Below are 144,179 nucleotides of genomic sequence, written 5' to 3'. Positions count from 1 at the left end.
TATTTCTTGCTATACTTTGTTCCAAAGGAAGTGGGTTCTGGAAACATTCACCATTGTAAATCATGGCTTAAATTTGATACTTGGTCATCTGTTTAACTGCTGCTCTGTTTTCAGACTTGCACCCAGTGCTGCATTGTTGGGAAAACAGAGGGTGCTGTATTGTCACTTGAAAATATATGAAAATCATAATGGATAGTAGTAATCTACAGTAAAATTACAGTAGTAAATTGTCAGGAAAATACTGATATAAAAGAGTTCTTTATGTTTCAAAATTAAAAGTGGCTACACATCTTACTTATTTTGTTCCATTAATCCTTTCCCATTCTTTTATGATTATATCTTACAATAACTGATAAAATCTAAGCCTTTCATCCACCACAGATGCTCCATATCCCAGCAGACCTTTGATCCAATATGATTGTCTTGAATGGCAATATGGGGTCAGAGCATTTTCTCAAGAGCTTTTTGAGCTGCAGCATATTTCATAAGGGGGCCCTTTTATTAAGATTTCTTCTGCCACTGTAATGGAAAAAATAGATTTGTGATCTGTGCCTTACAGGATATTAAACAAAAATTATGCCATCATTATTGGATTAGTTACCTCAGTGCTTTCAGAGATTAACTTGTTATCATTACATTTTCCTAAATGGCCTATTGCTTCTTTAATAGGAATGGGTTTTGAATGGTCCTGAAGTAGCAAATTAATAAAGGTACAAACTGTGCAATCTTTCAGACTAATTAAAAAATATGTGACTCTAAGCTTCAGACAATTAAACTTGATTTGAATTCTCTCCTGTATCTTGATCAGGGTTTAAATTCCCTTGTGCATTTCTGTGGAAGGAAAGTTCCATGCATTACTCAGGAGGAGACACTGAGGAAGGATTTTTCTGTAACTAGTTGAGGTAAGATGAGCTGAAGTGAATGTGGAAATATGATACACAGAATTCATGCTAATGCAAAGAGTTTAGATCATGTAGTCTGGTCAGCTATTTACTTCATGATCTTCATATGTGTATCTTCACATATGAGATATCTTCATATCTCAAAAACATGTTGCTGAAAACAGATGTTCACTGGGTCAGCAGAAACTCAGCCACAATACTGGCCTTATTCACACACCCTCTGATAAAAATTGCATGTCTAGGTACGTGCCCATTTAGGCAGTTTATTGTCTTAGCCCAGGAACAATGATGTATAGCACTCCAGAGCATACAAAATTGCATGTTGTTTGCAAGTGGCTGAAAGAAGACATTGCCTCTATGAAATGTTCAACTTTGTATGCTGCTGTGTAGAAAAAATCATACACATTCAAGAAGTTTATGCAAAATCATCTTTGTTAGGTTCTCTCTAAAGTAATCTTTGCAGTACATGAGATCAAATAAAGAGGAAAACACCAGGAAAAAATAAAAGGACACCTGGAATCCTCTTAAAGAGGATTTCCACATAAAATGCTGACTCCAAGATGTGTATACTGCCTCACTAAATCATCTTTCTAAAGAATAAATTGCTTCCAAATTGCTATTCTGGGCATTGTCATTAGTGGTTCTGGCATAGCAGTAAAACACAGGAACTTTGGGCATTGATTAGTTTAATCCTTTGTGAAATCTAAAAACATTATCATGTGAACATCATCTACTATTTCAATTGGCTTGACTTCAGTCTTGTAAACAGAATTTGGTGGATGTTGCTTACTCGGATGTGTGACCTCTGAATGTTGCTGCAGTGGCTGTATCTCTTTTATTAAAATACAGAAATTTGTGGCTGCTTCTGGTTCCCAGCTTTCTGTTTTGGACCTCCATACTGCTTATATATGTTCACTTATGTTTTTCACTTGGATATTTACTTCCATTTGCCCTAATCTCCCCCTTCTTTTCACATAAGAAAACAGAGATGCTTGAGTTAGGTCTTCTAAACAGGTATCAGGTAAGACAGAAATAATAAATGATAAGGTGCAGTACCACAAGAAATTTTCCTTTTGTTCTGATGCAACCTATTCAGTTCAAGAAAACTACACTTTCTACCCAACTGAGTGACATCTAGCTATCCTCACAAGGAAAGAAGTCTGTTAATATGAAGAAGAGCTAATTCATGGAACAACCCAGTGAAAACAAAAATATTTTCAAAGGTGTGGGTTTTTTTTCTTTTTTTTGTCCAAGTATTTGTCCACAGGAAGATAAGCTGCAGTTTAAAACTTGAGGCATTTAAATCTTTTGCCAGTATACCTCCTGAATATCTGATATGTATTTTGGGACTGAAGCTATCCATTTGGTGAGAAATTTTTGTTCAGGGCAATGTGCAACATGTTGGACAATCAGATACTGCTAAATTCGGGTATATATCTGGGGTGCTGATAACTGTGTTTTGGAATAGTGGTATTATTATTAATTGCCTGGTTGAAAGACTTAAACCATTTGGTGCATGGACACATTGGAATTCTTTAAGTAAATAGTTTAGTCTTGGCATCCTTTCACTGTAACTGCTGCAACTTATCCAGTTAATGTCGAAGGGCGGATGTTTCATCTTGAAGCACATTTAGAAGGACAAAATTTGGTTTTATACACACTGTCTCTTACACTAAAAGCAGAGATTTCCAAACACTTTTTAAAAGTCCATAATTCATGCCCAGCCACAGGCAAGATTTGTGACTATTTTAGCCTAAGCTGGGAAAGCACCTTTTTCTTTGTTGGAGAAACCTGCATTTCTTAGACTGCCTTGAGTTCAGGCTGGGAATCTGACATCATAGACTGCATTCAAATATTGCTATCAGAAACTTGTGACTGACAGAGAAAATTTACATTTGAACAGTTAATACAGTCATGGAATATAGGCATATTCCTGTATGCATATTCCTATATGCATAACAATATATTACAATAAAAATATTTAAGCTTCAATCCTGCAAATGTTTACTAAGTGCTTAACTCTCAAAGGACTCCTCAGTCTGTAAAATTAAGCAAATGTGTAACTATTTGTAGGATTTGTGCCTTAGGACTTTTCTGTATTGTATGAAGCTCCATGAAGGTCAAGATTGGGGTATTTAAAAGCCTTAAGTTGACATATATGCACATTGTTGAGGTGTTGAAACATCTTTGAAACTAGAAGATACTCATATGCTAGTGGAAATAATCTTAAAATAGGATGGAACACCTTCAGGATCTGTATATGTGTATCTGTGTATGGAAAGCAAGGAAATACCTACATGTGCACTGCAGCAGAAGACATACAAGATTTTGTAGTGCAACAGGACATCAACAGGATTCCTGGAATCATCTTTCACTCTACAGCTCTGAGTACATTAAGAAAATAATTATTTTCACTGCTGCAACATAATTTTCCAGTAAAACTTCAGAAATTTCTGCATTTACTTATAGGGACCCAACAGTGGCTGAGAGGGATATGTTGATACTTAGTTTTGTCTTATCAGAAGTGGTGAAGTCAAATCCCAAAGCCCTGCTGGCTCCCTCTAATTGTGATCACCCAGGGAGTTAAACTCTGGTGAAATTAAAGTCTGTCATTTGACAAGATCAGAATTGGTTTTATGTACTGATAAAGCTCAGAAACTTCAGAGAAGTCATCTCAGTTCTAGTCTAAAAGTCAGTACTGAGGTTAAAAACCGCAAATATTAGAGAATTGGCAGCATAAGAGGCTTTATCTCTACCTAGGCTTATTTGTCTTATCCCAGTACAAACACATTAGGCAGTAAAAAGTAATGTTTTTTTATGAAACAGAATTGTAGTATACAGAATGTCTTTTTTTTTTTTTACCCCAGCAGCAATAGCAAATTTTCAGTGACTGTTTTTACTGTGTTTTCATTTTGTTTTTTATAATCTGATTATTACAAAAATATAAACCCATGTGCAGATGACTGTTCTGAAAGCTAGGTGACCTGTTGAGGAGATTGACAGCTGAACTGACAATCTCACAGAGTCAGACCTGAAACCAGTCAGAATTTACCCGTGAGAATATCACAGTGAAATTTTGCAGCTTTAGTAAAACTCACAAAGAAGGCCAAGAAGATAATTAATTAGAGAAGATGTTCTGGACACGAGGGGAGGATGTTCTTGTTATGGGACATTGAGAGTGTACAAGGAAGAACTTGTGGATAATATGTAGCAACTATACTTTTACTTGTATAGCTGTTTACTGCCTGAATGGTCATTGTTTGATAGACAGCCTTGTCATTGTTTGCTAAGCAGCCAACCTTAAATTAGGCCACAGCCACTGTGAAGAGGTATAAGAATGCAGAAGAGAAAATAAAAAATCTTTCTACCTTTCTCACCTATGGATTATGATTAGTGTAGCTTTTATGTCTGCCTTGACAACAGCAACAACCTATCAGACACATAAGTCTCAAGATTTATTCAGTAGTTTGTAGAGTTTAAATCAACCCATCGTTTGTTCCTGACTGTGCCCATCCCCACTTCAGAGCAGGAATAATTCCACTGAATGATCCTTTTCTGTTCCAGCAAATCAATTCCAAATGTATTTTCTTGACTTTGTCTTTTGCTACTACACTGTCTCCCCAGAAGATGTTTTAAATTGAACTATTTATTATTTATAGGCTCTTGTTAAAGACTGTAAAACCCTGCCTGTGTTAAATTTTCATTTTGGCCCGCTGGCCAGCTGTTAGTCTGAATGGTCATGTCTTTCTCCAAACACACTAGATATTTAGGAGAAGAAGATGAAGTACTTACTTCTTAGGGAATAAATGCTCATAGCAGAGGTTTTGTTTCCTTGGTAGGCAAAAAAGATGCTATATTTGCCAGCAGATGCAAAAGGCTAATCAGATAAACTGATAGGAAATTTGCCAGAGCACTACACTTCCATTTTTCATAATAAGGATAATTAAAACTGTATGACTGGAATGCCGAGTGATGACTCAAATAATTGACTGGTTAATGTTAAGAAGGTGTAAATTCTCCAGAAAAGCCCTGTGCATACCAGCTGAAAATGCAACCCATGAAATAAATCCATCTGCCTACATTTGTTTTAACAGTAATACTGACCTTAGAGCAAGGTATTTCCGAAGGATTTTTAACGACCAGCTGGAGTTAATAGCCTCTGACTGTACCTCAGGATTTAAACTCTGCCTAGCAAGCCATTAATTCCTAGGAAATGCTCTGTTCCTTGATCGTTACTGCTTAACAGCATGACAACCTAGACTGTAAATAGCTCTTAGCAGAGAAAATATAATTCTTAAATGCACATAGTACCTTCCTTCAGAAAAGACTCCAAACTATTTACAAGGTGAGGGCTCTGAAAAACAAAGTAAGCAGAGATAATTATGTTGCTGGGAAAATAGTCTTTCATAATGGATAAATCTAAGCAGATGCATATTCTCTGTATGTCTCTGAGAAATTAGACACCCTTAGAGCTGTCTCACTGCCCACTGCTGGTGTTTCTGGCTATAAGCTAGGGAAGCATCAGCACCACCCTCTTCTACTGCTGGCTATTGGACAGTGCAGTCTGAATTTTGTGGACATTTACAAGTCTTCTGGGGAAACATGTCAAAAGTCTACAAATGTCTGTCAACAGAGAACCAAAATGGCAAAAAAAGAAGAAAAAGTAAGTTGTTTGTGATTAAGTCTTTTTGTGTATGTACAATGTCCATCTAAGGCAGTAGACCCTTATCTGCAGTGGTTGCATGCTGCAGGTGAGGAAAACATGTGATTACTGAAAAATGCCTAGCAAAATCCGTCTTGATTTCTGCCATGTCTTCAAGAACATCCGTGATGACATTAGCAACCACAAGTATGAAGAGTCAGATCCAGTGACTGATAAACCAGAGGAAGCACCTGGCTGGAAGCCAGAGTTTCTAGCTTATTCTGTAAAACTAGTGTGGTCAGAGTGGCACATTCAAGCCACCATTTCCCATTCAAGCACAAGCACCCTAGGAATTTAGTCCCAGTGCTGAGAAATGGTGTAAGCTGGTGTTTAACAGCATGTACATCAGTCACACTTGCCACAGTACTCTGCCTCGCCTTAAGCACAGGACCTAAGGCTTTGCCAGGCTATTAGAAAAGGCGGTGCAGAAGGCTTTGCTAGGTGTGCAGCTGCACTACACAGAAACACAGAGCTTCTAGAGCCTGAAATTTATTCATAACAAGCCACTGTTAAACCCGCCTGTTTTAAATTTGTGCATGAGAGGAGACTAATACTACAGATTTGTAACAGTGCTAAATATAATATGATAAATACCCATAGTCACATGTTGGTTGAGGAATTTTATCATGTGGCTATGAATAAAACCCAGTGATGAGTATAAAACTACTAAAGAAATCAACCTCAAAGCCACAGAAAAAACCAGTGGTCTTCTGCTAGACAGTATTTCGCAGCATTGATCTTTTTAATTTTATCATTATTTGTAACTGGCCTACTATGACTTTTGTAGGTCTAGCATGGTTACAAGTTCTCCAAACAAGCACTAATACATTTTATTATAATTTTAAATAGAGTGCTGCTGAAGCTAGCAAAATGACAGCTTAAAACCTGTTTTTTATTTGTTGCAGACTTTCTGAAAATACCTCTTGTGCTTTCTCCCTGCTGTTTCTTAATGAGGCTTTCTTTATTCCATGACAAGGTATCACACCATTATCTAGCTACAGATGAGTCTTCACATGTCTTTTCAGTTCCCATTCATGCACTGGCACAACTCAGAGCAGTACTTAATCATGTTCCATTTTTGATTCCTCTTAGTGGTACAGAGCAGCCATAACTGAATAGAGTGCCTGGCAAAGTATGAATCATCAGGATGTCAGCTGCAGCACAAGAGTGGCTCTGACAAATGATGCACAAGGTCTTGCTGATGGTTTTGCTCCCACCCTTGTTACACCTTGAGAAAAAATCTAGATAGGGTTAAGCTCCCTATCTTCTCATCCTTTTGGCAATCTGTCCCCATTAACAGCTTGGCTCTCACTCTGTGGCATAGAGAAGAATTTTTGAGAGGTAGTAAGTAATGCCACAGCTCCCATATAGGTTTTGAATATTGAGGACAATGGAACCACTGAAAATAGATTATGTCTCCCCAACTAATTTAGTTACTTGTTTTACATGTTGCATTTCACATGAGGTAACGTATAGCTACATATGATCGCATTTAGAACATTTCCCTGCTGTGACACATATCACAGAATCACAGATTCTAGCTAAGAAGGGACCCACAAGGATCATCGAGTCCAGCTCCTGGCCCTGCACAGCACTATCCCCAAGAGTCACACCACGTGCCTGAGAGCATTGTCCAAATGCTTCTTGAACTCTGTCAGGCTGGTGCTGTGACCACTTCTCTGGGGAGCCTGTCCCAGTGCCCAACCCCGCTCTGGGTGAAGAGCCTTTTTCTAGTACCCAACCTAAACCTCCCCTGACACAACTTCAGACCCTTGGGTCCCATCAGTGGTCACCACAGAGAAGAGATCAGTGCCTGCCCATCCTCTTCCCCCCACCAGGAAGTTGCAGACTGCAGTGAGGTCTGTCCTCAGTCTCACCAGGCTGAACAGACCAAGTGACCTCAGCCACTCCTCATACAGCTTCCCCCAAAGGCCGTTCACCATCCTTACAGCCCTCCTTTGGATACTCTCTGACAACTTAATGTCTTTTCTATATTGTGGTGTCCAAAAGCAGTAAATACACTAAGAAACCACTCAGAAGCCTTTTTGCATTCTAGGTACTTGCCTAGTGTCACTTTAAATTTTTTAAATTATGGCCTTATAGTATTTAGTTAGTCCTTGGAAAAGATAAGGGTTAATGTCTTCCTAGAAACCACAAAGCCAATTAATGAAGATTCAGAGGAACCAAGCTTCTTTAGTCCTATCATTTGAGTGTATTTTTTTTTTTATTTATAATAATTACTATACTTGCTTTTTGCATCATGTTCCTTAATCCCCATTTCTAAAGCATTTTCCAATGCCTGTATCACTTTGCTCATTTATTAAATGGGGAAAAACTGCCACTTGGAGGAAGAAAATAAAATGCTTCCAGTCATCTAGAAAACTCATGGTTCATCCAGGGCACTCTCCACAAAATTCATTGCCCACTAGGTGCAGTTTGAGTGTCATTTTACTGTTTGTGATATGCTTGTTCAGAAGGCATTGTGACTTAAGGAGAGAGAGTAACATTTCTAGATTGCATAAAAATGGATGCTCAGGTCCTCAGCTTTTTGGTGAGGCTACACACATCTTACATAGGCACAAGTGGAGCTCACAGGGGAATAGATTTTAACCTCTGTTCTCTTACAGTCAAATATAACCTGCTTCCTGAGTTTTCCCAAATGTCATTGGCCATTTGGTCAGTTTGATCATCTGAAGTAAGAGCTGAGTTGCTGAGAATTTTTTAGGATTCTTGATATTCAGGGAATAGTATTTCTAAAAGTTTAAATTTTAAGATTGGAAATATTAATTATTCTTCAGTTGTACTTTGTATGAACTGTAGTTTAGGATCAAGGAAACTCCCATAGCTGGTCAGGCCACCAGTACAGCAAGCTGGGTTATCTGTGTGCAGCAGAAGTACATAGCTATGCATCTCTGAGTGGTTATTAATGGATATCGAATTCTTACAATAGCTTTATTGCTCACTGCAGATTCTGTGGTTTTATGCCAGTTTAGGTATCAGTACCTGAAACACCCCACGTACAATCCTGCCCTCAGAGTTGGACAGGCTGATACATGAGAACCAAGGGGTGATGCCTTAGGATTTAGCTTTTATATTTTTCAGATCCTGTCCTGCTTTAGTGTGTAACTCTAAAACTCCACAGCATGTTAGCTACTGTTCTCACATCCTGGTTAGACATAAAAAACCCTCTCTGGGCCTGGACTCAACGACACCTTGTTGTCCCAAGCCTTGAAATATGTAAACTGAGCCTCTGATGGGGGGAAGCAAACTTGGGGTAATTATATCATTACCTGAAACTGTAATTGGAGCATTAACCCTGATATGCAAATGGTCCAAACTTATAAAAGCGTGCAAAACCCATGACCCCATGTCCATCTTGGGTGCAGCCCCTCAGAGGCTTTTGACTGCCCAAGGTGTACCTTTGAAGGCCCTTCAATAAATACCCGCTTTTATTCTCTTAATCTTGTCTGGCCTGTGTTTTCAGGTAGCCATTCCAAGGCATCAGGGGCACCTAAAAATAGAAGGAAAAGAAAGAGGAGAAGAAAAGGAAAATAAAGGAAAACAGGAACACACCAAAGTTTAATATATGGGGCTCCCTGCACAATTTATCTGTTGCTTTGTCCAAAACAGTGAGTTTCAGATAAGGGTTTAATAGGCAAGAAGGTTGCTTGCATTTATTTTCAGGTCACAATGCGCTCCACATGGTAGCACTTAGTAGGAAGGGGATCCAGCTTCATATCATGTTTGATATTGCATTATTTCATGACAAAAACTATTTTGTGAGATCAAATATGAAAGAACCTCTAATGGTATTGTAGCAGCTGCCAGAGATTTTTTTTTATGTCCTATGTAATGAAAGAAATATGTAAAGGTAAGGAAATATATAGTTAAATCCCAGGTTTGAGCTAAAGCTCTTAAGCAAATTCCAAGGGACACCTCTAAGAGAAAACATGGAAAACAAGGAGTGTGACATTGTGGGTACAAGAACAGGGGCAGGCAACTGCTTCCAAAATTAACAAAATCTTTTATGGAGCAACAAACTCTATGCCTTAAATGTAGGATTGTTGCATGAACAACTTTATGAGCTTTTGGGCTCCTACTTTGTGATTTTTAATACATCAAGATTTATTTTATAGGTGACAATAACTTGGCATCATGTTGTTCAGATTTGGATTCATTCAACACAATTTTAAAAATTTGTTGTTTACAGATACATAGTCTCATACTTTTCTTTTACATAATTCAATATTTATTTTTGCTATTTCATTTTGCATGATGCATTTGCATGCATACCTTTCATTTATAGAGGTATTCGAAAAAATGTTTTGCAACCGGGCTTTATGTGGTCTGTAGAAAGCTGCATAAAGCTCTTTTGAACAGTATGAATTATATTAATGCAAGTGATTATCAGTTGTGAATAAGATTCACTGTATTATATTATTGATCATTTAAAGGTGACCCAGTGTAAATATTCAGTTAATGACGCAAGAAATTAGGGGAACAAAGGAACACTGTATTAATGAGAGAATGATGGAAAACAAATTGGTATTTTGTCAGAGATGTCACAAGGAAGGGATTAAATCTGAAGATAGACAAGGTTAAAGAAAGGTTAATACCATTAAAGGAAGAATGATTGCTAAAGTAACTGAAAGGAGATTTATGAAAGAGTGCATTCCACTGACTTGCAAATACGAGTATTGCAGGCAAAGGAGTGTGGATGACAAACTGTTTAAAGAAGGAGTGAAGGCAATGGAATACTGGAGTTATACTTCCTTTGGGAGGTCAAAGAAGCATGATATTGCAGTGTACAACTGCAAAATGAAGGAATGAGAAATACAAGGTTTTCAGTTAACGTATAGCGACTGTGGGGGGAAAGTTGGCAATCCACAGACTGCTGTTCTTATTTTCTGTCATAGAGCTGTTTCAGCCACTTTTTGACTAGCACTGGAATGATTCTACAGACTTGCTATATATGATTTTGATAGTAGCTATTTTGATAGCTACTTTAAGAAAGTTACTCAGTAATTGGAGATCTTCACCATTTTGAAGGGATTCCTACTGAGGGATTTTTTTTTTTTTTTTTTTGTGAGGCAGTGGTCTGCAACACTGAAAACATGCAATTTGTAAAGGCATAAACACTACAGTCACAGACTGGCCTATGTTGCTGTGAACATATACAACATTCAGCGGACATAGAAAAATGCAGACCATAAAGATGATTTTTCAAACTGGTTAGCTAACGATGCCTGCATAAGATTGGTTTAAAACCAAAAAGAAGTATCTTCTCCCTGTCTCTCCATCCAGTCCTCTTTTCCTATGTTCTATGGCCTTTTCATTAATAGAGAAGTCATCATTAGGAATACTATGGTGGAAATTCATGCATTGAGTAAATATTGGTAATTCCTTCACTTTCATCTGATGTACAGCATTTTTGTTTACATGTTGGATTTGTTTGGTTTTGATGGAGACATAGGCTTGGCAAAGCCTATGCTTGAAAAAGCAGTCTCATGTTTCAAGCAAAACTATGTTAGCTGGCAACTGTGCTTCCCTCTTTAACAAAACATTCAATCCATATGATAAAAGGCAGTCACAGAGAAATTTATTCACTTAAAGGTTTTTCTTTCTTCCCTTTATTTTTACACTTGTCTTATATTCCACGCACAATGACTATCTTGCTGCATTTTTAGTACAGTTCTACTACATTTAGTAAATTTCTGTATTTAATGGAATTAGAACTTATAAGCTGTTTTAGTTGCAATGTTTTACAGTGTTGTGGGCTTGTTTGAAATTTCAGTTTCAAGTAGTGACCAGCTTTCTCATGCTTTTAAACTGTGAAGAAAAATGAATTTATTGAGATTCAGTCAGTTAATTTGAAAGTCTCACCTGTAATAATAGGTTTGCAAAGGAAAAAGCTGAAAACTTTCAGTGTGTGATATCTGATTTACTTTATGATAGCTACTTAATTTTGTAAGATTTAATGCTTTGTAACTTATCAGGAATTGGAATAATTATGTAATTCATGAAAGAATAGGAAGTTTTGTAGTTGCATACCAATTCTCAACAGGCAGTTTCCCATATCTCCAACCCTCTGAAAATTGGTTCAAGCATGATCTTTATTACATTTTGCTGACTTTTTATTTTGGCTCCTGCTTGCTGCCAGTAAAAACAGCATTTCCCTTTTTATTATGTAAAATTTTGCTAAAACCTCACAGGTTCTAGAATGTGTAAACACTTCTTCTAGTTAAGGAGAGTATTTTATATAAAGCATAAAGGAATATAGTCACACACATGAAACTGAAATGCTCACTGGAGTATCTCATACTGTTAACAGCTGTCAGTAAGATAACAGGTGAAGGCAAAGTCATTAACTTTACATCCTGTAGCAAGTATTTCATGCTTCTTCTGTATATGCTATAGGAACTTTTTAGACTATCAGTAGGGAATACCATAGAAATTAATAAGATCTCTGCTTCAACGTGGTGTGCTTGATTCTGTGGAACAAGCTTTGGAAATGCTCTCCAGTATTGAAGTGTTCAGCCATTACACAACAGCAGTGGGACATCATGAAAGATTTTTATATTTTTATTGTCTCATTGTCTTGGGAATGATTGATGTAACTCATCCTTTCTTTGTATAGCACCTGCTGTGAGTGCAGACAGGTACAGGGAAAGGATTTATTTTTAGGATTATTTTCCACGAGAAAATTTATAAACTATAGATACAAACATAATCACCAACCTAAATACTTCATCTTCTCTAATCACATTTTGGAAAGATACATAATAAGACAAATTATGAAAATCTTGACTGAGCCAAGATTAGCTAAGTGATTGATATATGGCACAATTTCCAAATTTTATCCTTGTGACCATGTTTTATATCAGTCTGAGAAATAAGAGGACAGCCTTAATAGAGGCTAGGTGAACTTCTCAGGTCTTGTTTAAGAAACATTAAACAGCACTAGTCAATTCAGGGCAAATTTTTTTTGAACCCTGCAGAGGCTCCCCAGCTAAAGACTTGATGGTGTTTGCATTAAGAAGAAACCAAACATACTCATCTATCACTTGGGACACAGAACACAGAAAATGTCCCCGTTCTGCTTAGGAGAAAGTAAACATCCCCAGGATGTCAAATCAAAAGGAACAACATTCCAAATCAACAAAAAAAGGAGAGGAAAAACTATTCCAGCGTGAACATAAAGACTGTGTGGCACACAGTGCTCACAGAGTTCATCAAGACTCTGATGCCTCCAAGAAGCAACTCCCCTTCTCCTTACTGAACACAGTCTCTTTAATGGAACAGCATAGAAAGCATAAGCAACCATGAAATTATACTGCAAATCGAATGGGTGATACAGGAGAAAATGAACACCTGGAACTCAAGGAAGTTAACACACCTAATTATTCTGCTAACAGCTGCCCAAAATACAGTATTTTAGTGGGTAAATTTTCAAATACATAATCAGCATCTAGAAATGCTGCATCTGCCTATTCAGAAATTCCCTACTGTGGCTAGCAAACAACAATACATTGAAATCTACTGGTGTCTTGTTATACACCGTGGTCTTCTCTGGAAATCTCTTGAATATGATTTATGCTTTGCTTGCCACTGCAATGCTCAGGCAGTTCCAATCCTATCTGGAAAGGACAACAACATGGATGCAGCATCTACCTTAGCTCTTTGCTACCTTGTACCAACCATTCTGAGCTAGCCACAGATCTACATGAAGGTATATACCATGTTCACTTCAGATAAGGGGTCTGAGGGCATTTTGCTTGGTACTCTTCTGTTGCTTAGAGCAGTATGTGCTCTTTCGCTAACTGCTATGACGTGCATAAATGTATTACATATGTGGTGGTCATGTGCATTGATCATTATATTTACCATGCACCTTTGTGTACCTCACCTGCAGTTCATCCTATCAGTCTACCTCCCCCAGTATTTATTCTAACATTCCAAACTTCTGAAAAGCTTCAAACAGCTGGGACTGTTTCTTTTTTCTTCTTTTCCTTTTTCCTCCCAAACTTATCAAATATATATTTCCTTCTTTTTCCCTAACAGGGGACATTTTTTCCTACCAAATTAATACTGACCAAAAGACCAAATGCTGATATTTTGCCCTGAACCAAAGTATAGTATCCACTGTGTCTCATGAAAGTGCAAAGCTTAATGAGGGGCTTTGGCAACATACCTTGGGGAAGAGGAGATTGCTAGGGTTCTCAGGAAGCAGCCAACAATTCTCTGGTATTTGGAATATCCTTTCCTAAATATTCCAGGTTTGAAGTAATGGAATTCTTATCTATAGCAGTACTATTTCTGGTGGCTTTTAATAGTTTCAAGTATTATTTGTAAGTGTCAAAGATTTACTATTAGTAATTCTCTAAGACAAGGCAGCTGTACTAGTTCTATATGTAGTAGTAGCATGTTATTAAAGATCAAGGCTAAAAAAATAGTCCCCATAACTTTTTTTTAACCTCAAATGTTTTGCATTTATTAAATGTGGGAGTGGCAAACTCCATACAGACTGTCTGAAGTAACATAACGTTCGTATTGGCATTCACTTGGTTTGTAATACCTTTATAATACCTAATGAAATACCAATATTTCATTATTTGTATCATTGCCACTTATTTTGTGACTATTTAAAATGATGGTCATTCGAAGGTAATATTACCAAGTGTTCTTTCTACCTATTGAAGTTTATGCATATTAGTAATTTACTTTCATCTTGGTTTTTTATTTGTTCCTCTTTTTTATATAGCTGTGTATTATATCCTTTCCCATGGCTTTCTTAAATGCCTTGGTTTGTTGTTTGTTTTTTTTAATTCCTGGGTCTATTTTTCACAGCTCCTAGTATATTACAGTGATCTTTAGCCATATGTTCAGGTGTGTATGAGAACTTTTTGTGCAGTTATCTTGTTGTGCAGCAAGAAAACTGGCTAAATTGATGGTGTAAAAATCAAGCTGACTAAAAAAGGCAGGTTTTGCTATTCTGACTATGGGATAGAAATGCACACTGGACAACAGTGGGATATGTTCAGTCAGAAACATGAAAAATTATGTTACCAAACTTCTTCCCCTCAAGCTTCTCCCAGTGTACCATAAACAGAACCATAAACAGTTTCAGGAATGAAATAATAATACTGACATTTAAGAAAGCATTAACACAATCAATAGTAGAAAACAAATACAAATTCTCCCATGTTTTCCCTTGACAAAAAAAAGGAGTAAAATGATTAAAAGAGTTACATGAGTTATGAACTCAACTCACTGTGCGAATATGGGCATTACACCCAAAGCTTGAAGTTGTGTTCTGCAAATGTGTTGGACATTTTGTCTTGACAGGTTGCCTGATAAGCAGTTGCTGTTTCCCAAGAAAGAACTTTGGAACTTTCACAAACAAGCCTTTAGTTCATCAGGGGTTTCTGATTTGAAAGGATGAAATGTAAAAAAGTAATTTAAGTCACACACTCACTATTAAGTCACAGGACTTCACTATATGGGTATGTACTGACAGGGATATCTCATAGAAAATTGAAAGCAATGGCGATCAGAAAAGAGGAAACTTCTAAAAAAAAACCAAGAAAGAATGCAAGAATGGAATAATATGAAAGCTGAATGGGAGTAAGTAGTTCGAACATCAGCTGGTCTTCTTAAATTGTGAAAAGAAAAACAGCAACTTTAACTTCAGCAGCTGTGATAGTCGTATGCTCAAGCAGACTTTAAATCTTGAATGTAAGTCTAATGCAAGGTAGCCTATAATTCAGACTAGTGATGTCATTGCAATTAAATTTAAAATCCATCTGAAAAGCCACAATTCAACCTAGGTTCAAGACAGAGAGTGTTTTGTCTTAGTGACTTTGTTCTTTCAGATAATCCATTTTGCTTTTTCATAGGTCAAAATGCAATGAGTGCCTTGCTATCCAGTTTCTTCAAGTAAGAAATAAGGACAAGGTGGCGTAAGAATACATATTTGGAGGAAGATGCTAGGTAACAGAGAATTCTACATGCTGAGGCCTTCTCAAAAAGATGGGTGGAAATATAGTAGCAACTTCCCACCAGCTCTATTTTGCAAACAGTGAACATGGAGGTAAAACCAGGCAGGAGTGAACCACCAGGGTGAACAGGAGAAGGAGCTGAGTAGATGAGCTGGAGAGGAAGATAATTAAATATGACTGTGTTAGTGGGCTTGTGAGCAAAAATGCACCAAGTAGTTGGGTTGTGTAGTGTTGCTATTTTCAGCAAGATTCCTTTCAGAACCAGTGTCAGAATACGGGTCTTAGTAGTTTTATTACTAAAGATTTATAACAAACCAAGGGACAGTAGGGTTCACCCTGTCAACATTTCTCATTTTGGCACCAACACAAATTTCAGTTAATCCAGTATTTATTTCCAACCCTAAGTTTATTCAACCCAAAATTTCTTATCTACTCTATGTGTGTACTCATACTGATAGCATTTTATTCACAGGGATACAAGGGCCTGTTATGTTCAGAAAACTGAAAAGAAGCAAAAGTTTAACATGTTTTGTACTTAAGTCTTACCAGAAGTGGTAAAACCTAAGGGTTTTATTCATTCATGGTCAGAGCCCAGGAGAGACTGTGGGCAAGCAAGCACCTTGGCCTGGCCACTGCCAGCACTTGGTGCACGGCGGCCAAGAACCCACAACCCATTCTGGGGCCACCGTGTCCCTGTCACTTTGGTCTCCCTTTGGAGCCACCCCCTGAGCCGCACGCGCAGGGCCCGACTGGCTTTGCCCATCTTGCTGGTTCACCATGCGAGCTTTCAGCGCGCAGGCAACACAGGCGCCTCAGTTCCCTGTCGCGAGGGTCCCCTGGGAGTCCACGGGCCCTGAAGACCAACAGGGCTCCTGTCCCAGCTCTGGCTCACGATCCTCTGTATTTGAGTCGGGAAGCTAAGTGTCTGCAGCTGGGGCAGGCTGAATCACAGATTCGGAATCGAAGAATCACAGATTATCCTGAGTTGGAAGGGGCTCGCAAGGACCATGGAAATCCAACTCCTGGCTCTGTGCAGGACATCTCCAAGTCACACCATGTGCCTGAGAGCCTTGTCCAAACGCTTCTGAACCTCAGACAAGCTTGGTACTGGATGGTCTGTCCCAGTGCCAGACACCCTAGGCGTGAAAAACCTTCTCCTAATATCCAGCCTAAGCCTGACACGGGTTCCAGCAGCAGGCCCCGCGCTCTCCCGCCTCAGCACAGGACAGCCAGGCTGCCCGGCCCCGCCGCTCGTGCCCGCCCGGCCCCGCCCCCCCGCGCAGGCGCGGCGCGGGGCAGCGGGGCAGCGCGCGCCAAAGTTCCAATGGTGCGGCGCGCGGCGGGCGCGGGTAAGGCGCGGGAGGGGCGGGACGGCGGCGGGCGCGGGGAGCTCCGGCGGGACCTGCCCGGGACTGGAGGGGAGCGGCAGCTGCTCGCCCGCCCTGTCCCCTAGGGCCGCGCGCCGGTGGTCGCGGGCCGGGGACTGTCGTGGTGGGAAGGGGGTGCGCCAGTGCGGATCATCCGCCTGCCTCCGCGCCCTCGCCCTCCGCTGGAGCTGGCGGCGAGGAACCCGCCGGGGAAGGGGAGACATGGGCACCGAGGCGTCGGGCCGGCCGTCCCCGGCCTCCCCGGGGCTCTGAGGTTGGCAGAGGAAGGTGGCGATGAGGCCGGGCCTGTGCTACATCCTGAGAGCTGCGCTTGGCCCGGGCCCCCGGCTGCTGCCCGAGCTACTGCGTGCCGCATTCCTGTGGTCGTTGTGTTATCCACGCCAGCGTGCCCCGTCCAGCCTGGCCTTGAGCACTTCCTGGGATCAGGCATCCACAGTTTCTCCGGGCAGCCTGTGCTAGTGCCTCACCGCTCTGAGGGTGAAAAGTTTCTATCTAACAATCTAAACTTAATCTGTCTAAGGCCATTCCCCCTTGTCCTGTCACTACATTTCCCCGTAAAAAGTCCGTGTCCAGCCTTCTTGTATTCCCCGTATAGGTACTATCTGGTACTGAAAACATCTGCAAAGAGAGACATCAACATCTGTGCTGTCTGTGTCTTGCTATTTCCCCTCTTTCTAGGGAGGAAACAGTGATAAAAGGTCATTTTGTGATATATGTGCAAGATGGGTGCAACAAGAATGCATGGGTACCTTACTAAATGGTTGATAGAGGGAGGGGGAGTAAAAAGTTAACAGCTTTGTTTCTGATTCAGCAGACTTTGCCAGCGTTTGTACTGTGCAGTCTGACACTTGCAGACATCTGCTGTGGTGGAGGAACTCCAGTAGAGTAGGCTTTTAAAGAATACTGTCAGAAAATGTAGCTGGCCTTTTACTTAAACGAAAGATTAGGGAAGACAGATGTCCCGTAAGTGCTGGGAGAATTTGACGTTTTAAGTTTTGGGGTTTGGTTCACAAATGTAGGTCATCAAACTTCCACTCCTCTCAAAAATTTTCCGAATGGCCATTTTTCATGTGGGAGAATAACTAAAATAACTAAACTGGGATAATCCTCTCTATCAGAGTGAAGAATCCTTTAGGTAAAATTACTGTGATATAACAATCTAGTGATGGGCTTTTGAAAACTAGGAGAATCTTCAGAATCTGGGAATTTTTTCTGATATGTAATTAAAGGATCTGAAGCTTCCCCCGTATCACTCCCAGTGCAAACTCTGAATCTGTTATGTGAAAGGAAAGGTTTCTTGTCTGCGCCCATTAAATTAATTCAGTTTATGTTCCGAGTTACATGGATTACTTGCTGCATTATTTGGGTCTATGTTCTCCCCTTCTTTGCTCAAGATTGAAAAGTTGTGTCATAAGAATTCATCACCAAACGGTATTTGAAGCAGAAATGGAGCCATTGCGGAAGGTGCCGTGTGAGGCGCTGCCAAGCCCATGGAAACACGTTGGAGTTTGCGGTTCCTGGGAATGCCTGGGGCGCGTTTGGCGCGGCGGGGCGGGTGCTCACTGCTGCCACCGGCTGGGCAGCGGCGGCTCTGCCGGGCTGGGCCCCTCAGCAGAGGCTTGGCTCCAGAGATCGTGGCAGTGGGAAAACGTGAGCCGGGAACAGATCCCGAAGGTTATCTTCTCACTTACAAGCATGGATCAGGTTTTGATAGTAACTTCTGTGCTTTTTATCGTAGTTTCCTCAGGAAGTGAGATCTGTGTGATTCTGCCTCTCCATAACTTTAGCTACTAAGAATTGAACCTGATAATTTTAACCAAGTTTGAAAGCAGGATAAAGGTTTTATGGTGAATTGCTCCAAACCGGGCCAAGAGACACTTCAGAGACAGAGAAGCAGGTATTTGCTTTATTCAGCACCAGGTGTGTGGGGGATCATTCCTCCTAACACACACACAGAGCACTCCATACAGTCCAGTATTATGGCTAAAATTCATGAATATTCATCACATTCCTTGGGGAGGAGTGGTCATACAAATTACTTTTGGAAGTCATTAATATCATTAGCATACGTGCCATGCATGTGCTGTGTACCCCGGTGGCTGCACTGAGGAAGGGTCCTCCTCCTAGTGAAGGCTAGTAGCCTTCATCACAGTGCAGTCTTCACCTTTCTTTCTGGAGCATGCGCAGTCCTTTGTGGAATGACTTGGCAGCTTTTGTGCTGGTTTAAAACAAATTCTTGTTCTTATCTTGACAAGATTAAGGCAAATCCTGCTTCTTAGGTTTTGTGATTAACATTTCCTGTCTCTTAATAGTTAACTGTGCTTACATGAGTTAACTATTGATCATCCCTTTCTCAGTGGCAATTCTATTCCTATATATAGCCTAAAATTTGAAGGTGGGGCCAAAGAGAAAGACTGTTATTCACCATGTTGTTGGGCAGCAGTCCTCCAGGACTGGACCACCTCCCTTACAAACACAGGCTGAGAAAGTTGGGACTGTTCAGGTTAAAGAAGAGGAAATTGTGTGGAGAACTCATAGCAACCTTCCAGTATCTGGAGGGGGCTTACAGGGAAGCTGAAGACAGACTCTTCATCAGGAACTGCAGTGCTAAGACAAGGGGGAATGGGTTCAAACTGATAGAGGGGAGCTTTGGGTTTTGTATTAGGAAGAAGTTCTTTCCTGTGAGGGTGGTGAGACACTGGAACAAGCTAGCCTGGTACGTTTTGGATGCCCCATCCCTGGAAGTGTTCAAGGTCAGGTTGCATAAGTCCTTGAGCAACCTCGTCTAGAGGGCAATGTACCTGCCCATGGCAGGGAAGGTTGGGGCTAGATGATCTGTAAGGTCCCTTCCAACTCATTAACATTCTATGGTTCTGTGATTCCATCTGGTCAGCATATGCATAGGGACCAGCTGGGTGGTGTGCACATGAAATTAACCACAGGATACCATGCGTGAAAGTGTCATAATGGTGGGAATTGGGGTGATGTTATGAGGAGTTAAAGCAACAAAGGATACCCCTTTGAAGGCAGTCGACACAGTTCTATCAGTGGAGCAGCCTTGGGCGCTCAGTGTGCTTTTAAATTATAATTTCTTTTCTTCTTCCCTGAGGCATATGTTTCAGTATACTGCCCTACAATTGTGAAGGTGCTGCTTTTGGCAAAGATGTCTTTTAAAATACATCTGGGCGGAGGATCTTGTGAAGGGTGATGGAGATAAGTGAAACAAGTTTTTCCTGAAAGAAGAATGCAGGAAGTGTTAGAATCCTTCGATATACATGGAATAATTTTTGACATTTACAGGAAGATTTATATATTGCATGAGATTGTTCCCAAATAAAAATCTTCAATCTTTGATTTATCAGATGATTTTTTAAAAATTATTTTTAATGAGTACAACATATTTTGTTCCAACCTGATCTAAACAATGCACAAAAGTATGCCAGATTGTAACAGTCTTACTACATGTATAAATGGTAGAACAGCTTTCAAAAATCAATTCTTAAATTAGACAATTCAGCTTTCACCAAGAATGGTATTCCCAGACTATATTTTTCAGTTAATGCTATAATTAATTGCTGTCGTTGTTAATGTTATTAAAATGAAGACAGTGGTAATACACACTAAAAATCTGTCATTTCTTTCATGCAGCTTTGGAATTAGAAAATTCTTTGTGCTTGAGACTTGGTAGTACATACCACCAGCTCCCAAGAACACTTTCGGACCATTGCAGTTAATCTGCTTTCTAAAGTATAAGAATGTACAATATGTTAAATATTCTGTCCTTGGTGAGGGACAGTAACTTTGCAAGTACTACAAAAGTATTTAAAAATTACTAAGTCTTAGTTATGTGTTTTACTATAGAAATAATACTGATTTTAGATGGCTAAGACAAATGGCATCTGATGATTCTGAGTTGCAAAATACTCTTTATTAGTATTATATTAATCATAAACTCATTAAACATAAATAATAAACTAATAAAGAGAAATCTAGATTATTTATATTAACAATTATAATCTACTCTTCTGAATTTGGGAAGTTTTCGTTACAGCTTCTTTAAAATTTGGTCAAGAATGGTTTTACTCTGTGTAATGGTAAAGGGCAGACTCCTGTCAGATGCTGTTCATGAGAGAATTCTTTTTTTAACTGTCTGCATAGTTGTGACATAGTACTTCTCCATGCATTTTTAACTTCCAATAGAAATTATATTTCTAAGCAATGCTGTGAGCTATAGTTTCATAATTTTACTAGTCATGAGATGTACAGGTATTACTGGACACAGTCTAAAGACAGATGACTTGCTCAAGTGTAACCTGCACAGAATAATTTATGGTAATCCTGAAAAATAAAGCCCACAAGGCTACTGCAGCACAAGGAACTTTGTAAATATTTGAGAGGAATAATAAAAAAAAATTTAAGTGGCGTAAATCTGTTGTTACCTGATATTTGGTTTTAGTTTGTTTTTGAAGTAAATGAGTATATAAAAATGTACTATTCTTTAAAATCAGAGCAGAACTAATCAGACTTCTGTGGAGGTGAAGTAGCAAGACCCTCATTTAACTAACTTTAATGATTTCTCTAGTGTCATGTGTGAGATGTGTCATCTGTGAGAATTGGACTTACAGGGTTCTGACTCCTGAAGCCAAATTTCAGTGCTGTCCCTTTTCCCTGTTAGTAGATTCTTTGGACATGTTTTTATTATAAATCTTGATTAACTATGTGTCAGTATTGAAGTATTCCAAACAGGATTGTAATAAGGTATCACAGTGCACAACTAAATTGACACATGTGAGTGTCCAAGGAGAAAAGGCCAAGAGACATACCACTAGCTAGTATTTCTTTTTCTTTGCTGTACATCAGAAGTTCTCATCTGTCATCAACTGACCACATTCATAAGGATCTTCCTTCCCATAAGAGAAAAACACAGCTTTAATTTCATGCCAAGGGCAAAACTGTGAGGTTTGCATGCACATATGTGATAGAGGCGCTATTGGCAAGTCAGAGGATCCACTGTTAACACATTAAAAAGTAAAGGCTCATAAAACATGCAGGAATAATTTACTGAAAATTCCACAAATCACTGTCTCATTGATTTGAATGTCAGTTCCCTGTCTTGAGTCTAAATGCCCACAGAGCTAATTGTTTCTGCAGTATGAGTTTGACTGAGTGAATCACTGAAAGTCTTTGCTCTAGATGTTTCTGAGGAAACTTATCTCTTCTTGTTTGTGAAGAATGAATAGCCTGATTTAATGCCTGTGAATAGCATGAAACCTTGTCAATGGGCTCCAGGGACAAATATCTGTGGGAGTGTGTTAAGATAATGTACAACAAAAAGGTGTAAATGTTGATGTGAGTGTCATGAAGTCATTTTTATTCTTCTGAAAAATACATTTTGCTTTTTCCGTCAGGTGTACTTAGTACCATAAATACATCTTTATTCTATTGATTTTATTCTGTGGCTATTTCTGAGTGTGAGTATTTAGAGAGAGAGGAGGGAAAAGTATGAGGCTCTTTTCTTTTATGCCAGAGAAATGCATTCTTTCATTTGCGAGCTTGCTTTCACTGTGGACTCTGAATACTTTTCACAGATTTTTACTTACGTTTACTAAGCTGTCACTGTTCATATAAAGGTAAGTATGTGTAATGTAAACTGGAAAGAAAATACTTTTCTGTTGTTGAGTGGTCATTTTCTTTTTGGTGGAATATTAACTGCCATTGTAAGAATTGTCATGTCATGCTTGAGGAGCTTGAGTTGAATTACAGATTATCTTTGAGAAAATCCTTGAAAAACAGTGTTTCCTAATAGGCTAGAACTTATGAGATTTGTGTGCTTTGTCTCTTTTTGTCATTTGTTTTCTCAGTGACTTTGAACTAATTGTTTTCTGTTTGTGCCTCTGTTTCTTTATGCTTAAGCAGAAATGCTTTAACTCTGTAGAACTGAGGGATTTCAGTGAAAGGTATGTGATTCATTACTAAATAAATATTAGAGGTTCTTATAAAAATGGGGAGAAAGAATTTACTTAGTATAAGAGTTACAACTGGACTGTATGAGTAGCTCTGGATATCAGTACCATAGTCAGTATTTTACCTTATGTTCAAACACTCGGTATAAAGAGTTTGGAACATATGTCTTCTTCTCCTATTCCTGGATAAGCCAGGGGTGAAGCTTAATTTAGCAGTTGCATGGCTATTAAAGAAGCATTGTTGGAAATATGAAGCCTCTTAGTGTTCATTCATAGTTTAATTGAAGAAAGAAAGGCTAGTAGTCATTCTTCTCTACATCTAAATAGGTTGTGTCCCTGTTGTTTTCCCTCTTGACCCCCACATCTTCTTAGCTGGAGGAAGATTATATTCTGGCAGGAACTTTTTTAGGCTTTCCCACTGCCTCCTTGTAATTTTAGTATGTACAGAAGTGAGTGCTATTCCTTGATACTCTAATACAAAGGAATACACATTTTCTACTATTTTACAGGTCATATGTGACTCCTCTGACAAGAGGATTAATGTTCTAACTTGCTGTGTGGTTTAATGTATGTGCTTCTGCTTGGACGTGAAGGAATTACTGTATAGTATATTTGTTAATTGCAGAACTTAAAATGAAATTTCTAAAAAAGAAAGTGCCAAGGATTGGTGTATATGCAACATCCCTTCACTGATAGCTCAAAGTATGCAACTGACACAAAAGAAATGCTGTTTATTCTATGGTGAAACTTTGAATTAATCTCTACCTAAGTGGGTTTTTTTTCCCAGAGGATTTGAATTTTAAGGAAATAAATTTCTCTGTATTCTACTCAAGTAACATAAAAGTTGACAGAAGAGGAGGATCTGTGTTGAGGGAAACTTGGGTGGTTGGTTTGGTTTATGTTCAGATCAGAATGGAACAGAATAGACTATTTTGTTGGGACAAAAATCATCTAGTCCAACTGCTTGACCAATTCACAGCTGAACAAATGTTAACTTTGGTTAAGTGCATTGTCCAGAGGCCTCTTCTTAAGCTGCTTGACAAGCATGGAGCAAAATCCATATCTGTAGGAAGCCTGTTCCAGTGTTTGACCACTCTCCTGGTAAAGAAAGGTTTCCCAGTGTCCAGTCTGAACCTCACCTGATGAAGCTTTGAACCATTCACACATATCCTGTTACTGGATTCCAGGAAATTCTGGGAAGAGATCAGCACCTCCCTCTGCATGTCCCCTTCTCAGGAAGCTGTACAGAGCAATGAGGTCACCTCTCAGCCTCCTCTCCAAACTAGACAAACCCAGAGCCCTCAGCCGCTCCTCACGGGATGTGCCTTCCAGCCCTTCCACCAGCTCTGCCGTCCTTCTCTGGACCATTCAAGGACCTTCCCGTCCTTCTCAAACTCTGGGCCCTGCACAGCACACAGGACTCAGGGTGAGGCCGCACCATGGCTGCATCCAGCAGGATGATCCCGATCCCAGCTGGTGCTGCCGTGTCTGATGCAGCCGGGATGGGGTTTGCCCTCCTGGCTGCCCGGGCACACACTGCTGACCCACACTGAGCTGCTGCCCACCAGCACCCCCAGATCATTTTTTTTCTGAAGTGTTGTTCTGTAGAGAAGAGGTTGAAGAAAGCCTTGTAGACATCTGAAATGACAGTATAAAATCTCTAATACTGGTTTTAAGCTATGGGAGACGGTGGTAACCACATGTAAAGGTTTAACTGAAAAAGTAAAATTGATATTTGGTACAAAAATTGCTCATTGTCTAGATAACTATAATTCATTCATTTCACTTTGGCTTACATGAAGCTTTGTGAGAGCGTATTTGCTAGAATTGGGTACTGAAAACAGTATAGTCAGATAACCCAGATAACTGTTATGTGTCAAGCAACTGATGAGATAGGGAGTGATGCATTAGCTGGCAGATTTGATACAGGAGAATGGGTACAAACAATAGTGTCTCGGTTTGAGACAAGTTTAGGGGAAAATGTTTTGGAAGGAACGTCTCCTCCCCACAAGACAGGTTTTAGCACTCCCTCCCCCACCAATACGAAAGGAATTTCTTGGATGAAAGTGAAAAAATTATTTATTTAACAAGCAGAGTGCTGGCAAGGCACAGGAAACAAATGAGTAGTGTCAGATAATAAACCTCCTCGATGTGGAGAAAGCCAGTGTGTTTAAAGTTCCCTCTGTAGCTGGCTCAGCCCCTCCTGCGGCCCAAGGCCAGGATGCAGCATCCCCATGGCCTCCCTGCCAGTCCTTGGGGTCCGATGGTCTGGTTCTCATGTCACAGCTCAGCTGAACAGTTCCACAAGAAGAAGTTCAGAGGATTTTGGTATGCCAGTAGGGGAATATTCCTTGCCTCAGCTAACAGGCTGGCTAAAAGCAGGGAGATGCTCCCTCGGCTCTGCAGCAGTGAGAACGCGGGGGAGTGTGTGAGTCCTTGAACACAAACCATGCTGAAGCATTTGCTCAGCTTCTCTCCCTCCTCTCCTGGACCCAGCTTAAAGCTACAGGACCCATTTCTGAGCAATAAGCAGATTATAGGGAAATACAGTATTATCACAAAATCACCCCAAGACAAATAGATTTAATCGAACAAGAATTTACCATTATTGCTAAAAAGTCTAATTTTTCTAATGTGGTTACTTGGTAAGCTCTTGTGTGGATGAGCTTCTCACTGTCATGAAAACTTAATGTGAAATTTGGGTTTCATTGAGACTAGCAAAAATTTTGCCATTGATGTAAACAGAACCAGCACTTAATTCCTTTCCCTGTAACCTGCAAAATAAGATCTAATTTATGTCATGTTTAGACTATTGTTATCAGAGACCGATGCACAATTGATGTGTGATGTTACTGTAACTGTTAGTGAAGGTAAAGTGGTGTTGGCAATGACTGGACTTTTTGCAAAGTGGTGTAAAAATATTTTACTTTTATTTTTATGTTGCCAGGTACCAGAGACAGTTCTGTACAGTTTGTCCAGAGTTGCCTTTGTTTGCATAATTGTTTTAGCTGCAGTGTCCCTTGTGTCATCTTTATTTCTGTTGTTGTCACAGAAGTCTGCTGAAAATGAGCTGGGCTGAAGGAAAAGGCTCTGTCCAGCAAACTAAATCCAGGGATATTTGAACATTAATTTTCATTAGAGCTATCCCCCCAAAACTTTATTCCTCGAGCGCTAGGAGAGATTTCTATGTTATAGTGACCTGAGTGTTACCAAATAGTTTTGTAAGGCTTGCTATTTAGATTGCAAGAAAAGATACATAATCCTTACTGAGGAAATATATTGAAAGGAGATGTACTTCACCCCCTTTCTCCCCCCTACATAGAAGATTATGAAGGTGGCTACTTGTTTGTGCTTCTGTTCACCATGCCCCAGGATATAAATTTTAGCTTCTGCTGTATTTTGTGGTATATTGTTGTTAGCTCTGTGGTGGATCACTGATCAGAGGAAAGCAATTCAGATACGGAAGAGCGAGCAGGGAGTTAAAGGGTGAGCTAGCAGCCCTCTGTTTCTTTCAAGTCTGGCTTTTGTTTTGGAAGGTCGTGTTGATCTGCTTAACATCAGTGTGCAGTGGTCAAATCTGGGATTTACTTTATTGCCTTGAAACAAATTTCCATTTTGCGCATCCATCTGATTCCCTGTACTGGTATGGACAGCTTTATGTGGGTCTTGCTGGATTGTGTTCTGGCTACTGCTGACATTGAAATTCTTTTAAACTAGGCTGTTGTATGTTTTGGTACTTTGCCGAATTGCGTAGTGTCTTCTGCCAGAGATGTAAAGGTACTTTACTTTATTGCCTCTTTTCGCCTCTTAAATTTAACTTTAAAAGTACTAGTGGTGTTGGCGTATTAGTAACTTTGTTGTGTTCCTTGCAGGAGTGGCTTCCAGTGGCTAGTGATCAGACTTTTTTACTCAATTTGTTCCTAAAAATCCATTAAGTGGGATGGTACTTACGTATTTTGTATTTGAAAGTACAGTTGATAACCTTCTTGCCCTGTTAAGATTCATTATGGAAAGGTAACAAATAACATCTGTTAAATTCGGTGATATCACTCCTGCTTTCACTGTTCCTATGGATAGGAGATAAGAGTTAGATGGATGTGCTGAGATATTATTTCTGTTTTTCCCATTAAAGAAGGTTTTATTCTTAATTCTTAAACCTCTTGAAATGGGGTAAGTCAGAGGGAAGATCTGCTGCTGCAAAATAAACTATTGGAACCAGAAAGTTCTAAAATTAATTTTTGTGTGAGGCAAATAAATAATATTTTTGGGGTCATGAAGCCTAATAAATGGAAATCACACAGTAAGCTGAGTTGGAAAGGACCCACAAGGATCAGCAAGTCCAGCTCCTGGTCCTGCACAGGACACCCTAAGAGTCACACCATGTACCTGTGAGCATTGTCCAAACACTTCTTGAATTCTTGTCAGACTGGTGCTGTGACCACTGCCCTGTTCCCAGTGCCCGGCCACCCTCTGGAAGAAGAAAGCTTTATCATGATCATACAGTCCTTTTGTGGGGAGAGGGAGATGTAATGTTTCAGAGTACCCAAGAAATACCTGGTATGAATCCCAGCAAAGCTTGCTTCCTCAGGGCATCAAGTCTTCTCTAGACCTGCAGAGCAACAGAATGCAACTGGAAACATCATTTTGCAGTTTGCAGTGATGCTCAGATTAAACCTGTGCAAGAGGTTTAATATATATGCTGCCCACAAAAGTAGTCCTGCTAGGGGCCACAGTCGCTTAAAGATGAAAACTCTGCTCTTTTTCCAGTTAGACCTGATAAAATGATTCAGAAGGCAACTCTGTTAAATTGCCCATTATCAGAGTAAATACAGGAAACAAATACAGAGCAGCAAGATAGAAGAGTTGGTTACTTTCTCCAGAATTTTTGGTCTAAACATTGAATGATAATGTCAGCCATCTGGTTGACATCTATTTAGTTTGCCAGATTTTACAGGTTGCTTAGCCAATATTGATTCCTTTCCTTTGGCAAAACTGTGTCCTTTGATTTATTTTCCAGGGGAAGGTACAGTGGCATGCAGTTTGTTTTAATTTGGAAAGTGTGCATATAGACAGGCAGTTTTCTATAATAGTTGTATTTTCTTGCTGTCATATCTGTGGATGTAGGCACAAAGAGAAATAGGCAAACTTGTTTTTATCTGAGAAGTTACTAAATAAAAAATGAACATTAATCAACTCTGGTTGTAAGCATACCAGTCTAAAATGAAAATGGAAGTTATTCTCTTGATTATTCCTGACTTCTGGACTGCTAGTGTGTGTAGATTAGACTTAATACCAACCTATAAACCAGCCTCTGAAGCTAATTTCTCAACAAGGGATACTGTGAAAAATAGGATGACAGGAATAAATAATGTATGTTTTTAATTTTCACATACTCTTGGGCCTTTCTGAAGTTTCTTAAAAAAAAAATTGCTTTTTTCCTAATAAACTATTTTTTAAATTTATTTTTGGGGGGCTGGTAACAGATTTTCTTTAAAGTAGGAAATAAATTATGTTTGCTCTTACTGTCTGTCTTAAATGTTAAATTTTCTTGGTAAGCAAAAGGAGACTTGTCAAGGTGAAGATGAAAAATATACTTGAGAACAAGGTGAAAGAACCTAATAGATACTTTATGTAGAGAAATGATAAATAAGAAAACAGTAATGATGATCAGGATAATAGTTGCTTTTTTTCTTGGCATACCTTCAGAATATCCATTAGATAGTAAATTTGCGACATGATTATCATAATCTTTGAAACATCAAAAAAGTTAATACTCTTCTGCTCTATTACTGTATCAACCATGCTGTACCACCATTGCGTTAAGGGTGATTAAGGAGTCAAAGTGATGGTATCTTTTGATTATATAATATACTGAAGTGCTTACCTAATATCTGGTCTCCTAATTGCTAGTATTAGTCTCCTAATATCTAAATATGCACAAAAGGACTGTTCTACTGGTTTTGTAGGTATTAAAACCCCTTAAAAATAGTCTGGAATTTGGAACATACATTTATGTGTTTTGTTAGCTTAATGGTGACCTGTTCTGCTTGTGGCCTTTGGACCCTGATGTCACTAAGAGTATTTTTACCTGTTTCCTTATTTTGTGTTTTTCCTCATAAGCTAAGGTTGCTGGTGCGTAGGATTTAAGAGAGGAGGAGGTAGAGGAGGAGGAGTGGCAAGTAAAATGTTTGTTTGGAGCGTGGAGCTACTTGTCACTGATTAAAGGAAAAGTGAGAGCTCCATACCTTGAATGCAAGTTTTAGTCATATTTATTTGGAATGCTGTCACATAAGGCAATATTGTACCTTAATGGTATCTCAAAGATCCTTCTACTTGAAAAGCTTTATTTTAATTTAGCAGCTGAATTTACAAGATTAAAGAAAAATTAAGTCATATAAGTTCAATAATAATTTTTGTCAACCTACTAAAGTCAGATTTGGGGACTTTGCCTCAAGAGTTAGTGACTGATCTGTGTGTCTGGTATATTTTCTTTTTAATCAGGTTATTTATACATTTGGTAACTTCGCTGTGTGTTTTCCAGTAATGTTGAGATGAAGACAGGAGTAAGCTATATTAAACTAATTGCTCTTTTCAGGACTAGATGCTATAGTTAAAGTAAACAATCAATAAAATAACTATTTCATAGGAAACTTCCAATGAAAACAAACACATACAGCTTAAAAATCATGCTATTGGAAATAGGGTGCTCTTGGAAATAGTGTGGAATAAGTAGCGCTGTGATGCAGAAAACCCTAATGTGTATTAAATCAATCACATTCTTGGTCAAGGATGGTTTGAAGCACGTAGTAAATGCTAAACAAGGGCCAGTGGCCTATATGAATAGTGCAGGAATTCCTAGAAATGCCACTTCGTTGTATTCTTCTGTTGATCTCAGGACAATTTTATAAAAAGTGTGAATTGATGGTATTCCAAAGCAGAAAGCAGCAATGCCTTTATAATTTTTGTGATTATAATTCTTGAAAATCTACATTCAGCCCTGAGATGAGTTGAGTGAGTTGGAGCATGGTGCTAATAACGCCGAGGTCACGGGTTCCATTCCCACAGGGACCACTCCCTTAAAAGTTGGACTCGATGATTCTTATGGGTCCCTTCCAACTCAGAGGATTCTGTGATCATGTAATAGTTGCTGTAAGGGATTCTGCTACCATTGAAACGACGAGAGTAGTTCTTACCCAAAGCTTTACAGAAGCGTACAACCCTTCCTCCTTCCCCCGCCTTCCCCCATGAAAAAGGTGCAAAGATCTTTACATGTCTCTCTAAACGGTTTATTCCAAACATGCACTGCAGATTACCTCTTGTCTTTATCACAGGGGTCATTTGTTCCTTATTGTTGATCTATTAGGATTTTAAGCAGTTTCAGAAAATTAACTGCACAGAAAAACACATATATTTGTTGTTTAATCCACTTTGGAAATGGACATAGAATTGACTCCTCTATTTTTTGCCCATAAATGTATCTGTGAATTGAGCATTAAACTTCAGCTAAAATTTCGTAGCTATGCTTTAGAAACAGAGCAGTGTTTCATTTTCATCAGAAAATTACATGAAAAGATGAAGTCCAGGACTGATCCTTCTGGGGATAGGTTCTGAACTCTAGAATGTATAGTTGGGTTTTTTTCGGTCCAGGTTCTTTGCTTGTGCTTTCATGCAACAAGGTGAGGGTTTTGAATAGCACTGAACATAGAGCTACTTTGTCTTCTGTGTGATTATTGCAAGTCTGTTGATGGGAGAATACTTTGCTCATGCAGATATTCAGGAGAGATATTTTAAGGAATTAGCTATCAGAAACAGTAAAAAAATGCACACTTGCAGTTCTCAGCATAGAGAAGAGATACACTTCTAAGATGTGCTGATGTTCTTATTTTTGACCTTTTTTTTTTTTTTTAATAGTAGTAGTAGTTAAAAAAAATAGAATGTGCAGCTCAGTCTTTGTTTATATGGCAGTGGCTCTGGACCAGTTAAGGAATTGACAAGGAGTTTCTCTGGACCAGCAATCCAGTTTATTTAGCTGTAATAAAGAAGGGAGATAGAACACCTTTCTTACTGGGGAGCTGGGATCTCAGACTTCTGGAAAAAGGTATGTGATGGCTGTGCCATTCTGCATATGGGAGTAGTAGAAACAGGTACTTGGTATATTCAATTAGCCTGCTTGATTTGCTTTACTTGGATCCTCAGTTAATGCTTAATAAACTCATGACTGGGCCCAAAATGCTGGTGTTTTTGTGGTTCCTCTTTTTTTGATTGTTTTGGTTTTCCTTTTTTTCTCATTTCCTAAAAGTTTTAGGAGCCATTTTGTTAGGGGACTGATTTTTCAGTTATTTGGGAGGATTAATCTTATCTGGGAACATCAAGTAGGCTCATTAATTTAATCAAATGTGGTAGTTTACTTCCTGGCTTTAACTTGTTCTGAAAGTCTTTCATATGTTCATCCTGTGGTGATAAAAGTATTTGATGGCTAATTGCCACTGGGACCTGTGTCGCTTCAGCCAGCTACTGTGATGAAGTGTCTCATAGCCTGTTTTGATACTCAGAGGAGATCAGTAAGATCTTGGCACTGCACAGATCCCTTAAGAGCTCTGTTGGCAGCAGCAGTTGCAGACAGAAATGGGAATATAATAAAGAACAAGAGCAGTGGCTTTGATCACTTGTCTTTGAACAAGTTTGGGTCAAATACACACTGTACTCTAGGAATCCAGTAGCTTAATCTCAAGGGGGTTTTTTTAATTTATTTTTTTCTGGACAGGATCCAAACTCAAATAATAGTTGTGATTCACTATAGGCTATTTATTTATTTATTTATTTCTCATAGACATTAAACAAGCTTATTAACAAGCTTCAAATTTTATCTGGCTCAGATTAGCATGCTATACAAATGCTGTGTTTGTAAGGGTTAACTGTAGAAAGCAAGCTTGGTTTGCAGGTGGCTGTAGAGGTTCTGGTTTATTTTTTTGGTTTATAGCTTGCAAAGATACATATTCACTGATTTCTGTGGCATCTCTGAGTGTCTAAATTTGTTTCCAAGTGGGCAACAATTCATTTCTGAAAACATCCTCCACATTCTGTTAATTGACCATTGTCTTTACAGTTTTGACAAAAAGAACAATGATTGAAAGGCTGCAAGAGCTCATTTGCTCATTTGGCCTAAGAGGTGTTTTCTTTCAGAGAGATTTAAAGGTTGTTGTACTGCCTGCTGTACTATTTTCTGTCCTTCTGTCAAAGAAAAATATAATAGAAAAGCAGAAAAAAATGTGTGCTGTTTTTCAGTATCTTTTACTGGGACAGTTTGGTTGGATTTTAATGTTCTGGCTTGGTGATAGTGCTTCTCTCTTGAAGACCGGGGTGGGTTTTAGAGTGAAGTGTGCCATAGGATGTAGGTCATTTATGGTACAGCTTTCATTCAGAACTGAGTTTTATGTAAAGCTATACATGGTTATATTATTTCCCTCTTATTTGTATGGTATATGAAGAGAAACAGAACTGAGATATTAAATTTATTAGTTTCTATTCGGAGAATACTGTTTTTGCACTTAAAGCTAATGATCAATTACAAATACAGAAATTACAATGAGCAAAGGCCTCCTAGTGCCTTTGGTTTTGATTGAGCCTGATTTTCATTTATCTTGGAACAAATATTTTTAGTTTTTCTTCATACATAGCATTCGAAACAAATGCGTGCTCAAATTATTCTAAAATTCTGAGTGAAATATTGGTGATGACAAATTTAGATAACAAGAGCCTGAAACACATCTGGGTGTTACATTCATTCTAAGATAATTTACTGATTACTGTGCCCCCTTTGCTACTTTGTCATAATGGAGTTATTAGTTTACCCTCTTAATATCACGTATAAAATTGCCAGCCTTATGAGATGTAAACACAGACACTCCCTACACCTTCTTTCTTGTGTGTACACGAAAAAGGTAGCAGAAGTCCCTCTTTGTATATTCATTCTTGGTTTGAAGCCAGTGCTTAGTGGTGCCTGATGTGGACTAAAAATATGTTTTTCAGGATTGTGGAATGGATCAGGACACTACAGTGCCCAAACTGAACTTTGGGTATTGGCTGGATAAAGCTATTGAATGGGGTCAAGCCACTACGTTGGAATCCCAGAAAGATGTGTGCCTTCACTTGCCCCAGCTCCAGGAATTTCTACATCAGCTTTATGAAACAATAAAACATTCGGTAAGTGACTTTAGAGGGAAGAGTGACCTATTTTGAAGAGGTCCTCTGAAACAATCTGCACCATGTTTTGGCAAAACCAGAAGCTAAAAGTAGCAAAGAGGTTTGTCTTGTTCACCTAATGTATTGCTGGATCAGAGGGGCAAATTGGGGAAACAGTCACAGGTAATGGAAACAGGAGAATGCTTCCTGCTTCCCTGATTGTCATAGGTTAGCAAGCATAGTCCTGGAAGGGATGTCCTTGCCAAGGGATGCTTACAGTTTCCTCTGGGACGTGACAGAACCTATCAGCTGGCCAGTTTGAGTATGGACAATTCTTTAAGCCACTTAAAGTTGTGACCACCTCTGTGATCCACACTTAAGAATAGAAAACCCTGAGGCAGAGTCTCTCTCTCGTTTCCCGTGCTGGCACAGGTGGCTGCGGGCCCCGTGCGGGGGCCAGCGGGCCCTGCTTGGGCCCTGCTCCGGCCAGGCCGGGCTGGGCCACGGCCATCCTGGAGCTGATGGGCCCTGTTCCAGCCATGGAACCCTCCCCCCCCAGCCCTGCCGTGGGCAGCCGGAGCGGCCTGGCCCCCCCCTCCACTGAGATAAGCAACATTCCAGCTGCAAGGCCGAGGTGAGATTAACCCTTTTAGTGCTGTGAAGAGCTGAAAACCTGAGGGAAGAGAAAGAGGAGATGCTTAAAGCTGAAATTCTGTTGTAAAGCTATGATGCATCAGAGTATCCTGTTGTAATTTCATGAAGGCATGGGGGGTGGAGTGTTCAACTCGTGCTTGTGAGCAAAAGCACCTGCGCTGAGATAGGCAGATGCTGACACAGCTGTAATTTCATGAGAAGTTTGGACAGGGAGAGATGGAAGTGATGAGGACTTTTGCTCCAAATGGAAAAGGAGAAAACCTCAGTTCCTAGAGATGCTCCCAGAGATAGTCCTAAAGATGAAGATGAGAAAGACCCTTTGCTCCCAGGGAAGGAGAAGGGCCTCTGTTCTTAGAGATGAAATGCTCCCAGAGATGGGTGAAGAGAACTTTTGTTTCTGAACAGCTCAACCTTAAAATTGTACCCCAAAAAACTTCAAGAGCAGACCCTCGAAAGCAGTTGTGGGAAAAGCTGCAAGTCGGGGGGAAGGGACTCACATGTGAGCAGAGAGACTCCTCATCCTAAATGGACTGAACAAGGTTGTTATGGAAGTGATAAACAGACTGAACATCTCAAGGGTTGTCTTTTTCACATTGTCAGTGGGAGAAGGGAGGAAGGTGGGGGGAGGAGAAGAGTTCTGAAAGTGTGGTATGATTTTTTTTTCCCCTGTTTTAGGTCTGTTAATAAACTTCTATATGTTCTTTCAAGTTTGGTGCCTACTTTGCATTTCTCCTAATTCTTATCTCACAGAAGATAAACAGTAATGAGTATTTTGGACCAAACCACTACACTAAATTGGTGTTTCCACCCGGTTACAAACCCAACCCGCTACACTGATTTTATTGTGAAAGGAGCTTTTTCTTCTTGATTGGTTGATGTCACGTGAAATTTCCCAGCCAATGCTCTAGCCTCTTAACAAAAGTCATTAAATAAACAAGAATTTGATTGTGGTTGTCAGGTCATAAACTGGATGATTTAAAGGCCTTAACATGCAAAACTGTAACTGATCTTTTAAATCTTAGAGGGTCTGCTGACACGTTAACCCCAGTGTTATGGCACACAGTGCATTCTAGCAGCATGGTCAGATCACTGGCATAAGTTGCTGCCTCTTCTATTTGGTAATTTAATTATTGTCTGCACTCACTTGAGTAAATGTAGTTGTTCATGTTTAGTTGCTAATATGTTTTCCTGAGCATGGCTTTTTCAGTGTACATATCCAGTATAATAGCTTTAGAAGTACTGCATTATGGGCATAAGGCTTGCTTCTTATGGAAGTTCTTATTTTTAAATATTCTTATCTGTAGAGTGTAAAGTGAGGTTTGTTTCTGAACTGAATTTAAATTTTAAATTTTAAGTAAAAGGTTTTGGGGGAGTGGAGTTTCTTCCCATATTTGTATTTCTTTTTCCTTAAGGGGAAAAAAACCATTGCTACCTCATGTAGTTCGAGGCATGGCCTTAAATGGACTTTGTGAATATGGCCCCAGAAACTCTTGGTCTACATGAGACAAATTTAAGGAATTTATTGCAGTAGCAGGAGATGGTTATCATCCCTGCTACTTGCATGTTATCTCAGCACAGCACTATTTTTCAAAGCCTTCATTTATTAGATAGTAAAGCTAAAAAAATGGTGACATACAACTGCTTACACAGGATTGTATATAAACTACGTTGTTCACTACTTTTATCATGAAACTGCTTTCTGTTTGGTTAGAAGTTAAATGTTGGTTTGTTACTGGCTAGTCATTAAGTTAATTTAAAGAAAGCAAGCAGAAGTAACAAGGATAATTTTATGCCATAGCAGGTATTAATTTCTTCAGAAACTGTGAGACAGTGTATTATAGCAATGAGGTTCAGCAAAAATGCGTGTTTATTAGGCATTTAATACAATGAAATCTATCCTTGCTAGTCACTAATACTGATCTGGTTGCTGGGTGTGAGGCAAATGAAAAAAATTTCTAACATAGTTAAGTATTAGGTAAGGAATATGTGCAGTGTATTTACTTTCTTTTTGTTTGTTTTTATGTTTTAGCAGAGTTCAACTGTAGCAATCCAACAGTTCCCTTTAATTGGACAGCTTCTAGGAAGGCTCTGTTGGAATCCTTTTGTTATAGGATATGGTAAGAATGTGTAAAGAGATTTCTGCAACAGTTCTATGAACCTTATTCTGTAGAAATTAGGAAAATATGACTTGTTACATACCATGATTTTTTTTCATAAAAGCACAACATTCTTTTTTACTGAAGTAAAATTATGAGATGAAAAGGCTGTGTTATTTAAAATATATGGCTTTCAGAAATGTTAAGTTCACTTTTGGATCTAATTAATTTCATGGTTTAGTTATGGAATCTTGGCTTGGGACCAGTAGGTTTTAAACCCAGTGAGTGTTTATGTTCATCATGATTTCCATTCTCATCTTTTGTTGTATTGATTACATTTTGCTGGAGTCTCAAAATGTACAAGATCTAGTGCTTCAAATTACTTTCACTAGAAGTTTCCTTCAGTATGTATCAGAATATTATATATGCTAAGATAGAAGAATTAACTTTTCTGATATGTGTGTTTTTGTAATTAGTCTAAGTTATGATTGTGTTTGTTTTTATTGAATTCTGAAGATGTATTTTCCCTATCTCTCCATCCTTAACTAGTGAAAATGTGCATAGAACCAAAATTAAAACAGTAAAGGGGTAACATAGGAAAAAAGCATATGAACAAAGAAAGTGCTCTTACTGGTGGTGAGTATGTGTGTGAGTGAGAGTATAGAAGAGAATATTATTTTGGCACAGGAAAAACTGTTGGGAGGGAGGAGACACTCCTTGTACTATGTCATCAACATTTCTGATACATTTTTCAGGAACTGAGATGTTGATATTTTGATAAATTACTTGGGATCTCATTTAAACAGAAAACTAACTCAGAGCTCCTCTGTGAGCCCCTTAAAACAACTTTTTATCAGTCTTTTGCTCTTATTACAACTACAAATAAAAAAAAAGGGAAAAAAGAAAAAAAAGTAACAACATGTCTTTTCTGCTTTATGCTTCCTTTTGGGGGAAATACAGAAAAGGGCAATTTTGTTTTCACCTCAAGGGTTTACTAACTCAAGCACAGCATACATCTTCTATTTTGGCTTTGTCTTCTAGACAGCTCTAAGCACAGACAATTAACTTGTCTGTAAAACACATAGTAGATGTGTGTAATGTCAGCACTTCGCCTCTGAAAGGAAAATTTGGGAAGGAACCATAGGTTTAAACATAAACCAGTTTTGCAGAGCAAATGTGTGTTTTTTGGATAACTTTTTCATACTTTACAGATGTATTTTTACAGTGGAGAGGTTTCCCTTTCAATCATGGTTTTTGAGTATGTTGGTAACCATTGATGTTTACAATTACACACACGCTTTGCTTCTAAGTTTTTTTTTGGAATATGCAAGTCTTTAGACAATCAGTTTTTCTGAGCTGACAGTGTATTGTGTTATAGAAAGTAGCTTCACCTATATTTCTCATCAGAGTTGAAAGCCATCTGTGTCTGCTTTTGGCTCCTTTTTGCAAAAATCCCAGCAATACATTCTTGGTTTCCTCTACTTCTTTCCTCTTTTTTGTGTTCCTTCAGCATTTTCTGAAGCTGCAAAAACACTTTTTTGCAAGTTGGTCATTACCTCTGAAGTTTGCTTGAGAATGAAGTTTTACTACAGGTTTCTTTTTTTGTCTCAAAGTGGCAAGCAAGCCAGTTCAGAGAACTTTACTTGCTGGAAATGGAATCCTTCACTTTAGTGCTTAAGGATTTTCTGACATCAATAGACCTGAAGATATCTGCTTATACATTCCCACCACTTCCTCTTCTTAGAGCCACCTGAACACTCTTTGGACTGCTGGCATTTTAGATTCAGCAGTTTTTCATTTTGTTTGGCACTGGTTCTGAAGATATCCTTTAAGATAATGCTGGCTGTAGCAGATGCTGACTCTCAAGTGGCTTTCATGTAATTTTTCATTTGGATAAATAGCTCATTCAGGCCTGTGTCTGAGACCAGGCCACCCTCACAGACGAAGGAACTAATTTTGTTCAATTCAGTCTTTCATACTAATAAATGGAAAAGGAAAAACATTATACTTCTGCCTCATGTCCAAACCACAATACCTATCACCTGAGATGAATGTCTGTTGGTGCTGGAAGCTGACATGGCTGACCACTCAGTGTAGGAAGCATGGTCTCCAAGGGAAAATAATCTCCTCATAAACACTCCAGAGCAGGAGGTGACCAAGTTAGCCTTATTTAGAATGCTAATGTGAGGGAAGCACGACTGAAGAAAATCTCATGGCTGTACTTGTGGTCTTAAACCACAAGGGATACAGAAGGAATTCAGTCTTGGTAAGGAATTCCAGTGGTTTTTTGTTTTTTGGTTTTCTTTGTGGGCTGTGGGATTATCTTCTCAGTAGGACCCTCCTGGTTTGAGTTTTGAGCTCAAATGTCTTGAATCCCAAACTAATACTATAAATGCTGGGGGATTTCTTGGTGGCTCTGTATGTCAGTACATGTGTGTGAGCGTGCAAGCTTGGGAATGCATTCATTTCCATAGAAAGCTCAGTTTTAGCTAATGAACATTTTCTGATACATTTCAATAAAATTGTACAACAAGTTCTAAAAATATTATTTCTGTCTGTAAGATTAGGGTTTTCTTCCTTCCATCTGGCCCCATTCATGACAGGTTATTTATAAACTGACTGTGCTCAGGATGATTGAGGCTACACGGTGTTATGAGAAAAACATTCCTTTTTGTTGTTTCTTTTTTAAAAAAAATTTTGTTGTGAGATTGGCAGGAAAGAAGGACAATCTGATTGATCATAAAGGTTTGGACTTTTGACTGGTTGATTGGTTTGAGGTGTTTTAGGGGGTTTTTGTTGTTTTGTTTTTCTTTGTTCCTTTTTGTCAAAAGTCCAGCAGATAGGTGGTAACCTCTTCTGAGCTGTAATTTCCACCTTTTGAGTTTTTAATTTTATTTCTGTGGATGTATTAATTGGTTATTTGGGTATTAGGCATTCTTTCATGCCATAGTAAGATCAAATGCCTTGTTTGTATCCTGATAATGCTTTTCAGTGCATATCATGATGGTATGTTTTCCATGGAGATCACAGTTGCTAAAAAACTGTGAGGAAAAAATCCACCAGTAGGCTTTTTATGGTTCTGTGTTTGGTCTTTTGATATGATTATCTTTTGCAGCTGCAGTAATTATTTTAAGATCGGTCTTAATCTTCCCGTCTTTCATCCCTTGTTCAGGGCAGCTGTGAAAAGAAAACAGTGAACCAAGAGTTGCCCTCAGAGTGTGTCATAGGGTATATCAGCAAGAGGATTGTCTGGGCCTCTTCCCTGTTTTTCACAAATCTGTGGGAGGCTAGCTCAGTTTTGATCAAAAAGTAATTTTTTAAACTAGGAAAATCTGAAGCTGTACCAGTTCCTTGTTTTTTTGGAAACTGTTGGCTTAGCTATGAGATCAGTATAGGTTGGTTTCACTTGGCTTGAGGTTTGAATGTGTCTGTGTTAATCTGTGTAAACTCATTATGCTGGCAAAGTGTGCCATCTTAGTTTATCTAAGCTCTGTTTTCATGATTTTAGCTTTCGTCATACTGATTTACATTTCTGACAGGCAACAATACATGCAGTGTATTTTATAGTATGCAGCAAGTCATGATGTGTAACAAAAAAATCTTCTCATCCAGAGGTCTATTCAAGCATTTGTTGTATGCATTTTTTTCACCTCATCTTAATTTTTTTAAGTCAAAAGAAAACAAAAATTTAATTAAAATGACTTATTGATGTACTGTAGATGTACAGTATGAACTGGGTGAGTCAAAAGAAGGAATACTTGGACTATGTGTATGTTGTTTGAGATAAGAAGTTTGGACTTGATGTCTTTTTTTCTGCCTTTTTCTGTGTAATTTATGTAATTGTAAGTTATGTCAAAAGCCAGACTTCATAATCAGGCAGTATTTTATATTAGTAATTAATAATTTTTAAAATCTTCGTTTTCCAAGAAGCAATTGGCTATGATTTAGTAATTTAAACAAATAAACCATTCTGGTTTTTCCTCCCATGTAAAGTCATAGTAGAGTTTACATGGAAGGCTTTTTTGAAGGAGGTAGTTGTCTATTAGTGCTGACGTCTGAATGCCAGTTGAATATAGTTATAATCAGAGTTTAGGGATACTTTGAATTTCTGCTAAGCAATATGCAGGATGTGTCCTTTAACTTCAGAATTACAAAACCTAGGAAATTATTAGCCTTGTAAAAATCTGTATTAAAACAAGTCCCCAAACACAGAATGGCAGAATACCCCAAATTGTGGTCGGTTAAAAGGGTGTGCTTGGGAAACCATTTCTGTTGCAGAGATGTTAGTCAGTGGGAGGTCAGTAATGGCCTCCAGGCTTGTTGGACATTTATGAGGAATACTGGTTTAACTCAGTGTTAACGTCTCTGGTCACCTGGTGAAAACACAGGCATTACTTAATGGATCTTTTAGTTTTTCCTCAGGCTTTCCCAACAAAACACTTCTAAATAATACTGTTTATTACGTCCTGGATAACAAATACACAGAAAACAAAAGAAATCACTCATTGCACTTGATAATCAAATTATCTCATAATATAATTTCTAAAACTGGTAGTATCGCTTATTTGTATGATTTTTAACAAGAAGGTTGTTGCTTACTGAGTGAATATTATGTCAGGACTACAATACTACATCCAGTTTTCAGAATTTTCATTTCAATCACACAGTTTTGTTTTGGGATTAAATTCACTGTAAAACATATTGTTACATGCCAAAGAACATTAGGAAAAAAACCACCAGGGCCTATTGAAAACAAAGGTGTGTGAAATAATCATGAGTTAAATGGCTCTTCAGCTGCTCCCTTCAGATAATCGTCTCCTCTATAACAATATCTGTGCATCTGAGCAGTGAGAGTCATGCTCATTTTATAATAGATTCTTAAAGAAGAGAATTCATTTCAAACAGTGGATTAGAGTTAAGTAAAACACACTCTGATCCTGAGCAGAAAATCAGAATAGGATTTTTTTCCATCATCATTTACCTTTTCTCCTGTCTGCAGAAATGTCATTTTCCTGAGGCATGGAGACTCTTTCTGTATTTTTACAGAGAACTTGATCTTTTAGGTTCTAGTCATAAATGGTTTCATAGATCACAAACTTTAGTTTTTCTTAAGTGAGCATACTTGATTTTTGCAAGCTTTGGACACAATGTAATAAACTATTTTACTACTGTTGATTATTGTCTATTATTAATGATATTATTTATACTGAGTTGAAAGTTCCTTGAAGATAGCTTCAGGGTTTTTTTATGTAAATTAATTACTAGGTCCTGCAAGTTTCTTAAGATCATCTAATTATTGTATAGATTCTGAACATTTTGGTACCTTTTAAACTGCTGTTGAAGGAAATGATTACACAAGATGGATACAGTGAGTAACGTTAAATGTGTGGTATGAATTTGGTAGAATAGAAGCAGTATGAGTTGAGGCTGATACTAAGGCTTCAATTTTGTGGATGGATAGAGATTTTTGTGTGTAATTCTGTCTGTGTTTTGTTGGGGTTTTCTTTTCCCTCTAAGTGTATCTTTATTTGCTTTTTTTTCCTACAGATGAAAGCCAGAAAACTCTGATGTGGTGCTTGTGTTGTCTGTACAGCAGTGAACCACAGAGCACTGTGGAACTGAAGGCCAACAGCTGGATACGGGTAAGTGAATGAATCCTTCCCAGGACTGCTTTGGATTAAATTGATTATTTAAAGGTGCTGCATCTATAGCATAGACACACTGTCATTTAAGAAACTGCTCCAAAGACAACTTGCATACATCTTGTGTTGAAGTGTATATTATTCTAATTATAACACAGTCACTATTATTCTCATTTTAAATCCTACAAGGAGGAGGCATTTTACATTTGGTGGTTTTGATGGCTTTTAACCAACTAGATTCACCAGGTCTAGTATCCTTGACTAGTGAGCCACAACCACAAATCAGAAGGGAAGCAAGTGTTGCTATTAAAAATAAAGAACCTTTCAATTAGGGTAAAATAAATAACCTGGAGAAATGCCATGGTTTGTTTTGAAAGTGATGTATATTTGTTCTGTAATTTTATTCTTTTTTGTTTTTGTTTAATCTCCTGCCTATAAAGAATTTAATTGTATCCAAACTTTCTTCAAAGAGAGTCAGAGAGTGCTTGTGTGTGGATTTATATTTAGTGACTTAAAGAGTAATGAATCTCTAACTTTAATCCCAAAATTTGGGTTTTGCATGGCACATCTGTTCATATTTTATATATTTCCACACTGAATTAACAAAGCACATGAGCATGTATATAGCTTGCTGCACATTGTTTCTTAATACTTTACATTGCTGAATAACAATTTGAGAGTGCAGTTCTGTTGTGTCCTTGCATTTTTCATGGGTCCATGTAAAAATACGGTAAAAAATATAAATGGAATTGTTAATATATATTTTTTTATCTTTTAGTCCTCACAACTAGTGAGAATGTAGCAGCATCATCATTATTTATGTACAGCTCTGCTAAAGCTGAAGATGCTTCTAGATTTCTCTAGGTAGATAATTTCTTATTTATTAGTTTATTTTGTATGTCAGATTATCTAGGTATGCGTGTAATACTAGGATGTACAAATTACTATAAAATAATGGATGATGATGATGATGGAGATTTTTATGTTAGTAAACAACTGTTGTTGATTTAAAAGCTGTAGTCCTAGAAATATGTTCTCACAGTCTTTTAGATGGCCTTGGATGCCTGTATATACCTGTTTGGTGGGCTGTACCACATACCATGAAAATTTGAACAATTTAATACTGAGTAAAATCACCCTTATTTTCTTCCTTATTTTCAGGAGGCTTATACTGAGGTTACTATACTTGTAATTCAAAGTATGGCAAGGCTTGAATGCCAAAGTAAAATGATATTAAAAAAACCCGCTCTGCCTTTTCTAATGTAGTCTTGCTGCTTTCTTATATTCTTCGTAATGAAATAGGAGAGGCACAGGAGTATGCAGTTAGTTATCAAACAGCAAAATTTGTCATTTTTGGTTTTTAGTAGCATAATATATACCTATGCATTAATGATGCATGTTAATAACATATGCAGTAATGATGTTAAGTGGTGAGGGAGAGATGTACCCAGACAGTCTACTACAGATAGCTTTGGTTTCTGGGAGGGGAAAAAACCAATTGTCTTAACTTAACAACATTTGACTCATCTGATTAATGTAATTGAGTTGATGGTATTGCTGATACAAGAAAAAGTATCAGGTAAGCAGGGGCAAACAGCTGGAGATAGGTGGGGATGGAACTGCTGCTTTTATCTTACACTGAAACTAACATGTCAAGTATTTGATTCAAGCTGCCCTGTAATCTGCGGAAATTTTTCCACCTACTCTGTATGTTTCAATCACCCGTAATAGCCACTGTGACCTGATGGGTCAAGAGTTAACCTAAATCTTAGGAAGGAGGGAGGGCATGGAGGAATTCAAAGCACAAACATATCTTACTAGCTATTTTTATCATTCAGCACTTACCTAGTTGCCTTAAGTGGGTGTAACACAGCATTAAAATACAGCACGTGGGATTAAAAGAAAGGGTATTATTAAATTGTTTTCTATAATTAGTAGAATTTCTCTGCAGTTTCTTACTGCCCAGTGGGTATCATCACAAAGCTTTTTGAAAAAAGTGGTTTTATTTCCCTTTCCTTTTCATCACTGTAATTCTAGTCATCTGCAGTTGTGATACAATAAGGACTATCATGCTTGTTTTTATGGAAAAACCTGAAATAAATGTTTTGCTACTCTTAAAGGTTTTGTTTTGCCATCTGTGATAATGACTTATATTTTAAAAAAGTAACACCCCCCCCCCCCCCCCCCGTAAATCCTCTGACACACCTAGTGCACATTTAACATTGTTTCCTCCTGGACTGCTTTTTCCTTGTTATGTGTGTCTCAAACGATTGTCACAGAAAGGGATCAAGACACGTTTTTTATGAGAACCATAATTTGAGGTTTTCATCAGCTGTTTTAATATTGACTGGATGATCAATCTCTGCAGTGATTTGATCTGACCTCAGTGTTGGTAATATGGCAGGAGCTCTTTACAGCAAGGTTATTCACTTGTGGAGAAGATGCCCCATATGTTGTGGTACACTGGGGGAAAAAAGGCCAAAACTCAAAAATTTACAGTCTTTTGGGCACAGGGAGGAAGGTAGTTCTACGACCACATGATGTAAAGGGAATTGAAGTCCAGAAAGAAATTTTAAATAACACTCCGGAAGTTTGAATGCCACTAAGGTTTTTATAGAGAACTTGCCTGTACTTGGAATGAAATGACAGATAATCTAAGGTATTTAAGCTCTCCATGGAGGGTATGGATAGCCATACATGACCACACAGAATGGGGATCTGTATCAGGTCCATGCACACTGATGCAGGAGCTGTGTGAAAGGGTTTTACCCGGAGGAACTGCTTTTCACCTTCTACAGAAGTGATCTTCTGAGTGGCTTTGTCTTTTGGTCCAGCAGTCGATATCTCATTTTATTTCCTCAGCTTCATACTTCAGCATACACTGAGGAGGAATACTTAGTTTTTAAAAAGGCAGAACAGTTCAGTGTGTAGATCAGCATGTATCAAATAAATTGGGATCTTTGGGTATCCATTTAGTTGATGATAGAACAAACAAAAGATCAAAAAAGCAAAGCAAAGGAACCAACCAAACAAAAAAACCTCACCCAAACAATAAGTAGGAGTCTGTAATGGAGACAGAGAACTTTGCCTGCTTACCATTACTATTACAACAACAACAACAGTTTAAAGTTTCTTCCTAGTTTCATAGGTTTTAAACTGGCTTGCATTAAAATTTTTCTCCCAAAATGCCAAGTTGTATCTGATTGGAAAATTATATTATTCAGTCACGTTAGTGTTGAATCTTGTCCTCCCTTTGCTTTTATAGCTATGTACATTGACTATGAAATTACACCTTGCTTTTTTTGTCATGGCAAGTCTCAGTTCCTGAGGAGTGCTGGGGCCTTTCAGTGCATCTTTGGCTAAGGTCATTGATAGGAAGACTAATCTCAAGTCTTTTGTTTTTAGCTACTAAATTGCATTTTCAAAGTTGCAAAAAATGCATTTAAGGCTAGCTTACTTTTTAACTTTCCTGCCATTGTCATAGAAAAGCTGTGTTGTTTTTAAGGGCAGTAAGGGTAGCTACCTACTTGAAATGCATTATTACTACATTTCTGAAACCAAGATTGTGCAGGTCTGTAAGTCCTTTAAAAGAATAAATTGTGAAAAGAAATTTATTGAAATTTAATTAAAGTGTGCAATGTAGACTGCAGTCTTCTTAGGATTAGATGCTACTTAAAATGGTAGATATTTTTGGTTTTGTTTATGACTCTGAGCCATAGTGTTGGAATCCAGGTTATGTAGGTCTTTTGTAAAGTCAGGCACAGTATAGGAAGCCAAGATACATGGTGCCACAGATTTCACACTAATAAAAACAATAATGACCTGATGAAACCAGTTTAAAAAAGTTACTTAGTTTCTCCAATTGGCCTCTTCTGAGCAGAGATTTTTGGAGCTGTGAAGTAAGTTTGGTTTTAAGATGGACTTCTTTCTGTCTGATGGGGCTAGAACAACTTCCTTTCACTGCACATTACTCTTGCAATCAATCACACTGCACCAATTGAAGCAGGTTTCCTTTTTATTAACTTGGCCACACTTTCTTCTCTGCTCTCGGTTTATAAGATGTGGTTATGAATTGTTTATGGCTTTGGAATTTATTTCAAATACTACTTTTATTGTATTGTGTTGGAAGGCTATATGTACTTAGGAGAGCGTTACAGTCCATCTCTTCAAATTGGGTAAAACAGAAAGTTAATATCCTTTCTTTAAAATTTTGTCTTTTTTTTTCTTTTTTTTTCCTTTTTTTTTCTAAGATTTCTTTTTTCAGCGCTTTACTATGCCTCAAAGAAATACAAAGGAACAAGAATATATACATAACAACATAAACATAGGAGTGGAAGACCTCTAAGGCTTGCCCTATGTTTTTAGAGGTGGTTTTTTTGGCTTGGCCAAGTTTTTCTTTCTGAAAATATGTAGTTCTTTTGCAAATCTGTATCCCGTGCATAGCCATATCTATCCCCATCTTTCTTACAAGCCCCCTTTAAATACTGGTAGGCTACAGTAAGGTCTTCAGACCTTAGAATAAGACAGTTGTATTTTCTTGTCTATTTTATGGGTAGAGGCTTATGTTGTAGGATATATGGCTTCTGTGTATTTGACAAAATATAGTATGCTGAATATGTGAGGCAAAGTTTGAAACTGGACACTGTTGTTTGTAGAACACAGTAATGACAACTTTGTTGCTTATTATGATAGCTGTTTACTAATTTAGAAACAGTGGTGTATATTCTTATATACCAGTAGATGGCAATCTTCATATTACATACAGGTACACATATATTAATTTTATATTGATATGTACACAGTTTTCTGTTTCACAGCATTCTAATAAATACTCTTCCAAGGAAAGATGAACTTTAGAAGCCAGTTTAGAAGCCAGCTTCCCTGCTGCCCTTGCTGTATGGCATTGTTGTCTGGTGTTGGTAGCACTAGTGAGAATTCTATGTTAAGATTCCTGACATTTTTGACAACAGTACAGGATCCTCACTAATAAGAAAATAAGAAAATGCACAGTGCATTCAGTTGAACTGAGTTTTGTATTTTTCTGCCCATAATTTTTCCACAGATGTGGAAGAATTCTATCTGTGTTTTCACCTGTTTTGATAGTGACTGATTGATATTTATGGCGGTTTTTAAGCACTTAGGGGTTTATATCCAAGGATCTGTTACACTGAAGAGTATATCTGAACAGTTTAGAAAACCGTGGTTCTGAAGTGCTTACAATGAAAAACTCATCATGCTAATAGCATGAGAAAAAAGAAGCATAAAGAAACAGCTATTCCTTTTCTCTAGCCTCCTGCTTCTCTCACTGTTACAAAACCACAAGTAGTATTCTGAACAGCACAGGTTTTTTTGTATTTCCCCTTCTTTGTCTTTCCTTATGGTTTCATAATAACTCATTTATCTATGGTCATGCTTTGTATTTTATCTATTCTGAATGTTTTTCATATGTCTCTCATTGTATTACTTGGTTTCCTGCTCCCATGTTTTAATTCATTCTGTCACGTTTTTTTACCGCTGCTGCTTTCACGAGTTTATTTTCCGTAGGCACGAGATTTTCCCCGCGATGTCGGGTTCAACAAATTACACCTTATTTTGTGTCTGTTCTCTTGTCAGCAGCTAGCCTCTCCCAGTGCACGAGCACCAGCGCGGTCAGCTGTGAGAGCCGGCGCCGCTCGGAGCCAGGAGATGGCGATCTCCGCTCTGGGTGCTCGCCGGTGTGTCCCTCACACATCGCTGCCCGCGCAGGGAAGCTGCCACTCACACCCGTGACACAGGGATGTCACTTTTTATCAAAACACACCTGGATGTGTTTTGATAAAAAGGCAGGTGTGGTGTGTTGCCTTTTATTTGTTAAAGTTACTGTAGAATGGCCAGGGCTGGAAAGGTCCCACTATACCAGGTTGCTCAGAGCTCCATCCAGCCTGGCCTTGAAAGCTTGTGGATGGAACATCCACAGCTTCTCTGGTAAACCTGTGCCAGTGCTTTACTACCCTCACAGTAAAGCATTTCTTCCTAATATCAAATGTAAGTCTACTTTGTTTTAGTTTATATCCATTCCCCCTTGTCCTGTCGCTACGTGGTCTCATGAAAAGTCTCTCTCCATCTTTCTTGTTGGCTCCCTTCAGGTACTGGAAGGCTACAATTATGTCACCCCAAAGCCTTCTCTTCCTCAGTCTCATCCCAATTCTCTCAGCCTCATATGAGAGGTGCTCCATCCCTCTAATCATCTTGGTGGCCTCCTCTGTACACACTCCAACAGGTCCATGTCCTTCCCGTGCAGGGGACCCCAGAGCTGGATGCAGTGTTCCAGGTGGGGTCTCACCAGGGCGGGGCAGAATCCCCTCCCTTGCCCTGCTGCCCACACTGCTTTGGATGCAGCCCAGGAAACAACCGGATTTCTGGGCTGTGAGTGCCCATGGCTGGGTCATGTCCAGCCTCTCACCCACCAGCAACCCCAAGTCCTTCTCCCCAGGGCTGCTCTCCATCTGTTCATCCCCCAGCCTGTGCTGGTACTGGGGGCTGCCTCGATCCAGGTGCAGCACCTTGCACTTGGTTCAGTTGCATGAGATTCCCACGGGCCCAGTTCTTGAGCTTGTCCAGGTTCCTCTGGATGGCCTCTCGTCCTTCAGGTGTGATGAGATCTCATGAGAATGACAAATAAAAATGAGTGCACCCTCTAAGGAAGGACCAACTTTAAGCATGACTTCTGCAACAAAATCAATGTGTATAAGAGGATGTTCTTACAGAGTTAGCATGGACAGACCATTCTCTGGAGCTGGTGAAAATAAAAACTGGGAATTAGCTGTTGTACATTATGCTTTATCTTCAGCTATTCTGTGTTACAAAAGTTCTTCCTTCTTAGTTAAAACTAAGAGCAATCATTAAATAAATATGTCTCATAAAAATGGAGACAAGAACAGTCCCATATTTCCTGCTGCTAATGGTTGCCTGTTCTGGAGGCTTTTGTGAGCACACAACAGATTCTGGATAATTACAGAATAGTGATCCCTTTTGTCATACTGCTTTGTTTATGTTTGGAGGTTTTTTAGATTATTCCTGTAATTTATGATTGGTTAAAGCATTGAAGCACTGGAACAATGTATTTTTAGAAATTTTATTGTTATGCTATGCAATTATTAGTGTTCTTAACATTCGTGAAAATTTTAATCCAATTTTTAATCCCACATAGGCTTGTATCTTATGGAGAGGGTGGGAAATGCCAGTTTTAATGTCTGAGTCAACTGTTATTTCAGACATGTATGCAAAAGCTATACGTTCATGTATTGTGTAAAGTAAAACATAAAAATTAGATGTGTCTGAGACTGCATAAGGAAACTGAAAGTAGTAAAATCTGTGAACCAAAAAGGACTGAAAAAACCCCCAGTCTTACAAACTTAAAGGCTGACTCACAGCTGAGAGATTGTGGTGTAATCAGAATTTGGAACAAGTGGTGAGATACATGTTAGGAGGTGTAGACCAAAGTTGTGATTTGTTGTATTCATCAAGCACCAAGTGGAGAACTAGAGCTGAAAGAAAGCAAAAAAAGTTGTGCCGGTCAAATCTAAAGCATGGGGAAATGGAGTACTCATTTTGTCAGGGCCCTTATCAAAGAAAATCTGACAGAGGGGGAGGAAAAAAAAGGTGAGCTGAAAGGGCATGCAGATCTAAAAATACTTGGTGGAACTGAATAACTTTTGCCAAAAGCTGTGGACAAAAAAAAACCAAAACAAAAAATACCTACCAGTTCAGCAGAGTAGTACTCACAGTGCTGAACAAAGCTGAAAAGACCCAAATATTCTGTGATTCTTTCCTGAAGGCCATCTGTTCTAAAGAATAACTGGTGTATTTTTTGGCCATACACAAAGCCAACCCGACACCCATGAAAGATTACTCATTTAAATATATAAAAAGAAAATATGTGATAATAACACAAAAAGAGAGATGTTTCTGGCTGGTGCCAGATATTAAACTTTCCATAACATCAGGCTTGTTTTTAGAAAACAAGTTCAGCCCTCTCCATAGGGAAAGCTGTGTTTGTTGACCTGGTTGTCATTTGGGCTGGGTACAGCAGTTGCTTTTTGTCACCAGATGGCAGGAACATATTTTCTAAAAATCAAGAAGTTCTGTGATTCTGGAAGAAAACAATAATACCCAAATCCAACAATAAGATCATCGGAAGCTCCAAGTCATTTTTGAAAGAAGCAGAATTCCTGAGCTAAGTGAAACAAGAAAAAATGGCTTTGCACAGGTGTAACACACCTGTGGAGAAGAATAAACAAGACAGATTGTACTAAGAATACCATGCACGTGGATGGACTGTATAAAAAGTCTCCTGAATATGCTTCATCAAGTGGCCTGAACCGTCCTTATGTAAAGTGTACTCTTGTGCAAAACTGTTCAAGAAGCAATCTTTCCAGATCTTGAAAGGTTTTCAAAACAGAATGGAATAAATAATTTATGAAAAAGTGGTCTCAGTTTTTGTGACCATGTCTGCAAAAAAAACCTCCAGAGATGGTATCACTGCAGGCATGTCAGTTAAAACAGGAAAATGCTGCTGTTTGTGCCATGGGCCTAACAAAAGCAAGAGTAAGAAATCCTAGTCTTCCACTGACCTCAGTTCATGCAGTAAAATGCTTGTGGGTTTTTTTTTTTTTTTTGGTGACAATCGAGCTTCAGCTTAAATGATAATAAACGAGTTGTGGCCAAAAGGTCTGAGAATAAATTCAGAAATGAGAAACTTCTCACCTCTTAGGTATCATATTTGCAAAGGTAAATTCAGACCCTGAACAGAATGCTGTTGGCTGGAATATTCAGTAAGCATTTGGAAAAAATTCAGTGAGGCAAAATGTAGATCAGCTCTTAATTAATGTAAGATCTATGGGGAATTATAAGGTAGAATTGGGTTGTGAGCTGTAAAACCTGCCTGCAGAGGCAGATGGCAGCACAAAGGAGCACATGGTGGCACACAGAGGTTTGTCTCCTCCGGACCCTGGGGGCAGGAGGTGTCACAGGGCAGAGCCCTACGGAGAGGAGCTGACGGACGGGTGAACAGCGAGTGATCATCCCATAGGAGGACACTGAGAAAGTGGGTTGCTGATGTGGCAACATGGGATAGGTCACACCCTATAAGGAAATACTGTGCCTTGGAAAAGTGTATAAAACCAACTCACTCCTTTGAATAAACGATTCAGATTCCCTGCCGGTCTGGGTCCGTGATTCTGTCTCCGACAAGATCTGAGAGCGTTCAATAGAGAGGCTAATTGAAAAGACTTATTAGTGACACCTGGTGAAATTGAGTATTGAGACCATTATATTTCAGGGGCAGTTGAGAGTAGCTGAGTGACACTGCTACGGTTGGTGTGAGCATAGGCTGCTCCACAGGGGAGGGTGAGCGCCGGGATCTGCAGGTGAGGACAAGGCAGGTGCCAGCTGTGCCTTGACACAGAAATGGCACAGGTGCACAAGGAGAGCAGAGCAAGTCCAGTGACAATCACCAGGGTCAGCCATGAGTCCAGTGACTGCCACACCAGGCCCACAGTGACGAGGCAGGCCCAAAGTTTAGCTGTGATATCATGGCCAGGGGTCAGGCTGCAGGGCAGCAAGGTGCATGACCAGTCACAGGCACGGCTGCAGCGTAGCTCAGGCAAGGACTAAATGCCTTGAAAGCGTCCCTGCCCATGGTGAGTGGGTTGGAATGGGATGATCTTCAAGATCCCCTTCCAATCCAAACCATTCCATGATTCTGTGTAGGTTGTACACAGAATTGGAATTACAATATTCTCAGGTGAAGAATGTTGATTTGATTTTGGGGCCAATATACTTTCCATCTTTCAAACTCATTACCTACTATTTTTATTTGTATGTACACTTTGTCAGATGGTTAGGAAAACATTAGAAAATGTTAGGAAAGGACATATGTTAGAAGTAATTCAAACATAATGTAAAGAGCTTTTCTTAAAACGTATTATTTTGATAATTAATTCTTTCTAGAAGAAAATCTTCACGTTCACAGTTTTCAAGGAAACAGGAATTTAAGGTAACGTGAAGAAAATATGTAGTGCACAAATTATAGTGAACCTCAATGTCTGTTCTTTAGTTTGCTTTTTTAAGTTAGGAAGAGTCTAAATCACTTGTGAATTGTCATTCCACAGGGGAAATGGGCCCCAAGACCATCTTATGCAAGAAGTACTAAAATAATGTTGGATTTATAATAAAGGGTGTCTCTATGAGATAAGAATACTACTTTAATGACATATATGGGTAATGTGTCTATTAAAAGGCTTATGAGTTGCTAGAGGACATACTAAGAAACATATTTTTTCCTTCTTATCTAGACAGCTTTGAAAGAAGATTAAGAGCTGAACAGAGATATCTGAGTTAAAATTATGAACATACTTCACCTGCTATTTATTACTGAGAAAGTTAAAGGAGAAAGAATCAGTGTCATAGAGCATAGTTTTAGCATGGTTTTTATACAAATACAAAAACCTTTTTGGTGTCATTTTCCCTCTCTAGAGGGAAAACAATTTTAGTAGTATTTGTACAAAGAAAAATAACTAGTTGGTTTGGACTATTTCTTACCTTTGTGATAGTATCACTGATAAAACAAAAAATAATCAGAAGGGAATGTCAGGAGGGATGGGGAGGCATGGAGCAGGGTATCTAGTTTTCCCTAGCAGTTGTGGGAAGAGGAATGTCTGTGTTCCAGGAGGCATGCATCCAAGAGACAAATGGAAAATGTTAAGTCTCCTGGAGGCCAAAGTAGTTCATAGTTACTTAATCACTTTCTGCGACTCACTCTTGTGGCTTTACAGATCTTATGGCTTTTTTGGTATGTTTGGAAAAGCATTGTCATTCCTTCTCTAACCTGTGCAAATAATCCTCAGGACCTTTGATCACTGCAAAGATCGTAGTGTGTTCCTTCAGATGAAAGACATCTGATGGTGATTAACATACGTATCTTGTTTATACTTTTCCTATTAATTTTTTTCTGTGTTTTTCCCTGCTCCTTCAGGAGTCTTTGTGGCAGCTTTCCCCAGTCACTATATATGTAATTCACCCTTGCCTTCCATCCACGGCTTATATCTAAAAGGGTCTAAAGATACTTCCTCAAAGTGGTCTGGAGTGGCTGGAGATGAATGGGCATTTACTCAGTCCTTGATTGTTTTCATTCTGCCTTGCTTGTGATATATCCTTCTTCCCTCTTTTACTAGGTGGTGGCACACTGGTTAGTGTAATACCTCATAGTTACAGCCAGTAGACAATCTGTGCTTTTCACAGGAGCATCTGCAGCCAGCTCCTGGCAAAATTGTTGAAATGGCACAGGCTGCCTCATAAATTTGTTAGAGAAGAGTGCAATAACACTTGTGTGTTGTGCTTCCAACAATGGTGTTGTACTGCTTAATTTAATGTGATGAAGCACCGAACAAAATCAAGAGAATGCATGTAGTATAAGTTTTGAACTCCTTTACGACTTATTGCAGAGATCAGAATTCAAAATAAAATTTCTGCTAAGAGAACTGGTACTTGCTTTGGTGTTTAGGGCTTATTTTATTGTTTTCAAGGTTGTTATTGCTATTAAATATTAAATATTCTTAAAGAGAAAGGGAGAAGTTATAGGATCATCAGAAATGTTCAGTGTATATAATAACAAAGTGGCAGATGGAATTCTGATATTTTAGTACTCTCTAGAGACATGTCTAATCTAGAATTCACACAGTTCTTGTGCTTTAAAGATCTAATGCAACAACTTAGCTCATTATAAAGATGTGGGATGAATGGGTGGTGTGTCAGTCTATATCTTTTGGTAGTTAGGTCAAAGTGAGTATTTCAGTGGTAGATGTGACTGGCTATCCTACAAGGCAAAATGTTGTCATAAACTTAAAAGAGAAGTATTTAAAGTATCCAGTCTTCAGACCATTTGTACACATTAAAAATAACTTGCTATTCAAGTTCAATGGTTTTCTTGTTGGACAGTGCTTACACTGGGGTCTTGCCGCAACAGATGCAATAGATTATAAGAAGACGGCAAGTATAATAATTACAGCATGGAACAGACTGCTGGCAGATACAACAACGTAGCATTCTCTTTAATCATAGTGCTTCCCATAATGTGGGTGGCCACAGGCTGCAAACATTTCAGTCAATCCCCTCTCCATGCACCAGTGGTTGTAAAACAGAGCTGAAGTAAACAGCATTCCACAGACCATTAAGGGTTTTTAATTTTGAAAAATACAGCTTCCCTTCACCCCTCCTTTTGGCTGCTTGCTTCTGTCAGCTGTTACCTACCAAATCAGTTCTGCTTGAAGTAAATAGTATATAATGTACTATCTATGGGCTCTTTAAAATGTTTGTTGTGCTCTGTTGGGGCTTTTGTTATTAAAATACGTATTACTTTAAAACCTGAATGTTTTGGTGGTTTTTGCAGCAAGAAATAACCTCTGCCATTATGTTAAATGCTGTATTATGTTTAATTTAAAAGCTTTTCATCTTGTTTTCGTTCTCCCAATTTTTTCCTTCAATGCCCAGTGTGGTTTTGCTGTTTCTGTAAAAAGCTTTATTGTCTCTCTAGCCATTAGCAGAGTACTTTTTCTCCAGCCAGAATGAAGGGGAAATTACTGGTGTTTTTTCACCTTGTGGCCAGTTTACTCCTTTGGAAGCTGATTTCACCTCCTTGATGTTTGACATATACTCATCTGGAATTTTGAGTTTCACGGAATAGATTTAAGCAGCTAAACTTGGGTGTCATGGAAATAGTTACGCAGCATTTACAGGCCTTTTTTTGAGTATGTAAATCAGCTGCAGTTGAGGACAGATGATTTCTTCTGTTTTATAAGTGCATGTGCATGAAAGGATGTATTTTGATAGATGAGTTTTTACATTGTAATTAGGCATATGTGGAATCAAGTATGTAAATGAGCTTGAAAGAAATGTCTCAAGTGTCACTGGGTAACTGATAGTTCAAAGTCAATTTTCTTTTGAATCAAAACAGAGGACAAAAGACTCAAATGAAATATAGGCATGTGTTTAAGATCTGATGCAATTAATTAAAACCCAATCCCTTATTGAACTCCTATTGCAATAAGGGACTTTTCAACTTTTAAAATAATTGTTAAAATTCAGTTTTAAGAATCAAGTCAGCTTGCTCTGCAATGAGTCCCAAGGGAGTAAAGAGCAGGCACTTTTCTCTGTCCTATGTGCCACTAGTTTGTGTTCCAGGTAACAAGGACTTTATCCTTTTGAAGTGTGCACTTCCTAAGGTGTACACACGTTAGGAAACCCATGTCTCATAGCAGTGTTTGCTAAAAATTTGACACATCTGCCTCTTAAACTTGTTAATGTACAGTTCTGTTAAAGGTTAAAGACCCCAAAATTCTTAGGTGTGGTTAGAGCGGGTGGCTTCTGGGTGAGGGGGAATATTGCAGTGAAAATGGGAATTGACTGATGAATCAAAGATGAGTAATTGATACAGTGATAGTACATATTCAAGATTTCTAGTAGAATATGTTGTAAAACAATTTAGTTCACAAAGGATGGGAGGGTGATAAAAGATGTTAAACCTATTTGTACAAGAAGGACAGGGGCTGGAGCGTTTTAACATAGTGAGAAAACATTTTAGAATAAAGATGGCTTTTCACATACAGCACATAAATGATTTCTAATCCTTGTCGTCTTGAAGTTTTACTGAGTTCACTGCTGTTGCTCTTTCAGTTTTTGTAAAGTCAGCCAGAGGGAGTGCTTGGTAATTTCTAACATTTTGAAGATTATACATCTAAATACTTAGTTAGTCTTCTCACTAGCTCTTTTGAGAATCAGCATTTTAAGCTGATTTGGACCTTCTCTGGTCACCTGTAGATAGTTACCTTGGTAGGATGTAAGTGGATTTGCAATGTTTTCAAATTTGCAAGCATTACCATAGTCTTCTGGTTGAAAATAGAACGATATTATGAATGGGCTGGGAGAAAATAGACCTCTCTTATTCAAATATAGTTCTTTAACAATGCCAAGCTAACATGATTATAGAGGATTTCTTGGCTTCTGGGCCAAAATAAACAGAAGCTAAGTATGTCGAAGAGCAAAATGAGAAACCAAGAATTCTACTTCCCTGCAAGGCTGCTTGAGCTTTAACAGCAAGTGTCACAATTTGCTAGCCAACTGACATTTCTCAGAGCACTTTAGTTGTGCCAGGTGGCTCTAGTAAAGAATAATGATTTGTTGCTGAGACATTAAAAAAAGTCTCTATTTGAAGAAATTCTACTGGCATTAGATACTTTTGCTCAATCTAGCATAACTGTGACCAGCAGTTGTTGTATCACCATTATAGGTGTATTTTGTGGTTTTTTTGCTAAGAAGTTCAGTGGACATTTTTGTCCCCTTAAACTTTTAATGGCATGATATGTAGTAAATCCAAACCCAAAGTGATTAATTTTTCCTGAATATCATTGTAAATTAGGTATAGTATTTGCAGTGGGTACCTATTGGAAATATAAAAATCAGACACTGGGTACATATATTCATTGAAAAAAGCATAAATTTGAGATTATAATTTTTCTAGAAATTATGGAACTCACAGATTAAAAGTGAAACAATTTTACAGTCCATCCACTCTTTCTAATTAATTCATCCCTCTTTGCCACATCATTTTTGTGTGGATTTAAGGAATTCTTCAGTGGGAAGCTTGTATTTTGGCTTTTGAAAATTGTGGAGGGAAGAAGGAAATTAATTCTAAATCTCTGGCTGGTTAAACCAGAGAGCTTTAAAAAAAAAGAAAAAAAGATTTATGGTTGACTCCAGTAGAGCTATTGAATTTCCTTTTGTAAGTTAGTGTAAATGTGTGTTTTATTTCAGCATCAAAAGTCTCCCCTCTTTTAAGAAGAAGAGTAATAGCACTTTCTAGGTGGGTGTTTCTTAAAGAGAAAGGAGAGCGAAAAGGGAAGGAGATTTGAAACTGCTTTTCCTGTCTGAGGCCAAGAGCAGACTCAAAGCTTGCCAGCCCGACAGTTCTTTAGCTTCTTTCTTATGATTTCTGAGGGTTTTGTTAGTGACTTGCAGATGGAGCTTAGGCTTTGGAACTCATCCATTAAAAAGATGCATGGCCTTAGCCACAGTAGTAGTGCAACATGTTTTTACTGTAGCGGTGTCACAGAATGTAACTGAGCTTGAATTGGTGAGGGAACAACAATGCAGCCTTCCCTTCCCCTCCCCATAATTTTCTTTTCCACATTTCATTTGGAAATTAGGATCATGTAACATTTATCATCCATTTTAGGAAACAGAGGTAGAATATGAGCCTAGTCTTTTTACTAAGCTACATATATGAGCAACAGTAATACAGTTCGTAGCATACTTTAAGGAAAAAGCATATTTGTCTCAATGGATTTTTGACTTTTTTTCAGTTAAGTTTTTCTAGTAGGTTTTCATGGTCCTGTAAGGTATTTTTGCCATACTTTTTTACTATTTTTAAACAGCAAATTGTAGTTACGATTGTTAAAACATTAAGTTAAGGAAATTGGCCTAATGTAAGAGCATTTAAAGCAGCTTTACTGCAAACACTGACTGAAAATGAGCCTGCTTACATTCTTCAGGGACAGAACAGGGTTAAGGGCTCTATTACATCAGATATAGTGTGGAGAACTTCACAGAATCTGTGTTTTTGTGTCTGGGAATATGTGAAAAGCAATGAAGTCTGTGTATTAATTTTCTGAAAGAATAGTATTATTCCTGGGGTTTTTGTTTTTAACCCAAAAGCAAAATTAATTCAGTCTAGTCATTTATCTGCAGATTTTCTGTAACTTGATCACATGCTTAAATGGCATGATCCTTGTCTCTGTAGGAGTGTTTAGCAGAATAATTTGTTTATGATCAACTAGTCTGTCATGGTTATCAATGGAGATTTAGATGTAGGCATATGTCAGACGTTCCTTCCAAGTGAAGAAGGACTAAAATGAGAAGCTTCAGTAAATCCAGAACATGTACTTGTGGCCAGCAGTTTTATTTAGTGTGCTGGTATAGAATTTAGCTAATGAAAACCATCCCGTAGATGCATGTATCCATAAACTGTGCTGAAATAAGAAAACTTCCTGACAGTAAATGTCAGAAAGAAATATAGGAAGGAAACCCCTCCTAGCCCTATACTTAGGGACTTTGGCCTTAATTAACTAAATTACTTAAGAATATTTCAAGCTTTCTTAATGTTAATTGAAACTGAAGTGATTTCTTTTTTGCAGAAGCTCTGAGTGGTTACTGGAATAGACTCAGTTTGGTAAAGTAAACAGGTTATGTTGACTAGCTAATCATTGAAATGTATGTATGTATGTACGTAATTTAACATTTTGTCTGTCTGAAATGTGCTTTTACCAGTTTTAAAGGAGAAATTGCACATTTTGGTTACATTATCGATGGTATATTTAAGGATATTTTAACAATTTTTTACTATTTTTTAGTGTATAAAATATGTTCTTACATACTGATAGTTGTTGTTCACAAATATATGCCATGTAATTTCCTCTAATTGATACACTGAGAATTTTATAAACTGTTGAGAAAACAGAATTTTTTTGAGTAAAACAGTGCTTTGAAAGCTGGATTATATTTAAATCTCTATGATGTTTGATACCTTATATTCTTTTACATTTTGATTTTGGTCTGCAGAAACCTATTTTTCTGTCTCTTACTGGAGCCATGGAGCAAGTGAGCAAGAGGTCTTAGAAGGAAAATGAAAAGTCACAGACTTTGTTGTGAATGGATAAGTGTGTGGAAATAATACGAATTGTGTTATGTCAGCATCCCACTCACAGAATGGATTTCATAAACAGTTGGTGGAATGGTCTCTAAATGAACATGCTGCTTTGTCATTTACAGACTTAGCCACTATGATTCTTCAGAACTGGCTGCTTATTTCATAGTAAGAAGGTTTTAAAAATACCAAACCTGTTTGTGTTTTATTGTTAGTCATTTAATCTAGAGGATATGGGACACAATAAAACTCATAGACCTTTGGGCAGGACTTCTAAGAAAATGTTGCTAAAAAATATTTACAGGAGTTTGGTTTGGTCTGAGCTGCTGAAAGCTAGCAAACAAACAAGTTAACTTATATTTAAATAAATTAGAACAATGTGTATATCTTATTTACTGAGGACTTTGTTTAAATTATTTAGGAAGTAATGTGGCCCGTTAGAATCCTATTATGTGGTACTTTTGGAAAAAACCTATTATATAGTATTTTAATTTTTTTTTAATAATGACTGGAAATATTGTCTGATTTATCTTTAATGTTGAAATCAATTATACAGTTTCTAAGTACTTTTTTAGCCAGATTGGAAATAGATTTGACTTCTTGTCTTCTAGACTTGTGTTGAAAGCAATGGGCCATCTGGCTGTAGAGGAAACACCTAAGAACAACATTGCTGCACAGACTATTGAAATCATTGACATACAAGAAATTCTCTCCAAAATCTGGTTAAATGTGAATAAGAAATAGCACTTACTTCTAAAGCTTCCTCTGAATAAGATGTAGTTTTTCATATTATACCTGCTTTTTTTTTAGCAGATCTGAGGAAATCTGGTTCCTCTTGAAGCAGATAGAAAGGTCAGAAATAAACCTGTTACTAGACCAGATTTCAGAAATTTTCCCTTGGGTATCTGTGCTGTACTTACTCCAACAGATTCACACAGATCATAATTTTCAACAAAGTGTCGTTAATGGTCTCTTCTCAAAAACTCACTGCACTCTTTGTTTTCAAGGAGAATATACTTAAGAGAAGTATTCTTTAGAATAAATGATAGATTAATCAGTTCCATCCTACTCTTCTGTTGCTTCGATAGACTCATCCAAGATGGCAAAAAAGAGTTCAGTAGCATCATTGGGAAGTCTTAATCAGTGTCAGGTTTGAATGGCTTATCCCAGTGAAACCATCCATCTCAGCTGTTCAAAATACTTTGGAGCTGTTGATTTTCACATCTGCTTCTGAGGACATTCAGAACCATAAATATTTTGGAAAGAGTGTGTTGAGAAGTTTCCAGAAATAAATTGGTTTATCTGGCTCCCCTGGAATGTCTTTGAAACTGTGTCATAAATTCCAGGACAGTTGCTACACAAATAGAGTTACTGGCATAAAACTTGCCATCCTGTAATAAAAATCAAGTTCTGTTTATGTGTTGATGTCTAATTTCAGAAGTAATTGAGCCTTTAATTCAAGGTTCTATATTTTTCCCTATTCACTTGTGCAGGAAAATATTGGCTATTTCAGAAAGAAAAGGGGTAAAAGAGCTTTTGTACCCCTGCTTGGTAAATACAGTATCAGAGACTAAAGCGCCTCCTGCCTTGCTGGATTGGTGGACACTAGATGAGTTGGTATCTGTCTTGGGCTGTGTTTACTTAAATAAGTGGAGGGACAAGTTCTGTTCCAGAAGAGTAATTTCCAGGCTTTCACAGATTCATACGCCTCATGACATGATTGTCTCTGAGTAACAAAGTTATGGAGTAACTCAACAAATCTCTTGTAGCACGTGGAAATCAGCCTTCATCACTTAAAGAGGAGTATCAAAAGATTTAGCTTAGCTTATGTGAAAACTGTGTTGCTTAGTCCTCTTTAGAATCATAGAGGTTGGAAAAGACCTATAAGATCACCAAGTCCCATATTAACACAGCACTGCCATGTTGCCACCTCAGCATGTCCCCAAGTGCCACATCTACACGCCTTTTGAACGCTTCCAGAAGTGATGATGCCACCACTAACAGAACAGCCTATTCCAATGCCTGACTACCCTGTCAAGAAATTTTTCCTAATACCCAATCTAAACCTCCTGTGGTGCAATTTGAGACCATGTCTTCTTGTCCTGTCACTTCTTACTGAGACTGTAACAGAAGAGACCAGTCCCCACCTGGCTGCCCCTGCCTTTAAGGCAGTTGTAGAGAACAGTACGGTCTCCCCTCCTTTTCTCCAGGCTAAACAGCCCCCGCTCCCACAGCTGCATCTCACAGGACCTGTGCTCCAGACTTTTCACCAGCTCTGATGCCCTTCTCTGGACTCACTCCAGCACTTCAAATGTCCTTCTTGTCGTAAGTGGCCCAGAACTGGCCTTGGGATATAAGGTGTGGCTTCACCAGTGCTGAGTACAGGGGGACTGTCACTGCCCTGTTCCTGCTGGCCACCCTATTGCTGATACAGGCCAGGATGCCATTGGCCTTCTTGGCCACCTGTGCACACACTGGCTTGTGTTCAGCCACTGTTGACCAGCACCCCCAGGTCCTTTTTCGGCTGGGCAGCTTTCCAGTCTCTCTTGCCCCAGCCTGTAGTGCTGCCTGGGGTTGTTGTGATCCAAGGGTTGGACCCAGCACTTCACCATATCACACCTCATACCACTGGCCTCAGCCCATTGAATCAGCCTGTCCAGATCTTTCTGCAGAGCCTTCCTACCCTCCAGCAGATCATCTCTCCCACCCAACTTGGTTTCATCTGCAGACTGACTGAGGGGGCACTGTAGAGGATCAGATCTGAGCATGTTTTGTCTCAGACATTCTGAGTATTGCTACAGGAAAGGTGTAATTGGAGGAGAGGGTCCGTGGAGCTGGGGCAGTGCTGTTCTGAGCCAAGTTCCTATTCTGCCTTGAGACTCAGTCCCCCACCCCCACCTCACTTCTTGGAGAAGGGCTGGCTGTACATGAGTGAACAAAACTGTGTGACAAATCTAATTTACATAAAAAGGCATGCACCAGGTATACTATAAAAGGGAGTGAATCAGGTCCCCTCTATTTTTTCTCTGGCTTTCTTTCTTTTTTCTCTCTTTCTCCTCTTTCTCTTTTGTTTTATTTGTCTTGATATCCTAGCTCTGGACCATCCACATGACAGGACCACTGTGAGATCTAAGGTCTGGAGATAAAAATTTGTTTTCTTCCCTTGCTTTACCTCAGCAAATCATATCCTATTCTCATACTCCATACTGAACTTTGTTGTGGGAGTGTGAAGATAGTGGAGGTATGTTACGGCTTGTCAACCACCACCTTTGAGTCAGGGTGTTGTGGTTTGTGAGCCACAAATACTGGTGTGCTAGCCAGCATGTCTTGTAAGTATTTAAGGGCTTGCTAGCCAGCACCTTTTCAGTCTAAGCAGTGGGCTGGTTGCTGTAGTTAAGACAACTGCACAATAAAACAGGAGTTTCCTGACACTGGTCTGGTGTCTTGTTCAGCCTGATGAGGATCTATAATGAGCATCACGCCCCATACCAATGGGCTGTGACATGCACTCGTTCCCTTTATCCACATCATCAGTAAAGATGTTAAACAGGAATGACCTCAACACTAAGCCCTGGGCAACACCAGTAGTGACTGGAGACCAACTGGATGTAACTTCATTCACCACCACTCTCTGGGATGGCCATCCAGCCAGTTTTACACACGAAGGGTGTACTCAGGCCTTGAGTAGCCATTTTCTCCAGAAGAGTGCTGTGGGAAATGGTGTCAAAGGCTTTACTTAAGTAAAGTTATGAAGATGATAAAAGGTCTAGAGAGGAAGCCATACAAGGAGTAGCAGATGTCACTCAGTTTGTTTAGCCTGGAAAAGAGGAGACTGACAGGAGACCTCATTGGGGTCTTCAGCAAGGAGACTGAGGGAAGATCTCATTGGGGTATTCAACATTCTCATGAAGGGAAGAGGAGAGACAGGCACTGATCTCTTCTCTCTAATGACCAGTGACAGGACCCGAGGACATGACATGAAGTTGTGTTGGGGGAGGTTTAGGCTGGATAATAGAAAAATGTTCTTCACCCAGAGCGGGGTTGGGCACAGGAGCAGGCTCCCCAGGGAAGTGGTCACAGCACCAGCCTGACAGAGTTCAAGAAGCATTTGGGCAATGCTCTCAGGCATATGGTGTGATTCTTGAGGATGTCCTGTGCAGGGGCAGGAGATGGACTCAATGATCCTTGCAGATCCCTTCTGCAGATGATTCCCCACTCAGAACATGATTCCATGTAAAAATCCAGGTATACAACATCCACAGCCTTTTCCTCATCCAGTAAGCGTATCTCCTTGTCAGAGAAGGAGACCAGGTTAGTTAAGCAGGATAGCTTTACTGTAGGATAGCTTTACTGACAGATACATGGGGTGATAACCAGCAAAACAGTCACTTGTTTTCTCCATTTGTATTCTCAGAAATCTTTAGTTTCAAGTCTATTCTCATTCCTTCCATTTTCCTGAGTGAATTAATTTGGGATAGCCTCTATATATATAAATCTGCAAGTCAGAGGAGTAAATGTCAAATCAGGCCTCCACTATAGGATCTTGTAGATATGAACCAATGTGCTTACACTGATAAAGAAATGAGTTTATGTCTTTATGATAATGCTCGTAGGATTATCTGCCTGTCAAAGATATTAGAAATCTCTCTGCAGTGGTAGATTTTGAATTATCTGCAGTATTACTCAGTATAAATTGCATCAATATAATAAAGCGACTGGCAAGGTTGTTCAGAGAAGCTGGTCATTGTGAGGGCTTTATTATTCATTAATTCAGTTTCAGGTTGAATGGGAGTTTGTCACAGAACTTTAGTCCTAGGCCATGGGGATGGATTTCTTCTCTTGCAACTAGAACCAAGGTGGTTTCCTTCTTACTTACTCAGTGGTGAGAGAAATCAAGAAAAAAAAGTCACTTCTGATATTACAGTATGCCTGACTGGTGTTCATTCTCCCAAATCAGCCACCTTGATTCTGGAAATGCAAAAATAAAAGACACCTTGTTATTTTTCCTTTTGAATGCAGCATTTCTGCTGCAGATTGATCCACTTTCCTGGCTTGTAGAATGTGGTATTAGTGGATTAGACAGTGAGTGGTAATTGATTCACTGCCAGGAATAACTGATGATTATGTAGATCTACAGTTGTTAATTTTGCTGGAGTAGTGTAGGATCTCTGACTGATATCATCAATACAGGAGTGCATTTAGTACCGACAGTTTTTTTATCATGTACTTGAATACCTTGCAGGTATTGATCTTGAAATGATTCCTTAAAAGTCATCAGGATCAAATTACTGATCTCTCTGACCCCAGAAACCCATACTGTGGCTGTGTAATATGTCATGTTTTTTGATTTTCCAAAGTGCTTTTGGGGGGATTCATAATGTAATAGTGGAATCTATCACTATGTTTGAATATTTGTATTGCTTGCTGTATATGTGAGAAAATCTGAAATCTTTTAGATTTCTCTGTAGTACTTTCTGAAAGAGTTAATTTCAAAAATGAATGAAGAAACTTTAATGGAAGAGAATGTTGTTTTACACTCAGTCTTTGAGCTAGTTTTAACCAAATTCTACAGTATGATGTGAAATAATGCTTTAGATCTGAGAATGACTGGATTTTAAACTTTGTGAACTTCAAACCCAACTGTTTCATTGCCATTTAGTTAAAAATTAGCCATTCCTGGTTTGCACTGTCTTTTTGATAATCAAGTTAATGATATATAGGACAAAAGAGGATGGACAAATATGAAAAAAGAATTACCTGATTTTTTTTTTTTTTTCTCAGTCAGATTTTCTTATTAGAGAGTGTCTCTTGGAATGGTTTGTTTCTTTTATATTTTCATGTTCTAAGTGGAAAAGCTTTTAAGAGCAAGAAAGCTTTTAAACTGAAAAAGACAAATGCTTTAACTTATCGTTAACAAATCTCTTACGTTTGTTGCATGTAGGGATGTCTCAGACTTTCCACTGCAACAGTGTCAGTAAAATGGAATACATAAGACATAGAACTAAATTTTAAATGTTTTCCATCTTTAATACCTATTTGACTTATATATACCTAATAGCTCCTTTCATCTTGACTACAGTATCTCCTTGCCTTTGTTTCCCTTGCCCCCTTCTGGCTGTTCAGAGGTTTTGTACATTTCAAGAGAAAAAAGTCTACACATTCCTTGCATGGAGCTAGTAAATTGAAAATGAAACAACAAAAACCACCAAACAAGTAAATAAACAAACAAAACCATAAAACAGTACCAAACCAAAAAACAGTCCAGGAAACTGTTGTAGGACATATGCAGACTCTGGTGATGTATAGTAATTTTATCTTCTCTTTTCTTCTATCACTTGGTTAACACTGGCCGTTACACAAGGGTAGGGGGAAAGTACTTTTGAAAGTACTCTTCACAAAAGGTGTTTGATTATTTTTATCTTTAGGAAAATTCTGGTTACAGAAAGGGTCATTAGGTAGTGTTACAGGTGAATATATGGGGTTTTAAGCTACTCCCTCATTTAGCTGTCATTACCTGCCATGTCAACCTGTCAAATCCTTTTCAGAGATTTTTGTGTTTATTGTCACTGGTCAAGCTTTTTGTAAGTCTTTCACTAAGCAATCCAATAGATTTTGTACTTTTCAAGCCCCTTCCTTACCTCTAACAAAAGTGGGATCCCAGGTTTGTTGTTGTAACACATCTTTTATTTTGTTTTCAGCTTGCAGTTTGGTCCCTTGTCTCATTCTACTTGGCAAACTGTCCTATTTTGTAGGAACTAATTGTCTGAACCCTCGATAATGCTCTGAAAAGAAAATTTAACTTTAGTAATAGTTGCAAAAGACAATAAAAATACTGTCTTGTACAGTTTAATAGATTTTAGCTTTCACTTTTGACATATTATGAGGCTTGTACATTTTGAAAATCTGCTCTTTTCTGCTTTTTCTTAAGAATGCAAAAATCGAATGTAAGTTACTACTTTGAAACTCTGTTTTGCAACAGCATTTTCCCTCCTCTTTGGTTTTAGGGAATTCACTGAACGGCAATAGAACAGCAGTTTCTCCTGTTGAGGGCTATCTAGGAAAAAAGGTTTACAATGAAGGAAAAGGATATTTAGGCATTTAACATAACTCTTCAAGGTAGTAAAAGAATCCTGGAGTATGATAAATAAGGTATCCCAAATGCTTGTAACTTATTTTGATAACAGTGAATTTTCTTAGACCTCTGGTGTACTTCTGCTGATTCTTCTCTCTCACATCAATCAAACATGGAACACATAGATTGAATATATCTAAATCGAGGATTTCTGAAGCAGTTGCTCAGGGATGTTCAACAAAAGCATGTATAAATACTTGAGTTTCTGAAAGGAGGAAATGACTTAATGAGATTTCTATTTTTTTGGTCTCAAAACCTTTCATGAGGTTCCTCTTTTTATTAATAAGAATACATAGAATGAAGCGGTCTAAACCCATGAAAGTCACAGAGCATTCATCTGAACTTTCTTTTAATAATATATTTTTTAAATGAAGGTCTTTTTCAGTGTATACTAATCCTAACCCTCTGCTACAAAGAATTTTATATACTTAGTGACATACAAAGTGTAATCTAGTTTATCCTTTAAGTGTCAATGATACATAAAGCCCTGAAATGAACCCTAGAAAGGGAATATAACTGTTGTTATATCAGCATGTAGCAATCGAGAACAGGAAGAAATGAAAGTTGTAAGAAATACAGAGCAGATTGTTTGATAACCAACATAGAACTACCTCTGCCAAATCTATTAGTCTGACTAAGAATCTATCATCAAAGAATTGCTTAGGTTATTGTATGATGTACTTAAAAGGTTTTAATGAGATGTAAAGCATTTTGTAATGAAACTGGTAGAAAAGTAAATGTCAAGATAAGGTTTTATCATCATCTTCTCAAGATAATGAGGAAATTAAGCAAATTACATTATGAGGCCAGACCCTAAATCCCAGGACATCTTGAAAGAGTGACATGGAAAAGTAGATGCTAATTTCACACTTTCTTTTCTTGATCATGGTACTGATCAAGACTACAGATGATTGAAATGGCTCCCAGACAACTGAAACATAGCAAAGGTCTGTATGATTTTGGTGTGAATGGTCTCCATTGCTATTGGACAACTGCTGAAATCGTGTGGTGTGTGTGAACCCACACTTGATTGTAGCAGCTGCAGCATTTTCCTGATGCTTGGTGGGAGCTGTCTGCTCTTCTGTGTCAGTGGTGTGAAATGGCCACAGCCGATCAAAAGACCTTACCCCAGACAGAGTTCAAAAGCTGTCATATCTCCTTACACAGCTTGTTGTAGCCTGGTGCTTTATTGCCATTCTCTTGATTTCCCAGAGTTTGCTGTGCCATCTCCTTTCTTCTTCTAAGTGGGAAAGTAACGAAGCTGAAACTAGTACATTTGTATCAGCTCTGGGCTACACGTCAGCAGATTATTATTGTCACTTGGTTAAAAATGTAAGTATTTTTTGTAATTGAGATTTTGTTAATAATAAATCACCAGTTTATAAGCACATACATGGAGCTGTCATTGTGATAAAGAACATGAACTGAACTTTGTTTATCTTTTCTTACCTCAGTTACTTTTACAACCTTTTAAGGGAAAAAATGAATTGGGAGATCTCTGGACAAATGAGAATTTTTTTTATTAGATTACACTGTAATAGATGCTCATAAAAACAAAATTCCCATTGCTGTTGTGCTATAACAAAAAAAAACCCTATTTTTTTTTTCCCCTTGAAGTTAAAATTATATTATTGTTTTATGTATTAGAATGTAACTTCTGAATGTTTTCTTTACCGTATCCACTGCATTTAAAATGGAAAATGAACCCTGAATGTTAGGTAAAGTCACTTTTATATTTAGGATATATAAAAATAGTGGGAATAATATTTCATAGTATATTGACTTGAATTAGATAAAGCATGAAAAAATTGTTAGTAATGGTCTTCTGAAAGTTTTGCCTTAACTCCTGGGGAGGCAGAGCTAAAATGAACATAATTTTAGTTTTAAAATGTATAAAGTATATAATGTGTTACAATAATGTTTTGCAGTACAGTTTGTTCAGTGATTAGGAGAGCTTCAATTTGACATCAACAGTTAAAAAATCAAAAAAATCAAAATAGATGAACAGAGAAAGTTATTAACATTTACAGTACCTCAGTCACATACAGAACCATGCAACTAATGTCTGCTTATTGGCAGTAAATGTAATGTATTTTATTTTATTTATCTTTATTTTATTTAACAGATGGTCGTTTCATTAGTAACAGAACTCAGAGAAAACCAGTTCAATGGACTTAACATTCAGGGGAGGTAGGTGTTATCTAAACATAATTTTGGTATGTTTTGGTTTGGGTCATTACAGTTCAGTGAGGATCATTTTACAGTCTTGGGCAACTTAGGCTTCAGTTGAAAAGTGTTGGATACATATGTAGATAATTTAAGGTGTGGACGACCTTGTTAAGTTGGGCTTCACCTAAGAGTTTTTACTTAACCTAGGAGTCACAGAATGGTTGGAAGGGACCTTCAAAGACCATTTGCTTAATGCTGCTGTTGTCACTATTTTTCACATGATCATGCCTTTTTGCTGTCTGATTTGTACCTTTCTACTGAGCTTGAAATGCTGATCATAGCCTTTTGTTGGTACTGTAAAAATTAGGTCATTTGAATGTCAGTAGACGCTTTTGATTGCATTTAAATTGAATGAATTGCAGCTAAAAAAACAACTGAAAAAATGAGGATAGATATTTTTAATATAAACTATGAATTAAAGTTGTGTCTTCTGTTTTAAGTTTATTCAATTTACTAAATTATTAATAATAGAGTAATAAATAAAAATAAGCAATACTTATTTAATAAGTAAATTATTAGTGATTAAATAATTACACTAACAGTGTCATGTAATAAACTAAATGAAATTGTTATTAAATAGTAAAATAACTAATAAGTAAATTAAAACATTTGAATATTAATAAAATTGGAATAATTAACAGTTAATTAATTGAATTAAAGAAAATGCCCATGCACATTCTGTTGTCCTTAGAGTCAAAAGGGATGCTATGAAGAAAAGAGTTTTATGACCTATTTTATACCACATAGCTTGTAAAATTACAGGAAACAAGAAGCTGATTGAAGTATCTTTCTTGTATCATGCGCCAGAAACTTGGCTCTTCTCTCTGGTAAGAAAGGTTAAATGAGCTGAATTAGTTTAGAACAGACATTAGTATTAAAATCATGGACACAGTTAATGAGGGGTATCACAAAGTTTCATTCCATGTAGGAAATAAACACCCACATTTTAAAAAGTAGGATGAAACAGACTTAGCTTGGTTGAGGTTGCTGGGAAGAGGAATACTGGATTTCTGCTGGGAGAAAGGGAGAACTTTGAACTTAGGTGGATTTTTGAGTGTAGAAATTGTGATATGGCTGTTTATTCAAATTCCTGAGGCAAAAGTAGTCTGCTTTTACAGGTGTACATTTTCTCCTTTCTCCATTTAGTGATACTTTAAAAAACTCAGATGACAGTGTCTGTGCAAATTCATGGTACACAGTGGAGTGCATTGTGCACTATTCACCAAGAACATATTTTGAAGATTATGTAGTAAACTTTGCTAATCCTGCATAAGGAATTAGAAATATAATTTTGCAAAGGGAACTGATTTAGAGTTTCAGGTCTGTGTATCCTGGAAAATACTGCTGCACAATAAGGTCTTCCCAATAATTACCATTCCTACAAAAACACTTGTAGCAAAAGTGCATTTTGAAGTATTTCAGTATAAGAAGACTTAAACACGTATTTAATCAGATAACTACTCAGAAATGTGCATCTTTGAAAATACATCATGTTATATTTCTCTCTCTGTTTATATGATAATGATTAGTACCTCATGTCCACACTGCTGAGCAGCATCTTAATTCCCCTCTCAGGTCTTCAGGGGTGATACTGGTAACTCCCCAAAGAAAATAGTTTCAGGTTCTTGCAGAGAATGCACTTCATTTAGTGAATCAGGAGGAACTTGCAGGAACTCAGGGAAGCCTTTTACGAACAATCTAGCACCCTTTAATTTGCTAGAATTCAGTATTTCATAGTTCTTGGTCTTTATAAGTGTCTTCCTGTCAAAACTACAGTTTCATGTGCTAGGAACAATATATATTCTCTGGGAAAGTTGTGATTTCTTTTTGCAAATGTAGTCTCTGCCATTTTAATTTTTTTAATGTTCCAAAGGTTCCGTATTTTCTTTATGTTCCAGATTCCACTGTCTTTGATAATTTCCAACCACGTAGTGTTAGTGAGAAGATCCAATGAGTGTTTCGTATATTAAGATCCAAAGGTGCTGCATATTCCTTCAGCTGTAGGGCTGTAGATCTGTAAGCAAAAATTTTTCAGCTGAGCACTTGAAGACAGCAGGATTCATAAATTGTTTCTGTTGAGAGGAGAGAGGGGTTAAAAAAGCAACAGGAGGCCTGAAAGGCAGCTAGGTTGTCTCTTCTGGAGTTCCAGGAAACTTACATGAAAGCTATGAATCTGTAATCTTCCATCTGGGAAAGACAAAGCACTGTCTAGTAGGAAGGACAGGGTGATGGAACCAACACAACTGGTTTCAATTCAGAATTGTGTTGATATCCCTTAAATGGTTTGCTTTGAGCATTTAAATATCAAAATTTTATCTGACTTCTTAACATTCTGCACACAATAAGGAATGATATGTCAACAGTCATTCTAGTAAATAATTTTTCAGCAGTTAAGTATGCATCTCTTACATTTAATCTTCTGTGATTAATTAATATCCTTTTTTTAGCTTAACAGTTTAGAAATTATGACTTTTCTGAAATATGAACTGTGTTTATTTTTTCCTTCAGCATTTCAGCCAGTCGTGTGAATGCTGTGTCCATTTTCTGTGTGCCTCTCATTACTTTGCCTGACTTAACTCCATTGCTGGAAACTCTCCTTCTTTACCACGGAGGTTCATCAAAAGAAATTCTCAGTTCAGAGTTTCTAGAGGCTGTGAATGAGGCCTTTTTAAAGTAAGTAGCAGGGTTTGTGTTATTGTTTTGCTTTTTCATAAAGATTATCAATTCAATTCAATGTCTCTTGTCTAGGTTTGTATGCTGAATGCACTGTATACCTGCCTTCTAGTAAAATACTACCTTTGCATTTGAATAGCAGAGCTTGTGGGCCAAAGCAGAATTTTACACTGATGCACAAGTTGTGGCATAGCAGCTTCAAATATTGGCTGGGTTTTTGTCCCACCTATTCCCTAAAAAGGAGGTTAAAACCTTCAACAGATTTTAGTAATTTTGTGGAAATTGTGATAATTTTTCATAGAAATGTCATTTGCCTGTCATATAAGTATATTAGGATTCCTAACGTGAAATTTTGGGAGCCATTTTAATTTTTCTGTGTGTAAGATAGATTCTTATGTTTGATGTTTTCATAATTCTTTCCAGTTTTGTAGTTTTTGTTTTATTTTGGTTGTTTTGTTCTTTTATTGGGTTTTTTTTTTGGTTTTTGATTTTTGGTTTTGGGGTTTTTTTTGTGGTTTTTTGGTTTGGTTTGGTTTTTTTATTTTATTTTGGTTTGGGATTTTTTGTTTTTTTTGTGAAATTTGTTCTCCTGGTTTTCAGCAGATTCGTTTTAATGAGTTTGAGAGAGGAGCAATTTGTGAAATACAGCTTTGTTTGTTTGCTACCACTAAACCCACTGTTCTGATAAAATCAGTCTATGGATGAAAACCAGCTGAGTGAAGCTGAACATCAGTAAGGCTGGCTGTGCCAGGAAAGGGAGGATGTCAGGGAAAGCACAGCTACTTTTGCTTGAGAATTGCTTTGTTCAACATGCAGCTGAGGCGCTATATTATAAACAAATTTTTTATGCTAGAAAATGTCCCTTGTGAATACTTTATGTCAATTATCCATTTTTCTCCTGTTTTTAATCAGTTTTAATTGCTTCCTCTGTACTCATAATTTCTGAGATGTTCTAATGAAGATTTTTGTGGTGATCCATTGAGGACTCCAGACAAAAAGTAGTTAATGGAGAAGTACAGTAACTAATCCATACATGTTAGTAGAAGCTGAGGAAAAGGAATGAAAAAGGCATGTGGAGGTTTGTAGTAAAAGATGTGCCCAAAAAGACATAGCTGTCTTTCACTCTTTCACTTGTCTGTATTTTGTGGCTTCTGACTGTTTGTGCTCCACAAGTTTGGAAGACTTTGAGAGAGCAAGTTCGCAGGTTCTGTACAGATGGTTTGTTCTCGTATCAGTAAGGTGATAGGCAGTCCATCATGACAGACTTCTGACACTTCATACTGTGAGTATGGCCATTCTTTGGATGGTCATAAGAGGTTCTTCTGACTGAAATAAATGTCTCTTTTCTTAACTTCTGAGTTGCTTGCTTATCACAGTGAGCAAAAATACCTGATTTCACATGGCTTTTGACTAAGGGACTCTTGCAGGGTGCTCAACAAAAGTGCGTGGTTTCCCTGAGGGCAGATACAGGCTCATGCATGCTTTGCATGATATATTCCTGGACTGAACTCATGTGGTCTTAATGTGAATGTGCTTGTATTTTAATTTTTTCCCCACTCTGACAACTGAGTTTTATTCTCCTTAACTCTGTTGTGTTTCAAACACATCTTCTTTCTGAACATGGGTGAAGCCTGCCCCAGAAAATAGGGCACTTGCAGGCCTCCAAAGAATGCTGAATTGTCCCGGTGGGACCATCTGCAAGTTCAGCTGCAGGAATATAATCACTACAGTTAACTTCCTATATTGTTTTTAAATCTTTGAGTTGCAACACCTCTATGTGAGCTTATTAGCTTTCTTTTCCTGCCATAATATCTGTAATATCTACCATGCTACCACAAAGAAAGCAATAAAGTTGGCAGTAGCATAATTAGCTAATCTCTTGTCATTCTTAATTTACTCTGATGTGCATATGTGCTTTAATAGTAATACTCAATAAATTAACAGCATCCTGAAATTGAGCACTGCTTTACCATTTTGAAGTTCTGGATACTTTGACATATTTCTTGTCTTCACATGTACACTTTAAGGTCATTCCATAGTATTGAGTAGAAAAAATACAAGCTTTGTAATGAAATTCAGAATTCTGAGAGCTGATATTTTAATGAATATATGACAAAAGAAATACATTGAAAATAGATCCTAAAATGTCATTACTATTCTTTCTACTGGTATTTTTCTTTCTTATCAATTGCTTTGCTTTGCATATACTCTCCAGGCTAATTTTAGGTTTTTTAATCTTAACTTGATTTAAGACCAGTGCAAATATTTCTTATTATTTATGTATTGTTTCGGTTTTGACCTTTTAATTTGCAACTATCACAATAGCTACAAAAATATTCTATGATGTTCGTGCTACGATATCTCTTCTTGGGTGGTTAGTTTAGTGTATTTTGATTCATGATGGTCCACACCGTGCCCTTTTTTTGTAGTGATACAACACTACAGCTGAGCAGTAGTTGAAGTCTTTAGGTGAAGAGATAACTTGTCTTCTTAACTATTTTTCTTTTAAATGGCTCTGGTCAGCTGGCAGGCTGAAGACTTACCTACCTCTAAGTAATTTCTTTTTCCTTTTTTTGTTCTTTTTTTCTCCTTTTTGTTATTGTTGGTTTTGGGTTTTTTCCTTATTCCTCTGCAAAGATAAGTAATGCTTTGCTTATACAGAAGAAATATTATGCAGGACCTTCCTGCTCATCTGTCAGTAGCTGTCTGCAGTGCTAGTACAGGTTGGAGAGAGCGCAAAGGTCCAGGGACAGGACCTTTCTTGAGAGATGAAGGGAGCTCCAGACTTAAACCTTCTGCTTCCATTTGATGGGATCCATGATGACCAAATTTTTAGGTTTTAAACACATGTGGTAAAGTTGCATTTGTAGATTATGGTGATTTCCTGTCATTCTTTGCTATTACAATTTGCTGTTGAACAGGGTACTGTAAACAAGATTTTCTCTCTCTTGCTTCAGGTTAATCTTCGTGCCTTCGTTTTACCCAATATGTTTAAAAAAAGAAAAAAAATAAAAGTACATTTTTTTGTCTTCCTTCCAGTTACTCAGGTAAAACAGTATTTTTCTCTCTAAAACAGGAAGAAGATCTCCCTTCCTGAATCAGCTGTCTTCAGCCTTTGGCTTCGTCACTTACCAAGCCTTGAAAAAGCTACCTTACATCTTTTAGACCAGTTGTTTTCCATTCAGTTGAATTCACTGGAAGAAGTGGCTTGTGTCATGAAAGACTCGTTGCTGGTATGTGCAACATGTAGTACATTTGATACTGCTCTTTCCTGCTTCAGGAGTGAGAGTTTTCAAATATGTCAACGTGTAGACATACATCAGCATAAATGGCCATTATGGGATATCCGGCTCGTTAATGCAAGCCAAATCTTGAGTCTTAAAAAGATCACTAATTTTTAAAATTTTTACAGTTAATTGGTAGAAGAGAAAAAAAGATTTCATGCAGTGATGAAGAATGGGTAAAAAAGTGAGGATTCCCCTGGTGAGAGTGCTGAGCACCTTCCTCTGTCTTAAAAAATTATAAACTCTGGCCAGGAAGGATTTGAATTTGTTTTTACTTCAGTCTCTGTGCCCCTGGAGTTCAGGAATCTAAACAATTGGAACCCCTTGTAGATTATTTTATTATGGACTGCTTTGTTACTTGGTTTTATTTGCAAACCTGGACAAAATTCTTAATGCAAAACATTTGCTAAACTGTAATTAAAATTTGTTTTCAAATTCTGCGCTAGGTGGAGCACCAAAAATCTTCCTTAAGAGAAAACTGTATACTTTTTCCAAAATAATGAGCTAGTTGCAGCACTAAATGTAAATTTAATTGTTAATTACAGTGTGAAATTGCATGTGTGCAATGCACTCAAATTATATGTTTCATAAAATGACAGAAGTAAAGAATGGCATAAAGTATCTTATTTTCAGCCTATGAAACGGCTTACAGAGTATGTGTTCTAGTCGGGAAAAGAATGCTACCTTTAAGTATTCTTCCTTTTGAATCTGCAAGTCTCATATTTAGGGATCCAGTATGATACTTGCAAATCTCATAAATGCTTGGCATCAGCAGTTCTTCATATGTCACCTGGGGATTTAGATATATTGCAGCAAACAAGGCTATATACAGGGTCTGTGCCTAATTTTCCTATACAAGATAAACTGAGTTGTATATAGTGTCTGGTACTACACCACGTACCAGGTTAGGAAAAGAAAAATCTCTAAATCTAAGTTATAAATACCTAAAAAGAAGTCAAATATCTTTTTCAAGTGTTGTTTTTTGTTGTTTATTAAAAATGTTCACACTTAACACTGTCTTCACATCCTGATCTCTGAAAAGTATGGAACATTATTGTGCTGGCACACTTAGGTTGTCTTTACTTGCCTCTGCTCCAAAGACTTTGTGCTTTCAAAATAAGATATTGACAGAGTGGCAAGACCAGTGCAGCAGCTTTGAAAGCTGGTTTAGAGATCCATCCTGTGGACAAAGACTGGAATGAATGAAGCCATAAAGAGGAGAGCATTTTGCAGATGGATATTGATGATTGATGGGCATTGATAAGAAGGAGGGTGCATAAATGGGAGATGGCATAACAATTAAAAACAACAGGATGAGAAGCTTCAGAGAGGCAATATAGAGGGAAAATAATGTGATCCAGAAATTGTGTTCTAAATGTATAATGATGTTTTGTACAACATGTACATGGTACTGTAAAGATATACTTGTGTGACATTAAATCAGTCAGCCCTGATTATACAAGAATATGTTAATTTAGCCTGCCTAAAGGATATATAAGAATTTATTTAGGAATGTGGATGTGCATTTTTTGGCAGTTGGATTATGGTATTTTAGGATGTTTGCTCTGTTTACCTTATGGATATGGTAATGGCGGAATCATGAGACAAAACTAGATTTCTACTTTCCTATTTGGAAGAAAATCTTTAGAGGACAAACAGGCAGAAATATGCTAGTGATTTGATTATAGTGCATTATAAGAGGAAATTTCAATAAGCTCTTCCATAATTGCATTATCAGAGTAATTTATCTAAATCAAGTATCTTGATACAGTAATCATACTGTACATAAACCTCTAGAGATCTAAGGTACCCAGATAGTTGTAAACCACTGTACTTCTATTATGAAAGAAACTTGGTATGTACTACTCGTATATTTTAATTCCAAGAGTAATTGTTGTGTGATGGTCCACTAACTTATGTTTATATGGCATGCTATTATGTTTGTGTTTGTGGCTAAACTGGAATTAATATTGGAAGTCCTGTAGTTACTCAGAATAAAAACAAGGGAAGTGACCATCACAGCTGGTCTCTTAGCTTCTTTGGAATTGGGTGGGTGAGTGGATGTCTTCCTTCCTGAAGTAACTTTAAGGTTTGTATGTGTGCATTAACAACTAAACTTGCAGTAAATACATATTACTAGTATTTTATACTTGACCAGAAATGGATATAGATATGTATATACATAGATTTTTAAAGCCTGTGTATGTAAAAAGAGATGTGATTGAATCAGTGTCATTTATAGTTTGTGTTTGGTTCTGAGATAGGTTTCCAAAGTAGTTTTATTTCTTTCATAGGTGTGTTACAAGAAAAGTGCAATAGGTTGAGAGGGCTTACAATTTGTCAGCTTCTTCTTTATAAACCATCTGTTCTTGCTGCACTTTGTTTTCCACCTTGTCAGCTTAGAATCACAGAATCATTACAGTTGGAAGAGACCTCCAAGACCATTGAGTCCAACCTTTGACTGAACACCATGTCTGCTAAATCACACCTCAAAGTGCTATATCCAGTTGTTTTTTGAACACTTCCAGGAATGGTGACTCCAACACCTCCCTGGGCAGCCTGTTCTAATGCTTAACCACCCTTTCACTGACAAAATTCTTCCTGATGTACACACACATTGAGACTCTGTCCTCTTCTCCTGTCACTGGTTGCCTGGGAGAAGAGATGACCCCCACCTGGCTGCACCGTCCTTTCTGGCAGTTGTAGAGAGCAGTAAGGTGTCCCCTGGGCCTCCTTTTCTCCAGCCTGAACAACCCCAGCTCCCTCAGCTGCTCCTCACAGGACTTGTGCTTCAGACCCTTCACCAGCTCTGATGCCCTTCTCTGGACATACTCCAGCCCCTCAATGTCCTTGCAGTGAGGTGCATTGCTGAAGTCCACATAGACAACATCCACAGCCTTTCCCTCATCCAATAGGCAGGTTACCGGGTCATAAAAGGCAATCAGGTTGGTCAGGCAGCTTTTCCCAAAGCCCTGCTGGCTGGGCCTTGTCCCCTGGTTGTCCTGTATGTGCTGTGTGATGGAACTCAAGATGATTTGTTCTGTAACCTTCTCTGGCACCAGGGTCAGGCTGACAGTCTTGTAGTTCCCCAGATCCTCCTTCCAGTCCTTCTTGTGGATGGCTGCCACACTGGCCAACCTTCAGACATCTGGGATCTCAGTTAGCCAGGACTGATGATAAATGATGGAGAGCGGCTTAGTGAGCACTTCTGCCAGCTCCATCAGCACCCTTGGGTGGATCCCATCTGACTCCACAGACTTGTGGTTGTCTAAGTGGCACAGCAGATCACGAACAACTTCCTCCTGGATTGCAGGAGGTCTGTCCTGCTCCCCATCCCTGTCTACCAGCTCAGGGGGCTGGCTGCCCTGAGGATAACTGGTCTTATTGGCAAGACTGAGGCAAAGAAGGCATTAAATACCTCAACCTTTTCCTCATCCTTGGTGACTCTGTTCCCCCTAGCATCCAATAAAGGATGGAGATTTTCCTTGGCCCTCCTTTTGTAGTTAATATATTTATAAAACCACTTTTTATAATCTTTCACAGCAGTGGCCAGATCGAGTTCTAGTTGAGGTTTTGCCTTTCTAGTTTATTCTCTGTATGACCTAATAACATCCTGAGTTGCTTGCCCCTTCTTCCAAAGGTCATAAATCTCTCTTTTTTCCCCTGAGTTCCTATGAAAGCTCCCTGCTCAGCCAGGGTAGTTGTCTTCTCTGCCAGTTCATCTATTGGCACATGGAGATGGCATGCTCCTGTGCATTCTTCTTAAAGCATGTCCAGCCTTCCTGGACCCCTTTGTTTTTAAGGGCAGTTTCCTGAGGGACTCTCTGAACCAGTGTCCTGAACAGGTCAAAGTCTGCCCTCAGGAAGTCCAAGGTAGAATTTCTGTTGATCCCCTTCCTTATTTCACCATGAGTAGAGAAACTATCATTCCATGGTCAATGTGCCCAAGATGGCCTTTTACCACCACTTCTCCCACAGCCCTTCTCTGTTCGTAAACAGCAGGTCTGGCAGGGCATGCCCTGGTAGGCTCCCTTACCAGCTGTGTCAGAAGTTACCTTCCACACTCTCCAGGAACCTCCTAGACTGTCTCCTCTCCACTGTGCTGTGCTTCCAGCAGACACCTGGCAAGTTAAAATCTCCCACAAGAACAAGGGCTAGAGGCCATGAAACATCCATCCACTGATAGAATATTTCACTTCATCCTGGTTGGGTGGTCTGTAACAGACTCCCAGCAGGATCTCTGCCTTGCTGGGAGAGACAGTGCCTCTGACTGTCACCAAAGGCACTCCAGCCTTATCCCCACTGTGCCTGAGCTCTACAGTCAAGATACTCCCCAATGTACAGAGCCAGGAAGAAAAGAGGAAGTATAGATAAAATTACTCATAATATTGATGGAATCAAAATAAAAACACATTTGGCAGTTTGTATATATTTATTTTGGACTTGTTCAAAAGAACTAGGATTTGATTTTGGTATGTGAGCCAATGTGCTGGTGGACCCTTTCTGGTTTGCATCCAACCTGTCTTAAGCTACAGTGTGTTGGTTCATCATCATAGAAGTGTGTGTGCAAAGATAGGTAGAGTGTCTGAAAGACGGTGGGGGGAAATCACTGAATCAACCATTTAGCCCACAGGGCTGAAACCGTACTCTCCATTGCTCTCTAGACCCTCAGAAGGGTTCCATTTGGAAGGCAGCTTTGGGGATCTATCTAGTCAAACATTTTCTTAAAAAAACCCAAACCAACAAACAGAAAAACAACCCAAAACCAAAACTAAACAAACAAAAGAAACCCGCAAAAGAAGGAGAGGCCCGTGCCTCCTGTTCGTCTCATCCCGGCGGTTCCTTCTCTCCCTCCGGCGGCAGTGGGATTTGGGGGCAGCCGCCGGCTGTGCCGGCTCTGGAGCGGGAGGTGGCGCACGTTCGATAGCACAGCTTGGCTGCAGCCGCGGCACAAAGAAAACGGGGCAAAACAGCAAAATGAGGGGCCGCCTCCTGTTCACAGTATGGCAGAGACAGCTGGGGGAGACGGGGAGACAGTTTTTAGGCAGTTTTTAGTAAGGGTTGTTTGTTTTCTAATATTACCATGTAGGGATCGTATTAAGCCAAGTCCTCATTCTCCCTGTGTATAATTAAAAGGATGTTGTTTTATTTGCGTTATTGTTATTAATAGTATTATCATAATTATTAAAACTGTTGGTTTTTTATAAACGTAAGTTATATGTATTATTACAATATTAATTTTCTGCTTGGTACGTTTTAGCTTGAAACAAATGCATACAAGTTTTCAGTAGTGTGTTACGCACTTTAAGCTGTATTACTAAATGCCATTTTATAAACACTATGCTTCCTAAAGGTTAGAGAATGCATTTTGTTAGACATGCTTTACTCTAGTTGTTCGAGAACTATAGTCTTACCAAATCTTCAGGTTCTAACATCAGAGACACTAATCAAGGATTTGCTTTTTAACTTAGAATTTAACTTAGTACTTTGGGGAATTGTAAGTGGTTTTTATTCTAGGTGTTTTATAAAAGCCTAAGAATATGGAATTAAAAAGCAGTGTGTTTACTGGTGCATGTTTAAGATAACAACTTTCTCAAAACAGTCTTTCGTGTGGGAGCATGGTAAAAGGCTTCACTAGTTCAAAAAAAAAATTGATGCACTGAGGTATTTAGCTTGTACTAGCAACTCTGAAGTTCACAAAGAAGATAATACTGTGAAAAAATGTCTTGGATCAAAATGCATGCAAAACTATTAAAGGCAAAGGCGATAAAATCAATTTAATTTCTGGAATTTAATTTTGAAGATGTAGCAAGAGTCTCAAAGCACATCCAGAAAGGATTGTCTGCAAAGAGGAAGGAAAAGCTTTTTGAAAATCTACTCCTTGTGTCTTGCCTCTAGCAATTGCATGCAACAACTTGTTCTTTCTGTCTGCCACCTTTAGTATTTGTAGTGATTGTTGTCATAAACAGTTTAGGATCCCAGGTGTTTGCATTTATCAGCTGTTGAGCCTGCTTGGTCTCGATGTGGAGAATCCTAAGAATTCTAATCCTGAGAAAATCTGAGGGTTTAGTAAGAGTTGATCTGAGAGTTACAGTTTAATAATGGCTATGTAATAGCATCCATGAGTTAATCTGTAAATCATGCAGTGACGGTTGTCTTGAGTTGTTTCTGATTAATATCTAATTTTCTTTCATTTGTTTATCGACAGCCACAAGCAGCAAGCCATCCTGCCATTTTCAGAATTGTAAATGAAATTTTCAAGTAAGTCTTGAAATTACTGTGGGAAGAGTTTTAAATGACCCATTTAAGCATTGAGGTTTTCTTCACAAGAAGCAGCAATATTATAATCTACAACATATTATAATTTCAGGATATCTTCTTCTTTACCTGTGTGCTTTCAAGTCCCCTTCTGTGTAGTGCACTGCAAATAATGAAAAATGTTAAAAATCTAATGAACTTTATTTAAAGTTACATTATAGTGATCACTGGTACAGTTGACTACATTGTATTTTAGCCTTTAAAATTCGTAATTTATTTTGTACTTTAGTAGAGATTTGTGGTTGAAATACAGTTTTGGGCTGAAAATTATAAATGCTGAACTGGCTTTGCCCATGCCAGCATGAAGGTGGCATTTAGCAAAAACTTTTGCACTTACCAGTGTAGCTTCTTTTATATTTTGTTAATGTTTTTTCAGGATTTATGTTAGATAGGCTCTTAACGGCATTAAACTATTGATCCACCTGTTATAATGAGTTTGGTTTTGAATGCATTAAAATTATTTTGAAGCAACCAATATATTGGTTAACATGTGGGGGCTTCTAATCCTTTATACTCAGTTTTCAGTGGCTTTTCTCTTTTCTCTTGACTTAACACTTACTAATTTTTCAGTATTAACAATTCCAATACAACAATAATGTATTTAGTGACTGACATCCTTTGCTCATCAAGTGTTTCCCTTCTTAAGAAAACAGGGCTCCCAGGTACACCTGTTTGGGGGCATTTGTGTGTCTGTGTGCATGTTTAGGTTCATGCAGGCACTAACAGAACAGTCTTTGCTGTAGAAACCGTAGACCACTGTATTATGAGAGTGAGGCCACTTGGCAGCTACTGCTCTGGCAGTCCTTTGTTGCTGTGGTCCTGTGTCTGCACACAGATGGCATTTTCTGAAGATTTGAGACTAATCACTTTCCCAAAACAAGATGCACTTAGAAATTGATGTGACTTCAGCAGACGTGTGCTGATGTCTTAGGCTGGAGGCTGTATATTGTGATGGTACAGGAAGACAAAATTTGTTCAAGCTTCTTGGCTTATTTAAGGTCATGGTATATAAAATGTTTTCTAAGAAAAACACATGACTTCACTACTCTTTTGCAACCTTTCCCTTTGGTAGACAGTAGAAATGGATAAAATTTTGTTTCTTAGCTAATGCAGGACTTTGTCCAACACAGTATTTCCTAGTAAAACTTTGCACTTATATTAATGTTTCAAATTGTCTTAAAAAATGTTGTTTTGCTGTTTGTAAGTCTACATTTCTCCTCTGTTTTTTTACTTTGAATTATTTCTGTTTAGTATGCTTGTTCCTCTACATTTTTGGTATTAAAACCTTGATGTATTTCAAGAAATCTATGTCTCATGTCCTCTTGTTATTTACATGAAGCTGTATATGTTAGCTGGCTTTTGAGGACCAGTTGGTTTATGCAGCCTTGTGTTTATTTTTGTTGTATTTCTCTAACATCCTTCCAACTATTCTCAAGTGGTGTGCAGATGTTAAGATACTATTCCAGTTGTAATCACGTGTGAGATTTTAGAGAACTGCTGATAAAGAAATTGTACTTGCTTGTTTGGAAACTCTGTTAGGTTTCTATAGCTGGTGTGAAACTTCTTTTATTTTTGGAGTTAGTGTTCTGTTACGAGTATGGATCTAAGCATTGTGACTCTTTCTGTAATAACTTTTACTGCTATTTGCATGCATATTGAGATAATTGTGCTAAGTTATTTTATCACAGTGATATTACTTCCTGCTTTTATTTCTCAGAGTTTTCTTGCTATGTGTGGCTGTACAGAAGTCCATGCACCTAGACTGTCTTGAGTTTCTGTGTACTGTGTTTTCTTTTTATATCAGGGATTATATTTGCCTGTAGTTTTGTGAGATTTCTGTTACAGTAATGTGTTAGCTCTTCATATCTTTTAGAAGGAATGAAACAATTCTCTGATACTTGTATCTCACTGGCAACTTACTCTGAACATTTTCTCTCCTTTCTATATATGTCTTTCAAATAAGAGAATGAAAATTACTGCTACCTGTTTTCTCCACTTGCTCCACTTGCTCAAGGTTATTTTGCACTGTACACTGTAGAAGGCCAGTTGAAGCATTCACCTTTAGTGAACCTCTAGAGTGGCCCGTGGGATGCAGTCCCACAAAACACCATAAAGTGTGCTTGACTTAGTAATGGGAATAGTTGCTCTGAACACAATAAACTGATCAGATGCCAAATTTGGCTAATAAAGTTGTGCTAGTCTTTTTAATTCTATACTTATTTCCCCCTATTGGTAGGATAAACTGTGTGTCTGCATGTATATTGTATATATTTACTAAGTCTAGTTAATTTGTAGGAGTTGTGTATGTGGTTTGTTTTTGGTTTTCCTTAATTAAAAATAAAGTCTAAAAAGCCTGCAAAGTTAGTATTTCTGTTAGTGGTGTAATAAGCTCAGACAATTTGAATCTACAGCATACAAAGAATGTACCTTTTTCGTTCATTTCAGTTAACAGTGGTGTAGTGGGCAGACTCACTACCTGATCTGTCATATCTAATTTTTCAATGCTTAGGAATGCACTGATGGAAACTGATGGAACTTCAGGAGTTATGACAATAATACAGGTGTTTACACAGCTCTTCCTTCAGGCTCATCAGAATGAAAACAAACAGGTTAGTCAAGATCTCTTTCTTAGTGTTTTTTTCCAGTGAGAACATGCAGAATTTTGCAAGGAAAGAAAAACAATTCTACGCTTAAGAGAAGTGACTGAATATAATGAGGTAAATAGTAGCATCCCTCTATAGCTGCATAGATAAAGTTCAGTTCAAACATTTTCACCTGCGCATAAAATTACAGCATGAAACCAGTATGTAAGAGCAATTTACCTGACTTAACCATAAAGTATGTCTGCCTAAAGTGATTTTCACAGGCTCAGTTCCCTTGATGCTGAAGTTTCTGCCTGTAGAGTGAACATGAGCATGAACATTCATCTTTGATAAAAAGCAGGAAAAACGCTAGATGCATTTTTCTTTTGCAGTAGCAGGGTCTCTGATAATAAAGGAAGTAGAGATAACAACCCCATTCCCAGTCCCCTAAATAATTATAAGTAGCATATTGAATAGTCATATTTGTCTGTTCAGAAAGTAAAAGACATAGAATACATACTGGGACACAGAATACATACTGGTTTCAGTTTCTGGTCTTCAACAGTGGCCTCTCAGAAATTTTCCTTGGTCTAAATTTTCAAGTTTCACAGCTTAGTTTCTCTTCTTCTGCACAGATGTTTATACAGGTCTTACTGAATTAAATTAAGTGGAATTACTTCTGTGCTAATTTAAAACAAGAGCAGGATCAGTTTCTTACCTTAAAATTTCAAAATACAGCTATGAAAAAGTCTTACCTTACTTATAGCTTGCAAATTTGATTTCAGATTCCCAAATCAAATGGCATTTCACATCCTAACCATCTTGTTTGGTTTTTGAAATCAAATTCATATGGCGCAAGTTTGGAAAGTACCCTGTCATTGAAAGCCCTTCACTTTGGACTTAAGAAAATTTCCAGTTCCTTTAATTTTTTGCATCTATTGAGAGAGATGGTAGTTAAGAGAATGCTGGGATTTCTTGAAAATGGTGGCATTACTGGCCTTTAATTAGCAATGTGATTGAATCTGTCTTCCAGCTTCAGGCAGCTGTCTTGCTCAATACATGAGTGCTGTGCATGGTAATCTTATGCCACCCTGACTGCATGGAACAGCACACTGTGTAGCCCCAGGTGGGATCAGTGGGTGAGAATGAAAGTAAAAGATTCCACACCTATCAGACACCCAAGAGCTAAGAGTTGTGCAGGTGATGCGTTTTCTTCAAGGTGAAAGTCCTTCACCTGCTGGCATTGCAACATGGACTACTGCCCATTTTTCTGAAGTGGTTTTAAATATTTAGTTTCCTTTATTTCAGTTGTATACAGTTTAAGTCATGGAGTTCTAATTAAGGTATTATCTTCAATGATAGAATTTAAAGTCTCTTGTCTCACAGTTCGTGAATCAGCTGTAATGTTAGCTAACAGTTTGCTTGCAAAAAGGCAGTTACAGATTGCTTTCTAAACTTTAAGTCAGTCATATATCTTTGGTTTTTTTGGTCATACCATCATTACATATATTCGTAAGGTATCTGTCTTTGTGGTATCTGATTTCCCTTGACAGGACATAATGTGCTCCATTTAGTAGAAGAATGGTAAAAACATTAATGACAGAAGATGGAGTGGCTTCTGCCTGGTCCCTGAGACCTTTGGAATTTACAGACAGTTAATTGAAATAACACTAGGTAAACATGCATCCATAAAATTTGCAAAAGAACTGGTTCAAGTCTGGCAGTTCACAGGTTTGCATGATAGGAGAAGTGTGATTGTGTGTTGCAGTGTGGCAGCTGTCAGAAATAGCTGTCTTATATAATAACTGTGTAGACCATTTAGAAAGAACAAGTTTTGGCAGAAAAAAAGCTGAAGAGTAGGAAAAGACAGTGGTACTGGGTTTAGGATAGTCTTTTTTCTTTCATGTTTTTGGAGACTGAAGACAGCATAAATGGAACATGGGGTTTCAACCTGCTTAGGAAGAAGTCAGCACACTGCTGACTCACGCTCACCTTGGTGTCCACTGGTCCCCAGATCCTTCTCTGCTAACTGGTCTCTGGCTGGGTGGCTGCCAGCATGTAATGGTGCCTGGATTTATTCCTCCCCAAATTCAGGACTTTTTACTTTCTCCTTGCTGATATTTATTTGTCTTCATTCAGCCCATTTCTAAAGCCTGTCAAGGTCCCTCTGGATGGCAGCACAACCCTTTCATGGATCAGCCACTCCTCCCAGTTTTGTGTCATGATCAGACTTGCTGAGGGAACTCGCTGCCCCTTCATCCAGTTCATTAATGAAGATGTTAAATAGGACCCAGCACTGCCCCTGCTGTGCTCTGGTATTTACTGGACTCCAGCTAGATTTTGTGCCAGTGGTCACCACCACATGGGCCTGGCTGGCTGTCTGTCTCAAAGGGAGTTGGTGTTGTACTTGCACACACGTGCTCTGTGTTAGACCTGCCTGTAATACATGTTTGCAGAACAAAAAGACTAAAGGGGTGCTACTGCTAGTCTCAGTTACACAAGCAGTGTTCACAGTGTACAAGTCACATGTACTCAGATAAACAGAGGGCAAGTCTGTTATCTGTGACTGCCCTACCTGGTGCTGAATCAGATCCCAAGTATTTTAGGTTTCCATTTTTGAACAGTTGGCAATAATCTACACAACGCCCTCAGATTCTGTACATGTTATTAGTTCTTCGTTTAATAGGATCTGTGAATCTGTTTACACTGGAAAATGAAATTAAACTAGTGTCACCTTTAAGCTCTGCATATTAAGAGTGAAAACTTACGTGATTACAGGGAAAAAGATTAAGACTATTAAGATGTCATTTTCTTCATGCTCTGAATCTTTTTTAATGCATATACTTTTAAAATCTATAAATAATTACTTTTTATAAGCAATCCTTTCCTAAATATCCACTTCATGCAAAATCCTAAAATTTGCTATAGAGTTAATTTTCTGTTCTCTTGCTTCAGACTGTATGGTTAATTACTACCTTAGATGAGATTATTCACTGTGGGTTTGTTTTGAAACCTCTTCAAATAATGATTTTGTATCTTAGCATAAATTTCCGCTGAAGGCCTACTTCCCATTCCATCACCAGCCCCTTGTAAGAGGCTTAGTCAGACGTCCTTCTGGTAAGCTTTTCATTAAGTATTTGCAGCATTATGAATCTGCATGGTCTGTATATGTCTTAAAATAACTTTAAAAGGGATAGAGATAACTTTTTGCTGTTTCCTTAATAGGGTGTGTTTGATTTAGCAATTTTAATAATATTCTTTTAATGTATTTTTCTGCAGAGACATCTAATTCTTATGTAACAATAGTACAGATGTAACTTTAAAGAAAACTAAATCAGAAGTGAATAACAAAGAAAGAATGCATAATTATGTAGGAATGAAGCCACATTACAGAGATTGTAAAAAATACTACAATCTTCCTATAATATCAGTAATTGCCATTATGGAAAAATTCATATGTATTTCTCAAACACAGGCTTTCTGTTTCTCTCTGAGGCTTGAATTCTGATATTTTAGATTGCAAACCTAATTTTTTTTCAGGCTGCCTATTCATATAGATCAAGAAACCACTGTTCAGTATGGTATAGTTTTATATGAACAATAATTAAAGCTCAGTACAAGAGCCTCTGAGAATGCTACTGCACTGATTATATATTAATATTCCTTGAGCAAAGGAACATCAACTTCATTTCAATATTCCTGGCTGTATTTCCTCACATGGCTTTATCAATGAATTGTTGTATGAAACACAGTAACAGGTATTGTTGAAAACTGGGAAATTTTAAAATGATATTTTAACTGCTTTGTGATAACTGAATCAAGTTGGAGAAATCTTATAGCTACTTTAATGTTTCACTGTTATGTTCCAGTGGACAGGCTATGATTTTAAGAGTTTTGTTTTCATCCTCCATCCTCAGAACTCCCAACTTCATATTGGTCTCAACACTTGAAACACATTTCGGATATGCTCAAAGTGTTAGTGGAAGATACAAACATTAGGTAAGCAGTATAAGATCTTTGAACTTTTTGTCCTTTGCATGTTAGTTTGCAAAAGGTCATGTCATTTGAAGTCTTTAGTGGTTACATTTCATCATTTTCTTATTATTCTCTAAATAGGGATTTATATTTAAGAACAGGACTTAGATTACTTACTGAACCTGAGCTTTGTAGCATCTGTATACCTGACCAATAAGCCTCTGTCATTCCCTCCAACAAATACCTAGCTCCATAATTGAAATGCTTACTTGTCTATTCTCCTTCTTCTCCCTCAAAACTTTTAACCCTGTTTTATGAAAGAGCTTGGCTTTCTGCAGGCTTGTGCAAATGTCCAAACTGCAAACTTCTTTGTTTTCATAAATATGTGACTGCCAGACTGTGGTATCATTTTTGTTGCATTACTCTTTGAGCTGTCACTCCATGTGTCTGACCTGCTGTCCTTGGGGTTGGTTTGTATATATGAATTATGCTTTGGTAGGGATGTTCTGGGACTATATGAAAAGAATGAAAAAACTTACATCTCTATCTGCTACTGCCTTGTAATTCTTTCTTATCAGGAGTGCGATGAGACCTGACTCGGAGAGAGCTTGGATACAAGTTTGCTTAGGTCTGCTCTGCGAGTGAGCTATCCAAAGAATGTTAAACAGCTTTTGAATTCAAAGAAACCAAATTAATTTTGATTTTAAACTTGAAATATATCAAAAGAAACGTAGACCACCAAGGCCAGCCAGACTTGCAAAACAAGGTCACAAGAATCACAGAATCAGCTAGGTTGGAAAAAGCCTTTGAGATTATCAAGTCCAACCTATTACCGAACACCACCTTCTCAACACCAAGTGCCACATCCAGTCTTTTTTAAAACATATCCAGGGACAGTGACTCCACAACCTCCTTGGGCAGCCCATTCCCATGTCTGATCACCCTTTTTGTGAAGAACTTCTTCCTACTGTCCAACCTAACCACCGCTAGTGCAGCTTCAGACTGTGTCCTCCTGTCCTGTCACTGGTTGCCTGGGAGAAGAGACCAACCCCCATCTGGCTGCACCCTCCTTTCTGGTCATTGTGGAGAGCAACAAGGTCTCCCCTGCCCCTCCTTTTCTCCAGGGTAAACAAGCCCAGGTCCCTCAGTCAGTCCTCACAGGACTTGTGCTCCAGATCCTTCACCAGCGTTGTTGCCCTTCTCTGGACTTGCTCCAGAATCTCAACATCCTTCCTGAACGGAGGAAAGAACTGGACACAGCACTAAAGGTGCAGCCTCACCAGTGCCAAGCACAGGGGGACAATCACTGCCCTGGTCCTTCTGGCCACACTATTGCTGATACAGGCCAGGGTGCCGTTGGCCTTCTTGGCCACCTGGGCTGGCTCGTGTTCAGCTGCTGTCAGTCAGTAGCCCCAGGTCCCTTTCTGCCTGGCTGCTATCCAGCCACTCTGTCCCAGTGTTCCCCCTGTGTACTGGAACAGAGATACGTGCAACCATGCTTGGTTTCAGTTAACTCATGGAGGCTTTTTTTTTCTGCTGAGTGGCAGAAAAAAGCTTTTTGTTGTTGCCTCTGAGGCCAGTCTGTCTGGTGGTAGCTTCTCACTTTATGTATGAGCTGCAGTTCAGTGCTGTGTCTCGCCTGTTCATCCCTGAAGTGTGTCAAACCTTTCTGTCCTTGGAGTGTGACCCGTAGCTGACCCTGACTTCTGAAAGAAACACAAAACTCAAGCTTAGAACAAATAAATAAAACAAATATCACGCACTGTGATGTGTTGCAATAATACAACCATGTCTGTTCTGCTTTTGTTGCCCAGCCCTTTCTTGGCTTATATATATAGTCTTCTTCCTGCTTTGTTTTGAATAGTACACTAGTTTAGTGTTGTACTTGCCAGAATATACTCTTACTTCCTTTTTGAACTCCTGTAACAATTATGTTTTCTACCAAACCCCTCCCAGTTACAAAGAAAATGGATCTAACGTTTTCAATACTAATATCCATGAAGAAACCATATTCAGTTTTCTTTTATTGCTTTATTCCTGATTCTGTATTCTATTTAATAAGATTTACAGAGGAGAAAAAATACTATTACACAGCATATCCTGTTGCTTCTTATGTCCAGTGCTCTCGTGTTACATAGGTTGGTTTTCAGGGGTTTTATTTTATACCAAATGTGAATCTTATAGCAAAGTGCTTTCTGTGTCCTTCTAATCAACAGATTGCTTCTTTGCTGTGATTTATTATTATATGTAGTAGTCTCGGTGAACAGTAGAAGTTACATGACATTTTAAACCAGAAATCAGTTGATAAACTGATGAACTTACATATGTTTTGTGGGGGTAAGTCTCAGAAAAATTTGACAATGATGCTGGAGCATAGGTCCCACTACAGAGCAGGCAGAAACAGTGGTGGGGACAGACGTGGAGGGTACATGACTCGAAAACAGGCACTGTAATGGTAGAAAATATTAAAGATAATGGTAACTTCAACTCCTGGAATTTCTAAGATCTCTTGTAGTTTCCCTGTAAAGGTGGCACAGCAGCTCTTTGAGTCCTCAGGAATAAAACATAAGAAAACTTTCTAATTCTTTCAAGTTTTGCCAAATTTATTAGGAATAGTTGTTCCTAGTTCTTAATGTTAATGTAGCTGTTCTTCTGTTTGTCCTTCCACACTTAGTTTAACTTTTTGCTTTTGAGACACCTACCATTAGTTTGCATCTCCCTCTTAGTTCTCTTTTCTTTAGTCTTCTCTAGCTTTAAAGGAATGCACATGAGAAACTGTGGAGACGAGTGGTGGTCCTTTGGTACAGTGATAGTCCTTCTGTAAACACCTTCAAAATTTTCATTTAAGAAGACATGAATTTTAAGAGTCAGGAGATATACTTTAAAATATGCTTTAAAACTTTATATTTAGTCCATCTAAATGTAATTCCTCATGAATTGCCAAAAAAGATGCACTTCATGAATTACCAAAAAGCAGTAAATAAGCCTGGAAAGCAACAGAGAGAAAGTAAAAGGCAACAGTATGTTAGAGTGTAATATGTGAGATATGATTTAAAGTTTTGGAAATCCTGCAACTGAACAGTATAAACAGTAGGGATTAATTTTATTATGTATCTTTTCATTCATAGTATTTTGTCACCGTTTATTAGAAGCTGCTGTTAAGGATAGTCTGTTCTACTGTCCAGGTTGATCTCTAGTAGCACTGGGTGTGTCTCATTTGATTGTGATTTCAGATAATAGATTAAGAGGTACATGTTTGTATGCTTAGTACGTAAGGTATTCTCTGTGGAAGAGTTTAAAGATTTTCTTTTAAGTTAAATGCCAGCACCCTTTATAGTTAATTTAAGGCAGTTAAAAATGTTAAATAATGAGAAGTACTTAATTTTATCTGTTGTTTTCCAGTTCCCTCACTGACCTTTTTGAAATCTGGTTTTTGGTTGCTTGTTTTGGAGAATGGCTGGATATTGCAGCAGAACAATTACTGAAGGCTGCTGTAGAACCAAATGCTGTGCTGTGGCTGCTGGCATTTTACTACTGTCCTAAGAATGAAAATCAACAAAGAACTCAAACCATGGTGGGTAATGGAGTGATAGTAAGTGGCAATCAGCAGTCAATAATCTGATTATATCTTATTGCTGTAAGACAAACAGTGCAACACCAGAAAAATGAAAGGTACTGACTTTACAAGGTCTCTGGGAATTGTGTTGCAGTGGAGAATTTTAAAGATTTTTTTTCTTGTGACATTTAGAAAACATTTTTCCTCTTTTTTTAAAGGATGTGATACAGATTAGCACCTCCTTGGCTTTCTTTTGGATAACCAGGGTATTTTTAATCATAAATAAAACTACCCTAGTGATGGTATTTTTTAAATCAGTGTGGCAGAATTCAGCATGCCTGTGTTATGGCATCTTCTGAGAAGGAAACAAGAGAAACCACAGCAGCTAAAACTGTGAAGATACTTAGCAAACACAGCCTTGAATCCTAACCTTGCCCAACTATTCTGATTTCTCTCTAGTTTTTGGCATGTGATACTGTAATAAATATGTGATATTCCCATATGCTGGGTTGGTAACAGAAGGAGCAGTGTTCTAACCTTACCCACTGTACTGCACGAAGAGTGCTGTGTGTCTGTGCAGACAGGCAAATACTTTAAAGCCTTTAATTTAAACCTATTGTGCAAGTCTGAACTAGCCCAAGCAATTTGATCTACAAAGCCCAGATTCAAAAGGCTGCAACTTGTCTAGTTTTCCTTAATTTGAAAATGGATTCTGCTGGATTTAAAAATGCAGCTCAGTACACCCCAAGAGTAAATTTAAATTTACTTTAAATTTACACCTAATGGTCCATGTACAACAGTGTATTATACAATATTTTATTTCCTTTCCTTCCCCTCCTGCCTCCCAGATGGCACTACACATGAAAGATCACATCCCAATTACTTACAAAATTTTTTTTCTCTCTAATTTCTTACAGTCTAGGAGCAGGGGATGGGATGTTGGCTGAGCAGACTTACGTTAGAGCTATGGTGAAGTAAAGAATTTTAGAATGTAGTTTTGGGAAACAAGACAATACATGAGCAATAAACATGAGTGAATGAAACTGTTGCACTACAGGTGCAGATCAATGTATGGAATATTGTTCTTACTCCACAGAATGAAATCACTTTGTCCCATATATGAAATAATCTCCCTGTGTGTCCCCTATTCCATCAGTTTGTTATTCAGTCATAACATAAGACAAACTTCAGTGAGAAAAAAGCTTTTCCACTGACAACCCACGCAGTGACTAATCTCCCAGAGATCTGATATTTCAGTTCATTATCATTCTTTTCTTAGGTATCTGAGCTGAGACTTTTTTTTTTTTTTTGCACAGGTCAGGCTACTTCAGAAGCATTCCCACACTTCATGCAAAGCTTCTGCCTTTAGTTAGGTTTTTGCTTTTTTTTTTTTTTATTTGTCCTTTGGCAGATTAGCTCTCAGCTCTTTCCACTGAAGTGGTTTCTACCTCAACTCCACTTTCTACCTCTCACTAGTTAAGGATTAACATGGTGTGGCAACTCCTGGCAGATGTCAATCTGGAGTACTTTTCATTCAGTGTTATTTTTGTGTGCACTCATGACTTAAGATTTTGTCTTCCTGCTCTGTACTGTAGGTAACACCTTGATAACCAGCCAGAGTGTAATACAAAGAGTTTAAATTATTTAAAGAACAAAAAGGCTATTTTTGCTGTACACTGGAGTTCACTCATATGTGCAGGACTAAATATTCTGCTCCTCAATATTTATTCCTTTGTTGCACTCCTTTCATACCTTTAGGCTCTGAAACACTGAAGGAACAAAACTTGGAGGCTGGCACTGAGATTCCTAGGGTACATGAGCTCTTGGAGCAGGGCTGGCTACTATCCATCTGCAGTCTTTGGCATGTGTGATGCACAGAGGGATAAAGAAGAGGAATTCAGTTACCTTTCTGTGGATCCTGGTATTATTTGTGCCTCACATGTAGTTGCGAACTTAACGCAAGAATAGCAGCTTTTTCAGACTATTTTATGTGATAAGGTTAAAAGAGTAGGTCAGCGTCAAATAAATGTCTGAAAAAAATTGTCCCAGTGAACATTCTTGAGAAACAGGTGTCCTTTTCCTTTGGGTCTGCAGTGGTGTATTTTTCTGTTGATCCAGCTGATACTCATTTGCATTTCGTCTACAAGTTTTTCAGTTAATTTTTAATACAGTGAACGAATTATTGTTAGGATCTTTTTGCAGTAGCTGCTTGTAGTTCTTTTTCTAGAGGTGCCAAAATCTTCTGTTTCCTACCCCCAGTAAAAATTAGGTTTTATTGTCTAACTCACAACATAAAAACATAAGTTGCGAACAACACAGGAAGAAGTTAAAATCCACATTCTTACCAGAACATTTTATCAGCTGAGGTCAGGCTGCATGGGGATTTAATTGATTCGTAGCAGCAATACTGAAATGAGCCCTTGAGGAGCCTTTGTTCTTCTTCTCACAATGCAAAAATCAGACCATGTTCTGCTGAGGGACTTTCTCCATTTCCTTTTATTATTAAAAAAGGTAAGATCCTGGCTTGATGCCCTGTCTGCTTCATTTGTAAGACCAAAGAATATAAAAAAATCTATCTGTCCACATTTGTGTGGGTGAATCAGTGTAAAAGAAATGTGTACAGCCCTTCCTTCCCTGGTTTTCCTGCTGCTTAAATTCAGATTCTTTTCATGTTTGAGTTGTTTCTCCAAGGATTCAGTTTTCTTTTAGTGAATAAATCCAAAGGAAAAATACCATAAATTTTACCTTTACTCTTCTCTGATCCTGCATCCTTTGAAATTCTTTCCTACAGGTAGAAGCTCAAGCAGTCTACAGTCATCTAATGATGCTCTTCAGCTGTACAGACCTTTCTCTCAAAGACCTGGAGGCTGCTGTACATAGGATAACAGGTATAGAGCAGTGCTGGAACCAGTGTCTTACAACACATCTTCTGACCAACTTTTTACTCTTTTCGCATGGTGGACATAAGATTGCCCAGGAATGTATTTACCATGTAAGTGTTTCTTCCCTTTTTTTTCAGTTAAAGTTGAATATATATTCATTTTACTATTTTGGATTTAAGTTTCTACCTCTTAATAAAGAAAACACATAACAGATAATTAAAGAAGACTGTGACTACTACAGCCATATCTAACCTGGTATATATCTATTTTAGCTACAGTCAAAATATTTTCCATTCACTTCTTGATCTCACTGACAGGGTTGCTGTTGTGACTATACAGATGCAGAAACAGTTGAAGTAATAGCTTGCAGTTAAGGGATACATACAGCTCAGTTACACATGGTATAGATAGAATGTGCAAACGTTTTGATTTTCCCATAAAAATCACTCCCTAAATTATCCAGCTACTGCAGAGATGATGGAACTCTCTTCTCACTGTTTTTCATTGGGTGGAACAGCTGGTTGCTAGATCTTAGCATTGATGTGGCAGAAGCTTGATGTGTTGGCAAAGCCAGTGAGGAAAACAGTGTGGTAATTGAGAGAGGAGAGAATGAAGAGCTAAGACAGTGTCTCGGGTGTGAAAGACAATGAAGAGTAGAAGGTTGGAAGCTTGCCATAATGTCTTCTCCTGGTGATGACAGCCTTCAGGTATATTGGTGCAAACTCTAAAATCTGTTTGTGTCTCCTAAGATAAACAGTGCTATCTCAGTGTAGGATTAGAAATCCATTCCTAACCATAAAACCATATTCTTCTAAGAAGTGCATGCCCCCTATGCAAGCAGTCTAGGGCCAGCGTGTAGTTTTAACACTTCCAAAAGTTTTTTCTATTCAGCAGCAGTGTGGTCTTATATATAGAACTGTATAGGATATATGGCATGTGTAATGCATCTGATTTTATGACATGGCTGGCTGACTAAAAAGACATAGCATTTTTCTGTTTAATAAGGGCTAAGATATTTTTCACATCCTAGGGTGCAAGTTCACGATTTTCTTCTCAGCTTAAGAATGTAATGACAAAGTTAGGGGGGTTGTATATAGTTTTACAAACTGCTATTTCTAGTTGTTCTTCATGAAGAGAGTGCAGCTGTTGAGCTGTGATGCTGTAGTATATTAGCCTGCTACTTTAAGCCCCTCCAGGAGGACCAAAGGCAATCTTCTGATTCTTTATAGATAGCAGCATAACTAACTTTCAAAACTCTTGAGTATTTATTTCCCAGTGGTGGGTGGTCATGAGCTGTTGCAGGCCAGTTTGTTGGTTTATCAGTCTGATTAATTTTGACTGTATGATCACTAATGTATAGGTAGGCTCTCCATGTGATTTGATAAGGACTAAAGACAACATATGAAAGGCAGAATGGTGTGGAACTGATTTGGGATGCATGGCTGTGGTTTTGTTTAGCCTAGTAGACTTTGGGTTTAACACAGCAGAGGAATCATGTTCCTGCTGATCTGCAAAAATTGCAGCTTAGGGTCTTTTTCCTGTTTTTTGTCATCTTTTGGGGGAGTGATTTATTTTTACTTTTGAAAGCTGTACAGATTTGGATTGTCTCCCCAAATACAGGCAGAACCTTCACGTGCTTTTAGTTGTTTTCTATAGCAATGACTTAAAAATTGTTACAGTGTCTATTCATTTGTGTTTCCTTTAAAAACTTTCTGCATCTTGATTTGTCTCACTTAAATTTGAGACAACAGCAGAAATCTCAAAGTTGCTCAGTTCCACTAGGATGTATGAAAAGCGATACCTTGGGCAGAAGTTGCTTCTCACATACTCAGTGGTGAGGGACAAATCTGGTTTTGTTGTAAATATTGCCGAAGAATTCTTAGTATTTAGCAACATAATTGCATTATTTCATCTGTGTTTCCTTTCAGATTACCAAGACAACTGATACAAGCAAAGAAGTTTATAACCTTCTTATCCGTACTGCATACAGATTTAACCATAGTGGAGAAGAAAACCAAAGAACTGTGAAGCTGCTGAATGAACTTCTTCAAAAACTTACACTGAAAGTTTAGAATTTTAATGTCATCTGTTTATCAAGCCAACAGATCAGGTCTTTATCCAGGTGCCAGACTTCCATTAGCATCTGGCACTGCAGTTTACCAAGGGCAGAAAGATGCCTATATATACTTACATCTCTTAATTTATATTCCCTCATCTGTATTTAAAAATAATCTGTTGTTTGGAAATATTAACTTTTTGAAACATAATAGTAAATATTAAAGATGCTTGAAAATTTTGTTCTGAGTACCTTCTGTAACAAGAGACCTACATGATTTAAAGTAGTTCCCTCATCTCCTTGATGTTTATCTGGCTGAGGATCAGTTTTTCTCCCAAATTACACATGTGGGGTTTATTTTAGCAAGTAATATCCAATTGTTTGATTGGTAAGTTGTTACTAAAATGTTTTGTTCTGTGCTTCTTTATGAAGTTTATGAAACTACCAATGATCTCAAGCAATGCATGGTGTTCTCAGGAAATCAGTGATGTTTCCTGAACTCTTTTTTTCTTTTTGAAAATGTTTCCAAAATGAAACTCTTCCCAGATTTGCTAAATGTGGGACTGCAGCTTTCAGCTGGACAGTGTTCTCCTCAAAGTACTATACTAATAGCTGTTCTTTGTCAACAGATACTGCAGGCAAGAGATTGCTTGCAGTACAGCCCACTTAACAGTGTGCCATGACCGATACTATAATTTATTCATTTAAGAAATATGGGGGTTTTATTCAGACAAAACAGGGCAAGCAAAACAGAAATATTTTCCAGTTTGAGGGACAAATTTCCTATGAAGGTTGCAACTCACTGCCTTCATTTTTGTGTCCAGCAGTAGTTTGCTTACTTCTCTGTTTAGGTTTTTTGTCTTAGGCAATGAGCATAGACAGGTAGCAATGGCTTATGTTTTTACCCTAAGGAAAGAGTTTGTCCCCAGAGGTTTTGTGAACATCTTTCTAGCTTAACTAGAAAAATAAGCACAGAGAAATAGTAGTGACAGACCATCCTAACTTTCCTTAGGAATTTGCTGTCCTGTGTTACTTAGCTGTAATGCCAACACTTGTGCTATGCTACTCAAAGATGCTACTTGGACTACTATTCTTGCATATAAAATCTTGAATTAATGTATCTTGAATTTAAAATGCTTTTAGAATGTAGCATTTGTTTTTGAGCAAGGGAAAAGAAAAACAATGTACTTAGTGTCCCTTGGCTGTAAGAAGTGGAAAGATATTTTCTGTTGTGCTGTTGACTGATTTCTTACAATTTTGTTCCCAGTGAGTCATATAACAGAAGTTACCTGCCCTGTCAGTCAGTTTGCTAGTGAAAAAGTAGCAAACACATAATGTATGTCTGCAAAGAAAGGAGTTTTTTCTCTTTTTTCATTAAAAATATTGTAAAATGAAAATTCAGAAAAAGATGTGTTGCAATTTTTCTGTTGTTAATAGCCACACATATCTAAAAAAGTAAAATCAAGCAACCCAGTTTTCTGTTGCCTGAATACCGTAACTGAAAAGCATGGGATTAAACTAACTCAGAGGTATTTGTCTAGTGGAAACAGATGCAGACTGCTCTGTCTAGAATGATAAATAATCTAAAATTTTAACCCAAAGGAAGAATGATTTTTTGGTTGGTTGGTTGGTTGGTTTGGTTTAATGTCTAATCTGGTTGTTGGATGTGAGGTTCTTTGGTTGTGTTTTCTCCATATTGTGCCTATATGTAACTTTAACTACATAGAAGAAAGATTGGCAAAGAATTTCAATATCTGGTTCTTGCAGATTTATTAGGTGAATGATACGGGTATTATATTTAGATCGGTGTTACAGTTTTTGGACAGGAATTTTTAAGTAAGTTTTCACTGTGTTTTTATTTTTCCACTAATGCATGAAATTCTAAATGCATGAAAATTCTTCTAACTTTCTTTAACAAAATCAATATCCTGATAAATAAAGATGAATCAGTTCAAGCAGGAAGGAAATGTACAATGAAGGCGGTAAAAAACCAAAATTAGTAGTGAATTGGTACATTCTTGTTTCCCTGTGTTTGGCTTCGTAAGAAAAACTGAATGATTTAAATATTAAGGAGGGTTTGCTTGTTTCAGGAGGCTCTAAAGAAGAAACCTAATTGATGCTGTCTGTAACTTAAAAGAGATACATCTGTACTGGCGTTCTTTTTGCCCTATTTAGCATAGTGGTTATAAACCTTTGGTATTTCTTTCTCCTTACTCTTTCACAGTGCTTGAATTATGATCTAACTTTGATATAAGCTGTGATTTTGTGGGATGTTGAAGCTACTTTTGTTAGTTTGCCAGTGGAAGGCTACAGAGCAATTTGGTAGATCTGAGTAATGGAAGATCTCTCATATGGTGGCTTCTGCACTATCCTTCCAATCTGCATCTTTTCCTCTGTAATTGCTACTTTCTGGAAATGTTCTTTGGAGCCTTCAAGGCTGTACTTTTATGCTGAACCAGCCAACAAGTCCTGAAATCAGACATCAAGTAGGTTGTTTCCATGCCTTCTGTCTCCAGCACACACCCTGGTTCTGGACAGTACACTGAACATAGAGAACTTTTCAAAATTGTTCTGCTTCAAGGCATTTTTTGAATAAAAATACAGACAGTAGATTTTACTTCTTTGTTGATTATGTTTCTTTCCAGTCTAAGACTGCTAAGTTAGAGCTTTTGAATTCTGCTGAATTTGCAGCATGGTGCTGGGTGGATTCTCTGGATTTTCTTCAGGCAGGAAAATAAGGTCATTTCTGTGGCTTTTATTTAATCAAGATCTCAGTAGAATGCCTATAAAAAGCAGAATATATTTTATTTTGTCATGTATTGGCAGATACTGCAATTTAGCTGACCAACAGTAACAGTTAATCTATTACTTCTAGCATCTGTGATTAAGTTTCTGTACTCTCAGCATTGTAAGTGCCAAGAGGTGTTAATAGACAGAGTTGATATTAGTTTCAGTGAGCCAAAGTCAGTGGTATATGTTTGGTTTGGCAAGGATACAATTAAAAAAAAAATCGGAAGCATTAACATTACGGAAGTGTAGGATAAAACATCTAGCACAAATTACTTTCAGTTACTAAACAAAACACTGTTCAATCAGGTTTATACTGTTTCATTGCTGTATTATCTAATGACAGAATAAAGTACTAAGGTTCTGTGTGAATGAGTAATGTCATACTCCAATAAAATGCAGTTTTCTCTGTGATAGATATAAGAAGGGTGTAGAAAGGTGGTAGTTTCTGACATGGCAAGGCAGTTTTGTACTAGACCCAAGTTTGAAAAGTCAAAACCTGGAATGTTATGGGAGGAGTCCTCCACAAGCACATGGAGCATGTGTTTGAATTTCTTATACTTTAGTCTGCAATGGCTTTCTTAAGCAACCAGCATGTTTTTGGGCAACATCAGTGGTTAAACCACCGTAGCTGAATGCTCTGGTGCTAGAGGCATCCCACTAGCACTTAATTCATAGCAGTGTTCAGATGTGGACCTGCTTAAATCCACTTCTCTGGCAAGTTTTCCTTACTTGTGATACAATTTTTTCCTAAATGCTTGCCTGGATTGAAAAGATACGGCCATGGTAGACATTCTATTTGCTGCCCTAGCAGAGAGTAGCTTATTCTGGGAATTTGATCTTAGGTGGTCTGTTCACCAGTGAATGCCATGGAGGAGTTTCCCTTGCTTGCACTGGCCATCTTCCTTTAACCAGCTGTCTGGCTGCTGGAAAGGAATAAACCTCACAAGATCCTTCTGATGGCTTGAATGTGTTCACTGTTGTCTGAGCTGCCAGGACCCAGCTAGGGATAAGTGTTGGACTGCTATCAGCCACTGAACCCAAAATTTGGAATGTCAACTGGCTCTAGCTGAGTTGTAGTGATGTAGTTCATCTCTAAACTAAAGCAAGGATGGTGCTTTAGTTTGCATTCTGTATTCTTGCGTGTGTGTGAAGGGAGGGAGTGACAAAGAAGATAAAACCCAATATGTCTGAAACTCAGCTGTAGAAATTTAGCTGTGATTTTTATATTCAATACTGATAGAATTAAGAAGTAACAATTCCATACATGACATTCCATTAACCTGCATAACAACAAGAAGCAGAAAAAAGTCCAGCAATACTGTCTTTAATAGGTTTGTATATTTAACTAACTTCACATCTCTTAATTGCCTTAAAAGCATCTTTCATAACTCTTCTGTATTATGTCAGATGATAGACTCATTTAATAAAAAAGTAGACCCTTAGAAACAATGACCCTCTCTTCTATCCTTTTCAATAAAAATACCTGTTAGGCCCATGAACTTCTGCAGATGCATAATGCCATCTCAAAGTGATTACATTTTTACATACTCTTGACTAAACATTGTGAATTACACTGTTGAGAATTCTCACGTGTATGTGCCAGTTAGCCTGTATGTACAGTTCATTTACTCCTTAACATTTTATTAGCTTCTGAGTTTATTTTGAGGCTTCCAAAACAGGTGCATGCAATATGTTATTTGCCAGCTACTGTTTAAAGTTTTTGTAATATTTCACATACGAGAAAACAGCTTCTGTTTGTTTTGACTAATGATGCCATAACTTCTACTATGTATAAATTTTCTGAAAATAGGACTTTGGCTTTTTTATTTCCAACTAACTTGTAATGATAGCTAGAGATACAAATTTCCCATCTGTACTATTGTTCCCTGTAGAGACTAGCAGTAAGTGTTTAAGTGCTTTTAATCTCATGACTGTGCTGCACTTCCATATCAGTTTCAGATGTCTGCGAATAGAGAGGGAAAAGCCAGTATCAGATTCCATGGACGAGGAGAGAGGCCTTGAAATATGACACAGGATTAATTTATACGATGGAAATCGGTGATATGTGTCTGTGAATTTTTTGAGTTTCTAGTTGGCAGGACCAATAGCATCTTTTCTGAAAACACAACAAAAGTACTAGTGTTTTTTCCATAGACCTGTAAATTTCTTCAAATGCATTGCAAAACCCACTATTACGTTTCAGCTTTCTTTTCTTGTATATTTGCTTCTTTGCTGAAGTACAAATGGCCAGTGCTGAGCAATCCGCTGCACAGCACACTTTCCAGGCCAGACTGAATTGCTGTAGTTGCTTTCTCTGACTGGCTTGACCTAGGCCATGAGTGGATACTGAGCAAATGTCAAGCCCAAACCTTGAATTAAGCGGTGACATCTGTTTTGAAAAGATAATTTCATTGGGATTTAAAGTCTTCAGATGACAGCTGTTGACTGTTTTTCATCATAGCTTTTCTGATCCTGATTTCACGAGTTCTCCTTCTGCTCATTGTATTGGCAGAGCAAGCTCTCAGATGCGCCTCCTCTTTAGGCAGAAGCATTGCCTTTTTTTTTTTTTCTCCCTTTCTGGCCAGGATCCAAGATGAATGTACAAATGGTAGATCCAGTCTCTCTTTATTTTTGTTGGTTTTAGTTTTAAAATGGAATACCCTAAACCTATATAAACATCATAGAATGAAGTTTAAGAACTTGCATATGAAATCACATATGGGCTGAATATCTGTTTTTCTGCTGAGATCCTTCACGCACGTACTTGTGTCTAACCACATAGCAATAAGTCAACTGTTCCCTGCCCTGATTTCTTCAGATTTGGCAACCTTCTCATAGAAGAATGAAAGAAGAACAGAGTTTGGTATCAATGCTGTCTCCCCTCTGCTTCAAAAATCATGGATTTGAACAGCCCAGTTGGTACACCACTTAAATGGTAGCTCTGCTTTGGGACAGTTCTTCAAAATGCATCATAGAGTCTGGTAATCCACATGCATTTAAAGAAAGTATAAAAAGAAGTGCCATGTGACATCCTGGTGTGGTGCCATTTTCATAATTTTCCTATCATTCTGTTTTCTTTTGTAAATCTGAAATGCAGTTTAGCTCTTGATTTTTCAGACATTCAGAGAGTAAGAAGGAGGAAGAGCCATTTAGAAGGAGGACTTCCTGATTGCACTGGGTCCTCACCACCTCTAAAACATAACCAGAAGACACAGTCTTTAATTAGCTGTATTTCAGGACAAAGAGGGGAATAATTTTTGGGGTTTGTATGTTATAAACCTGTGGGTTTGTTGCTGAATGCTCTTGATGCAAAAGGACAGTGCTACACCAACTTTTAGCATTGATCTCCATTCTGTGATGCAGATCTTTTCTCAGCACCCATCTACTCTTCAGCTGATGCTGGCATTACTTCATACTGATAAAAAACAATCAGCTAGCTTAAGAAATAAATAAGACTGGTCTTTCTATTTTCTTAGTCTGGATGCTTTCTAATTCCTGTTCCATCCTTCCAGCTATCAAGTAAGAAATTTACATTCCTGTGATTTTAATGAAGAAAGGAGAGGCAAGTGCTGGGGAGAAGGTGTGTGCAGAAACGGTTAAATGTCAGTAGGTGGGCTTTCCTGTTCTTGTATATAGGTGATTATTTATCTGACTTTTCATCTGTGTGAAGAAGTGTGCTGGTTTGGGCTGGGGTAGAGTTAATTTCCTTCACAGTGACTGGTAGGGGGGACTGTGTTTTGGATTTGTGTTGAACATGGGTTGATAATACAGAGATGTTCTTATTATTGCTGAGCAGGGCTTACACAGAGCCAAGGCCTTCGCTGCTATTCGTACTGACATACTGGGCAGAAAGTTGGGGTGCAGGAGAGGCTGGAAGAAGACACAGTCAGGACAGGTGACCCCAGCTGACCAAAGGGATATTCCAGACCATGTGACACCATGCTCAGGATATAAAGTGGGGGAATGAAGAAGGAAGGGGGAACATTTGGAGTGATGGCATTTGTCTTCCCAAGTCACCATTACACATGATGGGGCCCTGCTGTTCTGGAGCTGGCTGAACACCTGCCTGCCCATTGGAAGCAGTGAATTAATTCCTTGTTTCGATTTGCTTGTGTGTGTGGCTTTTATTTTCCCTATTAAGGTGTCTTTATCTCAGCCCATGAGTTCTCTGGCTTTTACCCTTCCAATTCTCTCCCTGACCCTGCTGGTAGGGGAGTGAGCAAGTAGCTATGTGGGGATTGGCTTCTGGCTGGGGTTAAACCATGACAAGAAGAAAAAAAGTTCAGCATTTATGTCATGTAATTGCATTTTTTTTATATTCAAGCAAACAGGAACAATGTTTTCCCTCACCTAAACTGGGAACTTATTGAAAAGCTTTCATATATAGTCAAAAGCAACAGGAGATTATAATGAAAACAGGGCATGATACGCAGTTTCAGCACAAGTGATGGCAATTACAAAATCTTAATGTCAGTTTCGGAGGGTAATACTGCCATGTTACTGATGGAAACAAAGATGGCTGTAGGGACATGGACCCTGCATGAAGGGAAATGTTGGCTGCAGGGGTACATGAAAGGCAGAATGAGGGAGGAGGGCAGTGTTCCCTACGTTAAGGAACAAAAAAAGTGAAGAATTTTTCAGATGTAAAATTGAATAAATCAGAATGAAATTTTAATTGGCCATGCTTGGCAGTTAAATAGGTGAGTTTCAGGCACACCAAGGGACAGATGCAGACTGGAGTAAGATGGTTGCTAAGACATTTTTAGTTCTGTTGTACTTGAAAGAGTTGACTGTAAGGGGATACAGCTGTAGAGCAAATAACTCTTACCACCAAATATAAAACAACTGTGGGACAAAGTTACTGTGAAATAACGACTTGAGGTTAAGAAAAATGTTTTTTCTGTGTGGCAGATGATGAGCACTGTCCTTTCAGGATTAAAGATGAAGTAGAAATACATTATGATGCCAAGCACCAGCTTCTCAAACTAGCCGGTTTAGATCCAATCAAGATGTCTGGGGGTGATGCCAGTGGCAAAGCAGCCACCACTGGCCCATGACTAAAATGTCTGAGAGTGAATTTCAGCAGGGAGCTCCAGTGCTGAGACACTGGTCCCAACAAGCCCAGAGGAGAAGCCTGGATTTAGTCAGAAACAGGCAATTTCCAGAGATGACTGAAGTGAACTACATTAACTAAAGGGTACAGCAATGTGCAGCTGCTGCTCAGGGGCACATGAGAAGACAGCAGAGCCTTCATCTCTGCAATGGTGCAATGAGCAAAACCAGAGTTTTGCAGGTTGTACTGTGGGCATTACTGTTGGGCTGCTGTGCTAATACAAAGTCATGTCAGCTGAAAATTAAGTTCTGCTTTCTCATGTGTAAATTATCATGCAAAAGCAAATATTTACAAAACTGCAATTTCTACATGCTCTCAGGTAAGAGCAAATGCCTGTTGTTTTTCTGGAAAGAAGCTGTAAGCAGCAGGAATCAGGACCTGAATTTTGTGCAGAAAATACGTACTTAGATTAATTCACAGCAAAAAGAAAAATGCGGTTAGTCTCCTAAGGAGACTCAGTTTCTTTAAGTACTGGCATATTTGACCAACATGAAATGTCAACCTGGCAGCAGGGTAAGATTTTAAAATAATTTTTCCAGTATATTTTGCCCACAGAAACAAAGGCACATAGCTGTTTCAGCATGTATGTTCACTCCATATTTTGTATATGTGCCTAAACTCAGTATACTTAAGGTGAAATTCTAGATGAGTCAGGCTCCTCTATTTGGTTGCTTCTTGTCCTTTCTTGCAATTTTTTTTTCTTCTGACTATTCTGGGGATCAGAGATTGAGGCCAAGAAGAGAAATGCACTTAGATGTCTGTTGAAATCTTTGACTGTTAGAGAAGACATAAAACATGACTCATGAATACTGGGAACTGCATCACAAAGGTAGGTATTTTATAGCTTTAAAAGACCACAAGAAGTATTTTTTTTTTAGTTATTAAGAATTAGTGTTGTGAATTACGGTTTTCAGTGAATTAAGAGTATGGTTTTGTGCAGGATGTGGGCTTATTTCAAATGTTTCTCTTACCTTAGAAGTACATTATTATGTGAGTGCATTTTTTCAAAGTAAAATACCATTAAGTTACAGGTAAAAATTTGAGTAGCCTTAGATAATTCATATACTACTCCTTACTCTTAAATATGTGCAGTGAAAGTGAGACCTGCTGCAGCACGCACAGGGGCCAGCTGGCACTTGCCTGCAGTAGGGGGGGCTGGAAGGTGTGGGTTTTCCAGATTTAGAGTCCAGTTTCTGCATGGAAAGAATCAACCCCAAACTAACAGATTGCCTTTGGCATGTGGTAACTCAGCTGTGTGTTCATTTTTACAAAAGCACCATGGTTGTCTCCCACCTACCACTGTATGCAGAGGAGCCTGCAAACTAACACCTAAAATTTTCTGCAGTACAAATACCAGTTCTGAAGACTTTCATCAGCAGTGGAGGTGAACTGGCTGGCTGCAGTACTCTGCATGATACATTTTAATGCTCCATAGAACTTTTTTGATTTGTTTTGGTAATATCCTTTTCCACAGTGCTTTTTATATGTCAGAATCCTTAGGCTCCTTATGCCTACTTGTTTCCTCAAGCTGCCCACTTGCTCAGGCTGCATTTCTGCTGCTTTCTTTCCAGACCTTTTTCCTTTCCTGTTATGTGCAAGGCATTGACAATAGGGTACAGCTGATTCCCTCCTAAAGGAGAAAAGCACAGGTACAAAACTGTGCAGACTGAGCAGCTGCAAACACCTCCCAGCAACGCTGCAGACAAAAAACAGCTGTCAGCAAAATGGTGTGTTTTACTCTGTACTAGCAACAGAAGGTGTATGACAAGGGATGAATGCATCCCCACTGAGGGGCCAAGGGACTCGCCAGGCCACCCCCTCGTTAAGGCCTGCCTTTAACTCTGAAGACACGGCCCAGTAAGTGGCACAAGGCCTTGCCTGACTATATGGATACAGTTTTAATTTTTCATCTGAGATGAATTTTCAGGGTTAAAAGCTACATCCAGAAAAGAATCACTTGAGATCCTAACCAGATGCTGGCCTGATGAAGTAAGCGGGAGATAGCCCAGCACTGGGCTTTCTAATGCTATTCAGTGTAAAACTGCCACTGTGTTTGGAAATTACAGATGGGAGGGGAAAAAAACCCTACAAAATGCTGTATTTTATTCAGAGGGGGCTGCCCATGAAAAAGAAGTAGAATGAAACCAGAAGGCAAAGGCATACCTATATAGATGCCTCTTGTCATAGCCACATATAGTCATAGAATACACTGAATTGGAAGCTACCCACAAGGATCATTGCGTCCATCTCCTGGATGGAGGTATCATTTGAAAAGACATGGCTTCTCGTGATGATTTAGTTACACTAAGTTTGGAAATTGATTTTTTTGTTGTTTAATTTATTACAATTAGATTCTACAACTTCCTTCTCTCACGAACTCAATATAGAAACACCCACCTTGAGAGAGAATCATGAATAAAATGAGAATAACATTGGTGGTTTGTTGTGTTTTCTTCTGTTAGGCTTTTGATAGGGCCTATTAAAAACTTACATGAGCAGGATCTACTACTCCAGCTGGATCCCTACAAATCTATGGGGCCTGATAGGATTCATCCAAGAATCCTCAACGAACTGCCTGATGTCATCACAAATGTCTCTTTTGAGTGGTCTTGGGAATCCAGAGGTCCCAGCTGACTGGAAGCTGGCAAACAATGCCCTGATTTTCAAGAAGGGCAAGAAGGATAACACTGAAAACTACAGGCTTGTCAGTCTCACTCCAGTGCCTGGAAAAGTTATGTAGATTATTTTGGGGGTACTGAAAAACACCTGAAACACAGTCATCGGTTACAGCCAGCATGGCTTCATGAGAGGAAAGTCCTGCTTATCAAAGCTGGTTTCCTTTTCTGACAAGGTAACCCAGCTGATGAAGGGAAGCCTGTAAAGTTTTTGATACTGTCTCTCACAGGATCCTCCTGGACCTAATGTCCAGCCCACAGCTGGATAAACACGTTGTGGGATGGGTGAGCAACTGGCTCACAGGTCAAGCACAAAGGGTTACAGTGAATGGGGTGACATCAGACTGGGGACCTGTCACTGCTGGGGTTCCACAGGGCCCCATCCTCCACCCTCTGCTCTTTGACATCTTCACAAATGACTCGGACACAGGACTTGGGCACAGGACACAGGACTGGAAGGGAACTGAGCCAGTTCACAGATGATACAAAACTGGGAGGAGCTGTTGGCTCCCTTGAAGGCAGAGAGGGCCTGCAGAGAGACCTCAACAAATCAGGGGTCTGGGCAATCACCAACCATGTAAAGTTCAGCAAGGGAAAGTGCCAGATTCTGCATATGGGATGGGGCAACCCTGGATGTATGGACAGACTGGGAATGAGATGCTGGCAAGCAGTGCCATGGAAAGGGACCTGGGGGTCCTGGCAAGCTGAACATGAGTCAGCAGTGCCCTGGCAGCCAGGAGGGCCAACCCTGTCCTGGGGTGCATCAGGCACAGCATCGCCAGCCGGGCAAGGGAGGGGATTGTCCCACTCTGCTCTGCACTGGGGCAGCCTCACCTCGAGGGCTGGGGGCAGTTCTGGGGGCTACAATATAAAATAGCCATTAAGCCATTAGAGACTGTCAGCAAAGGTGGTGAAGGACCTTGAGGGGAAACTGTATGAGGAGCAGCTGAAGTCACTTGATCTGTTCAGCCTGGAGGAGACTGAGGACAGACCTCATTGCAGTCTGCAGCTTCCTCATGAGGGGAAGATGAGGGGCAGACACTGATCTCTGTGGTGCCCATTACAGGACCTGAGGGAATGGCCTGAAGCTGTGTTAGCGAGATTTAGGTTGGATACTAGGAAAGAATTTTTCACCCAGAGGGTGGTTGGGCACTGGGACAGGCTCCCCAGGGAAGTGGTCACAGCACCAGCCTGACAGAGTTCAAGAAGTGTTTGAACAATGCCCTCGGCACACGGTGTGACTCCTGGGGATGGTGCTGTGCAGGAGCAGGGGTTGAATTAAATGATTTTTGTGCATCCCTTCTAACTCAGCTTAATTTGTGATTATGTAAATAATTATATAGTTCACTTCCAATGCTTTTTACATGATTCAGAAGGATTTTAAACTAAGGGTAATGTTTATAGCATGTTAATGACCCTACTATACAATACATACATGAGTCTCCTATGCTCTCTGATGAGTTATGGTAACTGTTCAATGCCACCTTTAGCATTCTTCTTAATCTGGAGCCTCACTCCATATCCCAGTGCTTGGATTAGCACCAAAATGCCCTATAAGGCCTGATGAAGGGCCAGCAACTGCCAGCTTTTTGCCATTTTTTAGTGGTTTTGGTGTTTGTATCTCATTTTCTGTTTCTTTTCTCAGTTGCTACCATGCATGATGGATCATGAAGTTGTAGTGAGGGGAAACACTCAAGTTAATACTGCTGAAGCAGACTGTGAGAGCAAACAAAATAAGCTACTGCTGTGCTCAATATTAAAAAAAAAGACAAGTAGATTGTTTTGAAAGAAGAAAAATTTGGCAATATTTTAGAAAGTGTGGAGTATCTTACTTGTCCTGTAGTTTTAACAGTACTGGCTATGAAGAGGCTTACAATGTCTTTAATTTCTGCATGTTTTGTGCAAGAGTCTTATCCAGCTCTGCATTTTTTTCCTTACACAAGGAAAAAGGCAAAGAGCAAGCTCCTGGCCGTTGTAGAAAAACCTGTGAAATGAAGCATAACTCTGTTATGAATGGGATCCTGTAATAACTATGTCTGTGAGTGTCACTACATTAGAAGTCATTGTGGTGTCTCAGTGTGCTCCTGGACAATTTCCTAACTCTTGCTGCATTTGAAAGAAGTTGCTGAGTGTACCTTAATTCAGGTTTTGATACTGTGTGCCTGGAAAGGGAGAGGTCAGAAAATGTGGTGAGGTGAAAAGGAACTGTACTCTTTGTACTGAAGAGAGTGTATAGGCAGGCTTTTACTTTATATTCTGAGCATAAGAACTTTTAAAAAAAAATACCACCTTTATTTTTTCTCGTTAACATCTATCAAGTAACAACTTTCAGGTACTTTTCTCCTGCTGCAAAAGCAGAAATGGAGTAATTCTTTTTCCCAAGTTTGTAAATTAATGTTGAACCACTGTGCAATAGAAAGACTATATGTACTTGGGAAAAAAATTTATTTTTACAAGAGGATTTGATATAAAACAATAGAGTACAAGGGAAATAAATTCACAGATTTTTGTGTTTTAAATTTGTACTCTCTGAAAGGAACAATTAAGATGTCTTCTAGAAATGTAGAAATTCACTCATCAGGAAAGAAAAAATACAGTTGACATATCACTGTGCAAAAGAAGCATCACAAAGGTATGAAAGACACTTTCATAAAATGGGAGGTCTGACATTTCTGGTAAAATTTAACCCAAACATGACAGACAGAGCATGCTGATCTTTGTTTTTTCTTAAGTCCCATCCCATCACCAGGATCACGGCAGGTAACTTTCCACAGTTTATTTCTGCTTCTGTCTAATCTCATGAGCCCCACCCCAGCCCCTGCTGATTTTATATTGAGGTATCTTTAACATGACATAGAAGTTACAAGCAAAATTTTAAGTACACAATACAGTTTCATCAATTTTCAGAATGCCCAAATTAATAAAACTGTTCAAATCAAGAATCTTTGGCATCTGCAAACCAGTCTGCAAACAGAATGACTGTGTTACCAAAGAGCAAGGATAAACCCCAAACTTCTTGTATCAAAGAGTTACCTAAAGCCAGAGTAACATGTGTGTGTGTAGTTTGTTTTGTGTGCATGTGTTCTCAGTTACAGTGAGCCTCTAGAAATACAGAAAGGTAAATATTTCTGTCAGCTGATTGTTTTAGCAGTCACATAATCCTTCCTTTGATGTCCTGGGTCAATGAAATCCTAGTACCATCGGGGTTTAGTAGAAGATCTATTAAAAGAGTTGTCTGTGATCTTTCCTGCAACAGAAACAGCATTTAAAGTTATTACTCTGTTACAATGCAGGAATATCTGTACATTCTTCATTGCCCCAGATTTCCAAATTGAGTTATTTTTTAGGTTACCAGTAGAGTGTAACTGTAGTTACAGAGTTAACAATGATGTCTTTAGCTTCCTAGAGCTACCACAACAAGGTCTGGAGAAGACAGGGAGGATCCATGGTGGAAGCACATTCTCTCGGTTATTAGCAGGTTACTCTGAAAATAATGTTGGAGGCACGTTACCAGAGCAATACTGTGTGATGTGCTACATACCCACATACCTTCTCATCCTTAGCCAACAGTCCTCTTAAACAGTACTGAGGTAGTTTTTCCACCTTAGGCCATTTAGTGTCTACCATAAGGACATCATAATGTGCACTGATTCATTTTTTGAGAGAAAACAGCAACAACATTTCTCAAAGGCTCTTAGGAAAGGTACATCTTTTTTTTTGCTCTAGGGCTCGACTCCTGTTCCTGCTGAACTGAGCCAGTGTGTAAAATCAGAACTGATATCAGCTCAGTAGGCACCGGAGGACGGGTCCATCAACAGCCTGGAACAACAGCAGCAGCTGTAAGTTGTTTCCGACTGGAGCTGCCACCATTTCCTGCAAACGACACACAGTGCTAAGCTAAAACTGCAGAGAGATCATGACAGCATCCATTAAAGAGAAGACTATAAAACAAAAGCTTTATTGACAATTTCAGGTTAAAGTAACAAACATTATTTCCTCTGACCTTTAGGAAAGCATGGTAACCAAATTACTGTAGGCAATGCCTCACATTTGCAGTCAGACTGAGAACTTAAGGAGCACTGTTTATTCTCAACTAAAACTAAATGTCTTTGGTCCTCTCCAGGTTGCCTCTGCCTCTTATCCTCCATACACTGAACCTCGGACACATGCATTCATTGCAAATCTGCCCCTTCAGCAGCAAGGTATCTCAGCCAGCAAACGCTCTCTGCCCTGCACAGAGTCTCCTCTCCCTTCTCTTCAGGTGCAGAACTTAGCCACTGTGAACAAAGAGGAAAACAATCACTGTTCACCAATCAGCTAAGCTCTGCACCTTGCCAGAGAGGTCTCCGTCTCGGCAGAGATAGCTTTCGGAGGAGGTTCTTCCACGATGCTCTGCTGCTTTCCTCTTTTTTTGGAGGGTTTGGGGGTTTGTTTCTTTCTTTTTTTTTAACTTTCTTTTTTTTTTTTCATATTTTTTGTTTGTTTGTTTGATAGATGGAGAGGATTCCACGCTGTGCACCCATCAGACCGTTAATGGTGAGTTTCATGCTAGCAGCTGCGGTCATGGCTGCGTGGTAATCCCTGGCAATGTGATTTTAATCTTAAGTCACAAATCATCATGCCAGGAACCCAAACAGCCGCAACATTAGAAGAAAGCTGTGCAGTCACACAGAGTATTGTACTCAGTATTTTTAGATTTTATGTTATAGCTCACCATGCACTTCTGTCTGTAAAGTCAAAGGGGTAATTCTAGACTAATGCTAACACCTGCATACCATGTAATTTTCCTGTGCTAGGTACTTACCATCAGAAACTTGTAGAAATTTTGGTTTTATTGTTTCTGGCCTTCAGACACTTGAAGATACCTACCAGATTAAGAACTGTTGAATCATAACTCAAATTCCTGTAAGTCCTTGATAACTGGGAGTACACAAGAGTCTCTTTAGCCCTAACTGTTTTAAAAGGTGTCTCCTACCCCGCAACTGATATCCTGGCACTCTACAGTCTGATCCACCTTTCCCAAAAAGTTTTCTTGGCAGGCACAGTTCTTGTCTATACAGAAGAACAACATGGCTGTTCATAAACAAACTTGCTTTCATAATATCTGTCATTGGCTGTATTTCATACAAACATAGCAAATACTACAAAATCAAATGGAACTCACTGTCAAATACTGCTAGAACAGAAGAAAATTAAGATTTTTGCTTGGTACCAATTAGACAACGTTTCTGCTAAATTAGAGCCTGAATTTTGATACCACAAATCAACTGTAAAGTTATGTGAACAACCAAGGCAATCAGTCTGTTGGATGAGTTATATGATTAACCAAAAATCTGAGGTATGCTGTACTGGAAGAAACTTTCATACCAACCTTAATGGGTTATGTGTTAAACATGCATATGCAGACACTGTAAGGCTACCTCCAACTGTTCAGGCTGAGAAGTGGAAAGTATCTTTGCAAATTTATAGCCTCTAGCAATCTTTATTCCATAAATATTTTTGCAATTTCAGTTCTTGTCTGTTGATTCCTCTCCTTTAATTTCATAAACAAGCTAGCTACTTTTCTTGCGTCACAATCAAACTTCAGAACCTCAATACCCTTAACACAAAAACATTTGCATTATCAGGTTGTTCTCACATGATTCATATTTGCTTCCAAGTCCACAGTTTCATATTTCCACTGTGGGATCAGACTCTTCAAAGACTGTGCTGCCTGTCAAGTAAACATGCAGCTCTATTAAACAGAAATGCTCCTTGCACAATTGAAATTTTTGTAAGCAGAGTGAAGAATACAGAATGGGAAACAACTGTAGGCAGAGCCTGGCCTTCTGTGGCCATTTGGACTTACAGTTGTCTCTTGTACAGTCCATTACAACAAAGCCATTCTCCACGTTCTCCAGCTATGCCTACATGTATGTAATCACTGCTCTCGCAGCTGGGCTTAAAAAAAAAAAAAAATACAAGCCAACAAGATATGTAACAAGAGTTATTTCTCAGCCCAACTAGCCACAAGCTGTATGGTGTGCCAAAGTTTACCACGTTTAGTGAGCTCTGCATATTCTTTCTATATGAAGCAAAATCAGGGTGTTAGGATTAAAATGAAAGATCACCTTTTCAGAATAACATCTCTGCCACCACTTTGGCTGAGGATGCATCCATATGTTCTTGTGCTGCAGCAAAGCATTTCCGTGCAAGTTCTTGTTGTTTTGCATCTTCATTCACCATTAATTCACCATAGAGATACACACCCATAGCCTGAAAGGGGAACATAACACACAAACATCCTACCACCAGTAATGACTAGTTATCTGGGTTTTTGCCATTGACCTACTAGTACTCATTTAAACTAAAAATTAAACAAAACAGACAATCCAAAACACATAAAATACCATTTACTCTCTAATGCCTATTCTCCCCTTCCAGAACTAATTTTCTCTGTCTCTCTTTAGCCTAAGGATGGTTGTCTGTATGCTGTGTTGACTATATAAGAACAGATTATTAATATAAGAAACCTGTGTGATGTCATGACAAGAAAATCATTCCTCACTCACTTTCCTTGCCAGTTTTCAAGTTTTCTTTTACCTACTACCTGAATTTTTTCCAAATGTCCCTTAAGAAAAAAGCTTCTCCCTCCTTCAACAGGATACACATTTTCTTTCCAATTGTCATGTTTACTCACACATCCATGAACAAAGACTGAAGCAGACCACTCTAAAATTCCCATTTGGCAATTCTGTAACTGAACATCAACTGAATATGGTCACATCTGTGTTTGACTCCCCTTTACATCTGAGATACAGCTTAACATGCATAAATTCTGGCTGGGTGCAAAGGCAGGCCCTTCCTAACTACTTATTCTGGACATAGCAGCTATAAAAAAAGGTAATGAGGCTCCTGTGGGGAGATCTGGGCCCCTTTGACCACTGCCAACAAAGCACTGGCTAACTTAACAGGAACCTTATTGGAAACTGTCTTTTTTTTTCTGCTGATATGGTTTTTTTCAGCTAATTACAGGAATTCAGTAAATGTTAAACCGCACTTGCCAAAATAGGATTAGGCTTGTGACAAAATATTAGCAGCTTAGCATTCTGACTTTTATAGTTATTGTTTGGACACTTGAAGGAGTGGAAAATTTTGGATAGCATTGAGAAAATACAACTTTTAATGCTATTCCTCACAATTTCTAGCATTGGCTGGTAATCCTTAAAAAAAAACCCTTCAGCCAGAAGGGAAATTTAAAGTTTAACAAAGACTGAAGTAAAAGGAAAAAGTCTCAGAGTGGCAGACACCTGCCAGACTCCTTGCCAATTCCCTAAGCATGCTCTCTGACACCAAGAGAATGAAAACCTCAGATTTCCAAGGTTTGCAGCTGCACCAGGTCTGGCAGCCACACAAATGGCCTTGGAGCTGGGCTCCAGTTGCTCTCATTGAGAACTTTTTAAATGTTGAAATTTTGTTGCTATAGGAATTACCTTCTCTACCCAGCCTTAAAAATTCTCCCCCAGGCCTAAACATTAACATGCAGTGAACACACTGGTGTTTTGTAAAACTTCAAAGGATTTAAATAGTCCATTTGCATGTTTTTCCCAGACTTTAAAAAAAGCCATGTTACATGATCAGTAAGGACCTGCAACTGCTCCGATTTAAGTGGTAATCACACCAAAAGCTGGTTGTGCCATTAACTGTATGCACTGCTGAAGTAAATTAAATTAAGATTACATTAAAAAGTTGCAAAAATTATTTCCCTACACTGCAGAAAATGTCTTTATTTGGCATATCTATTCCAAACATGATGCAATTCTGTATGGTTTTATCAGCTCAAGGATTTCCTGAACTCTGAACCCCCAAGTTCTGCTGGTGGTTATCTCCATCCTTTCTCAGAATACAAATATGCACAATATATATAACTCCTTATGCAATAATGTTCTTTTATGTCTTTTCTGTTTGTTTAATACAGAGCTTGCCAAGAGCTCTGGGGCCTGTTTATTGGCTGAGATATAAATAGGAGGTATACTTCCAAGCTAGAAGAAAGCATGACAGACTGCAACAATTCAATTGTGGTATGTTGCCTGAAAGCACAGAATCCTCATTGGCTGTAAATAGCTTTGTTCATTGTCAGCATAAAAGGTAAAGACATTAATATCTTGCCTAGATTTTGACGTATCTTCACCATTTTCTATTTTTTATGTAAGTTTTAAATATTTAAAATTCATCCTATAGTGAATAAAGATAAATAAAAGTGAAATAGAAAAGAACAAGGCAGAGGTTCAATTAGAACTGTAAGTTCACAATGGCCTAAATAAAAGGCCATAGTAAGGAAATCATGTATGTCCAGCCTTTTAAGGCCTTCACAATCTTCTCTTAGCATGTCCCCACCCATGGAGAGGCTAGCATTCCCTGGATGTACACTGTTGTGCTATAATACTTCTGGCTGTCATCTTCAAAGCCGAGGTTACCACAGCACTGACTGCTTTGCACTTGCCTCATACCTGCATTGATATTCCCAGCCACACTTGCCTTCCTCATCCTGCAAAAGGGACCTGCTGAGAAGCATCTTCCTAGCATCACTGCTACCTCTGGTTTGCATAAAATGCAAGGAGAGGAGGAATTCTATCCTATTTCATGCTTGACAGAAGATTAGCATGTTTAGGTGGGGATGAATACCCCTACCCTAGGTGGCATCCTTAAACTACAATGTTTAGGGGACCACAGAAGAAAAAAATGAATACACAGCCAAGTTTTTAACAACCTTCAGCAAGAAAATATATTAAAATATTTTTTTAATTTCAGCCTAGGGGTGTTAAAAAGTTGATTGTTTTCAAAATGCGAATTAAACGTAACTTACCTGATCTTCTCTGAGGAATCTCTCAACATCTCCATACCCAGGCTCATATTTGTGTTTGATGACAAGTTCACACCACCGATGACGAACCTTTGGGATGAAAAATAAAATTAGGTAAAAAAACCAAACCAAACCAAACCCAAATGTATTTTATCTGTGTGAGTGTTGATAATACATCCATACCGGTTTGGCTTTTTTGTCTTTTTTTGGAGTTTTGTATTTTGGCAGATTGGTGTTTTTTCCCCCAGCAGCCTGGCAAGTCAGTCAGCTGGACAGAGGAGCCAGAGCTCTGTGCACCTCAGCCTGGGCTCTGGAAACCCAGGGTGCCCAAAGACAAACTCCTGATTCTGTGCTAGTAAACTAACCCAGATCCAGGGACACATCTGCAGCATCTTCACTGCCACTGTTGCCAGTCTTGACTTTCTTCCCTTTAAGTTAGGCTAGAGGTTATTTCTTTCATGTTGTTAAAAGGGGGCTGTGGGGGATGGTGGAGAACGGAGATTACCACTGCAAAGGTCTGGAAAATCCACAAAATATAAATGATAATATCCCCTCTGTAAGTGTATCATACAAGTGGTAAAAAGGCTTAAATGCAATTCTGTACCAATATTAAATCCATGCCAAAAGGATAACAGTTAGGTATCAACCCATGAAACAGGGAACTTTCAGTTAAATGAATCAGTTTTGCTAGTAATAGATTTTAAGCCCATTGTTAAGCATTTAAAATTCATCTGCATTTAAATAGTTGTCATGCTGTTCTACCAATACACATTGACACAAACTAATTGACACACTGTAACAAAGTTTTCAAGCAAATTACAACTGAAAAAATGTTTTTATTTATGTAGTATGAACATGAATTACATGTAGGTCTTTGTGCTGTTGTCTTTACATTTTTGACTTTGTTCTTAGCCACTCTTGTGGCATAAGTGTCATCTTACTCTCTAGCAAGGCTTGCCTGATTGCAGGCAGTGATCAGCCCAGCATTTTATATTACATTAGCAATTCAACACTGATAGTAAAGGAAAACAGTTAAGTGGAATAACTCCCAATCTTTCTGTTTCAGCCTTTTCTCTGAAAAGAAAGAAAAAGACAGGGCACCTAATGAAAATCACCTTTCATAGTAAGAGTGAAATGTTAGCAGTTTTAATAGTTGGCGTAACTGAGTCCAAATTGTGCTTATATCAAGTAACTGAATATGAACCTTTTTCTGAATGACAGATGTAGTGATAACATTGAGAATTGAAGACAGAAAGGGAGGAAGGGGAAAAAGGCATACTTCAGTGTACTGTTGCTTTTGGAAATAAGGTTTTGAAAATAATTTCATTTTCATCCTAATCCCTGTCAACTTTGTAGCCCTGGAAAAAATTTCACAGACTTACATTTGATTAGATGTTAATCCTATCAGCATAATTAATAAGTGATAAATGCCCACAGGTCCTGTGTACTTGATACCCCTTTCCAGCTGACCCCTTATATAAAATAGTTTGAGCACACCGTACGAAAATAAAAAGCTGCGAGGTTTTGGGGCTGGGTGGATTTTGCACTCGCTGCATGCAAGATACTGAATAGCTACAGTGCTGTGTATGATAGGGATAATGGCTGTCTCTTGCAGCAATTATCTCTTTTTGCTGACAAAATAGCAGCTATTAGGATTCCTGCTAGTGGAACCAGAGCTAAATTTATGAAAGAAATAGCTTTCCAAGCTTCAACTCACTTTGCTGTAGATGCCCATATTCATAATGTAGACCTTCAAAACCCTACCCAGCTGCTGCTTCTCCCTGGAGACACTAAATGTTTCTCCAGTAAATCTTCCCAGGCAATCCAGCTTTGTTACAGGGTGTTTTCTCATAGCACTGAGCAGCTCCTTGCCTGGATGAAACTACCCAGGCTCAAAGCTTAACCATACACCTCTCCTATCTGTCAGGTGAGTTAACCAAACAGAATATGAACACATTTAGAAGACTGTAGATACACTTTACCCTGCATATTCTTCCATATATAACAAACAAACGAAAGTCCAAACAGAATTCCTTATGTATTCTCATGGCAATGAGGAGAAACATAAGGAGGAGAAAGGGACTGTGGTCACCTCCTGTGATCACTGCTCTTCTACATCCCATGATCCAGCAGTTACAGCACTTACCCAGGAGGTAAGCAACCAAGTGCAGCTTCTGTGGCTGGTCAAGATCTCAAACTGTGCCTTCAGTGAGAATATTTCAACAGCAGATTATAGAGTATTCTGGAATGGGGCTCTCTTCATACCTCCTGGTGGAGCTATTATTTCCTCCCCAGTTATTAAAGTATTTATTGATCTAAAGGGGGAGTCACAAGACTTCAGAGCTTACATCTCTGAGTACTCTTGACAAGAAGTACGGACATGGCTTACGAAGTGCAGATGCCAGTTTGCCCCCAAAACACCTTTCTTGGTGCAACCATCATAGCTGCACAGAGAGGACAGAAGTTCTCTCTATGAAGGCATTCACGTGGTCTTACTTCCTCACATACTAAAGTCATGTATAACTGACACTGCATCGTGGCCTGATTGGTCATCTGAATCTCAGTGGCTTTGGAAAACATGGAACTAAGCTGTGCCTGTTACCTTAACTGTTCCTTCCTCCACAGGGTTTCTGTCCTTGGCAACCAACATCTATTCAAATAGTTAAAAAGAAAAATATTTATTTGTTGAGTGAGATCTGAGACAGCAGACACTTTTCTTTCTCTCTTTTGCCTTTTTCCCTTTCTTTCCCAGGGTGAGTACAAATCCCAGCACATTCCCAGCTCTGAAATGCTGGCGCTTTGCCAGCTGGGGTAGTAGCTGCACGCCTCTTATCCTCAGATTACACATTTGCCTCCTGTCTTCCAAAAGCCCCAAATGTTCCTGTGGCAGAACAAACTGCAGGAGAACCAATGGCTGCTGAAGGGCCTGTGAAACCAGCAGCTCAGTCAGCCCTGCTGGCTCCCTGTGACTTGTACGAGACCCCAGAAAGCAGAGCACAGAAACCAAGGCTGGCTCTGAGTGCAAGAGGGGCAGGGGGGGCCCTGCACAATGTGGACTGAAATATGTTGGTTACATTCCTGCCCCCTGCACCATATGGTGTGTAGACAGCCGTGTTGCCCAAACTGCAGCTAAAACAGTTTCTCAGACACATGCACTATAAAGAAGTAATTTTTCTATGATACTCCATAGCCCTAGGCTGATTCCACAAACATAAGAATTTTAGTCACATAAGAGTAGGGTGGAAAAAAGAAAAATCAGTTCCCAGCGTCTCATCCAATGCTTAGAGAGGCAAGAGCAAAATGGGCCCCACAGCTTCACAGCCTAATGAATGAGTCATGTGAACAGGCACTTTTAACAAAACAGTCTCAAAAGGAAATTTTGAAAACCAAGCAGCTTGTGGTAGGACTGAGCTAACCATACCACATCCTGCGTATGCTCTTCTTGGCTTTTCTTCTCCTCCCAGGAGCAAATACTCAGTGGCAAAAATGAGAATTCATTAGTCCTCTCACAGTTTTCTCTCTGCACGTTTCCCTGTGCTCTTCTACAGTTCAGAGATGCACACCATATGCCGTTTTGGCTGGTTACACCATAAACAATATAAACTAAACCTGAAAAGTAATTTACAGCAATCCATCCTGTTATTGCTGGCAGAAAGCACACAGGACTTCGCTGGATCTGAAGCAACACCTTTAACTGCTCACCCACCCACACACACTCTTACTGGTTTGGCAGCTGCAAGGACCCACATGCTGAAGTTGGAAATGCAATTTATTTTCTCAGCCTGCAGTACCAGGCTGAGAGCTGTCCTCCCAAGTCCAGGACTGATGGCTGGCACTGCCATGGATAGGGAGAAGTGGGGCAGAGGAGTGAAGGAGGCCTGCTGACTAACACCTCAGGTTCCTTGTCGATGGATCCTCATTCCTTGGAAATTGTTTTTTCCTCCCACCCTACTTTTGGAGATGGTGCAGGCCTCTCCACTACCAGGTTTTTAAGCTAAACAAAGTTTGTTACTGTGTGTTTTGCAAGACATTACTCATATTAGTAGTGCATTTCTGAGGCACAGTTCAGTGGCATGAAGACACAGACACTCCAAAGATGGGGCATCCACAATTTCTCTGGGCAACCTGTTCTAGTGGTTCACTTCTTTCAGAGTAAAGAATTTTTCCTAATATCTAATCAAAGGCTACTCTCTTTCAGTTTGAAGCCATTCTCCCTTGTCCTGTCACTACATGCTCTTGCAAATAGTGCCTCTCCATCTTTCTTACAGGCTCCCTTCAGGTACAGGATAGCTGCAATTAGGTCACTCCACAGCTTTCTCTCCTCCAGGCTGAACAAATCCAACTCTTCAGCCTTTCCTCACAGGAATCACAGAATCACAGCTGAGTTGAAAGGAACCCTTAAGCATAATTGAGTCCAACTCTCAGAGTTGCTCCATCCCTCTAACAACTTTGTGGCCTCCTCTCGACTCGCTCCAACAGGCCCATGTCCCTCCTGTGCTGGGACTCCAGAGCTGCAGTGCTCCAGGTGGGGTTGCACCAGAGAGGAGCAGAGGAGCAGAATCCTCTCCCTGGACATTCAGACAAGCCTAAAACAAACATCCTTATAGGAAGCTTTATATGGTACAAATAGCTTGCTCATGTTCTCAATCATATGCATACAACCAAAAAAATTTTTTTTACTTCTGAGGTCTACCAATAAGATTGAGAAAACAAGTAATTTAAAACATGCCTTTATTAAAGGGAGAAAAAAGTTAGACTTTACTAAGCTTTTGGTCTGCAGAATGGGAGACTAGCTTCAGGGAAAATTAGTACATTTTACTAATAGCTGGATCCAATTTAAAAGGCGCCATGAGACAAGAAATCTAAATCACTGAACAAAAGCAACATACTTAAAGATCTTAGAAAATGGGATCATTTGAAATAGAGTAAGAGCTATTGTCCAACAAAATGGAACCTTTATTAAAGGTATAAGGCATCTGTGATCTTTACAAAACACAGCTTCAGACTCTACTGAAAAAATTATTTCAACAACTTGACTCTTAAATGTTAATTAAAGAGTTTCAGAGGTCAGACTCCACTCTAATTCATAGAGAAAAAAATACAGAGAATTTTTTTCAAATAACCAAGCTATGCTACAGATTTATTTTAATTAACAATAAGGAAGCATTCCAGAGCACCGGAATGCTGCTCCATTCCATCTGAAAGCATTTATCACCAGTCTCTTCCTATCTACAGATAAATTGGATTCAAATATTAGATAATTTGCCTATGTAATTAAGGAACAAATATTGCAGGACAATATTTTAACTAAAAAACAGGTTTTACAGTTGTTTGCATGGAAGAATCACAGTTTAAGAATTGCCAATTTTACAGTGCATTTGATTACTTTTTTCCCCCTCTATCTTAGCTGAAATAGTTATTCTTTAATACACCAGTGACTTTTCATTCTATATAGTCTGAATTTTGAATGGGCACTCCTGTCTTTTATGCCACGGTAAATACATACTTAAGAACATGAATTCGATTTCATTGAAACTTGCCCAAGTGAGGGATGCTGAAGCAGCTCATCAGGAGCAATGAAACAGTTTTTTGTGTTACAACTGTGTTGACAGAGTATCGGTTGGGAATCTGGTAGAGTGTACTCAATAGCCAAAAACCTACTGGATGCAAACAGAATGGATTCATCATTTTTACAAGGATTCTGTAATTGTGATTAATGTGTTTGCCAAGGGTTTGTCAGGAGACCAAGTAAAGGAGCTGTCTATCAGCTTAAATTAGTTTTATTTTAGACCAAGAACTGTACTTTTCATAGCCTAAGTTTTCTCTCAGGTCTTGTAGTGCTTGCTCTGACAGTGCTACAGAGCCCAAAGAAACCAAGGGCCAGACAGAGCACCACAGCAGCAGCAATCTTTAAGGCAACCTTTCTTCCTGACACCCTCATGGCATCAAGGTTCATTTAATGCTGTTTCTCACAGTGCAGTGCTCTGTCCCAGTATAAAACCCTTAATTTTCCAGAGCTATGGCCAAAATGATGATAACACTTCAGATTTAAAGAATGGCTTTTGGTAGCCTTACTCAAGCTGTATTTTTTTTTTGCATACTGGAATGAACCGCTGTTCAGTAGCTGGACCTGAGGCAGATTGAGCTCATGGAGCTCCACCATGCTCTGCATTCGGTATCACTGACTGCATAAGCAGCCCAGGTTGTATAGGCAGATTGTACCTGCCATTCCTGCCACCTTGGACAACCCCCTTTCCTGCTGTGCAGCACTCCATGAGTATCTCAGCCCACTGAAACACCAGCAAAAAAAAAGCATGGTCATTCAAGTAAGGCAGTAATGGGCTGGCTAATCAAAACTTTGTCTGGAGTTGTCATTTTGAGGAGGACTATATAGAGGTCTAAAATAATTTAAAACCTGGAGTATGAACTGGCCATTAAAAGGTCACTTAAAAGCTAATTTTAGCAGAATATCAGACTTCAATTTTTGGTAATATTGGTAGCAATATTCTACTTCCTTAACTTTACTTCTTCTGATTTGTATTTCTGCAGAGATCAAGAAATTGCACACCATGAGGGGTGCTGGCAACAGGGGAGAAGGACGTGCAAGCCCTGTCTCCTCTTCCTCCACTCCACAGCACTGATGAGAGCTGTGAGTAGAGGTCATGCAGCAACTGCCTGTACTTAGTAACAGAAGAGAAAGGTGTGGTACAATCACGCTTTTGAAAGACAAATTCTGTTGCTTTGTCAATGGCAAACTGTGAGACAGCATTTGAACCTGTACCTGTGCTAATGTGCCTGTGGGTCAGGCAGCATGCTCCCAGTGGGAGCCTCAAGCAGCAACAGGTGCCTGCTTGAACCTTCTCACATTAATAAATGTGAGTTAGGGGCATGTATTTCCTTCACGTCCTTTCTCCTCCCCTCCAACCACATGCTCCTGTTTTAGCATTCACTCAGTTCTACATAACACAAGGTTAAAAAGTTTATATAGTACCACAGCCTTGCTCAAGAGCAACCCCATCAGCTTCCACAGGCACTAAACATGACTCCACTTCCACCTGCAAATAAAACATGTACCTTTCCCACAGCCGGCATGGAGGTTCTTTTCCAAGCAGACAGAAGCTGGGAATCACAAAACATGCTGCTTCAGAAAGCCCAAGCAGAGCAGCAGGCAACCTTGTTGCTCTCTGTGATCAGAAAGGCACAGCAACCAAAGGACAGCACTTCAGGACAGGATTCACTCTTGGCAAGGAAGCAAATGCTGAGGACTTGCTTGGAGAAGACAAATGCCCTTTTTTCCCCCCACCTCAGGCTCACAGCAGAGAGCTCCCAGTTACAGACCAGACACTCTTCTCCCTTTGTGGGCCCCATCTGTGATCAATGACAGCTGTGTTGGTAGAAAAAAAAATTCTAAAAGAAGTCAGAAAAGGCAAGAGACTAAGAAGCCATGTCTAATCCTTTTTCAAAGGTGGCACTGCCTGTGCCTCTCTTCTGATGTCAAAGCTGTCACTGTGAATAAGAGGCTTGGTTGGGATACCTAATTCTGTAAACTCAAATGCTCTTCAGCCAGCCCCTCCTTACCCTGTCTAACAGGAGATGGATATAAAACAGGATGGTCTCCAGCTTTACAGCAGACCAACAAAGTGATAGGGAAATGACCTAGAGAACAGTTAGATGAGAAAAAGGCCACCAGCACCAAAGCAGTGTGACAGCTTCAACAGCGCTGTCTGGAAGACCACACTGCCATGTTGCCTGAAGGCTTTTCTCTCCATGTGCACATTTCTGCTGCCACGGTCTCCATGCTGGGGACAGCAGCTCCTATATCACAGTGCATGTAAGGTAAGGAAATGTTTAAAAAAGCACGTGAACTCACTTAATTTGAAAAATTAAGGTTTAAAAAAAATAAGCCTTAATTAAAAACATAGATGCACTACTTATACTGGAACCAAATACTTCCCCTTTCCCCTGCATTTTCAGTATCACCTGCTCATAATGCTGGAGCACCAGTACCATTCACAGCTTGCAGCAAGATGGCAGAAAAGATGTCACCATCCGCCTTTTCACTGGAGATGTGTGCTGAGCTTTGCTTTGCTGTGGTGCTGCCAGCTCTCAGGAGTAAGGCTGCCTTCTGGCTGGTGACAGAAGCAATGCTTGTTCCATCTTGCCTGCTCTCCATTCTCACTTCTTCCTTCCCCAGAAGGGTGCTCTGGTGAGGATGGCTGCATGTGTGAAGACACAGTATGATGGAGAGTATGGAGAGGGTGCTGGGGGGCCAGGAGATCCTGCACCTTACAGGGAGGGGAAGGAAGACCAGGTCCCAGCCTTAGGTACAACCAATATCAGAGAGGTACTGCAGGGACAAGCCTCATGCCTCCAAAAGGTAAGCTTGGCTTCGGCATATCTATACATCCAAATGGACACTTTCACCAAAATGCAACAACACAACTGTCTGCGATCTCATATACAGCCCCATCCACATTCCGTCTGACACCCTACTGAAACACCTATCTACAAGAATGGCTAGATTATGATAGAACATAGAATGGGTTGGGTTGGAAGACACCTTAAAGATCAACTAGTCCCAACCCTCCCACCATTGGCAGGGAGATTTTCCAATAGACCAGGTTGCTCAGAGCTTCATCCAACCTGGCCTTGAACATGGCCAGAGATGGGGCATCTACAGCTTCTCTGGGTGACCTGTGCCAGTGTCTCACCACCCACACAGGAAAGAATTTCTACCTAATGGCTAATCTGTACCTACCCTCTTTCAGTTTGAAGCTGTTATCGCTTGTCTAATGCCAACAGTATCTCTGGAATCAGCAGAAATTTTTTTTTATCTCACCATAGCAAGTGATTCAAATGCTTCCCATTACCACTGTCTCTTCTGGCTGTCTCCAGATAGAGTCTGCTTATAATTTTTACCCATACAGTGTCTGCATATGTGTTTCAACACAAATTGTTTATATATGCACATAAAAGCCTGCTGGCCTTATAAACCCAAACGTTATAGTTGCGAAAAGCACATAAACTTACACATCTGATGCAGAAATTCAACTCTGAAGTCTGAAATCAAGCATACCAACTGTCTGTTACCAATTATTATTAAACTGTATCTCCTGTTCAGCAAAAGGAAAGGCTGCTGTAAGTATCAAGGCAACAGTAAGCTATCCCCTTTGCTTATGCCCCTCTCTCCATGCCTCTACTTCTATCTTATCCCTCTTGTAACTAGAGGCAAAAAATCCTTTTATCTTTGGTCTCCCACAGTGACTGTGGTCAAAACATTTGTTATTTCCAGGCAAGATTACTGTCATAGACAGAATCTGGAACTCAATATGAAAATAAGACTCAAATTCCAAGCAATGAACAATGCGGCTGCCCGTTTTTTCCATAGCTTAGGTCACAGCCAGCCTACTTAGCCCATGCTCACATCCTTCTAATTTCAGATTGTTTAAAACCTGGCTTCCAACTTTCAAAATAATTAAATACAAGATTTTGACTCCAAAGACAAAAGACCTTTTGCATCACTCTCATACTCACTCTCCCTTCTTCAATGCCCAGCAAAAATTCGTAAGTGAAAAATACAATGATTTTATAAACTCAGAAGAAATATGCTCATTCCTGCAATGAGAACACTTAGATTTTTCTCTATGTTTGACATTTTTTAGTCATCCTCTCCACCTCTTTTATTCCCTGCTGCTGGAATACAGTGACAGTTGTTGCTCAGGACAATGCTTACACCATGTGGGACACAACAAAATTCCTCTTCAGGGCACTGCAACTCCAAGTGGCACAAGAGTTGAAAGTAGGACAGCAGACTTTACCCACATGTTATTAAGTCAGTGACTCAGTGGTGGAATCATATGTGTGGCTAAGGTAATGACGTCAGAACCTGCAGCTTTGAATTGTCCTGCTTCTCGAACTGGTTAGACCTCACAGGGCACAGTAAGTTTCTTCCAAATCTATGGTCCTATTCAGGCATACACGGCATCTGCAGCCAGCCTTTAAACAGGAATGAGAAGTATTAGATGAGCTATTTGGATGAAGTCTCAAAGTAAGTTTATTTTAAATAAAAAATATTTTCAGATTGTTTTTCAGAATTAAAAACCCAAACAAACCAACCAAAAAACCTCCCCAAAAAACCCCAAACCTCAGAGAAACATCCCTATTGCTGATAGCTAGGGAATTTTGTTTGTATTTTAAAAACTACCCCTTCCTTGACATTGTGGCCACTATGCCAGTGCTATCATTTATATGCAAACAGAGTAACCTTTTAAATTTCATTACAAAGCCAGGTGGTTTGTATTACAGTGCTGGGTTTGTACTGCCCTACACAGAAATACTATATAAAATTTTATATAAAGCAATTGCATTCAATTCAGAAAACCTTTGGGATTGAGTTCAGAAGCCTAGAGGACTCCACCATTTCATTCTCCTTGCTGACAAAAGGACATAGTATGATCTCCAATCTCTTCCTCCACGGATTCTTTGGATAAGCAGAAAAAACGCCAAACCAACCCAACTGCATACTTGGTTCCCTCTTACCGTCAGCTCCCCTGCTTTCCAGGTGTCATTAAGTTGCGGGGCTGCCAGACAGAGAGGAAATTACGTCCAAAACCAGTTAGAAAAATAAGGGGCAGTAAGTGAACAGCACCAGAAATGGCAGCAGTCAGGGAACAAAAACTCCTGTTCATGCCACCCAGCAGCCACTGAGATCACTTGAACAAACGTGTTGCTGTTGGCTCCTGGAGGGGTGTGGGACCAGGAGTGCTGACTGGTGCAAAGCTATTTCCAGTGCTCCATAAATCTCATGTTCTGATCATCCCCTTCAGCTAATGCTGATGGAGGGATTTTCTGTTCTTCTCAAGTGGCCAGAAAAGCCCCCCTACTTCACATGTAGAAACAAAACAAACCCAAATTATAGCTACTTGAGATTATCCTTCAGCCAGTCTTACAAATTCATCCCAACACATTCACTCAGTCACAATAGGCACATGAGCCAGAGTGAGTCTCATGGGACAACTCCCAAGGCTATCACTGGAAGCACTTTTCCCTCATTTTGTTCCAGTTTTCTTAACTTCGCACTGAATTTTGGACTTCATCTTTAGGAAGGAAGTACCACATTTCTAGATGCTACCCTTTTCTAAGCTCCTTTCATGGGGAAGAAGCTACAACTCTTGCAAATGCATGCTTTTGAAAAGCTATTTTAACCAATATCAATACTAATATCATCTGTGCCAAAGAGCCTGCAAATTGCATTTAGATGCAAGATGAACAAGAACATGAAACAGAGTGAAGACTCAATATTTTTCAAGATCACAGAGGACGTTTTGCAAGTGGCTGCAGCTTCAGTCAACATATTTATCAGCAATGAGGCTGATCTACAATATACCCTGAAATTAGCCCTTTTTCTAGTGAAAACAGGAAAGGCTTTCTATGATAGACATATACTCCTTGCTAGGATTTGCATAAGGAAGCAGGAGAAGTAGAGCAGGGAAAAAAATAGTATTTCTGTGAGGCTGTGTGTGAAAAGCAACAGACTGATAATAGAAAAGAGATTTCACTTTGTGGAAACACACATTTCTTTGTTCTTTTCCAGTTAATGAAGGTACTGCCTCAGTAATGGTTGGGTGTACAAACCTCAAATATGATTTATTCCAGAAACAAACCTACCATGCAGGCTGACTCATCTACAGAGCCTTTTCTAGGTTCCTTATTGTTCTTTTCTAGATTCATTATATCAGGCTCCTCCTGATGTGCTAGTTGCAATTCAATTGCAAATAAAAAATTATTCAACATAACCATACCTATTTCTAATGGCACAATAATGCTTAAATAAAACATTCAGAAAGGAAAAGGCGGGTGGAATTTATTTTGCACTCCTGGTAAATTTTCACAGCAGATTTGTAAGTCCTGCAACATGTACTGTCTTATGCAAAATAAGGCATCTCCTCCAGACTTGAACTGAAACTGAGTAATAAACTGTATATTTAAATATGAAATAAGTACAGAAACTATTTTTACTTCTGCAGAAAAAAACCCTCAAATTCACTAGAAGGCAGTGCCCTGTAATATGGTCATCAGCTCAAGCTGTCACCTTTTTTGTCTACTGAATTGGTGTTTCATAGCAACAATGACATCAGTTAAGGAAAAGAACCATGGTTCTCCCTCTGTGGTTGCAATGCCATTATCTGAAACACGCCTACCTGTTGTTACACAGCACAGTCAGGAAGGACTGGCAACCCAGCAGAGGTATTTGCAACACATTGCTAATTGTATTCAAAAACTGGAGACTGCTTCTGAGTCCCTGCCCCAAGGGAGGACTGGCCCAGTGGCTGTGCTTAAAGGAAACCTCACAAAGTGCCTTCTGCAAGTGTGAACTGACCTTTCCCAAGCAGTTCACTTTTCCCACCCAGTGTTACAGTGCAGTCTACAGAGCTCTGTTCCGTAAGTGTGCCTTCAAACAATGCCCATCCACAATCAATAGGACAGCTGTATTATGCAGCCCGAGAATGTGCTCAGCTCAACACAGTCAACATCAGATGGGAATTGACAAGAATTCATTTGTACTTCCACATCTGCCAGCTTTTCACAGGCTAGGAATGATCAATGAATCACAGTTATTTTGTCCTAACTCAATTCTCACCACTTCTAGGATGCCAAGCACCTTAAATGGTTTGTATTAGCGTGACTGCATTTCTGTCAGTGAAGTAAGATGCCACCACTTTATAGCCTTGGTCTCACAGGCAGACTCCTGCACAATGAAGTATTTGTGTGAGAATAGCTTTATGCCACCCACATGACTGATGATATTATGATCTTAACTCATTTTACTCACATTTGCTGCAGAAAGAGTTCTAGTTGCTCTTCTCTCCCCAAAATATACCACATTATGATCCCAAACACAGGGAAAGCATTATGTAAGTGAAGAGCATTTCAGTCAACTTGCTGAGACAAGGAAAACCAACAAAGCAACTTTCCATATGCTGTGCAGGCAAGATAAAAGGTAGGAAAGAAAGGAAGTAGGAAAGAAAGGAAAGCTAACTTTACAGTGAAAAATCTGGGGAACAACACCATTAACATTGCTGCCTCGTCCACATTCTGTATTTTTTATCACCACTTCTTAGATAATTCAGTGACAAGTAAAACACACTTGCAGAAATATCGTCAAGTCTTAAACAGGACTGAAAGTGTCACACCCACTCTTCTTCTCCTATGGCTATGTGATCTCTCCCTGACATGTCTTTCACTATTCTGCAGGCTACTCGGCTATCCTGTGACCTTATGTGCCCACAAGTTATGGGCCTTTCTCTGACCAAATGAAGAACAGAAATAATGGGAATAATGAGACGGCTCTTCTAGCTAAGAGATTCATTGAGTGTTAACTCAGACCTCAGAGTGTTGTCTTTTGTAACTGACTGACTCCATTTTGTTTATATGAAAGTTCTCAATAACATATTCAAATGAGATAAGACTGCATTGTCATATCAGAAGAGATGTCATCGAGGTTAGACAGATTTCAAAAAATACTAGCCACCCAAGACTTTCCATGTAGACCAACTCTCCACATTCTGCCAGAAGCTAGATACTGAATAAATGAAACAGCTGCATACAACAGCCACTTTGGAAAGAAACAAAACAAAAACAACTCTGGACCCACTTTAAATTTTATTATCCTACTGTGCTGTCTGACAGCAACTGTAGCTGCTGCTTTATAACATATCCCGTTTCTCCTCAGCCAGATGAACTTCCAGCTGGACTTTGTCGTGTTCAAAATGCAGTCAGCTTCTATGAGGCTTCTCTTGGATGCAGGATGTGGTATGTCATGGAGATGTGGCCTGTGCATGAGTTATTTTGTTATGTAGTGGGAAGAAGCACAACAAGATAGGGGGAACAGGAAGAGAAAACTGAGGACACAATCATTCTTCCTTGTAATTGCCTCCCACTTGTCTGACACCAGTTGTCTGAGTCACGATGGGCTCAAGGCACAGAGAGAAGAATGGAAAAATGGCTTTAAACTTTGAATCCTTCCTTGCTTTCAAAACAAAGATCTCTTTGATAGGCTCAGTTCAAATAGCTCAGATAAATGAATTTAATCTTTTGAAAACAAACCTGTAGTTTTGTGTCTTCTCAGATGTTCCAAGGTTTGAAGAGTAAATGAAAAATGAAATAATTATTTGTTACAGAAGCATACTGCAAAAAGCAGAAAGGAGTCACAAATTCTGCCATTTGACAGATGCCCCACAAGCCTCTCCTGGCATCCAAGACTAGGGGCAGACCAGTCTGAAATGTGACTAAGCAATCAGCAGTTCTGCTCTTGTGGCTCGAGTTATGCATTATGAATCAAAAATATGTTACTTAACTTACGATGTATTTTTTGTCTGTTAAAAGAAGCATTCAAATCAGTGTCTGTCTTAGAAGTGAGACAGACACTGAGCCTACATATCTGCACTGAGACCTAATTTGAAAGATGACAGGAACTACACTGAGTTGCTGAGGAGACCCGTTGAAGAGAGATCAACCTCCACATGCCAGGCCAAGGTTGACTCTCACCTCTCTCCTCTTCTGACTCATACAAAGGAATTGAAACAAGGCAAATAATCTGCTGCAAACCCTCCTCTCCTTTCTGAAACAAGATGCGCCCTTAGGTTGTTAAGTCTGGACATGCATGTGGTAACAAGTGGTCAGGAGTACCAAACAGTGCTGTTGGCAGCTTCACTGGCCGGGGACAGACCTGCACTTTGCTGTGGGCAAGTGCAGATGCCACGAGGTGTGCAATGCTTTACTACAATAACCATGGTCAATTTTAAAGTCAAAATAAAGATGTTTCAGTGATATAGACAGAACAGCTTTAAGAAATATGAACCAGGACTTTCCATGCTGTACATGTGCAGGACAGATGAACCCCCAGTAACAACATTCTGACTACCACGTGCGCAGACAAAATTTTATGTACATATTTTAAGACCAAACTTTGTTAAAATACAAAAAACCATACTCCTTTGTGTAACCTCTCACACTATCGGCCTTATCATTACTAATCCCTACTGGAAGATTAATGTGACTTTAAACGCTACTTTTCAAAAATAAGAAAACAGGTTTATTTCTTAACTTTCTGCTGCTGGATGGAACACAGCTGACGACCTCACTTCCAAAAATCCTGGAATAAACCCTCTGACACTGAGAGTTTTCTTCTTTTTATTGGCCTGCCTGCAAGTTTTTTATGCTTTTATTTTTAATGATCCATTTCTGATGTTTAGCTACTGAGAACATTTGAACTGCAGTAACACAACAGGCTCACTGTAAGTGATTTGTGTCTTCACAAATTAAATCTAGACAAGAACAGGCTCAGACTGCAGTTCTTTGTCCCTGGGTCATGATAACAAAATATCCACTGTGCACATACATGTCAATGAGGAAAAAATAGTCCTTTCCTCAGGTATGTGAGGCCATGGGAGCCAGTTCCCTTTAAAGGACTGTAGGTGTCGGGGGTCTGATGACTGGTAAAATGGTAATGTTAGCTTAGTTGTACTTCTAAGTGAGTTGTCTCCTAAGCCTTTGGTTTCACCTTGTAAAATAAAATGGAGATTATGTTAATTTCATAGAGGTCATAATTTTGTGGGTTTGTGGAGCTTTTTCAAGCAAAAATTCTGACAGATCATTTGTGTACTTTTACATAACACTGCAAGGAAAAAAAACACCTGAAAAGGAAGAAAAGGAAAAACCTGAGAAACTGAAGCTTGTGGTCTGGTGCTTAAATCCACCAGCATGAAACAACAACAACACATCTATTGCTTTGATCTATCTCTCTATTAATTCCTCTTCCCATAATAGAACCACTGACATTTCACTGGCATTCAGATGTGATTAAAATATATTCTAACACCTATAAATAGAAATGTTGGTTCAAGTACTAATTAAAAACAAATCTGGCATTTGGAAGACTGTATCAACAAGAAGTAAAAAGTTGCAGTAAACAGCAGCAATTGAAATGTTACCCTCTTTTTTTTTTTTCCTGAGGAAAAGGTAGACATCTATTCTATTGATCTTTATGTTAAGGTTTGGATTTCCAAGTCCTTCCAAGCATCCACACAGCAACTTCAGCATTAGAGCAATAAGACAGATTTTGCTCTCTCCTTCAATTCTAATAATTGCCACAAAGTTCCAACTACAACACAGTAAGTCAGGCACACTGACTTCTGCAACCTTCTGTAAGGTAGTTTTTAAATAAACAGGAGCCAAATGTTAAATTCACCATATTCCCTCATTGCAAAGTAGCTTGGTTGTATGCTACTTCATAATTAACCCTTGTTTGATCTACATATATATATACACACACACATATATATCTACACACCCTTTATTTTCGTAACTGATTGCACTTTCTTGCCTCCCCTCCTGAATTCTACGTACTTGAAGCAAAGGCTTGTTGCAGGGGTGCTTTCAGCCACTACTCTACTGCCCTAATTGTCAGAACTCTCCCAGCCTGAGAAAACCATGGGACTTAAAACAGTCATCTCTGCATGTGGTAATAAAGATTTACTGGTTTGCCTCACAAAGATACAAAGCACTCTGGAGCAGGGATGCTACCCTTTACAATATCATATAAAGCAGCGTTTTCCTCGGGGGCTATTAATGTCACTGGCACTTACTAGAAGCAAGTGTAAAAAAACTGACTTCCTATTAAATTAATGCCCCAAACCAGACAACACCACAGACCCTCTGGAAAGCTACCTTTTCTAAATCCTGAGTGAAACTTTGAAGTATGCAAAGAGGAACAATACGAGCTGACAATGGGGAGGAAAAATTTTATGATTACATTTGGAGATAATATCACAACAAAAACTACCCAGGCCCTACTACACAGCAAAACATAGTGAAAAATTTAACACTTGAACAAATGTGCTGCCTGAGATACATGTAAAATAGCTTGGATATCTGCATTGTGCTGTCCTTTCCTACCACAGTATGCAAATACACCTGGACCTACACAAAACACACAGAAATACTGAGTCATTACAGCACATGAAGATGCAACAATACTGGAGTTAAGATTCAGATTCAGACAGGGAAAAGAAGAACTGGCGTGAGCCTGGTTCCTAGTGGAACATGTTCATTCTTAGTCAACAACATAGTGGCATACATTAGGGAGATTTTTTAAAGTGACTTACCTCAGCATCTTGCTCCCGGAGCTGGTATGTTCTCTCCAAGCATTGCAGTATTCTAGGACACAATGTCTTCTCCTCCAAAAGGGACTCCAGAAGTAAGACCAGCTGGTCAGGGAGAAGCTAGGAAAAAAATAAATGCCATGTGTGAATGAAGATCTCTACTGGCTGAGCAAGATAAATGGAAACAAACCAGAGAGGATAAGATAGCGGTAACCTGTGTACTTCCAGCATGTGCTTGAAATACAACTTGGACCTCTAGCTGGTTTCTGAAAAACCTCAGGGTTTATGTGTCTGTGTTATGAAAGACTGTGCTGGGGCAAAATTAGGACTTGTTTTCCATGGTTTTCATTACTATGGTTAGGTCAGGTCTAAAACATGCTTATCTTACTGAAATACAATCACAGCTTAATAAGTAAGATTTTTATGGAATTTATAGAATAAGTAATTCTATTTTGTTTGGGCTCGGAAGAAATAAAAAGAATAATTTACAGTGCATAATTTGAGGAATCAACTAGGCATATGAATGTATAATTTTTTAGAGTGGCATTTTTATCTGATGTAGAAGCAATTGCATGATATGTTTACAGTGAACAAAGAAACACAACCCAAATATGTGACCCACCAAACAACTCTTGTAAAAACACATTTTGAGGCATATTTTAGTGCAGTGAGTCACAAACCATCCATCCTTTCATGTGAAATGTGCATGAATGTTGTGTTTGTGGCACACACAGTGTAACATCTGTACATGGATATATACTCAGTAGTTAGTTACTTGACTCCAGAACCTATCATTTTCAACTGGAACCTAATGTAACCCAAAAAAAAAAAAAAAAAAAAGCAGAAGTCTGTTGTAGCAAGTGCCTAAGTGCTCTGTTTAATAGGCTTATTGGATGAACAAATAAATAATTCAAACACAGCTCAGAGAGAAATTGCACCAGCTGCCAGGAAACATCTATTGGAAATTCAGGCGCCAAGGTGATCAGTCAGAAGTTTGTTACATGCCCCAAAATTTTCCCCACTATTCATCATTGCAGGGCACAAGGGGAGGAAGGGGGAAGGGAGGAAGAATGTCAGTAAAGCTTTTGTACACAAAAAGAAACCAACCCTGCTCACTTCTAATGTTCTTGAGACAGACTAATGAAAAAAGACATCCTGTTATTTTGACACTACTTCCAGCTTTTGCCACATTTGGTGATTTTCTGTTCCCACCTCGCTGCCTGCCCATGTCCCCCTTGACACGTCAATGCGCAAAGCAGGGATGAAATGAAGTCAGCTACAGGAAATGCCCCTTCCAACAACACATCCCTCAGCCAGGGCTGTTTATGTGGACTGAACAAGACCGGATTGTCAAGATTGATATTTTCATGGACTTGCTGTCAAAGACAAGATCTTTGACAGCAAATCCATGAAGATATCAAGGATCTTCTGATAAATCTTAATCTGTAAAATATTTACATTAACAACTAACTTCGCAACATGACATTTTCTTCCCTTTTAAATTGATGTAATTAGTACCTAAATCAGAATAAAGAGGAAAAGAGATCTCTAGGATGATAATGCTTTGGTTTCTTTGCATTTTGATTTCCTTCAATTTTTTTATCAGTAAGGTTAGTTGTATTCTTGAAGACTGAAAATACCTCACACCTTACTAGCTCTTAGTGGAAAATTTTTTTAAGTAATACCAAAGCCTGCCAACCAAATGGAGTCATTAAAAGTGGTCAGATATTTTAAAATACTGAATATTTCATTTCAGGACAACTACTAAAATGGCAGCTTAAATGTTTATTACACAGTCCAACAGCAGCTGCCTGGGGGTTGGTGAGACAAGCTAAAAAATAAAACAGGGAAAACTTCTGTGAAGTGGCTCTGCTTGGAAATGGAATTAATTCTGAACAATAATAAAATACAAAGTGTTGCAGAACACCACACAAAGAAAGGTAACTTCTGATTTAGAAAGTTTTCCCTGCTAACTAAAAAGACAGCAGAACAATACTTAATTTGTAGCAACTATAGAACAGCTGCTTGAATATATAGGTACAGAGCAGTAGAGTTATTATTTTATAATATATCTCCAGTATAATTGCTATACAGATTCAGCCACAGAAAGCTATTGTTTAAGGTAGCATTACAGAATCTCATTGAAGCCAACAAAAGAACAGCAGCAGAGCAGCAGCCATGCCCTTAATTTACATCTGCCTAGTGCTGCTTCATGGCTGAAGTTTTTTCAGAATTACAGGTTAAACTCTCATCCATTTAGATTTGAGAGTGAGGAGTAAAACAAACAAACAAAACCCCAATTTAAAAAAAAATAAACCCAAAAGTTCAAGAAGCATTTGGACAATGCTGTCAGGCATATGGTGTGATTATTGAAATGTCTTGTGCAAGGCCAGGAGTTGGACTCCATGATCTTTGTGGGCCCCTCTAACTCCACGTCTTCTATGATTCTATGTTTATGTGAATGAGACCATGGCTTCTGCTATTTTCCCACGTTCCAGCTGCCCAAGATGATACTTTACATACCAGTTTCCAGCTCATGGATTAATTACAGTCCAAGGCAGGAGTTAGAGAACGCCGGCAGAGAGGGTGGGGCCCTGGCAGGGGAAGCGTGGCAGACCTCTCCCCGCAGTGGCACTAGTGGGCGCAGCTATTACAGTTTGTTCTCCGACTTGTTTCTAACACAAAAGGAGGAACATTCTCATCTACGTTTTACCCTTTCCTTTCAATAAAAGAGACTCTGCTGAAGAGAAAACCTTATCTTAGGCCAAGAAAACTTGGCTAGAGTTTCATGACAGAGGCTGCAACAAAATTCATTCAGGGGTGCAGACATTTTCTTTTCCCCAAACACAACAGTATGAGTATCACTATCACCAAAGCAGTCTTTTAATGGTTATAAATAAGCTTCAAAAATTTGCACTTGAATTTTCTCTCAGAAACCCCACTCTCATCATTTTTTGTTTTCCCACCACCATCCTTATTTGTCCTGCCCACCTGTTACTTTCCATCTTTCATACCAGGAGAATTGTTTGGGGTGCCATGCGGTCAATTTTCAATTTGTTTGCCTTACGCTTAATACAAAGAAGCTCTTGCTTTAAGTGCTATCTAAACATAAATACTGGAGAGACCTAAACACAAATTTCTTTTCAAGCACTTAAAAACACTTTCCTTTCCAACAGCTCATATTCTGTGAACGCATATTGCATATCTAACACCCACATAAAAGTACACAACACAGCTACAGCAAGTTACAGCAGTCTCAAGCTGTGTCTTCAGGTTGAAAACATTTAGAAAACAACCAAGACACCCTAAACACAAAATTTCCGTGATCAAAATAAAATAAAATAAAAATAACACCCCTGCACTATGAACTATACTAGAGAATGCTCAATCAAAATGTTTGAATATATGCAATTATTAAACCAGATCACTTCAATCAGGAAATGTGGCGAGGATCAAGAAACAGTTTTCATTATGTCAATGATTGCTGCAACAGCCTCTATTTATATTGTAAAGTAGATAGTTCCTGTCCTAACCTATGCCTGCTGCATGGAAATCATACTACTTTTCTCAGGGCTCTCCCTCCCCCATTTGTGACGACAGACACTACAAAGAGGAAATAAATGAATATGTTGTGGTCAAGCACAGCAGAGGTTTTCTGTCATGTCCCATGTAATTAAACATCATCCCCTCAATAAAGCTGTATCCCAGCACTGTATGTATTACCTTAAGACTGTAAAGCCTCTCCTTCAACTCTTCAGCCTTTTGAAAGAGTTCACTTTGTCCTGCTACTAAACAACCATTTGTTCCTTGCTTCCCCTAAGTTACCTAATGTGGTGGCTTTAAAGTGTGAGTAATGAGGCTATTACCTTTAAAACAAACTGTAAATAATAGGGAATATCAAAACTGGGTCTGTATTTGAAAAACGCAAGATGAAAGAATTAAAGAAAACATAACCAAATGGAAAATGTAACTGAGATCCACTGTATATTAAATCCCTGAGAAGTAAGCAAAGCATACTTTGTATTTTATTCATATCAGTACACAAAACACTTAAGCCATTATACTATGTTACAAGAGTATCTTAATACATAAGTAGGTTTGAAAGGTTTTCTACAAACAATCTTTGAACAAAACTATGAATTTTCTAAGTACAATCCCTAACCTGTAAAAAGCACAAAGAAAACAAATCTTTCCTCTTCAAAGACTGGTATAGCAGCTATAGAGGTCATCAACCTCACATCCCAGAAGACCACCCACACAAGAGAGCGTATTTATCAATTCCTACATTAACAAATGCAATAAATGCCAGATTCGCCCTTTATGCTAGAAAAAGAATTGCCACTGAAACGTTTGACTACTGACCTTTCACAGCCATGTGAAATGTGACACAGATATATCTACTTGAGTATCCACAGCACCAGCACTTGCACTGCACCCCTCCGCCAGGACACAAATCACTAAAGTTGTACAGCTGGTATGTTGAATATCCCATTTGCTCCTGCCTGCACTTGAATGAAGTCATTGAAAGCCTCCTTGGAGGGGAAATCTGCCTCAGACTAATGCAGCAACCGATTGACAGTGGCGTGATTTCTATTATTACTCCATTATCACACTGGGATCTGTGCCTAAATGAGCATACTTCCTCCCTGATGCCATTTCCTTTTATCCTGGCTCTAGTCTAAAAGTGGATCAATGGGAGTAATATATATGATGTCACTTCAATTTACAGCTACTGCCTCCCTCTCTCGGATGCACAAATAGATCAATTCTTCCCAAAAATGGTTAAGAAATGCACAGGGAGACTCTTCTCCGAGAAAAGGGTTCTCTGCTATATTTGTCTGTGTAACCACAGCAAGGAACTGTTTACACTGAGCAAAAAACAGGGGGAAAGGAAAAAAAAATCACTACTGTGCACTGGAAAATGCTGGCAGAAATACAAGAAAAACAAGGCCTTATAGAGAATTAAAGCAATTTGACCTTTGAAAATTACACAGAAATGTTTAAACTTTCTAAGGCACAGTATATTTCTCCTGTATTTCTTTGGTGGAAGGTAGTCTTGTGTCCCACCCCCAAAAACATGAAATGTATTTTCACATATATATTTATAACATTTTCCAACATCAAACCAAATTCCTCCCCACTCCTTTCTTAGGAAAGAAAGGGAAAACCCCCAGCCCATAGTTCAATTGAGAATGGCTCCCTTCAGACAAAATTTGTTCATAGAATCATTTACATTGGAGAAGACCTCTAAGATCGAGTACAATTGCTTACCCAACACTGCCATGTTCACCACTAAACTGCGTCCCTAAGCACCAAGTCCACATGTTTTCTAAATACCTCCAGAGAGAGTGACTCAACGTTGTGCAGCCTGTTCAATTTCCTCATAAACTGCAGTCAAGAAAGCAATGCTACTAGTCCAGAAGACAGGATTTATAGGCTCAGGCCATCTCTGCACTTTTATTTCATGCTGGTCAAACAAATCCCTGAATGAATCTCACTTTATAAACTCCCCCCACTGCCTTGAATGCTCTTTTCTGCACATTGCAACTAAAGAAAAACTTTTGTAAAACAAATCCCCCCACCCCTCAAACTGTCCAGAAAATTGGTAGCTTGAAAATTCAAGAAAACACTGTTCACTCAACCATGTTTTTAAACAGATTTTGTCATTGTTTACTTCAAACAATATTCTTCAGATGCTGATCAGCACAGTGACTTCTTTTATATGAAAACAAGGCACACTTTTCACCCCTTCAGGGACTAAAATGTACTCATACCAAGTAACATATGAATTCAACAAAAATGTCCGCACTAACAGTTGTTAACTAATGTACTGTAATACACTACTGAAGAGAGTTTAACTCTGAAAGAACTAATCTGCTGTTTTATTAATATGCAGGGAGAAAAAGTATTCTGCAGCTGACAAAAATGCTTTGAACTGGTCTGCAAAATAAAGACCATCGTTCCCGAGGCTGACAAAATTTCACAGGCATGTAGTGAAAAAGACAGCTCTGTTCAACTTCATTGAGCCAGTTTGTTTGACTTCTCTCTTGATGAAAAGTCAGCTCCCCTTCCAATGTTTATGAAAGATAACTAGTCCTCACTATATTTAAAAGCAAAATAGCTCAGTCTGTAACACATTCTCATCTACTTACGCACTTGTATGATATCTCTTCCCACTGTGTGTGGTTTTTCTCAATCTCTGTTCAGATGGCTCTTTCTGTACTCAGCAACTCATTTTCCAACAACCATCTTAAAAACAAAAACCAGTAATTGTACCTGGTAATTATAATGAAAAAGATATTCCTATGAACTTTGCTTCAAAAAGCCTTATTTCAAAAAGGAGTAACTCCAACAAGTTCATCAGCATTTCATTTGTGTTACACTTCAAAATGCTTTTTCTGGGACACTTACACCTCATCACTTATTCTTACTAGTAGAACATAAAAATGACACTGAGACCAATTTATTTAATAAACAATTGCACTGGCATTTTGTTACCAGTTACTTTCCTCTTTATAATATCAAAATTAAGGCTTTGGGGTTTTTTTGAAAGCAGATAAACTCTGTCAGAAATCATTTTAGGGCCAATACCTATTAAAACACAAAGGTTTTATTTATTACAGACACAAATATGAAAACATTGCTGAATGAAGGACACAAATCCCTGTTTTATGTTCTGTGTCTGATATTCTGGTTACATGTTACCAGTAATATTTTTAAAAGGCCAGCCACTGCTACCAGGCCATAAACTGAAAATTTTTTTCTTAAGCTTTAGTATGAAGTATTTTCCCATAATTTACATAATGGAGAGAAGATCCACTTGTGAAGAAATTCAACATCTGCAATCTAATAGAAATGCACTGAAGTGCCAAAAATGATTAAACCTTTATGATCTAACATATTGCTGAGCCAGCAAAATGAAAAACAGGCGGGTTCCACTACAGGTTCAGTCAGGTTATGCAGTGCTTTTCTCAACCTTAGTTGTCTCAAAGAAGCATTTCACCGTAACTTTACCCTCAAGCGTAGTAACTCCCTTTTAAGCATAATAGCTTACACATTCTCTATTCTACACAGATCATCATCCCTGCCAGTTACTACCGTGCTTCTAGGATGTGCTGCTCCTGCTTTCAGATGAAATGGCCACATCGAGAGAAAGCAGACACTGGAAGCCAAATTCCACATCTCAAGTCGTACTTCACAGGACCATTACCTAGACATACTAGGAACAGACAGCATTGCTGTGACACAAACCAAAGCTGAAGCTGGCAACAGCAAGATCTTCAGTTATCGCTTCACTTGACCTCAGGAGTCCCCAGCAGTGGGGAGGTGATCAAAATATCAGCCCTGTAATTATTAGTGCTTGCCAGCTGTAAGCAGCAGGCATTAAGATCACCTTTTCTCATCTAACAGCACACCCAACAGAGGCACTTCAGGTTCAGCAAACTGTTCATCTAACTACAAAGAATAAAGCCAAGGAATCATCTTGTTTTATTATCCAGACTCTCTGACTATTACATATTAGAGGACTCATACAGAAGACCACCAAGTCTTAGCAATTGGTGGAAAGCTTTCATATCCACATTGTAGCACAATGTGAAGTGCAAGTATCTGCCTCCTAATTTGTCCACCCAAAACACTGTAGATCTCAACTGCTCCAAACCATGAGCTTAAGCTGGTCAGTGGCATTATAACCCATCTCAGCTTGAATGACCAACACCTAGATCCTCTGAAACTAACCAGCTATCAAGTGTCCTCTGCGGCATTAAAAGAAAGTGGCAGACTACAACAGACACTGAAAACCAAAGAGTTGAAGTGGCATAATGACTGAATACAAGCCACAACCATCAGTGAGAACACCCTCAGCATCCAAACAGATTTCCTTTATTTTTTCTCATTATAAGTAGTAGAAGAAGAAAGACAAAAACCTGAGAGCCAAAGAAAAGTAACTCATTTTTCTAATCTTTGATAAATTCCAAGTTACTAGGCAAGTAACCTCATCACCCAGTACTGAAAATTAAAAATCCTGCCTCTGCACACTAGCCCAGGAAGTTAAACTACCTCTTTAGTATGAAATATCCTTGCAATAGAACTGGGCAAGGGCCAGATTGAAGAAGTATCATCCTCCTCCTTGAAAGTTTGACACACATTAGGCCACTTCTGGAGCAGAAATTTGTTCTGCCTATACCTACCAATGCAAGACTCAGTCAATGCCCAGAGTTCAGCCAGGATTGTTATCTTCAAGGAATTCACTACAAGTTTTCCAACTCTCTTATGGTGTGGTCAGGTCTTGGGGAAATCTCAATTTGTTCACCAAGCATGTTCCTTTCTGATAGTTCAAGTATAAAGGCACTAGATCTGCCCCAAACAGCTGGCATCATGGAGAGAACAAACCTGAAGGAGAGAGAAAACAACTTTTCTTTCTCTTCAAAGCTTTCACCAGCATGGCTGTGCTGAAGAAAGTTTTATCAACTTCACCTAGCTCATGCTGCAGCTGCAGGATACAACACCACTTCAGGGAGGGCTGTCTGAGTTTCATCATAAAGCACTAACAATGTCACAAGCCTTCCTGGAGGAAAGGATTAAAGCACAGCTGGGAACCTGCACTTCCATCTCTTATTCTTGTGGATTCCACAAGGGTTAAATTCTCATTTCTAGCCTTTTTTTTTTTTCAGAACAACAGGTAATGAGGGCTTTCATATTTAATTATGTCATGTGTCTTTTAGCATTGGTTGATAAACTGCATTTCCAGACCCATATTTTCTTCAGATCTGATATCTGGCTCTGGTGAACTATGTGTCCAACACAGCCTGTACATACTCACAGCAATTTTTCCAACACACCACATCCATTTGCTCTTCTTTTTCTTTTAGAGTGGTTTTGTTGGTTGCGGGTTGTTTGTTGTTTTGGGTATTGGTTTTGGGTTTTTTTCATTTGTTAAGAATGCAATTGATCAGATTGAGTGGACTCCAGTTTCAGAAATACACACATACCTCCAAGCAAGACTTAATCACAGACAACCTTAAAACAGATGTAATTCTAGCAGTCTAAACCTAAGAATAGGTGCTGCTAGGAACCTAGAAGAGCAGTATATAGTTTACAGTCATGAAACTGTCCCCATTGATCCAAGATGCAGAGATGCCAATCCACCACCATCAGCTCCTAGAATTCTTTTTTTAACTAAGGTCTCACAATGGCCATGACTAAAATTATCCAGCTGTCTAAGAGAACTCTTTCATTGTGGTAGAAAGTCATCTAGTTCCATACCCACTGTCACTTCTCAGCCCAATTGCCTCATCATCCCAAAACAAAGCCTTTGGCACTTTAGAAGATAACTGGCACTGAACACTGCACCATGACTCTAGCAACACAAGTTACTACACCTGTCATACTGGTTTTCAAGTTTTAACACTGGTTCCCACCACAATACCCATGAAATCAACCACTGCAGCCTACACTGATGACTCTGAGACAGCCACTTCTGACTGCTGCCCAAAGATCACAGGTGACAGCCAGGCTCTTTCTCCTCTCCACAATTCTTCACTCAATGCACACCAACTTAGTTCTTGAAAAGGAGCCTGAACTTTTCAAAAGGTTGATCAAAAACTTGCACCATCAGCTGAGACTGGTCACAAGTGTCACCACCTCTCACTCCAGAGGTAGGGCAAGTTTCTCAGTTTTGTCTGCTCTAGTACAAATACATAGCAATATGTACTGAAGGGGAAAAAAAAGGAAAGAAAAGCAACCATTTCTACCTCCCTTTCTGAAACAAAACACTTCACTGCACAGTTAGTTCATTGCTTAATACTTTTGCGACAGCTATTCAAATCCTATTGTGATGACTGTGATATGAAACAGAACAAGTGTATCCCATTAATTTTTATTCCTGATTTTAAAAATATGAAATATGAAAAAGATTTTAATTTAAACTGTTGCAAAAGACAACACTGGGGAAAAAAAAGTCAAGCCCTTACAAGACCTAAGAACAAGTGGAAGAATGTTGCATGACATCCTTATTATGCCCAGAGCTATTTAAAAAGATACTATAGTTACTAGCAAGGATCTAGCTGCCACATTTTCTCTTTCAAAATCTGTATTTCAAAAATCTGTATTTTTTCTATACATTAGAGCATTAGAACTAAGTAAAAAAATAATCCAAGCTCAAACTTGCTGGACATGAACTTTTGAAAACTTCAGTTTGAGTTACAGATTTTGTAGCTTGAAGGAGTGCAAGAAATTGAGTAGCTTGAGACAGCATTTGCACACCATTAGTGTGTGCAGGAGTAGAACTTCTTTAAAAAAAAAAAAGGCAAACCAAACACAAAAAGTTAGTTGAAATACTAATGTTTTCAGAACTAATTACCAGATAAAATGAGTTTAAAATGTGATATAAGTGCTACGTTCTGCTCATGTTTTTCAGATGAGACCTTCTGTGATATCTAGGGTGATATGTGAATCATTAAAAAGGATTGGGAGCTATTTTATCACATGTGCTGACCATTACTTTGACATATAGACACAACATTAATAATGATTTTTAGATTTTGATAATAGATTTGGTTTTTGACTCATAACTACAGCTTTGTGTGGGAACTCTTCAATTTAACAGAATTGCATCAAAGCACTAGTCTCTAAACAGCTGCCTTGATAAAAATCCCCAAATTAGTACTTTTTTGTGATTATAGAAATGTGTGTTGGTTTTATGAAAACATGACAGAAACAGAAAATATATTTTAGACATACTAAGTAACTACTAAGCTGATAAAGCGGTAAGAATAAAAATATGACATTTAAGGCATAAACCCCCTTATAAATTCACTCTCACAGCTGGTGTAAAACTAGAGGCTTTAAATATATTAATTGCATATAATTTATTATGCTAATTTGTAATATTGGTATATGCATGTAAGTATACGAAGATATGCTCACATAATAATTCAACAATTTTCTTTTACCTGTCTCCAAACAGTGGTTGGTGGTTTTTTGAGATATTTGTTTGTTTGCTTGTTTTTGCTTGGTTTGGTTGTTTGGTTTTTATGCATCTGTAAAGAAGATTCAATGAGGGGCTTAAAATAACTTGATTTCATGCCCTCCATCTATTAGGTTTATGTGTCACATTTCAGAGTACTTTGAATCATTTAACATAAAATAATGGTACCTGCAACTTAATTTCCAGAAGCAGGCACAGAGACAAGTTTTCATGCTGAAATTGAAGAGCGTCCTATGTTCTCCATTTTCAAATGGAGATTTTCTACCACATTTTCCACCAATAATTTACTACGGTCTTCATTTTCAAAGATACTTGAATATTTCCAGTGCTTTACAAATGACTGAGAAAGCAATGGGAAAAGCAATATGCAGAAAAATAAAAATAAATCCTTAACCAAAACCCCCAGACTAAAGTTGTTCATTTTTATTCCATAAATGTGCAGAGAAATTATTCAGTTTACTACCATTCCTTTCCATAATCTTTCTTCCCTTAGCAAAAGAATCTAACATGTTAAGCAGAGAGTACTCCATATCCTGAATCTGTGTATTTTTGGGTTCCACTCCAGATATTTCAAGCCCTGCTTAAGTTGGACCCTTGTACATGGACCTGGAGGAACCAGTATGGGCCGCAGCAGGACTTCCCGGTAAACAGGCAGATTTGAGAAAATCACTGCTATTGACAGCAGGGGAGTCTATCCTCCACCAAACAGCATTCACTTACTTATTTCTAAGGCTGAATGCTATTGAACTTCTATCTCTTCAGGAAAGGAGGGGGAGGAAAGAATATTGACCTCCAAGATGGATATGTGGAAAATTTGCTGACCTATGACTTCATTACATACATCTTATGGAAGGAGAGCTCCCACTAACTTCAAGGGATTATTTTTTCGAGTAAGGATAATAAGCCCAGCACTTCATCACTGAATTTACATAGAAATGTGAAAACAATCAAGCAGATAATGCCAGGGAGCAGCGGGCCGACTGTGCAGCAGCAGAATATTATTTATAATACGAATGGCTGGATAACCACTAAGTGCAGTACTTCAACAGTAATTCATAATCTTATCTACTATGGAAATAGTTGACTGAAAGTTGGCTTTAGCAAGAACCTGCAGCGCAGTGCACAGTGACAGCACAAAGTTATTCACATAAAAAATTTAAACAGTGCAATCCCGCAACTAATTTAAGAAATGGCTTGATAACAATCATTTAAACCTAATTTAAGGTAAGTAATGAATGCTTTTGAATACTGAAATGCAAGCTATTCTGCTGTACAAGCAAAATAGCAGCTTAGTATGGGTCTTGTTCTCAAGTAGCAAAGGCAAGCAGCTACTCTATCAGCTCTTCTCGTCTAGCGAAATCAGTCTCTTGAAGTTTCATTTTAGAAATATGTGTGCTGCTGCACAAAAATTGACCTTAAGTTTCCATTATGAACTGTAGTTCTCACGTGTTTGTAACGTCACTATAAAAATATCCCTCCAGCAAGAAACTTGGCATTAAAGTTCTCAGTTTATAAAAGACTGTAGAAATATTACTTTCATTATTATTTTTCCAGATTAAATTTCCAAGGTGAAATTTCTTACTGATTTAAGACAAGTGTCTTATCACTGAACTGCTACTTTTAACAAATGTAAACTTGACAGTTGATTACTCTAGCATGAG

General features: G+C 38.7%; 2 protein-coding genes across 3 annotated transcripts in view; one reads left to right on the top strand and one right to left on the bottom strand.

Annotated features, from left to right (window-relative positions):
• The first annotated feature begins 32,988 nt into the window (after positions 1–32,988).
• Positions 32,989–95,752, top strand: FANCC (FA complementation group C). Its single transcript, XM_082300941.1, has 14 exons — positions 32,989–33,156; positions 35,819–35,906; positions 41,433–41,527; positions 66,607–66,726; positions 67,520–67,584; positions 70,132–70,296; positions 73,373–73,529; positions 79,789–79,841; positions 82,408–82,507; positions 85,522–85,597; positions 86,398–86,479; positions 89,858–90,029; positions 92,803–93,003; positions 94,822–95,752. Exons 1-14 carry the CDS (start codon positions 32,992–32,994, stop codon positions 94,963–94,965), a joined length of 1,683 nt encoding a protein of 560 aa, XP_082157067.1. The 5' UTR covers positions 32,989–32,991; the 3' UTR covers positions 94,966–95,752.
• Positions 95,753–107,955: 12,203 nt separating this feature from the next.
• Positions 107,956–144,179, bottom strand: part of AOPEP (aminopeptidase O (putative)) — a gene marked incomplete at its 5' end in the record, with an annotated part of 173,784 nt that continues 137,560 nt past the window's right edge. The window contains 4 exons of one of the 2 annotated variants that reach the window (XM_082301942.1): positions 107,956–109,011; positions 111,638–111,782; positions 114,373–114,459; positions 131,535–131,651. In XM_082301942.1, coding sequence (XP_082158068.1) covers positions 111,642–111,782; positions 114,373–114,459; positions 131,535–131,651 — 345 coding nt within the window. In that variant the 3' untranslated portion in view covers positions 107,956–109,011; positions 111,638–111,641. The remainder of the gene's footprint in view (positions 109,012–111,637; positions 111,783–114,372; positions 114,460–131,534; positions 131,652–144,179) is intronic. The other variant, XM_082301943.1, reaches the window with a different exon arrangement.

The sequence above is a fragment of the Coloeus monedula genome (assembly GCF_965178545.1).
Source record: "Coloeus monedula genome assembly, chromosome: Z".
NCBI lineage: Eukaryota > Metazoa > Chordata > Aves > Passeriformes > Corvidae > Coloeus > Coloeus monedula.
Note: the sequence above shows the minus strand (reverse complement) of the source record. Positions and strands in the feature narration are given on the sequence as shown.

What these genes read in the sequence shown, in the direction of transcription:
- FANCC (XM_082300941.1), top strand. Translation starts at nt 32,992, where the DNA reads ATGGATCAGGACACTACAGTGCCCAAACTGAACTTTGGGTATTGGCTG. An exon ending in ATGAAACAATAAAACATTCG is followed by an intron (nt 33,157 to 35,818) that starts GTAAGTGACTTT and finishes TTTATGTTTTAG; the next exon opens with CAGAGTTCAACTGTAGCAAT. An exon ending in GGACTTAACATTCAGGGGAG is followed by an intron (nt 67,585 to 70,131) that starts GTAGGTGTTATC and finishes TTTTTCCTTCAG; the next exon opens with CATTTCAGCCAGTCGTGTGA.